The 144,179-nt window shown below is 42.8% G+C and overlaps 1 protein-coding gene across 1 annotated transcript; it reads left to right on the top strand.

Annotated features, from left to right (window-relative positions):
* The first annotated feature begins 47,209 nt into the window (after nucleotides 1–47,209).
* KIT (KIT proto-oncogene, receptor tyrosine kinase) lies at nucleotides 47,210–131,618 on the top strand. The gene is made up of 21 exons (XM_040334844.1): nucleotides 47,210–47,362; nucleotides 81,770–82,042; nucleotides 86,114–86,398; nucleotides 91,215–91,348; nucleotides 99,634–99,793; nucleotides 102,590–102,785; nucleotides 104,007–104,122; nucleotides 104,213–104,327; nucleotides 105,287–105,471; nucleotides 106,965–107,071; nucleotides 107,164–107,290; nucleotides 108,157–108,261; nucleotides 108,357–108,467; nucleotides 113,994–114,144; nucleotides 115,942–116,021; nucleotides 117,416–117,537; nucleotides 120,327–120,449; nucleotides 124,044–124,155; nucleotides 126,234–126,333; nucleotides 128,420–128,525; nucleotides 129,786–131,618. The coding sequence occupies exons 1-21, from the start codon at nucleotides 47,326–47,328 to the stop codon at nucleotides 129,912–129,914; spliced, it is 2,874 nt and encodes a 957-aa protein (XP_040190778.1). The 5' UTR covers nucleotides 47,210–47,325; the 3' UTR covers nucleotides 129,915–131,618.
* The last annotated feature ends 12,561 nt before the right edge of the window (nucleotides 131,619–144,179 follow it).

Below are 144,179 nucleotides of genomic sequence, written 5' to 3'. Positions count from 1 at the left end.
GCCGCAATGTCCGCCGGGCACCCGCAATCGGCGGTAACACAGACAAGGACGTGGATCTGTGTGTGTAAACACAAAGATCCACGTCCTGTCAGGGAGAGAGGAGACCGATGCTGTGTCCCTTGTACATAGGGACACAGATCGGTCACCTCCCCCAGTCAGTCTCCTCCCCCCACAGTTAGAAACACTATGCAGGGTACACATTTAACCCCTTCCTCGCCTCCTAGTGTTAACCCCTTCCCTGGCAGTCACATTTATACAGTAATTAGTGCATATTTATAGCACTGATCGCAGTATAAATGTGAAGGGTGCCAAAAATGTGTCAAAAGTGTCCGATGTGTCCGCCATAATGTCGCAGTCCCAATAAAAATCGCAGATCGGCGCCATTACTAGTAAAAAAATAAAAATAAAAAAATAAAATAATTCTGTCCCCTATTTTGTAGGCGCTATAACTTTTGCGAAAACGAGTCGCTTATTGGGATTTTTGTTTACCAAGAATATGTAGAAGAAAACGTATCGGCCTAGACTGAGAAAAAAAAATGTTTTTTTTAAAAAAAAAATTGGGCTATTTATTATAGCAACAAGTAAAAAATATAGATTTTTTTTAAAAATTTTTTGTTTATAGCGCAAAAAATAAAAACCGCAGAGGTGATCAAATACCACCAAAAGAAAGCTCTATTTGTGGGGAAAAAAGGATGTCAATTTGGGAGCCACGTCGCACGACTGCGCAATTGTCAGTTAAAGTGACGCAGTGCCGGAAGCTGAAATTTCACCTGGGCAGGAGGGGGGTATATGTGCCTAGTAAGCAAGTGGTTAATTATTTATATCCAACTAGCAAACCCTTGTTTTTTACCATGGCAAAGAGCAAAGTGCAATAACTCATAACAATGAACCAGATCTTTCTTTCTTTCTGCAATCTGATAACAATACTCTGAGATCGTTGGTTCCCATGGCTTTCTGTGCTTTCTATACTTTGTACATTATTGTTGCAATTTGCACTGCCTTGTTTAATTAAATCTAATACATTTAATGTTCCGATATTAAAGTACTGTAGCCTAACTAAAGTACTAATTCCCTGAATGGAGATGTGTGAATATTTATCAATGGCTGTTATGATAATTTTTCCATAAGGGAAATCTGCAGTCCTATAAATTACGAGCAAGCTGACAGTGTTAAATATATAGAGCAGTGTTTCTCAACTCCAGTCCTCGGGGCGCACCAACAGGTCATGTTTTCAGGATTTCCCTCAGATCAAACTGCTGTGGTAATTACTAAGGCAGTGAAACTGATAAAATCACCTGTGCACAATAATGGAAAGCCTGAAAACAAGACCTGTTGGTGCGCCCCGAGGACTGGAGTTGAGAAACACTGATATAGAGCATTGGTTCTTAACCTGGGTTCGATCGAACCCCAGGGGTTCGGTGAGTGAGTCTCGGGGGTTCGGCGGAGGTCACACAGGGCCGCCGGTACAAGGCAGGGGCGGACGGGTGCCCTGAGAGATACCATTTTGTATAGGAGGGGGGGCGCAGCCGCAGGTGAAGCTCTGCCACGGCCGCGGTCGCCAGCGCGGCCAGCGGCACTGTACAAATTGTGTGCCGAGTGCACTCCTGCATCCGGGACCGTCACCTCCTGGCTCCCTTTCCTGTCTGCTGCAGCCTGTTTACTCCCCCTATTAAGGAGTCTCTTGGTCCCTTCCAGCGACGTGATGTCACTCCACCCACGGCCCGGAAGGGGGGGACTCTGAGCGCTGCGCAGAGAGCTGTGTGTCGGCAAGGACTAGTCTCGAGGAGCCTGCCTGACTAGTGGAATTTGAACCTAGCAGACAGTGTGCTAAAAAAGACTACTGAACTTGTTTAAAAGTAAGTAGAACCTGTTAAGAGCATATAATTAAATGGCTGGATTGGGGGGAGGGGAGGAGGCTGACTGAGGTGAGGTGACCAGCACTTTATTCATATAAAATGGCAGATAAAAAAAATGTTTTTGTGTTATTTTAAATTAAACTTCTCTGACTAGCAAAAAAAAAAATATATATATATATATATATATATATAAATTGCAGCCTCACTATGCCATCACATGCAGCCTCTGTGCCATCATTTGTCACCACTGTGCCATCACATGCAGCCTCTGTGCCATCAATTGTCGCCACTGTGCCCATCACATGCAGCCTCTGTGCCCATCACACGCAGCCACTGTGCCCATCACATGCAGCCTCTGTGCCCATCACACGCAGCCACTGTGCCCATCACACGCAGCCACTGTGCCCATCAAACGCAGCCACTGTGCCCATCACACGCAGCCACTGTGCCCATCAAACGCAGCCACACTGATTTGCGGTAAATATTCATTATTATGTTTTTGTTTTTGTGTGAAAATCATGTTTTAATCATGGTTTTGTTCTTTGTTCTTAATGGTTTTGTTCTTTAATGGTTTTGTTCATTTTGTGCACCTATGTATAAATATATACCTAAATATATACCAATGTTTTGAATTTAAAAAAATCATATTTTATTTTTCCAATTAAGAAGGGTTCGGTGAATGCGCATATGAAACTGGTGGGGTTCAGTACCTCCAACAAGGTTAAGAACCACTGCTATAGAGTGTTTGGTAAGGTGTTTCCATTGCCATTATAAAACTGTGAGATTGAATTGTGAATACATGAAATGCCAATGCTTTCACAGCCCAAGCCGGTTTTTACACCACCAAAAAAATGAATGTCTGTTATTTATTGCAAATCATTTCAGGGGTGTATTATAATTTTTAAGACCTGTAGTCATGGTAAATTTCATACTACCTTTCATATGGTGAACATGCTAAAATGAATCCCCAGAAGCTACTATTAATCTCCAAACCATGCAAAGTAATCTGATCTGTAAACACAGGCCTCAAAGAATATTCACACTGAGGTTATGGAAAAGGAAAAGTGCTGCTTGCAATATGCATCAGTAGCTACCACCCTGAAAGTTCTCCTAGTGTTACAATAACTACTTCAGCCCCAGAAGGATTAGCCCCCTTCCTGACCAGGCCATTTTTTTGCGATACAGCACTAGGTCGTTTTAACTGACAATTTTGCGGCTGTGGAACGTTGTACCCAAACAAAATTGATGTCCTCCCCCCCCCTTTTTATTTATTTTTTTAATAGATTTTTCTTCAGTTAAGGCCAATATGTATTCTTTGACATATTTTTCTCCTCCTTCCTTCTCACAACATTGCTGGCTGGACTTTCAGAAACCCGGCATTGTTGCACAGCCATTGGCTGCCTTTCAGCAATGCAGCGGTGCTGAGCCGGATTGAAATGAGGTGATGGGCAGTGCGGATGACAGGTCTCTACCCATGCCAGCCGGACAAACCCCCTCTGGCTGGCCAGTCCACCCCGATGAGCCCCTCAGTCTCTGTACTCATCAATGCAGCTCCTCAGTCTGTGCCCATTATTGCAGCCCCTCTGTCTGTGCCCATCAATCCTGAGCCCTTCAGTCTGTGCCCATCAATGCTGACTCTGAGCCCCTCAGTCTTTGCCCATCAATCCTGAGCCTCTCGGTCTGTACCCATCAATGCTGAGTCTGAACCCCTCAGTCTGTGCTCATAACTCTTGAGCCCCTTAGTCTTTTCCCATCAAACCTAAGCCCCTCTGTCTGTGCCCTTCAATGCTGACTCTGAGCCCCTCAGTCTGTGCCCATCAATCCTAAGCCCCTCAGTCTGTGCCCATCAATGCTGACTCTGAACCCCTCAGTCTGTGTCCATCAATGCTGACTCTGAGCTCCTCAGTCTGTGCCCATCAATGTTGACTCTGAGCCACTCAGTCTGTGCCCAATGTAGACTCACCAGTGCCTGGCTAACACATGGGAAATTGGGTGTTCCATAGTGCTAATTCTTACTAGCATTCCCCCTAGAGTTTTTACACTGTATCTCTTGTCACCAAGATGTATGCATTTTCTATGCGTCTCAACTCTAGTGGCCATATTGTAGTATTTTACTACTGTCCATAATAAACTAATATTAATTTAGAAGAGAAAATAGTCTAAGCATCATTCATTACTGCCCAATTCGCACAAAATGAATTTACATGCAGATTTGCTGGACAAACTATTACGCTATATTTTTTAATAAACAGACCTCTTAAAGTGGTTCTAAAGGCAAAATGTATTTTACCTTAGTGCATTCTCTGCATTAAAGTAAAAACAAAAAGGCCTATGAACGCATCTCCCCCCACCAGCCCCCTTATACTTACCCAGGGCTGTCTTAATGAGAGGGCACACCTGGGCACTGCCCAGGGGCCCCAGCTGTATGGGGGGCCCCTGCACTTTCCCCAAAGCAGCTGGTCCTTGAACCCACACTGCCCTAAAATTGGGGGCCCCCATGATGGCACTGAGAGTGATAGTCTGCCTCCTACCTACTTAATGTCTGTTTACCTGCACTGTCCTCATTGTAGGGGCCCCAGAGCATTATTTTGCCCAGGGGCCCATGATGCCATTAAGACGACCCTGTACTTACCTGAGCCTAATCTTGATCCAGCGCTGTGCCCAAGAACAGTGGCTCTCTCCGCTCTCCCTCGCCTCACAGGGCAGACTGATTGCAGTGAGAGTCATCAGAAGTGGCTTCCTATAGTGGCACACCAAGAAGAGGAGGAGCCAGGAGCACCTGAAGAGGAGGAGGATTGGTGCTGCTCTGTGCAAAAGTATTGCACAGAGTAGGTATGTAGAAACCTGTTTATTTATTTATTTTAAATTACCCTTTACAATCATTTTAAGTGTTAGGATCTGCTCTATTGCTAGTGATTGGTTCATTGCATGTATTACTGAAAGCCCCTAGATGAGAACTACAAGCTTCTATCTTACTAAATATGCCACACTGGGCTTGCATTGCCTTTCTCAACTAATTTAGCATATAATATATACCTATATATATATATATATATATATATATATATATATATATATATATATATATATATATATATATATATATATATATATATATATATATATATATATATATATATATATATATATATATATTTACTATTGTTTCATTTATTTGTTTTGCATTACCAAATCAAGCTTGCAAATGTACATGTTTAGCATGTGTAAATGTATGCGAGGACTTGGAAAGTCACTCCTATTGACATAAGGAATAGGCAGTTAGACAAGATAAACAGATGCAACTTGCCTAATGAAAGTGCTTTATTTTCTTGATCCTTAACTACACTGTTAAATTTTGCGTGTAAAATCCTTTTGTTTGCCAACAACTATTTGCCATGTTTTTGTATCAAGATATTATATCATTTTATGTGTCGTATGATTACTTCTTTGTATTGTTCTGTTAAAAGAACACTGAAAACAAAACATCTGTGCTTAAATTTTGGTTCTAAAAGTAGTGTTTACCAGACTGCTGTAACTCCAATATTTCAAAGCTTTATTCCAAATCAGTGATCTCCAAACTGTGTCCTGCAGGCCAAATGTGGCTCTTTGCTTGCCTTTATCTGGCCCTTGGAGCTCTGTTCTTCTCATTGTTATGAGGAACTATTTCTCCCACTGACACTATTGATGAGGCACCATTCCTTACACCGACACCAACAGTGGGGCACAATTCCTCCCACTGACACCACTAATGGGGCACTTGTCCTCCCAATCTCCCAATGACACCACTGAAGAGGCACCATTCCTCCCACTGACACCACTGATGGGGCACTTGTCCTCCTAATCTCCCAATGACTCCACTGAAGAGGCACCATTCCTTACACCGACACCAACAGTGGGGCACAATTCCTCCCACTGACACCACTAATGGGACACTTGTCATCCTAATCTTCCAATGACACCACTGAAGAGGCACAATTTATCCCATTGACACCTCTAATGGGACACTTGTCCTCCTAATCTCCCAATGACACCAATGAAGAGGCACCATTCCCCCCACTGACACCACTGATGGGACACTTGTCCTCCTAATCTCCTAATGACACCACTGAAGAGGCACCATTCCCCCCACTTACACCACTGATGGGACACTTGTCCTCCTAATCTCCTAATGACACCACTGAAGAGGCACCATTCCCCCCACTTACACCACTGATGGGACACTTGTCCTCCTAATCTCCTAATGACACCGCTGAAGAGGCACCATTCCTCCCATTGACACTACCGATGGGGCACCTGTCCTCCAAATCTCCCAATTTGGAGGACAAATTGGGAGATTTGGGAGTTACTGCTAGTGGCTATAGCCACTAGCAGTAACCGCATGTAGAAACATGCTGGTTGTACTCATGTTGATCGATTGATCAACTTGGCTACAATCAGCCTGCCCATACATGGATCGATATTCGGCCTGTCCCTGCTAAATTTCGATGCATGTATGTGTAGCACTACCCCCGGAGGAGCTGCTGGATTGTTTTGGGTGGCATGTTACCTCTATTTCCTCGCCGTCTGGGGTATCAGATGAGAGTTGAGAAAAAGTTCAATGTCCACACTTTAGACTTCTTTTTCTTTGATTTATTTGCTGAACTTGGTAAAATAATAAAATAAGTAGTTGAAGAGGTGAAAGGGTAATAGGTAATAGGTTCAGGTGTACAAGTTCTGGGCGGAAACACTTCTGGGTATTGCGCACCTGGATAGGCCTCTCTCACTAGCCTAGCAGCCAGAATGTCACACGGAAATTTCTTAAAGTCTCTGCCACAGATCTTCCTTCAGATGGAGATATGTTCGGTCCAAAATCCTCTCACACAGGATTCATGACCCGCATCTCTCCCGATTAACTTCTTGCAAACTTAGAACTGACATGCGATCATCATTCAGCCTTTCAGTAATGGTGAATGAAGTTCAAGGCCTCTCCTGAGATACCAGCCTTATGCTCGTTGCTCTCCAAGACAGGTTCCTCATCGAGTGGCTTCCTCCCTCAGGACGGACAGCACAGGACCACTCTGCAAACGTAGACCCAGTCTGACTACCGGGCCTACTTAGTAGATCACAACCCCGGACCAACGTGGTCCCAGAGCCAGGAATATTTGAACACGCAACCCCGGCCAGGAGGGCCACACACGGGGGGGACTATTCCGGACCAATGGAATCTATCCCTTAAAGGGGTTGTAAAGGTAAAAAAAAAATCCATAAATAGCTTCCTTTACCTTAGTGCAGTCCTCCTTCACTTACCTCATCCTTCGATTTTGCTTTTAAATGTCCTTATTTCTTCTGAGAAATGCTCACTTCCTGTTCTTCTGTCTGTAACTACACACCGTAACGCGAGGCTTTCTCCCTGGTGTGGAGAAAGCCTCTTTAGGGGGGAGAGGGCGAGCAGGAGGGTCAGGAGGCCATCTACTTTGCAGATAGAGAAAGGAGCTGTGTGTTAGTGGGCGTCCTGACACTCCTGCTCGCCCCCTTCCCCCTCAAGAGGCTTTCTCTACACCAGGGAGAAAGTGTCACATTACGGTGTGTAGTTACAGACAGAAGAACAGGAAGTGAGGATTTCTCAGAAGAAATAAGGACATTTAAAAGCAAAATGGAAGGATGAGGTAAGTGAAGGAGGACTGCACTGAGATAAAGGAAGCTATTTAGGGGAACTTTTTTAACCTTTTTTTTTACCTTTACAACCCCTTTAAGTACTCCTCTCCAGCATGCACAGCGGGACGATCAACTCCCATTTATTGGCTCCTGAAGGGGAACACCCAAAACACCTTGACCTGACTGCTGCCACCCTTGGCCTGGGGTGGTAACGGCACCCCAGACAACAATAGTGGTCACTCACAATACAGCCATGGCTGGAACAGAGGCCCGAATTTGGAAAGAATCATACAGTCTGAGTCAACTAACTCTCAGGCCTCGTACACACGGCCGAGGAACTCGACGTGCCAAACACATCGAGTTCCTCGGCCAGTTCAGCCCTGAAGCCGCCGAGGAGCTCGGCGGGCCGAGTTCTCCCATAGAACAACGAGGAAATAGAGAACATGTTCTCTATTTCCTCGCCGAGGTCCTCGTCGGCTTCCTCGGCCGAAAGTGTACACACGGCCGGGTTTCTCGGCAGAATTCAGCCAGAAACTCGGTCGGAAGCTGAATTCTGCCGAGGAAACTGGTCGTGTGTACGGGGGCCTAAGACTACCCTCTAAATTTAAAGCAGCACTGGCTAAAAAGTAGCAGGTCGATACATATGGCTGGTTTTAATTTTGACAATGGTATTAGCACTTTTCAATATTATTATTCTAGTTAACATTTCTCTAGTGGTTCCCTTTTCCAGTTCTTTGTAATAGGCTACACTTTAGTCAGATGACATGATTACAAATGTTTTTTAACATATTTGGATCCAAAAGGAACTGCTTTGCATAATAGTGCATGTGCCGACCTCTTAAAGCAAACAGACGTATGCCAGCTTACAAGACAAAGCTGGCAATATGATAATACAAAGGCACAGTTTTATACTTGCCATAACTAGGCCACACAAATGAGTATTGTTTTACCATGTGCTGTTTGTACTTTGTAAGTCAATAGACAAAAGGAATATAGGGTGTGCCAACAAAAAAAGAACACTTAAAATTTGATTGAGTGAGGTTTGTCTGTTTAAAAAGGGAAATGTATTCCCTCACTAACAAGTACTGTATGTTATATAGCGCATAAACAGTCACATACATCAAAGTATTACAGCACATTGTCATTTAGTAAAATGAACAAATCACTATAGCTTCAACAATTGTGTTGTACAGGAGACAGGCTGCTAGTAGCCAAACTAATATGAAAAATATATTAATTTATTATTCAAATAGCGCAAATCATTCAATTTTATTACATGTAACACATAAAACAGTTTTTAAAATAGTTGCTCCGGTTTTTAGGAAACAAGAGCACCCTAAATGTATGACCCTTCTCACAAGGGCAATGCTGCTGATCAAGATCTGCAGTGGATTACTTTGTCAAAAGTGACTGGCCTGTAGGAGATCATGAGACAATGCTACCTCTCATGCATCGGTTTAAAGAAGGATTTTACACTGAAAACCTTTTTCATCATGTCGCAACATGTCTATTAGACGCAGTTGCAGCGTGGTTGCATTTCGGTCCTACTGTCTTTAATGGGACGTGGAAAAAGTAGGGCATGCTGAATACAGGATGCCATGCCATGAAGCTTTGCAGCTGTGACAATATGTATGAGGCAGCCATTACTGGATTTTGATAGATAGGTAGGATGCATTAAAAACGCAACTCAACGCACCTCAACTGCCTGTTTTTTGCACATGACAAAGCCTATGTAAAAGGGGCCTAACTTTAAGAACTTGTGCAATACTGAGAGTTTATTGACCTTTTTCAATAAAGTCTTCTTTTTATGTAAATGCCAATTCTTAAGTGCAGTAACCAATAGCAACCAACCAAAATGCAATCTGCTGAAGTCAGCACTTTAAGTGAACTGAGGCTCAGACTATGCATTAGACATGTGCATTCGTTTTTGTCCAAATGCATTTTTGTCCGAATTTCAGGGATTTTCACGTTCGTTTTACCAAACAGAATCCGAAATCCCAAAGATCTGAAAACAGTTCGATATAGATAGAAGATTCGTCATGACGGTGACAATAGCGATCTGTGTCTATCAAACCTGTGGTCAAATATGCCTAACCTAACTCTATTAGGCAAAGATTATTTGACATAGAGAGAAAAGATTTGACATTATAGACATGAAGATTCGGCAAAGCAGCTAAAAACATACCATCGACACGAGCGGACATTTATGGTCAAATGCCCCGCCCATAGGCTATAGAAGAATTCTAATGTTCGTTGACTTGTAATAATAATTAATAAATATAATTATTACTAGTCATACAACATTAGAATTCTACTATAGCTTGTGGGCGGAACATTTGACCAGACATGTACGATTGCTGCGTCATACAGTTTAGCTGCTTCGTCGAATCTTCTTAGAACATTCAACAGACACCATAAGCCTTCAATGACAGATTCGACCTTAAAGCGGAGGTTCACCCTAATAACATGTATATCTGACCAACTTATAGTCGTAACAAGTACAGTCCGCAATTAGTTTTTTTTTTTTATGCTTTACGTACCTTGTAATGCATTTTTTCAATCTACTTCTCCCCGCAGGAGTAGGCATTTCTATGCCTAGGGGGATTGTCATCTGGGAGGTTGCCCAGATGATTGACGTCTGTTCGCCCCGGCAGATAAGGCCCCACCCCCGTATTGCGTAGGCGCGCACGAGTTACGGGCTTCGGAAAAAAGCCGAACATGCAGAGTGCAGGCGGCGTATAGAGCCGACTCACATTTCTGCATGTTCGGTTTTTTTCTTTTTTTTTTTAATTCCGCCGGGGGATTTACGATACGCCGCCGCAAGTTTTGAGGTAAGTGCTTTCTGAATTAAGCACTCGCCTCAAAAACTTGCGGCGGCGGATCGTAAATCAGATAGGTTACGCGGATCTAAAGATCCGCGTAACCTATCTAAATCCGGCCCAGTCCGTGCAGAATAAAAAAAAAAAATCTGAATTACACACCCCTGCTCTGCCCCTCCTAGGAGCTTAAGGGTGTGTTTTTTTTCCATGATCTGTGCACCTTTCTGATGATCATGTGCTGGTCGAAGCGGAGGGAATATTTCTTCAATTTCCGTTTTTATTTGTGGGTTTAAGGCTCCATGTACGCGGGACACTTTTACAACTGCTCCTAAATTATTAAACTTGACAGATAGTAACCCACGCTTAAAACGTCCGTTTTGCTGCGTTTAGCCATGTTTGCGTTTAGAAGCGTTTAAAAAAATATATATATATTTTTAGGATAATATAGCATAACATTGAATGAGTTCAGGGCCAGTTGAAAAAAGCGTCAACTGCCTCTGAACATACGTTTAGCAGCGTCCCGTGTACATGGGCCTAATACCGCCAACTAAACAAACATCTAGAATCCTTTTTCCATCATGCAGCTTGAAGCAAATGTCAACTTCCATTTGAAGATGGGCTGCCTTCTTATGCCTTGTACACACGATCGGTTTTCCCGGCGGTAAAAAGTCCACCGGGAAAACCGGGGGAAAAACCAAGAACCTGCTCAGTAGCTTTTTCCCCCTACACACGGTCGGGTTTCCCGACAGGAAAACTGCCATGAGAGCTTTGGTCGGGAAACCTGGCTGTGTGTATGCTCCACCGCAGGTTTTCCCCATAGGGAAACCAACGGCTTAAAAACTGCCGGGAATCCCGGCCGGAAAAAAAGAGAACATGTTCTCTTTTTTCCCCCTGGGATTCCCGGCGGTTTTCCTGACGCAAAAACTGCGGGGGAGCATACACACAGCAGGGATTCCCAGCCAAAAGCTTTCATGGCAGTTTTCCTGCCAGGGAAACGAGTGTGTGTACGAGGCATTAGAAGCAATTGACTTCAGTGTTTGAAGTCGAAGCTGGATTTTTGTACTGCTTTGTTCCAATGCTAGTATGTTAGGAGTTAGGACATTGGGGCCGCGATTCAGATACATTGTTGTATCTTTGAGCGGGCGTAGCGCATCTCATATGCGCTACGCCAATGTAACGTAGAGAGGCAAGTACTGTATTCACAAAGCACTTGCTCCCATATGTACGGCGGCGTAACGTAAATGGGCCGGCGTAAGCCAGCGTAATTCAAAGTAGCAAGGCTATGTTAATGCATGGCCAATCGAACGGCGCATGCGCGCGTATGCTCAGAATCACGTTGCAAATACTTCCTAAGATACGTTGGCTCAATGCTTTCGACGTGAACGTAATCTATGCCCAGCCCCATTCACGTACGGCTTACGCAAACGATGTAAAATACGACGCTGTTCCGAGGTTTCCGACGTCCATACCTTAACATGACTTACCCCTGCTTTATGAGGGGTAAACTTACGCCTTACGTAAACGGCATAGCTAAATCCGACGGGCGCAAGTACATTCGTGAATCGGCGTATCTAGGTCATTTGCATATTCAACGCATAAATCTACGGAAGTGCCCCTTGCGGCCAGCGTAAATATGCACCCAAGATACGACGGCGTAAGGAGACTTACGTCGGTCGTATCTTGAAAAATTCAGGCGTATCTCAGTTCCTGAATAAGCGCATTGATACGACGGCACACATTTGGACTTACGACGGCGTATCTGGAGATACGCCGTTGTAAGTCCTTTCTGAATCCGGGCCAATGTATATAAGAACAGGCAGTTGATGAGCTAATGCCTGTGTATGTGAACATCTCTTCTACTCTCCTGGTAATCTTGTCTGGCCTTTCTATGTAAATCACAGAGGAGCATATTTGAAGAAATTATGGCTGCAAACTGCTTGTTTTCTTGAAAGTTTATGTATAGCTAACAATTTTATTAGATTTGGATAAAGCGCTGAAGGGGGAAAATCCCTGCCAGGTTATTATTTTGCTGTCTGTGTACCAATGGCAAATTGCCTGTCCAACAGATGCGTCAGGTAATCTTCAATGTAAGGTTTTGCCTTTAGGCAATTATTCCCGAAACAAGTGTCCCCATTGGGAGATTTTCTCCTATCCTCTTGTTCTGGGGCCAACTATAAAGTTTTGAATTTCTCTTGACTTTTTGTTTCTATGACCATAGTTTACAGTTAAATAACAGGATATGATAAATGACAAGATGCTGTATCACAGGGCTCGACAAATCCCGGGCGCCAGGTCGCCATGGCGACTAGAAATGGGGTCCTGGCGACTTGGCTTGGAAGGGGGGGGGGGGCAAATTATTTATTTATTTTTTTTGTGAGCTGGCACCATCTGGTGGTGAGCCGTTGGTATTACAAGTTATTACCACCAGATGTGTAATCTGGCGCCATCTGGTGGTGGCCGTTGGTATTACAAGTTAAGCATTACAAGTTAAACAGCAATTCTAATGTAATTTTTCACTATTTTCACTGCCATCTTCTTCCCTCTAATTAGAACCCCCAAACATTATATATATTTTTTATCCTAACACCCTAGAGAATAAAATGGCGATCGTTTCAATACTTTCTGTCACGCCGTATTTGCGCAGCGGTCTTGCAAGCGCACTTTTTTGGGGAAAAAATTACACTTTTTTTAATTAAAAAATAAGACAACAGTAAAGTTATCCCCATTTTTTTTAATATTATGAAAGATAATGTAACGCCGAGTAAATTGATACCCAACATGTCACGCTTCAAAATTATGTCCGCTCGTGGAATGGCGTCAAACTTTTACCCTTTAAAATCTCCATAGGCGACGTTTAAAAAACTCTACAGGTTGCATGTTTTGAGTTACAGAGGAGGTCTAGGGCTAGAATTATTGCTCTCGCTCTACCAATCGCGGCGATACCTTACATGTGTGGTTTGAACACCGTTTACATATGCGGGCGCTGCTCACGTATGTGTTCGCTTCTGCGCGCAAGCTCGTCGGGACGGGGCGCGTTTTCTGGCTCCTAACTTTTTTAGCTGGCTCCTAGATTCCAAGCAAATTTGTCAACCCCTGCTGTATCATATGTTCAGCAAATGCTAAACCTGGGCCCAGAGCCAAGTCCAATTAGAAATTTGTAGCTAGATTCACGTAGGGCGGCGTATGTTTGAGCCGGCGTAGCGTATCGTATTTACGCTACGCCGCTGTAAGTTACAGAGGCAAGTGCTGTATTCACAAAGCACTTGCGTCCTAAGTTACGGCGGCGTAGCGTAAATGTGCCGGCCTAAGCGCGTCTAATTCAAATTGTGAAGAGGTGGGCGTGTTTTATGCAAATTAATCGTGACCCGAAGTGATTGACGTTTTTTTACGAACGGCGCATGCGCCGTCAGTGGACATATCCCAGTGCGCATGCTCCAAATTCCGCTGCAAAGACTTATTGGTTTCGACGTGAACGTAAATTACGCCCAGCCCCATTCACGGACGACTTACGCAAACAACGTAAAAATTTCAAAATTCGACACGGGACCGACGTCCATACTTAACATTGGCTAAGCCAGCTTTTTGTTGGACTAACTTTACGCCTGAAAACGCTTACGTAAACGGCGTATCTTTACTGCGACGGGTAGGCGTACGTTCGTGAATAGGCGTATGTCGCTGATTTACGCATTCTAGGCGTAAATCAGCGTTCATGCCCCTAGCCGCCGGCCTAAATAGAAAGCTAAGATACGACGGCACAGGCCGTCGTATCTTAGCTAGATTTAAGTGTATCTCAATTTGAGAATACACTTAAATATACGACGACTTAGATTCAGAGTTACGACGGCGTATCTACTGATACGGCGGCTTAACTCTTTCTGAATCTGGCTATTAGACTCACCACTTATACATGCGTCTTTTCCTGGTGTTTGGAAAGTGGAGGGTGTGAGCTGGAAAACGACCTTGGCCCAAGAATCCTGAGGGTTCCCTAGTGTCAGTAACTTACTGCCTACTCATTTCACAATGCCTTCAAACGTTTTGCAGTGGTTGTAGAGAGGTGTTGGATCTTTTTTAAACATGCAGCAGGAAGCCAAAATTGTTTTACTTTATATTTAAAAAAATAATTAAATTAAAGTAAACAAATATTTGGTGCATTGCATTTGGCATATTAGCTGATATTCACAGAATTTCTTCTATTCACAAATCAGCTTGATCCAGATTCCTTCTGTGCGTCCCATGAGCTCTAGGCTCTGATGGTGTCTCCATCCATCCACCGATTTGTGGAAGCCTGCCTCTAAAGCCTCGTACACCCGATCGGATTTTCTGGCAACAAATGTGTGATGGCGGTGTTTTGTCGAAAAAAATCCGACCCTTTGTATTCTCCATCGGACAATTGTTGTTGGAATTTCCGACAACAAATGTTTTATAGAATGCTTTCAAATTTTCCGACAACAAATGTGTCTTGTCGGATTATCCGATCGTGTGTCAGAAACAAAAGTACAAATACGCATGCTCCAAACCATAGCACAACATTAGCAGAAGCTGTCCAAAGTGTGGTGCTAAAGAGCTTAAAAACCGCGTAGTTTCTTGTATGTTGGCTGAAAAAGTTCTGCCGTCTGTGTGCAGGCCAAGTTCACGGCCAACGCCCTTTGTACAAAATTCCACGGATTTGTCTGATGGAAACCCGAGGCTTTACTGTGACAAATAGCTACTAGTTACATTGCAAATGGTTATTCTGCCATTTGCAATGTAACTTTTTTTATAGGGGCAGTTTATAAATACTACAGGTGGCCCCTGATCTATGCCCAGATAGCAGCACAAGAAGGAAAGGGCAAGAGTGTTGTGGAGAGAGTACATAATATGGGTTAAAATAGATTTTCTATTTTTAAAAAGTCTTTATAAAAGATAAGAAGTTGTGGGGGTTTTTCCCGGGCCAAAGTTTCTTTATCAAATAGAGTATATACATCATGCACTATTCCTTCCTATTGGAAAAAGGCCATAGTACTTCTTTGTCTGACGGGAAAAAATATGGAATACAGATGTTCACTCTTTCTAGGAAGAAAATCCACTTTCTACTTTCACACACCACAGCTTTATCTAACAGAAACAGGTATAAAGAGCAATTGTATTCAGCATTAGATAAAGTAAATGAACGGTGTTCTGTTTGTTAGCGGTTACTTTACCCCACTGTTCTTTGCACCATATTTAAGTACTGACCTAAGCATGTCCATACACAAGGGAAATTATGATTATTTTATGCTGATCACAAGTTCACAGGAATTTCCTTTTGAATGGCACACCCATATACTGAACAGTGACAGTTGGGTGATGTTATTGTGAGTCACATAATAAATAAAGATAAACCTGTCATTAACATCAACTGATAACATTTTGAATGGAAGCACACTGTAGGCCCCCACAAGTGATGGCGGCTGTGTATCTTAGCATTACTCTGAGCACCACTCAAACCCCCAAATCTTGGGCATGCTAAAATGCCAATTGCAGTCTCTGTAAATGAAGGCTGCTTGTAAATTGTGAGTGTAAAAAGTGATGCTTCTATTTTCAAGCATCACTTGAATTCTTCTTCTCTTTAACGAGACATTGGGGGTTATTTACAAAAGGCAAATCCACTTTGCACTACAAGTGCAAACTACAAGGGCAAAGTGCATTTGAAATTGCACTGAAAGTGCACTTGGAAGTGCAGATGCTGTAGATCTGAGGGGAAGCTCTGAGGCCTCGTACACACGACCGAGAAACTCGACGGGCGAAACACATCGTTTTGCTCGTTGAGTTCCTTGTGAAGCAGCCGAGAAACTTGACAAGCCAATTTTCTCCATTCCCGTCAAGGAAATAGAGAACATGCTCTCTTTTTGGCTCGTCGAGTTTCTCGACAGTTTCCTCAACGAAAATGTACACACGACCGGTTTCCTCGGCAAAAAAATATCTCCCAGCAAGTTTCTTGCTGGTTTTTGCCGAGAAACTCGGTCGTGTGTACAAGGCCTTAAATGATGAATCGTTGTTTACCCCTCTCCAAACATAGTCCTTATGGTTGTGTCCATAGAGCTCTATTTTGGTCTCTTCACTCCAGATTACAGTGTGCCAGAAGCTTTGAGGCTTGTCAAGGTGTTGTCAGCTGGGCCGGACTTACCATTGGGCTTGACTGGGCTCAAGCCCATGTGCCCCCGCCAGGGGTCAAGTCCTGGGGAAAAAAGTGTGGGAACTCCCACCCAAGATCCACTCCCCCCCAAAAAAAAAAAATTATACGCTCATATGCTTAATTACTAAACCGCATGTTTTTTATTTTTTCCGATCCACTGTACCTTAGTAATTCTTTATGTTACTGGCCGTTTCCTGTATATGGATTTATCAGGTAGTGTGCGGGTATTCCGTCACTTCCTCGATGCCGCAATGTCTCCTGGGAGCTTTTGTCATTTTTCCCAGGAGATATTGCGGAGGTCTGCCGCGAGTTATCGCGGGATTTAGAAAGAACTTTAAGCAGTGACTCAAGCTAGGCATCGCCGCTTAGTGAAGGATTGGCTCGGGCGTCTCGGCTGCTCTCGGCTGCTCCAGTCTGCAAAGGGAACTGCGTTCCTGCTGTGAAAAAAGTGCAGGAACGCCGTTCCCACACGTTCCCGCAGGACTTGAGCTCTGGCCCCCGCCCAATAGGGCCCCCCCCCCATTTGCGTTTATTTTTTTTCAATAATATGCCATTCATTTAATTTTTTATTTAAAGTGTGTTGATTGGTCTAGCATTTTTACCTGTTCTATGGACATTGATCATTTTTGTCCTCCGTCCAAGTAGACAAACTGTCTTTCTTTTATTATTACCATTGTGAAGCTATTTTTGCAATATTATGCCCGGTGTCTGTCCTTTTGCTGGATGTGGCATGTTACTTTGGCTCCAATTGCTGGATTTGCCCTTTGAATATATTGTACTCTGACTTGTGCCCATGCGCAGTATACATCATGTCCTTCGGGACAACGCTATGTTTACTATTGATGACTACGCGTCATCATTAAGCAACGCGGTCACGATGATATCATTACGCCCGGTCATTCTTCTGCGCATGTTCGGGCATCCGAATGACACTATTTATAGCTGCGGCGGCTACCGATGGACAGACACGACGGCTCGAATTATATGATCCCTCTCCACCTGACAGGTACAGCGGAAGCTCTTTCCTTGCCAGGCTCTTTGTGGTGATATTGGGTTATTTTTCCCCATACACACATTAATTTTATGCTGTTTTGCTTCCCTAGGCATACCCCTTTGAAGTGGGAGAACTGTACCCTCCATTTTTCATTATGGGTTGCTTATACCAGTAGAGCCCGGAAGTGACTCAAGCCCAGGGGCCCCCACTACCCTAAGTCCTGCCCTGGTTGTCAGGCATATTGTAGCCAGGCATTTTTGTGGCATTGGCACAGTAAAGACTTCTTTCAACTACACTATGCAGCTCAGTGTTGTTCAAGTATTGTCGTATTGTGCTCCTTGAAACAACCACACCATCCTTTTCTAAAGCAGCCTGTATTTCTCCTGAGGTTACCTATAGGTTATTCTTTGCATCCCGAACAATTCTTCTGGCAGTTGTGACTGCAATCTTTTTTGGTCTACCTGACCTTGGCTTAGTATCAAGAGATGCCCGAATTTTTCCACTTCTTAATAATTGATTGAACATTACTGACTGGCAATGCATATTCAAAGCTTTTGATATCTTTTTATATCCTTTAATCTGGATGATGGTACGCCCCCTTTAAATGTTGAATTATTTTTTACCCTCAGAGGCTATTTATTAAAATCCTTTAACATCTTTAGAAAGTTCCATTGTACCTTGTAACGCATGTCTTTTAACAGTTCTTTTCTGCTCCCCATGGCTCAATATCTAGCCTGCTCAGTGCATTCACATGAAAGCTAACAAACTGATTAACTATTTATACACAGACACTAATTGCGATTTAAAAAGCCACAGATGTGGGAAATTAACCTTTAATTGCCAACTTAACCTGTGTATGTCTGTACCAAAGCCAAACATTCCAGGGTATGTAAACTTTTGATCAGGGCCATTTGGGTGATTTCTATTATTATTATGATTTAAAAAGGAGCAAAACAACTACAGGCAGTCTCCGGGTTACAAACAAGATGGGGTCTGAGAGTTTGTTCTTAAGTGGAATTTGTATGTAAGTTGGAACAGGTAAATTTTTTAAGTGTAACTCCAGCCCAAATATTTTTTTTTTACATTTTTTGGATAGCATAGGGAATAGTTCCAACACCTTTGTGATGTTTGTTTTGCTGTCTGTGCCCCTGTTCGAAATATTTCACCTCACATTCTGTCCCTGTGACAATTGAATTTTGTCAATTTTGGGTTGTTATGGACACAAGGATCAGTGATAAAGCTTCAGTGGAGACACATTTTTCTCATGACAGTTCTTACAGTAGTGAATTTCCCTTCCTAGGGTAAGATTTCCTTTTTTGTCTCCCTCCGTTTGTAAGTAGGAGTCGTTTGTAAGTCAGATGTTTGCAACCCAGGGGCCGCCTGTATGTGATAATAAATGGCTTCATATGATCACTATTCTTTATAAAAGACAGCATTTTGGCACGATCACTCATATTTTCAATAACAATGCCAAAATCCTATGATTTCTGCCAGGGTATGTAAACTTTTGAACTCAACCGTACACTTAAACATAACACATCCACCAAAAAAAGAATGGAAAAGAAAAAAACAAAAAAGCCCTTACATTATCGGACAATCCGACCATCTGTATGCTCCATCGGACAAGTATTGTCGGAAATTTCCACGAACAAATGTTCGCTGTGGATGCTCTCAAACTTTCCGAAGGTGTTACGTTGGATCATTCGATCGTGTGTACACAAGTCTATCGGACTAAAATCCGTACAAACAAGCCTGCTCAGAACCAATGATAAACATCAGACAACAAAACAGAAGTTGCGTAAAGGGTGGCGGTAAAAAGCTGAAAAACCATGTGATTTAGTAGATGTTGGCTGAAAATGTTCTGCCGTGTGTATGCATACCAAGTTCACGGCCAACGCCCCTTCGGACAAAAATCCACGGAAAAGTCCATTGGAAGTCTGATCGTGTGTACGAGGTTTAAAGAAAATTAGTCAAAGTGTCCCAGGATACAAAAGGGAATCATCACTTAGTGAGGAACCTGTCACAGCATTAAAGGGGTTGTAAAGGTAAAAAAAAAATCCCTAAATAGCTTTCTTTACCTTAGTGCAGTCCTCCTTCACTTACCTCATCCTTCGATTTTGCTTTTAAATGTCCTTATTTCTTCTGAGAAATCCTCACTTCCTGTTCTTCTGTCTGTAACTCCACACAGTAATGCGAGGCTTTCTCCCTGGTGTGGAGAAAGCCTCTTGAGGGGGGAGGGGGCGAGCAGGAGTGTCACCAGGGAGAAAGCCTTGCATTACTGTGTGGAGTTACAGACAGAAGAACAGGAGGTGAGGATTTCTCAGAAGAAATAAGGACATTTAAAAGCAAAATGGAAGGATGAGGTAAGTGAAGGGGGACTGCAGTAAGGTAAAGGAAGCCATTTAGGGGAATTTTTTTTTACCTTTACAACCCCTTTAAGAATATGAATTACGGTCAAACCCTTAGGAGCGGGGGCACCTTGACCTGAGCTATTTGACCTCCTCTGTAGACAGTTCCCCAGACCGGACATTGGTGGTGGTTTGGGTGGGGCGACCGCCCAGTTGGTGAATGGGATGTGGGGTCCAGGTTCGTGTACTCCCCTTCCACCCCCCCTCCCCCTGGGCATGTTCGGGCGCCTCCCTCTGTTTCTGCTGAGGGCATCACGCTCTCTATCTCTCAGGCCCCGTACACACGACCGAGGAACTCGACGTGCCAAACACATCGAGTTCCTCGTCGAGTTCAGTGTGGAAGCCGTTGAGGAACTCGGCGGGCCGACTTTTCCCATTGACTAACGAGAAAATAGAGAACATGTTCTCTTTTCGGCCCGACGAGTTCCTCGTCGGCTTCCTCGCTGAAAAGTGTACACACGACCGAGTTTCTCGCCAGAATCCAGCTCCGACCGAGTTTCTGTCTGAATTCTGCCGAGAAACTCGGTCGTGTGTACGGGGCCTCACTCTATCTTTTCTATTTGCTATTATTCTCTATGAAGAAAAAAAAGTATGGGGTCTGGGCCCATGGGACCATGGCGGCCTGACTAACCCTGTGAACTAAGATTGTGACGCACAGGAGGGTGGGGGAGATACACTGCTGTCTGTGTGCCGGCAGCTGCACCCCAGATGGAGGTGGGCTATTTACGCCGACTGTTCCCACCTAGTTGATGCGTCATACGATTTGCAATGTACGGACTAAGCTAGTTTGAACATGCTGTGTATACATTGCTGTTTTCTGTTTTATTTTGTATTCTTTTTATGCTGATGATTGTAATGTCGTGGTGGTTCCTGTGGACCCCTTCCCTTGTTTATAAATAAAGAAATTTAAAGAATTTAAATTACCACGATATCCAGTATTGTTCAAGTTTAGGACAACACCACAGTAAATGTATCAAGTCTCCATGAAGTTGACTGCACTTACTGTAACAAGAGTATTGACTTAACCTATGTTTTATAGAGAGTGTGGAGTATGATAAGCTCTATGTATTATAAATACATGTGTAGGCTGATACCAGGAAGAAAGAGAAACAAGAAGAATTGCTTGCAAACCCCCCCTTCCCATACATAATCGAAAAAATGACCTAACTCTTGTTCCAATTTCTGTATACAAGAAGCTGGATGTCTCAACAGACATTTAGATAGAAGTCTTACGTGTACATCAAATAACGGGGTATTTGTAATCGAGACACTAACAAAGCCATTTTTGTACCAAGAAAGCATGTCTGAGCTGAAGATATGGGTAGAACGCCCTCTTATCTAAAGAGAATTCCATCTGCAATTGTTAAAATGACTTAAATGATCGATTAATGAACAAATGAGAAATTGTCGGAATGCCTGCCTTAGCCCAACTATCAAATTCCTGTAATTTCCTAATCTCAGGGATTGAATCATTGAACCATATAGGAGTAAACCTAATATAACCTCCTAAAAGTACATCTTTAGCAGAAGCACAGATACAGCCTATCAAGTGAATAGTAGGAAATTATGAAAAACAACTTATTTCCGAAAGGCAAATCCACTTTGCACTACAAGTGCAAAGTGCACTTGAAATTGCACTGAAAGTGCACTTGGAAGTTCAGATCTGAGGGGTAGATCTGAAATGAGGGGAAGCTCTGCTGATTTTATCATCCAATCATGTGCAAGCTAAAAAAATATATATTTTCCTTGCATGTCCCCCTCAGCTCTACAGCGACTGCACTTTCAAGTGCACTTTCAAGTACACTTGCAGTGCACTTGTAGTGCAAAGTGGATTTGCTCTTAGTACATAACCCCCAATATGTATTCTTCTACATATTTTTGGTAAAAAAAATTGCATTAATAAGCCTATATTGATTGGTTTGCTCAAAAGTTATTGTGTCTACAAAATAGGGAATAGATTCATGGCATTAATATAATTTATTTTTTATTTTTTACTAGTAATGGCCTCGATCTGCGATTTTTAGCGGGACTGCGACATTGCAGTGGACAGATAGGACACTTTTGACCCTTTTTTGGGTCCAGTGACATTTATCCCTTTGCCACCGAGCGTAAGCACATATGCGTACTCGGCTTTCGGTGGTTATACCGGGATGATGCCCGCAGCTGCAGGCATCATCCCGGTATAATTTTTTAGAGCCGGTGATTGGCTTTCCAAGGATAACAACCGATGCGGCTAAAAGCCACTCGGTTGTTATCCCGGAGGAGTGGGAGGGGACATCCCCCCTCCCGCCGCTCTTACCGGCCTACCAGGAGACCCAATCCGTGATCCGCCACCTTCAGTGCCCAGCGAGAGACTGAAACAAAGCTGTGAACGGCTTAGATTCAGTCTCTTCATTGTAAACACGGAAGCGATGTCATGACTTCACTTCTGGGTTACTCGGCTGCCAATGGCACGGCTTAAAAAAATACACAGTATTCAAAATCGCAATTTTCGGCGATCTGAATACATTGAAGCACAAGGGAGGGATTTGGGGTCTTTTAGACCCCCGATTCTTCCATAAAGAGTACCTTTCACCACCTATTACTGTCACAAGGGATGTTTACATTGCTTGTTACAGCAATAAAAATGATCAAAATGTTATTTATTTTTTCAAAACACAGTTGAATATTATAAAAAAAAAATAAGAAATTTTTTTTTTAAAGCCCCGCGAGCTTGCGCAGCAAAGAAAACGCATATGGAAGTTGCACCCGCATATGTAAACAGTGTTCAAATCACACATGTGAGGTATCGCCGCAAACGTCAGAGCGAGAGCAATAATTCTAGCCATAGACCTCCTCTGTAACCCGGTAACCATAAAAATAATGTAAAGCGTCGCCTATGGAGATTTTTAGGTTCCGTCGTTTTCTGCCATTCCACAAGTTTGTGCATTTATAAAACGTGACATATTTGGTATCTATTTACTCGGCGTAACATTATCTTTCACATTATACAAAAAAATTGGGCTAACTTTACTTTTTAATTTTTTTTAAATTCATGAAAATGTATTTTTTCCAAAAGTTTAAAACACCGCTGCACAATTAATGTGTGACATAAAATATTGCAACAATTGCCATTTTAATCTCTAGATTCTCTGTTTTAAAAATATATGTAATGTTTGGGGGTTCTAAGTAATTTTCTAGCAAAAAATACGGATTTTAACTTGTAAACACCAAATGTAAGAAATAGGCTTAGTCATGAAAGGGTTATACAGCGATCAGAGCTGCACAAATAATGTGTGACATAAAATATTGCAACAATTGCCATTTTATTCTCTAGGTTCTCTGTTTTAAAAATATATGTAATGTTTGGGGGTTCTAAGTAATTTTCTAGCAAAAAATACGGATTTTAACTTGTAAACACCAAATGTAAGAAATAGGCTTAGTCATGAAAGGGTTATACAGCGATCAGAGCTAAGAATAGCCACTGATTACTGTATAAATGTCACTGGCAGGGAAGGGGTTAACACTAGGGGGCGAGCAAGGGGTTAAGTGTTCCCTAGGAAGGTGTTTCTAACTCTGGGGTCAGTGTACTGACTAGAGCAGGAGAGAGATTGCTGTTCCGGATCACTAGGAACAGCAGATCTTTCTCTACTCCCCTGTCAGAACGGAGATCTGTCTGTTTACATTGACAGATCCCCGTTCTGGCTCTCTGAGGAGCAATCGCGGGTGACCCGCTAACACACATCGGCGCTGGCGTCGCGCCGCAGGTGAGATCCCTATTGCCCTTAAAGCGGCCGATGTACACCTACGACGATTTGCACAGCCGTGCTAACCTGCCGTAGTATAATGACAGCGGCTGTTCAGTAAGCGGTTAAAGGGTGATTATAGGAAAATCGAAGGGTAACTAAAAAATATGGGAAAGTAAAATATAACTTCTGCCAAGCAAAACCTTTGCTAGAAAATAAATCCTGAAAATGAATGCTAAGAGAAACTCTTTTGTACTGTGTAAGCCATTTTTTGACCTTTGCATAAATTACTTGCTTTGAAATAAAGATTATGTCAAGCCAAGTAATAGAGTTTTAATGAGATCACCATTTTAGGAAGAAAAAAAAAAAGGCAATACAGTGTTTGTTTTTGAGTGGCATTTCAATCGCCCTAAGGCAATATTCAGGTTACCTTCACCAATTTCTGATACGACCTATCCAGGAGAAGCAATGCGTTATGCAATTACCTAGGGGCTTACTGCATAGATGGACAGTGAGTACATGCAATCATATTTTTTAATTAATTTTTTGTTGTATGACTTGTAGATTAAAGAGTGCCTTCTAGTAACTTAAATTGGCTGCACTATAAATAAGATTCATGTTATATTATTATTTGCACAGCATTTATGCCATGCTATCAGAAAACATGGCAAGGACCTCATTTATCAAATAACCCGACCTTCCAGTAGGAGAAGTATAGTTCTTGTTACTTGTAAATACTTTGCATTGTTAAGCACTTTCTGCCCGTATCACATCATATGACATCCTCAAGTCAAAGGCCCAGATTCTCGTAGATCGGGCGTATCTCTGCGGCGGCGTAACGTATGTCATTTACGTTACGCCGCCGCAAGTTTTTCATGCAAGTGCTTTATTCACAAAGCACTTGCGTGTAAAGTTGTGGTGGCGTAGCGTAAATCACGTGGCGTAAGGCCGCGTAATTAAAATTCGGTGGGTAGGGGGCGTGTTTCATTTAAATGAAGCGCATCCCCGCGCCAAACGAACTGCGCATGCGCCGTCCGTAAAAAATCCCAGGGTGCATTGCTCCAAATGACATCGCAAGGACGTCATTGTTTTCGACGTGAACGTAAATGGCGTCCAGCCCCATTCACGGACGACTTACGCAAACAACGCAACTTTTCAAATTTCGACGCGGGAACGACGGCCATACTTAACATTGGTTGCGCCTCATATAGCAGGGGCAACTTTACGCCGGGAAAAGCCTAACGTAAACGTTGTAACTTTACTGCGTCGGCCGCGTGTACGTTCAGGAATTTGCGTATCTAGCTAATTTGCATACTCGACAGGAAAAACGACCAAAGCGCCACCTAGCGGGCAAAAAAAAAAAATTGCAGTTAAGATCCGACGGCGTAAGAGCCTTACGCCTGTCGGATCTAATGGATATCTATGCATAACTGATTTTAAGAATCAGTCGCATAAATACGACGGCCCAGATTAGGACTTACGACGGCGTACATGGTGTTGCGCCGTCGTAAGCCCTTTGAGAATCTGGGCCAAAGTGCTTATACCAGGATGATGCCTGCACCTGCATCGGTATAAAAAAAATTTCAGCCACAAATTCCCTCCTTACCAGAAGTGATTTGAGTGGCTGAACTGCTACTTGATCACAAATGCAGGCGGCGGAAGGGGTTCCCCCCAACCACTGCCGCCTTTCCCGGGCTCTGCATCCGTTGTAAAATCAATAAAGTTCATTTTAAAAAAAGAACGTATTTTTTACATGTAGGAGATAAATGTCAGAATTGGCCTGGGTGGGAACTGGTTAAACAGAAATAACATTTAAAGCAGGGAATGAAGATTTGCCTATCCTTGAGATAATCACTGTATTCCAGTACTTCTGGGCACCATGCTCCCAATCAAAGGAAAATGTAAGTGAACCATCAATGCACTAGCTTAAAGGAACCTATTTAGAAAATAAAAAAAGAACCTTTACAACCCATTTAAGGTGGTAGTAAACCCTTTTGTGCCATGAATATTTCTCAAATGTGCTCCGTTTAGGAGATTTTCCATTGAGCGTCAGCCAGTGACGTCACCGGCGCATGCGCCCTGAAGGAACGGCATACCCGTGCCATTCCTTCAGAGGTCTGTGCCATGCCCGGGGCTCCCGTACGCATGGAGTGACGCCATTGTGGCTCCGGCCAATCAGACATCCAGAGCCTGCGAACCAGGAAGGAAAACTGGGTGAAGGTGGAACCCCTGTCAGCGGCGACAGGGCGCCACTGGAGGGATCCGTTCTAAAGGTAAGTCTAATATAATGTGCTAATATGTAGTGCATACAAGTACATTATGGCTTAAAGGGGTTGTAAAGGTACAATTTTTTTTTTCCTAAATCGCTTCCTTTACCTTAGTGCAGTCCTCCTTCACTTACCTCATCCTTCCATTTTGCTTTTAACCACTTGAGATCCGCGCTATAGACAAAATACGTCCGCAGCGCGGCTCTCAAGTGCCAAGTGGCCGTTTAAACACGGCCTTTTATGTGCATTACCCGCGCGCGCCACTGGGTGTTTGCGCGGCGGGTAAAAACTGTCCCTGCGCATCGCCGAAGACCCGATGCGTGTACCTGGCGGCCGCGATGTCCGCCAGGTACACGCGATCGTCGGTGACACGGCAGGTGACAGCAGGGACGTGGAGCTCTGTGTGTAAACACAGAGCTCCACGTGCTGTCAGAGGAGAGGAGAGGAGACCGATCTGTGTCTCTTGTACATAGAGACACAGCATCGGTCACCTCCCCCAGTCACCCCCCACACAGTTAGAACACACCCAGGCTACACAGTTAACCCCTTCCTCACCCCCTAGTGTTAACCCCTTCCCTGCCAGTCACATTTATACAGTAATTAGTGCATTTTTATAGCACTGATCGCTGTATAAATGTGAATGGCGCCAAATTTGTGTCAAAAGTGTCCGATACGTCCGCCGCAATATCCCAGTCCCAATAAAAATCGCAGATCGCCGCCATTACTAGTAAAAAAAAAATAATAAAAAAAATCATAATTCTGTTCCCCATTTTGTAGGCGCTATAACTTTTGCGCAAACCAGTCGCTTATTGCGATTTTTTTTTTTTTTACAAAAATACGTCGAAAAATACGTATCGGTCTTAACTGAGAAAAAAAAGAGTTTTTTAAAAAAAAAATTGGGATATTTATTATAGCAACAAGTAAAAAAAAATATATTTTTTTTTTAAATTGTCGCTCTTTTTTTGTTTATAGCGCAAAAAATAAAAACCGCAGAGGTGATCAAATACCACCAAAAGAAAGCTCTATTTGTGGGGAAAAAAAGACGACAATTTTGTTTGGGAGCCACGTCGCACGACCGTGCAATTGTCAGTTAAAGCAACGCAGTGCCGGAAGCTGAAATTTCGCCTGGGAACGAAGGGGGTTTATGTGCCCAGTAAGCAAGTGGTGAAATGTCCTTATTTCTTCTGAGAAATCCTCACTTCCTGTTCTTCTGTCTGTAACTACACACCGTACTGCTAGGCTTTCTCCCTGGTGTGGAGTGTCGTGCTCGTCCCCTCCCTTGGACTACAGGAGAGTCAGGACGCCCCCATAAACACACAGCGCCTTTCTCTATCTGCAATGTAGAGAGCGTCGTGACTCTTCTGTAGTCCAAGGGAGGGGGCGAGCATGACACTCCATACCAGGGAGAAAGCCTTGCATTACTGTGGTGAGTTACAGACAGAAGAACAGGAAGTGAGGATTTCTCAGAAGAAATAAGGACATTTAAAAGCAAAATGGAAGGATGAGGTAAGTGAAGGAGGACTGCACTAAGGTAAAGGAAGCTATTTAGGGGGGAAAAAATTCCCTTTACAACCCCTTTAAGCCTGCAGAGGGGAACTATTTTTGATTAACTTTACTACTGCTTTAAATCTCCTGTTCCTGCTAACATACACACCTCACTTCACCATAAAACACACAACACTATAACCTGTCCTTTGCAACTTCCTCCCATCTCTGCTTTGCACAGTATATCCCCTGTTCTCCTGAGGAAGTGATCTAGTTGCACACTTGATCAAAGCTATTGTGATCTAGAATACATTTGCATGTAGGGAAGTAGTACAGGTTGCAACCATAATCCCTGCTACTCCATTTCCTACACCACTGCCATATTCCCCACAAGATCATAGAGATGTTCAAGTTGGTCACCTCCGATTGATATGAGCTTGAAGGTTCAAGCTGTAATACCAGTTTTCACCAATAGTAGTGCTGCAGATAAAAAAAGTAAAAAGCTGAAATAGAATTGAAGTGTCAACCACTCATTTTGTAAATTCAAAAGGTATTAAATAGTCACCAAGCGTCATTTGAAAAAGTCACAGGCACAGTGAATATTTGTCCCAGTGCTGTTTGGAATTCTGTAAGTGCCTTCTGCCACCAGAAGAAATGATGATCATAGAAGGAGAGGGCGTGGAAAACTGTGGATACTGCCTGGACTCACCTTTTATTCTTTTTATATTATCCCTTACCCTGGTGACATTCCCAGACTCCTATACCCTCTATATTATCATTTACCTCTAATACTGTCCATGGGGTTGTTCCTACCTGCAGAGAGACCACAGTGTCCCCATGCCTGGAAATGCTACCTATATATAGACTGGAGGTCGACCGATATATCACTTTTTAACCACTTCCATACAGGGCACTTATACACCTTCCCGCCCAGACCAATTTTTAGCTTTCAGCGCTGTTGCAATTTGAATGACAATTGCGCGGTCATGCTACACTGTACCCAAACAAAATTTTTATCATTTTGTACCCACAAATAGAGCTTTCTTTTGGTGGTATTTGATCACCTCTGGGATATTTATTTTCTGCAAAAAAAAAATGACCGAAAATTTAGAAAAAAAAATGTATTTTATTTGTTTCTGTTATAAAACATTGTAAATAAGTATGTTTTCTCCTTCACTGATGGGCACTGATGGTACTGCACTGATGGGCACTGATAAGGCGGCACTGATGGGCACCGATGAGGTGGCACTGATGTGGTGGCATTGATGGGCACTAATATGCGGCACTGATGGGCGGCACGGATGGGCACTGATAGGTGGCACGGATAGGCGACATGGATGGGCTTGGATAGGCGGCACGGATAGGTGGCACAGATGGGCACAGATAGGCGGCACGGCTGGGCACGGACAGCCGGCACGGACAGGCACGGAGAGGCGGCACGGATAGGCAGCACGGATGGGCACTGATAGGCGGCATGGATGGGCACTGATAGGTGGCACGGATGGGCATAGATGGGCACTATTGTATGTGTTGTACTAATGGATGCCAATCAGTGCCAAACAATGCCTGGCAATTAGTGATGCCCATTGTGGGCACTGGTTGGCATCCATTTTTGTGTCCTACTCATCCCTGGTGGTCTAGGGTGGCATCCTTTTGTTTTTTTTTTGGTTTTTTTTCCTGGTGGTCTATATGGCCATCCCTGGTGGTCCAGTGGGCATCCCTGGTGGTCCAGTGGGCATCCCCGGGTGGGGGGAAGGGGGGGGGGCTGTGCGGATAATTGATCAGCAAAAACCCCCCCTGTCACAGGAGCAGCCGATCGGCTCTCCTCTACTCGCGTCTGACAGACGCGAGTGAGGAAAAGCCGATTACCGGATTTTCCTGTTTACATCGTGATCAGCCGTGATTGGACACGGCTGATCACGTGGTAAAGAGTCTCCGTGAGAGACTCTTTACCTTGATCGGTGTTGCGGGGTATCAGACGAACACCCTGCAACAACGATCGCCGCGATGCGCGCCCCCGGGCGCGCGCAGCGGCTCAGAATCCTGAGGACGTCATATGTCGTCCAGTCAGGATTCTACAACCACTTTGCCGACGTCAATATGTCATTGGTGGGCGGCAAGTGGTTAATTAATCGGCCGATTGTACTGGAAAAAAAAGCCGATTTACTTCAACCCGACTTTCAAATAACTTCTGTATCATAGAAGTCATTGCAAGTTGCCTGAAGTTTCCCGTGGAGGGACTTGTCTCTGGGCAGCCTGCCAAGTGTGAGAAAAGAATACAATTAGCTGGATTCAGGTAGATTGCCGCAACTTTAAGGCGGCGTAGCGTATCGTATTTACGCTACGCCGCCATAAGTCAGAAAGGCAAGTACTGTATTCACAAAGTACTTGTCTCCTAACTTACGGCGGCGTAGCGTAAATGTGGCCGGCGTAAGCGTGCCTAATTCAAATTAGGCTGAGGGGGCGTGTTTTATGCTAATGGGGGGGTGACCTGACGTGATTGACGTTTTTTTTACGAACGGCGCATGCGCCGTCCGTGTACATATCCCAGTGTGCATTGCCCCAAAGTACGCCGCAAGGACGTATTGGTTTCGACGTGAACGTAAATTACTTCCAGCCCTATTCACGGAGGACTTACGCAAACGACGTAAAATTTTCAAATTTCGACGCGGGAACGACGGCCATACTTAACATTGCCTAGTCCAGCTATTTGATGGAATAACTTTACGCCTGAAAACGCCTTACGTAAACAGCGTATCTTTACTGCGACGGGCGCACGTACGTTCGTGAATAGGCGTATCTAGTCATTTACATATTCTACGCCGAACTCATCAGAAGCGCCACCTAGCGGCCAGCCTAAATATTGCACCCTAAGATACGACGGCGCAGGCTGTCGTATCTTAGCTAGGTTTAAGTGTATCTCAGTTTGAGAAGACACTTAAACTTAGGACGGCGCAGATTCTGAGTTAGGTCGGCGTATCTACTGATACGCTGGCCTAACTTTCTCTGAATCTAGCTAAATGTTTCTACTTATCAATGAGCTGTGTGTAGAAGTTCTCAGTTTAACCATTTAAAGACTAAGGGCCGGATTCAGATAGGTTAGCGGATCTTTAGATCCGCGTAACCTATCTGATTTACGATCCGCCGCCGCAAGCCCTTAAGGGGAGTGCTTAATTCAGAAAGCACTTACCTCAAAACTTGCGGCGGCGTATCGTAGTAGTGTAGTATTTAAATCAGGCGCGTCCCCGCGCCGATTTAACTGCGCATGCACCGCTGGCTAAATTTCCCAGCGTGCATTGCTCCAAATGACGTTGCAAGGACATCATTGGTTTCGACGTTTACGTAAATTACGCCCGGCCGTATTCGCGAGCGACTTACGCAAACTGCGTAAAAAATTCGAAACTCGGCGCGGGAACGACGGCCATACTTAACATAGGATACGCTGCACATACCCCTGCTATAGCAGGGGTAACTTTCCACCGGAAAAAGCCGAACGCAAACGACGTAAAAAAAAAGTGCCGGCCGGTCGTTCGTTTCTGAATCGGCGTAAATGCTCATTAGCATATTCGACGCGTAAAAGACACGGAAGCGCCACCTAGCGGCCAGCCTGGAATTGCAGCCTATTTGGCTGCTGGTGAGGCGCTTATAACCCCGCTAGCGGCCGATGAGGTTAAATGCGCCCGTGTATCACCGCTGCAGAAGCGCTTTGCAGGTGCTTTGGCAGGAGTACTCATTCATTTCAATGGGCAGGAATGGTATACATCGCTCCAAAGATGCTGCTTGCAGGACTTTTTTTAATGTCCTGCCAGCGCACCGCCTCAGTGTGGAACCACTCGGGCGTTCATACTGAGACTGCAGGGGAGCCGTTTTGCAGGCACTTTACAGGTGCTATTTTTAGCCCAAAAGCACCTGAAAAACACCCCAGTGTGAAAGGGGTCCAACTGTTAGATTTTATGAGATGAAGGGGAAAAAAATAAAAAAAATCGGCCTAACCTATCGGCCCAAAAAATCGACATCATATATCGGCCGCCGCGATTTCTAAATATCGGCATCCGCCAGAGAAAAACCCATATCAGTCGACCTCTAATATAGACCCACACATATACTGTATAACTGCGGCAAACAGTGATTGTGGCTATATTGTGTTAACAGTGGAAGGCACTTAGAGAGGCATGGTTAAGGGGGTTGTAAACTCTTGTGTTTTTTCACCTTAATGCATCCTATGTGAAAAAACACCTGGCAGTCGCAGGCCCCCCAGCCCCTCCGTTTTACTTACCTGAGCCTCGAATTTCCCTCGGTGGGGTCTATGGACGGATCTATGGACGGAAATGCTGGACTCGGGAGCGCGCCCGCAAGATAACCCCCCAGGAGTGCGCTTCTCCTAGGGGGTTATCTGATGTGGGGAGGAGCCTCCGAGGGACCCCAGAAGTCATGTTCGGGGCCACACTGTGCAAAACGGTGGTAAGGTAAGTATGATATATTTGTTATTTTTAAAGAATAAAAAACGTAGATTTACAACCCCTTTAAATAAAATAAAAGTCTTTATTTACCCATAAAATATGCTTTGATTGGTAAGCAAGAGTGTCGCAGACATTTATGAATCTACGCGCACTCATTTTTTTTTTGTTTTATGAAACTCTTCCATTACAACCAGAAACTGTTGAGACAATAAACATTTTGGTCAGAAGTATGTAATGTACACTATGGTGTCTATGGTGCAGGAGTCTGTAACACACGCAGTGCAGGGGTCAGGAATATGTAACATACATAGTGCAGGGATAAGGAGTGTATAATCCACATAATGCAGGGATAAGGAGTGTATAACACACAAAATGCAGGGATAAGGAGTGTATAACACACAGAATGCAGGGATAAGGAGTGTATAACACACAGAATGCAGGGATAAGGAGTGTATAACACACATAATGCAGGGATAAGGAGTGTATAACACACAAAATGCAGGGATAAGGAGTGTATAACACACAGAATGCAGGGATAAGGAGTGTATAACACACAGAATGCAGGGATAAGGAGTGTATAACACACATAATGCAGGGATAAGGAGTGTATAACACACAGAATGCAGGGATAAGGAGTGTATAATCCACAGAATGCAGGGATAAGGAGTGTATAACACACAGAATGCAGGGATAAGGAGTGTATAATCCACAGAATGCAGGGATAAGGAGTGTATAACACACAAAATGCAGGGATAAGGAGTGTATAACACACAGAATGCAGGGATAAGGAGTGTATAATCCACAGAATGCATGGATAAGGAGTGTATAACACACAGAATTCAGGGATAAGGAGTGTATAATCCACAGAATGCAGGGATAAGGAGTGTATAACACACAGAATGCAGGGATAAGGAGTGTATAACACACAGAATGCAGGGATAAGGAGTGTATAACACACAGAATGCAGGGATAAGGAGTGTATAACACACATAATGCAGGGATAAGGAGGGTATAACATATAGAATGCAGGGATAAGGAGTGTATAACACACAGAATGCAGGCATAAGGAGTGTATAACACACAGAATGCAGGGATAAGGAGTGTATAACACACAGAATGCAGGGATAAGGAGTGTATAACACACAGAATGCAGGGATAAGGAGGGTATAACACACAGAATGCAGGGATAAGGAGGGTATAACACACAGAATGCAGGGATAAGGAGGGTATAACACACAGAATGCAGGGATAAGGAGGGTATAACACAGAGAATGCAGGGATAAGGAGTGTATAACACACAGAATGCAGGGGGTCAGGGGTATGTAATGCACAAAACTCTTGAATTAGGTGTGTGAAATTTGCAGAGTGAAGGTGTTAGGAGTACAAAATAAAGAAAGTCCAACTAAGGCCTTGTACACACGGTCGGACCAAACCGATGAGAATGGTCAGACGGACCGTTTTCATCGGTTCACCGCTGAAGTGGCCTGATGGTCTGATGTGTGTACACACCATCGTTCCAAAAACCGATCAGATCAGAACGCGGTGATGTCAAACACACGAAGTGCTGAATAAAACAAAGTTTAATGCTTCCAAGCATGCATCGACTTGATTCTGAGCATGCGCGGGTTTTGAACCGATGCTTTCTGTACTAACCATCGGTTTGGACCGAAGGAAAACAGACCGATGGGCTATACACACGGTCGGTTTGGACCGATGAAACTGAACCTCGGTCCATTCTCATCAGTTTTGTCCGACCGTGTGTACGGGGCCTTAGGGTCCAAGTTATGTAACCTTCCCTCCCCCAACACAAATCTTTTCCCTACCATATCCTCCTTCTCCAGCACAAATCCTTCCCCCCGACACAAATCTCTCCCCCCGAGAACTAATTCTCCACCCCACAAAAATTCCACCTCCCAGCACAAATCATATTTCCCCCACAAATTCCCCCCTTTCACCCAAATCCTCTTTCCCCATCTATATTTCCCCACTCTTAGCACAATTCCCCCCCAAGTTCTCCCTCTTCAAGCATAAATCCTACCCCCCCCAAATCCCACTCCTAGCACTCTCACCCTCCACCCCAACCACAACCCCAACAGCACAAATCCCCCCACCCCCCCCCCCCCCCCCAATCCTTCCTCCCAAGTTCAAATTCTTTTGCGCTAGCACAAATCTTCTTCCTTAAATTTCCCCAGCACTAATCGCCCCCCCAATCCCCCCTCCCAGCACAACCGCCCCTGCCCCAACTCCTCCAACCATAAATTTGCCCCCTCATTCCCCCTGCCAGCACAAATCAATCCCTCCAATTAGTACAGATCCCCCCAATCCCTCCTCCCAGCACAAATCATCTCCCACCTTTAAATCACTCCTCTTAGCACAAACCTCCCCCAAGTTTGCCCCCCAACACAAATTCACTAATAATCCCCCAAAAACCACCCTCCTAGCACAATTCACTCCCGCTCCTTATCAGAAATGTGTCCCCTCATGCCCCGATCCCAGTACAAATCAATCCCCCTATTCGCACAGATCCCTCCTCCCCCAATCCCTCTTCAGCATCTCCACCCCTCTAAATCCCTCCGCTTAGCACAAACCTCCCCTCCCCCAAAAATTTCCCCCTAACACAAATCTGCCCTCCCCCAAAATCCACCTTCTAGCACAACCCCCCCCCCCCCCCCCCCAAGAATCCACCTACTTAGCATAAATCCTCTCCCATCAATCCCCCTCCTAGCACTAATCCTCTACCACCCCCGTCCCCACCCCAAATGCCCTCTTTTAAGCACAAAATATTCTCCCTAGGATCCTCTTATATTAAATCCCCCTCAGCAGTAATAATCTCCTCCCCCCAAATCCCCCCCAGCAAAAATCCTCTCACCCCCACTCCCCCCAGCACAAATCCTTTCCCCTAATCACCCCCTCCCAAGTTTAAAGTGTTAGTAAAGGGAAAAAAATGTCATTTAAAATAACAAACATGTTATACTTACCTCCACTGTGCAGTTCGTTTTGCACAGAGTGGCCCCAATCCACGTCTTCTGGGGTCCCTCGGTGGCTGTCTCTGGTCCTCCCCGCAAGTACTGACCACAGTCATGCGAGAGCGCTTGCATGGTGGTGAGAATTTGCAGGCGCGCTCCCGTGATACAGCGAGCGGGCATAGCCACTCACTGTATCACTCGGCCGCGTCACTGGATGTGATTGAGAGCAGCGCCAGCCAATGGCTGCGCTGCTCTCAATCCATCCGCTCTAGCCAATCAGCGGCCAGGCTGAGCGGTGAAGAGGATCTCGGGACAGCGCGGGACTTTCGACGGGTCAGGTAAGTAAAACGGGGGCTCGGGGGGGCCGGTATACACTGACATTTTTTCACCTTAATGCACAGATTGCATTAAGGTGAAAAAACATTTTCCTTTACAACTCCTTTAAATTTCCACAGCACTAATTATCCCTCCCAAATCCCCTTGCACAGCTCAAATCACCCCCTAATCCCCCCTTTTATCACAAATATTCCCCCTCATTTCCCCCTCCAAACAAAAAGTAAAGCACACCTATTATAAAAAAACCCTCCCTCAATCTCAACTCCCAGCACAAATCCTCCTCCTCCTCCTAGCACAAACTCCTCCAAATTTCCCCTCCTAGCACAACTCCTCCCCCCCCCCCTTAGTACAAATCATCTTCCCTTCATATTCCTCCTCTTAGCACAATTCCCCCCAAGTTCTCCCTCTTCAAGCATAAATCCTACCCCCCAATCCGCTCCTAGCACTCTCATCCTCCCACCAACCACAACCCCAACAGTACAAATTCTCCCCCCCAATCCCCCCTCCCAAGTTCAAATTCTTTTGAGCTAGCACAAATCTTGTTCTTCCTTAAATTTCCCCAGCACTATGATACCCCCAAATCCCCCCTCCCAGCACAACCCCCCCCCCCCCCCCCCCCCCCAACCCTACAGATACAGTAAGGGGAGAAAGAGAGAGGGGGACAGAGGGGGAAGAGAGAGAGGGGGAACAGAGGGAAGAGAGAGAGGAGGGGGAGAGGGGGAGACAGTGAGGGGGGAGAGAAAGGAGGGGGTAGAGAGATAGTGAGGGGAGAATGGGACAGGAGGCAGAGAGAGAGGACGAACAGAGGGGGGAACAGAGAGAAAGAGATGGCAGAGGGAGAGACAAACATTAAGAGAGAGGGGGCAGAGGGGGGAGAGTGAAAAAGAGGTGGCAGGGTGGCAGAGAGAGACACACAGAAAGAGAGAGAGGGGCAGAGGAGAGAGAGAGAGAGAGTGAGGGGAGAAAGAGAGAAGGGGCAGAGTGGGAGAGAGATACAGTGAGGGGAGAAAGAGAGAGGGGAGAGAGACAGTGAGGGGAGAAAGGGATAGGGGGCAGAGGAGAGAGAGGGGAGAAAGAGAGAAGGGGACAGGGAGAGAGAGAGAGAGATACAGTAAGGGGAGAAAGAGAGAGGGGGAGAGAGACAGTGAGGGGAGGAAGACATGGGGCAGAGGAGAGATAGAGAGAGAAAGGGGATAAGGGGGACAGGAGAGAGAGAGATATAGTAAGGGGAGAAACAGAGGGAGAGAGAGGGGGGAAATAAAGAGGAACAGAGGGGAGAGAGAGGGGGGCAGAGGGGGGAGAGCGAGGAGGGGGCATAGGGGGGAGAGAGAGGAAGAGAAACAGTGAGGGGGAAAGAGAGGGGGACAGATGGGGAAGAGAGAGGAGGGTCATAGGGGGAGAGAGAGGAGAGGGGGAGAGATGGTGAGGGGGAAAGAGAGAGGGGACAGAGGTGGAAGAGAGAAGAGGGGCATAGGGGGAGAGAGACAGTGAGGGGGGGGGGAAAGGGGGAAGAGAATGGAGAGGGCAGAGGGGGGAGAGAGACAGTGAGGGGGGAAAGAGAGGGGGACAGAGGGGGAAGAGAATGGAGAGGGCAGAGGGGGGGATAGAGAGGAGGGGGCATAGGGGGGAGAGATAGGAGAGGGGAAGAGAAACAGTGAGGAGGAATGAGAGGGGGGACAGAGGGGGGAGAGAGAGGAGGGGGCAGAGGGGGGAGAGACAGTGAGCGGAGAAAGAGTTAGGGGGCAGAGAGAGAGGGGGGCAGAAAGAGATGTCAGAGAGAAAGAGAGAGAGACAAACATTAAGAGAGAGGGGGGCAGAGGGGGAGAGAGAAAGAGATGTCAGGGTGGCAGAGAGAGAGAGAGAGGGGGCAGAGTGGAGGAATGGAGACTGAGAGAGAAACAGGAGGGGGTCCAAAAAGGTGGGGGTGGGGGGGGGAATAGAGAGAGAAAGTAAGAATGAGGAAAGAGAAAGAACAGAAGAGAGATAGAGGGGGAGATTTCTTGAGCAATGAATAGTAAATCGCTAGCATACACCATATACATAATATTCCGTATACAGGACATCTCTTCGGAAGTATAGACTTTAGTTTGTATCTTTATGTAACAATATCAGGTGAGGAGAGGCACTCTCAGTCTCTAGCAGTGTGAGTGCTCTCTCTATGACAAGTGATATGTCGGGGATACGATCTTACAGTGTATGAGGAGGAGGAGGGCTGTGTGAATGGAGGTAGGAGGATCCTCCCCCTCCCGGGTGTCCGGGCTCCCCATAGATCGGGCTCTCCATAGATCACATCACCCGGCAGCGCTCACTGGTGGTAAATAGAGCCGGAGAGCGGCATGAGATGAGAGCCCTGAGGGGACTCTCTGAGGATAAGGTGATATTATCTACACACTGATACAATGGAGTGCTCCTCACAGACTGCACAGGAGGGAGATGAGGAAAATGAGAGGGAAAACGTCTCCATACAAATGTAAAGCGATGTACTGGACTTCATGAATAGGGGGGGGGGGGTCCATTCTGTATACATAGTAGTAATACTTTGTAAGGGGAACACCCTATAATCTTCACACATCTTATACCTCTGTGATTGAAAATAGAATTGAAAATAGTAAACAAATAAATAAAAAAAATACATATACTGTATATATATATATATATATATATATATATATATATATATATATATATATATATATATATATATATATATATATATTTTTTATATTTATTTATGTATTTTATTTATTTTTTATCTTTTTTGTTAATTAGATTGGACAAGGTTTAGTTATATGTAAGCAGATGGCAACGTTGCCCACACACCTGCCAACCTTTTTCTAGGAACTAATAAATCTTAAAGTTGAAATTTTAACAAAAAATAAATAAAAAATGTACCGCTCAGTATACAATTTCAGCAATGCTGAGGTGAATAAACTCCCATGTATTGGTCACCTGGGCCGGCCAATGGGACACAGCGGTGCTGGAAATACATTGAGGGAAAAAAAACAATTTTACGACGTCCACGCACGCGATCATTCAAACAATCATTCAATGTGATTAAACTGAATTAAAAACCAAAAGTGCCTCCATTCAAAAGATTTAACGAGCAGTCGGTTAAATTTGATTGGCTGTGACAGGATTTTGTTGATCACTTCAGATTGATCAAACAGATATCTAGTTGTAAAGCCAGATACATTTATTGGATCATTTACTTTTATAAACTGATATATTTTTCAATCGATATTTTTAGCTTATTCTTTTGTTTTGTATTTTCTTTTGCATTTCTGGGTGTTTCAAGGGTGGAAAAAACATGCAACATTCTGGTTTGTAAACCCTCAAGGTTTTTCTCCTATATCCAATCTATGCATTAAAGAGGAGTTCCACCTAAAAATGGACCTCCGCTTAACCCACTCCTCGCCCCCTTACATGCCACATTTGGCATGTCATTTTTTTGGGGGGGGGAGTGGGGGCTTCAGGAGAAGGGGACTTCCTGTCCCACTTCCTCCTTCCGCCGAGGGGCTGGAAAGGCGATTAGCTTAATCGCCTTTTCACAGCCCCTCCCTGTAGGCGAGCGCCTGTCCAATCGGACGGCGCCGCGCCGCTCGCGCATGCGCACCGCCGTTCACGCATGCGCAGTGGGTGCCCGGCCGTGAAGCCGAAAGCTGTCCCTGCCGGGTGTCCACAGTAAGAATGAAGATGCCGGCCAGGGAGGGGGGGCGAGGAGCGGACCCCTGGCCGGCGCGTCGCTGGAGCCGTGGAGCAGGTAAGTGTCAGTTTATTAAAAGCCAGCAGCTACACTTTTTGTAGCTGCTGACTTTTAATAAACTAAAAAAATGGCTGAAAAACCCCTTTAAGGTGAAAAACCTCCTGTGATGCAGCAGCCCCCCCAGAGCCCCACTTTTACGCACGTGAACCCCCGGTCTTTCCAGCGACGGGGACGAGCCCAGCAGCTCCAGTCAGTGTCTCAGGTCCTGATTGGATAGATTTATAGCAGCGCAGCCATTGGCTCCCAATTTTGCAAAATAAACTGCACATAGGAGGTAAGCATAATATGTTTGTTTAAAAAAATAAAAAATGAGACTTTAGAAATCCTTTAAAAGGTAAAAACATGTTGTGCCCACCTCTCCCGAAGCCCCTTCTAAATACTTACCTGAGCCCAATCTCAATCGCTCTATGCCCAAGATCAGCAGCTCCCTCCCCATATGACAGAGAGGCAGGAAGCACTGGTTCCTGCTTCTGTCAATCAAATTCCGTGACAAGGGGGCGGAGCCAAGTCACGCTGTGTGTGTCTTTGGACACAGGCAGCACGGTTCAATATTTAAAGGGTTGTAAAGGTTCACTTTTTTTTTTAAATAACAAACATGTCATACTCACCCTCCTTTTTTGCACAAAGTGGCCCCGATCTTCGTCTTCTGGGGTGTCCTGATGGCGCTCCTGGCTCCTCCTCTTCTCAAGTGCCCCCAGGGAGAGACGCTTTCCATGGGGGTGCGGCTGCGCTCCTTTGACGCAGACAGCAGGACTCAGCCCCGCCCCCAGCTCCCATGTCACTGGATTTGATTGACAGCAGCTGGAGCCAATGGCTCCCACTGCTATCAATCTATCCAATTAGAACCCTAGAAAGCGGATGGATCTGCTCTGCTCGTCCCTGTCGCTGGAACGATTGGGTTCAGGTAAGTAAAAGGGGGGCTCTGGGGGGCTGGTGCACTACAGAAGGTTTTTCACCTTAATGCATTCTATGCCTTGAGGGTTTACAACCCCTTTAAGTCCGATCGAGTGTCCAATTATGGTGGCTTCAAAAGGAGTGCTGGTCAGGGATCCCAGAAGAAGAGGATCGGGGCTGTTCTGTGCAAAACCATTGTACAGAGCAGAAACAGATCATGTTTATATAAAAAAAAAACGAGTTTTGAATCCCTTTAACACGTGAGAAATAAGATGAGTATTTGCAGGCATGAGAAGTATGTCACGGAGTCATACAACTGGCTAAGCCTGGAAATCTATATGATTGTAAGCTTCCCTATTTTTATTGATTTTTACTCTAATGGTGGCCATACATGCTTCAGAAAATGATTGATTTCTTTTCTGATCCTCTTCTGATAGAAATAATCAATCTATAGATGACAACCCTTTCAATCTCTATGCTCTACACAGAGAAGTGCATTTAAATAATTAGGATATGATTGTAACTTGTAATCATAAGTTAGCGATCGCCTTTCTCTTTCTGCCCATGCAATCTCATGATGTGATTTTCTGCAGATTTTTGTCTTCAGATTTACCAAAACCATATAATATGAGGTCAAACCTTAAAAAGTTAAATTTGTATACAAACAAAGCATCACTTTAGAGAAGCCTATCTGGCCCCCACCTAACCACTGCACATTTATCTTCTCCATCAGCCCATCCCCCACACTTATTACCTCTCTTATCTCCTGGCCCTCCCTCTTAGATTGTAAGCTCCAAGTGACAGGGCCCTCTGATTCCTCCTGTATTCAATTGTATGGCAACTGTACTGTCGGCCCTTAAAGTGGAGGTCCACCATAAAGAAAAAAAATAAAAATTCTACAAAATAATTGAAAAAATCATTTTTTTTTTTACTTACCAGAAATTGCGGTTGCTATGTGGATCTTCCTAATCTGCGTCTTCCTGGTCCGCGGCTGGTCTTCATCCTTGCATTGGCTTCTGGGGAATGGGGCGTGCTGCCTTCTGGGAACTGTGTGTATCCCAGAGAGCAGCCACCCATTCATACAGCGCCGCGAGACTCGTGCATGCGCAGTAGGAAACGGGCTATGAAGCCGCAAGGCCCCACTGCCTGTTTCCCTTAGACCCCTTTCACACTGAGGAGTTTTTCAGGTGGTTTAGTGCTAAAAATAGCGCCTAAATACTGCCTGAAAAACTCCTGCTTTCACACTAATTCCTCGTACACAGTTTCTCGGCAAAAACCAGCAAGAAACTGGGAGATTATTTTTTGCCAAGGAAACCGGTCGTGTGTACATTTTCGTCGAGGAAACTGTCGAGAAACTCGACGAGCCAAAAAGAAAGCATGTTCTCTATTTCCTTGACGGGAATGGAGAAAATTGGCTTGTCAAGTTTCTCGACGGCTTCACAAGGAACTCGACAAGGAAAACGATGTGTTTCGCCCGTCGAGTTTCTCGGTCGTGTGTACGAGACCTGAGGCGATGCGCTGGCGGGACCGCTCCAACAGTCCTGCCAGCATCTTTGGAGCGGTGAGAGGAGCGGTGTGTATACAGCTCCTCCACCGCTCCTTCCCATTGAAAACAATGGGACACCGTGGCTATACCGCCGGCAATGCGCCTCTGCAGAGGCGCATTGCCAGCGGTATTAACCCTTTTCCGGACGCTAGCGGGGGTTAAAACCGCACCGCTAGCGGGCAAATCCCGCGGCAATTCCGACGGTATAGCACCACGAAAAATAGCGGCGCTATACCGCCACCGCACCTCCCGCCCTGGTGTGAAAGGGGCCTTAGTAAGGATGGCGGTGCCGGGACCTGCAATGATCGAGGGATCGGCCACGGGGGGGGGGCGACATCGCGGCGCCTAGGACAGGTAAGTGTCCTTATTAAAAGTCAGCAGCTACAGTGTTTGTAGCTGCTGACTTAAAAAAAAAAAACCCGGGTGGAGCCCCGCTTTAAGTGCTGCATAAACTGCAAGTGCTATAAATCCTGTATAGTATAGTAATAATAATTGCATTGTATAAAGTGCCATTTTGGTTCAGATGCCATAGAAGTCTCCAGTTAGATCAGAATGCAGTGACTGATTTTTCGTTTTAATTGTAATGTGAATGGTGTGCTCATAAATAGGTTCATCGTTGGTTTTTATTTGTTTTTTTGTGATGTGCTAATTTCTCTGCATTTCTAAAGTTCTACGAATACAATAAAATGCAATTCTGAAAAAAAATGATGATAAAAAGTGACAGGGTGTATGTGTGACTTTGGAGTCTGGCAGACTGATAATTGGGCTTCCCATGGAAATAAATGGACACACAAGTGACATGGAACCAAATCGGTTGTGATTGGGCCAGACGTGTGTCATTCCTGGAAGTGTGCCAGATGCAGAAGATTTGTCATGACCTGTAATTCTTCTAAAGAGCTGAGTCAGCACCTGCCAATGAGATAAGTATCAAAGCCCAACTCCATGCTGCTTTTTTTATGGGGAGGGATTAAGCAAATGCGTGTGGGAGATCCAGTGCATTTCAATTCTCCTTGCACAGCATGGGTTAAATGCCCATTTGGTAAGGGAGGGGTAGAAATAAGTACAAATATCTAGTGCCAGGAAGCCCCCACCCAGGCTGGTTGCACTATTCTGACATCATCGTGTACAATGCAAGGCCAGCAGTCCTGCATTGTAGAGAAGGATGGTGAGGGAGGACCCACCCTCAACCCATTATATCGGACAGCTGAGAAGAATGCCAACTGCCAGAGGAGCAAATAATAAGTTATTTACGCTTATTCCTCCCCTCATCCTCGCCAAAGAGACGTTAAAGCGCCTCTTTGGTAATTTTTTTCATCTTTTTATCAATTAAAACTTCTGCCATTGTTGTAACTTTTGGATAGTAAAACATTTACAGCCCACTTCCTGTTTCTTGTCTGGTAAAAAAATCTAGGCTTATGACATCATGCACAGCTCCCTCTCTCACTCTTGTTAGAGTTTGCCAGGAAGGGAGGGGGTGAGTAATAAGAGGGCCAATGAAAGCTGCAGAGCTGGAGGTGTGCCTCTGTGTGTCTGTGTAAATCCAGGAAGTGAACAGGCAGCAGCTTCAGTTGCCCACAGTTAAAATGGCTGCAGCCGGATTCCGTGAAGGGAGATTTCTGCAGCATATTTGGCAAGTCACAATATATTCAAAGCCCAATTTACTAGTCCTTAGTTCAAGTCACAATATATATAACATAATATGCAAAGTGGTTGGAGGGAAGCTTCAGAATGGCAAAGATGTTTTTATTACAAATTATGTGAGCAGATTGCACTTCCTCTTTAACCCATGAGGTGGGGGCACTACATGTATAATACATTTAAAAAGCAGCCTGAGGTTAGGGTTTAATCTGCTATTGCAGGGTGATTTTCTTTAAAACATGAGAAAACGTATAGGGCAGATAATGTATTGGTGAGAAAAACCCCAGTGGCATTAGGGCTGGTTCACACCAAATGCAGTGCAGTGCGTTTTTATTCTGCATCAAAAACGCATGGGCAGCCTTTAACAGGGATTCCAATGGCCACAGTTCACACCAGTGCAGTGTGTTTCAGTGCAGTCAGCAAAAGTAGAACATGTTGCATTTTTTATGTATGGAATGCATCTGGAATGCAGCAAAGAAAATAAAAAATGCACCGGAGCGCATCTTCTTCAACTGAGATGAAGAAAAAAAAGAGGAAAAAACACAACGTAATGCATCATAAAAAACGCATAAAAAACATGCATGCAGAAATGCATTTGGCGCCTTCAAAACAGAACAGAAGGCATTTTATAAAAGATTGTGAGCAGCATGCAATGCCTCTTCTGCAATAAAATACACCAACCTAGCCGCCGGCTCGCAGTCTTCATGCACAGCTCAGCTTACATCGCTGGCATGGTCCCTGCGTTCCAAGATTACTACGCAGGAGTTATGTCATCCCCCAAAGGCCAATGATAATGTCTGAAGACTGGCACCTGGGAAGATGCCAGCACCAGCTAGGGACCCAGACCATTAGAGAGGAGGTAAGTACAGTGCTTTTAGTTCCACTTTAAGTGACCCTTGTTGTGCTTTAAGGGCCCATTCACAGTGGAAATTTGTTATGTTCTGTACAGTGTATGCCTCTGCATGCGTTGTGTAGGGGGCCATGCGTTGTGTAGGGGTCATACATGGTGTAGGGGCCATGCGCTGTGTAGGGGCCATGCGTTGTGTAGGGGTCATGCGTTGTTTAGGGGCCATGCGTTGTGTAGGGGCCGTGCGTTGTGTAGGGGCCGTGCGTTGTGTTGGGGCCGTGCGTTGTGTAGGGGTCATGCGTGGTGAAGGGGCCATGTGCTGTGTAGGGGCCATGCATTGTGTAGGGGCCATGTGTTGTGTAGGAGCTGTGCGTTGTGTTGGGGCCGTGCGTTGTGTAGGGGTCATGCGTTGTGTAGGGGCCGTGCGTTGTGTTGGGGCCGTGCGTTGTGTAGGGGGCCATGTGTTGTGTAGGGGTCATGCATGGTGTAGGGGCCATGCGTTGTGTAGGGGCCATGCGTTGTGTAGGGGTCATGCGTTGTGTAGGGGTCATGCGTTGTGTAGGGGCCATGCGTTGTGTAGGGGCCATGCGTTGTGTAGGGGTCATGCATTGTGTAGGGGTCATGTGTGGTGTAGGGGCCATGCGCTGTGTAGGGGGCATGCGTTGTGTAGGGGCCATGCGTTGGGTAGGGGCCATGCGTTGGGTAGGGGCCATGCGTGGTGTAGGGGTCATGCGTGGTGTAGGGGCTATGTGCTGTGTAGGGCCCATGCGTTGTGTAGGGGGCATGCGTTGTGTAGGGGCCATGCGTTGCGTAGGGGTCATGCATTGGGTAGGGGCCATGCGTTGTGTAGGGGTCATGCGTTGTGTAGGGGTCATGTGTGCTGTAGGGGCCATGCGTTGTGTAGGGGCCATGCGTTGTTTAGGGGCCATGCGCTGTGTAGGGGCCATGCGTTGTGTAGGGCCATGCGTTGTTTAGGGGCCATGCGTTGTGTAGGGTCCGTGCGTCGTGTTGGGGCCATGCGTTGTGTAGGGGCCATGCGTTGTGTAGGGGGTCATGCATTGTGTAGGGGTCATGTGTGCTGTAGGGGCCATGCGGTGTGTAGGGGCCATGCGTTGTGTAGGGGCCATGCGTTGTGTAGGGGCCATGCATTGTGTAGGGGCCGTGCGTTGTGTAGGGGCCATGCGTTGTGTAGGGGCCATGCATTGTGTAGGGGCCATGCGTTGTGTAGCGGACATGCGTTGTGTAGCGGACATGCGTTGTGTAGCGGACATGTGTTGCATAGCAAAAAAAGCATCACACTGTTTGCTTTTTTTTTTTCATCTTTAATAAAATGCCACAAAATGACCTTCCAATCAAATCTTTGCACATCAGTGCATTGCAATACAGAGGGGCGTGTCTCAAGCAGCTGCATGAAAATGCATCTCGCCCTACATCTTTTCAGCACACACCAATGCAGGGCTTTTAGTATGGACTGAAACAGAAGGACATAAGCAAACTGCATTGGGAATGAGCCCTAAATACTGGTCTACATAACCAGCACGGGTGCCAAGTGTGGGTCCTTTGTAGTATAATGTGCTAATAGCTTTCCTTCTTTCATATACCAGAAGTCTGGGGACTCAGATCAGAAGTGGGGTTCCCCAAAAGTGTCAGGAGCACCCACAAATCTATACTGGGAGATCTGATCTGAAGCCTGCATGTGCATGGGCTGACCCTGCTGAGCTGTGCATTGACTGACCCTGCTGAGCTGCGATCTGATGCTGAGCTGTCTATGGACTGACCCTGCTGAGCTGTGCATTGACTGACCCTGCTGAGCTGCGATCTGATGCTGAGCTGTCTATGGACTGACCCTGCTGAGCTGTCTATGGACTGACCCTGCTGAGCTGTTTTTGGACTGACCCTGCTGAGCTGTGATCTGATACTGAGGTGTGCATGGACTGACCTATTTGAGCTGTGTGCGGACTGACCCTGCTGAGCTGTGATCTGATGCTGAGCTGTCCATGGTCCGAGCCTGCTGAGCTGTGCATGGACTGACCCTGCTGAGTTGTACATGGACTGACCCTGCTGAGCTGTGCGTGGACTGACCCTGCTGAGCTGTGCATGGACTGACCCTGCTAAGCTGTGCATGGACTGACCCCGCTGAGCTGTCTATGGACTGACCCCGTTGAGCTGTCTATACACTGACCCTGCTGAGCTGTCTATGGACTGACCCCGCTGAGCTGTCTATGGACTGACCCCGCTGAGCTGTCTATAGACTGACCCCGCTGAGTTGTCTATGGACTGACCCCGCTGAGCTGTCTATGGACTGACCCCGCTGAGCTGTCTATAGACTGACCCCGCTGAGTTGTCTATGGACTGACCCCGCTGAGCTGTCTATGGACTGACCCCGGTGAGCTGTCTATGGACTGACCCCGCTGAGCTGTCTATGGACTGACCCCGCTGAGCTGTCTTTGGACTGACCCCGCTGAGCTGTATATGAACTGACCCTGCTGAGCTGTCTTTGGACTGACCCTGCTGAGCTGTGATCTGATACTGAGGTGTGCATGGACTGACCTATTTGAGCTGTGTGCGGACTGACCCTGCTGAGCTGTGATCTGATGCTGAGCTGTCCATGGTCCGAGCCTGCTGAGCTGTGCATGGACTGACCCTGCTGAGTTGTACATGGACTGACCCTGCTGAGCTGTGCGTGGACTGACCCTGCTGAGCTGTGCATGGACTGACCCTGCTAAGCTGTGCATGGACTGACCCCGCTGAGCTGTCTATGGACTGACCCCGTTGAGCTGTCTATACACTGACCCTGCTGAGCTGTCTATGGACTGACCCCGCTGAGCTGTCTATGGACTGACCCCGCTGAGCTGTCTATAGACTGACCCCGCTGAGTTGTCTATGGACTGACCCCGCTGAGCTGTCTATGGACTGACCCCGCTGAGCTGTCTATAGACTGACCCCGCTGAGTTGTCTATGGACTGACCCCGCTGAGCTGTCTATGGACTGACCCCGGTGAGCTGTCTATGGACTGACCCCGCTGAGCTGTCTATGGACTGACCCCGCTGAGCTGTCTTTGGACTGACCCCGCTGAGCTGTATATGAACTGACCCTGCTGAGCTGTCTTTGGACTGACCCCGCTGAGCTGTCTATGAACTGACCCCGCTGAGCTGTGCATGGACTGACCCCGCTGAGCTGTCTATGGACTGACCCCGCTGAGCTGTCTATGGACTGACCCCGCTGAGCTGTCTATGGACTGACCCCGCTGAGCTGTCTATAGACTGACCCCGCTGAGCTGTCTATGGACTGAGCTGTGATCCGATGCTGATCTCTCCCCGCACTGTGTAGCAGAAGTACCATGCACAGCGCTGTGTGTAGGGGGCGGAGTCGGGGGCGTGTCCGGGACAGTAGTGCCTGCTCTATACCTAGCCTGCTCCTGTTCGGGAGGTCAGTTGGAAGAAGTGCGCCCTGTGGATTGGGGACATAGTATCGTGATATCGGGACTGTCCAGGGTGCTCGCTGCCGCCCACCCTCCTCCTGTTGCTTGTACCATGGGCTGGGATTTTGTGTGCTTGCTGCTTCTTGCAGGTCAGCTTGGATCTTCCTTTATCCTTCCTATTACTGAGCATCCTCCTTGTATATTCCTTGTATATTGTGTGGTCCGATGTTTGTTCTCGGTGCGGAGAAGTTTTCCAGGCTGCTGCGATGTAGCAGTGTGTGTGTGTTGTAGGTGATCCCTAGTCTGGAGGTCCGGCCACGTCTTCTTCTTATCATACCATGGGCTTGGCACACGTGTGTTTGATAACAATCCGGGGAAATATTGTGATGATTGTAGTAGTGGGGTTGTGACATTGCAATGATCGCACAATCTGGCCTGACACTGTTTGTGTACACCTCTCTCTGTAATGATTAACGTGACGCAGGTGCTGGGGGAGAGATTGTCTCACATCAGGCCACAGCTTGTGGCACTACAAGTCACAGCGTGTCTTTACAGCTCTGGAAGTGCTGGGACTTGTAGTTCCCAAGAAAGGTCTTGTAGTGCATGTGATGATACAGTACTACTAATATTATTGTAAGGGGCATGCTTTATGGTCACATTGTACAGGGGCATGCTTTAGGGTCACATTGTACAGGGGCATGCTTTATGGTCAGATTGTACAGGGGGCATGCTTTATGGTCACATTGTACAGGGGGCATGCTTTATGGTCACATTGTACAGGGGGCATGCTTTATGGTCACATTGTACAGGGGGCATGCTTTATGGTCACATTGAACAGGGGGCATGCTTTATGGTCACATTGAACAGGGGGCATGCTTTATGGTCACATTGTACAGGGGGCATGCTTTATGGTCACATTGAACAGGGGGCATGCTATGGTCAGACATGGCCACTTGTACAGAGGTCATGGTCAGGTTTGGATACATTGTACTGGCAGGTGACCAATCAGAGGAGCTGATTGTACACGTGGCTAACCGATGCCAGGGCAGACAGCTTCTCTGTGCCAGGGGCTCAGACCTGGGTCTATGTCATTTGCATGTTATAACGATTTCACATTATGTGCCAAGGAAAGCTCTGAATTTACTATCTCAGCATCGATGCCTGCAGAGAACTGACATGAATAGAGCCTTGTTCCTTCGCCAAGGGGGGCTTAGTGGTGGGATCACCTCTGCTTCTTAGCAATGAATTGATGAGAAGAGGGGGTACTAGAGGTGGGGTCACTTCTCTTTCTTAGAAATGTATTGATGAGAAGAGGGGGTAGTAGCGGTGGGGTCACTTCTCTTTCTTAGAAATGTATTGATAAGAAGAGGGGGTAGTAGCGGTGGGGTCACTTCTCTTTTTTTAGAATTGAATTAATAAAAAGGGGAGTACTAGTGGTGGGGTCACTTCTCTTTTTTAAAAATAATTATTAAGAGGGGGTACTAGTGGTGGGATCGCTTCTACCTAGAAATTAGTTGATAAGAAGAAGGGGTACTAATGTTGGGATCACTTCTCTTTGAAATGACTTGATAAGAAGAGGGGGTACTAGTGGTGGGATCGCTTCTCCTTTTTAGAAATGAATTAATAAGAAGAGGGGGTACTAGTCGTGGGATCGCTTCCCTTAGAAATGAATTGATAAGAAGAGGGGGTACTAATGTTGGGATCACTTCTCTTAGAAATGACTTGATAAGAAGAGGGGGTACTAGTTGTGGGATCCCTTCTCTTGCTTAGAAACATATTGTTATGAAGAGGGGGTACTAGTGGTGGGATCACTTTTCCTGCTTAGAAATAAATTGATAAGAATAGGGGGTACTAGTGGTGGGATCGCTTCTCCTTTTTAGAAATTAATTAATAAGAAGAGGGGGTACTAGTGGTGGGATCGCTTCCCTTAGAAATGAATTGATAAGAAGAGGGGGTACTAGTGGTGGGATCGCTTCCCTTAGAAATGAATTGATAAGAAGAGGGGGTACTAATGTTGGGATCACTTCTCTTAGAAATGAATTGATAAGAAGAGGGGGTACTAATGTTGGGATCACTTCTCTTAGAAATGACTTGATAAGAAGAGGGGGTACTAGTTGTGGGATCCCTTCTCTTGCTTAGAAATATATTGTTATGAAGAGGGGGTACTAGTGGTGGGATCACTTTTCCTTTTTAGAAATTAATTAATAAGAAGAGGGGGTACTAGTGGTGGGATCGCTTCCCTTAGAAATTAATTGATAAGAAGAGGGGGTACTAGTGGTGGGATCACGTCATCTTCTTACTAATGAATTGATATGAAGAGGGGGTATCGGAGGGGGATCACTTCTGATTCTTAGAAATTAGTTGATAAGAAGAGGGGGTACTAGTGGTGGGATCACTTCATCTTCTTACTAATGAATTGATATGAAGAGGGGCTATTGGTGAGGGGATCACTTCTGATTCTTAGAAATTAATTCATAAGAATGCAGATTAAGAAAAAACGATCGTAACACAAAGATCATTCTTTTAGTTATTTTAAAAACCAGTGGATTGCTTAGAAAACAAGAATGTAAATAATAACTTACATCTAGGGTGACTTTAGAATAGGGTTGAGCCATGCACGTCTTGTGTTTTGGCAAGATGCGTTTTTTTCTTTTTTATTTCAATAAAAAGCAAATTTTGGCAAAATCTACAAGTGTGGTTCCATCATAAATGATACCTATCAAGGGGCGCTCAGTAAACACTGACTTTTTTTAGGGGGTAAGTACTTCTTGATTGTCTCAATACAGTTGAGAAAAATTAGACTAGAGCAGCCTTTCTCAACCTTTTTACCCCAGAGAAACCCTTTGAATTTTTAGGTTATGGGGAACCCCTTTGAAAAGCAAGCCGTTGGAGATCAGTGGGAGAAATTCAGCTTACACTGGTGGTCAGTTAGAAGAATGTACTCCTTGCAGTGTTGGGCAGAATGCCCTTTCAGACAGCGATCATTAGTGGCATGTATGCTCTGTCAAGTGGTATTGGCTCCAGAATTAAGCAGATTGGAAGTCAATCAGCCATGGCCAAAAGATCTCCTAGAAAACCTCTGGAGGAACCCTAGGCTTCCACTGGTTGAGAATAGCTGGATTAGAGTCTGATGTAAACGTTTCAGCAAAGCACAATTGTTTGTTTGCTGTGATCAATGAATGTGATATTTATAGGATGGAATGATAACGTTTGATGTTTACAATTGTTAGCTTGTGTGTTGGTGTGTATGTGAGTATTTTTCATATCGTGTCGCTGTGAATCTTTGAACTGATGCAGACTTATTTCAGAAATGATTATGGCTTTCATCTGACAGAATGCCTCTAGTAGCTAGCTAACAGGTCAGTTGGACAAGCTAGTTCTTTTATTTTTTTTTCTTGCTGTGTCAGTTTTGTGCCTTTGAACGGTTGCCGTGGCTCTGAATGAAAACTTTGCTGAAACCTTAGACATGTCTTTGTAGAGGATCGTAGAAAATGAGTGCCTTAAGTTGTTGTTACGGTTACAAGACTAGAGATAAGAGAGCCTGAGACAACACAGATTGTCTCTACTATCCCCAGGAGCTGACCTTTAGGAACAGACACTAGGTAGGGTGTGAATGTGTTTAGGAAAGTGCTTCAGTGACAAATTCAGTGCTACAATTCTTTATATTAGGTCTTCCACTAACAATGATAGGTAGTGAGAAGTCCACCAAGGACTGAATAGCACGGCAGCGGAATCCATCCATCCCAGGCACAAACTTTGAATAACGTTTTAATGCATGACCGCTGTTTGGTGTCATGGCTAGTTTTATTCTGTTTTTAAACATTTTTCCCATCCCTTAGGAAGTTGACGTACCCTAGGCTTTCCCACAATTTACACCACAGAGGAACCCTGAAAACCATTTTTAGGTCTCAGGGACCCCTGGAAAAAATGAATTTAGTGGTCACCAGCTTTCTGCTCTCCCCTCGGTGGTGGTCCAAATGCCAACCCTACAGCCGGCTAAAAAGATCACTTGTGTCATGTTTTTGGATCTGCCAAGTAACGTTGGCCAGAGAACTATACAAGCACAATCATGTTGGAGACCAATCAGCCACTGGAACCCCTTGCAATGTGTAAAGGAACTTAAGAGCCGGTTTACACAGGGGCAACACGACTCTGGCCGCGACTTTGCAAGGCGACCTGGACACGATCTCGGGCGACTTACAAAGCGACATCAAATCGCCTCCAGGACAGGTGACTTTCCAGTGGCCAATCAAACAACAATCAGCTCTGTGGGAGGGAGGGGTTTGCTGAGAAAATAATTTTCTCTTCCTGTATTGTTTCTTCAGTTAAAGTGGAGTTCCAGCCATTTTTTATGTTTATTAAAAGTCAGCAGCTACAAAAAGTGTAGCTGCTGGCTTTTAATAAACAGACACTTACCTGTTCCACGGTCCAGCGTTGTGCCGCCCGGAGCTTCGCTCATCCCCCCCCTTCTCCGCCGGCGCCTCCATTGTAACTGTGGGCACCCGGCCGTGACAGCTTTCGGCTTCGCGGCTGGGCACTCACTGCACATGTGCGAACAGAGCAGCGTTCCCTGAGTGGACAGGAAATTGCCTGGGACCTGTCATGTGTCCCAGGTGATCGCCTACAGGGAGGGGCCGCCAAAAGGCGATATGATGTATCGCCTTAGCGGTCCCAGGGCAGAAGGAGGAAGTGGGACAGGAAGTCCCACTCCTACTGAAGCCCCCATTCCCCCCCCCCCAAAAAAAAATTACATGCCACATGTGGCATGTAAGGGGGTGAGGAGTGGATTAAGCGAAAGTTTCACTTTTGGGTGGAACTCCACTTTAAAACACGATCCGACTTTGGAGGCGACTTCCATTCCAATGGGTACAAGTCGCCTAGAAGTCAGATTGAAGAAGTACAGGAACCTTTTCTGAAGTCGGAGCGACTTCAGTAGTGTACATTAAGACGGCTCCCATTCACTTCCATTGATTTTCTCAACAGTGCGACTTGGAGCGACTTCAAGTCGGATCCCAAGTCACCCCTGTGTGAAACGGCTCTAAGGGTTCCATGGAACACTGGTTGATAATGGCTGACGTAACTTCAGGGTTCCAAGGAACGCTGGTTGATAATGGCTGACGTAACTTCAGGGTTCCAAGGAACGCTGGTTGATAATGGCTGACGTAACTTCAGGGTTCCAAGGAACGCTGGTTGATAATGACTGATGTAACTTCAGGGTTCCAAGGAACGCTGGTTGATAATGGCTGATGTAACTTCAGGGTTCCAAGGAACGCTGGTTGATAATGGCTGATGTAACTTCAGGGTTCCAAGGAACGCTGGTTGATAATGGCTGATGTAACTTCAGGGTTCCAAGGAACACTGGTTGATAATGGCTGACGTAACTTCAGGGTTCCAAGGAACGCTGGTTGATAATGACTGATGTAACTTCAGGGTTCCAAGGAACGCTGGTTGATAATGGCTGACGTAACTTCAGGGTTCCAAGGAACGCTGGTTGATAATGGCTGACGTAACTTCAGGGTTCCAAGGAACGCTGGTTGATAATGGCTGATGTAACTTCAGGGTTCCAAGGAACGCTGGTTGATAATGGCTGACGTAACTTCAGGGTTCCAAGGAACGCTGGTTGATAATGGCTGATGTAACTTCAGGGTTCCAAGGAACGCTGGTTGATAATGGCTGATGTAACTTCAGGGTTCCAAGAAACGCTGGTTGATAATGACTGATGTAACTTCAGGGTTCCAAGGAAAGCTGGTTGATAATGACTGACGTAACTTCAGGGTTCCAAGGAACGCTGGTTGATAATGCCTAATATACCCTTCTTTAGTGAAGACTACCCACTAAGAATTAGAATTACCAATAGTGACTGGTGTTGGTTAGTTCACGTTTGTTATTAGTCCAATGCTTTTCAACCAACTGATCCACACATAACACAGGGATAAAGTGCCAGTCTGGTGCTCATGTCAACGTTCGGAATGTGCAGGTATTTGGCACACTGAAGAGACATAACAGAGTGAGCGAGCTTTTCAGGCTGTGCAGGGAGCAGCGCGTGCCAGCTGCAAGACGTAAACAGGTGCTTGTGGCCAGTGGATACTTTGTGATAAAAAAATGAATTTTATTAGTGTAGTATTTGGAAGTATGTTTTATTTTCAGTTTTTGACTTAAGGTATAAGCAGCTCAAAAAATGAGAGGGTAACAATATCTTATCCATGGTGGCAGACACACAGTTCTTAGCGGTGACATCAATCTCACAGACTATGAAGACTATTCTGATCACTATGGTATATGAGGCACCAGCACCACTCCCTTGTTATAACTTACACGTAAAAGCTTCAGAACTCTGTATACTGTACTGCATTGAAGATGAACAAATTGTTCCTGCTCCCTATATTTAGGGAAAGCTCATTCCTTAGTATATCTCCTACTAGTACAATTAGCATTTTTGTGGTTATGATTGCAAAAGACTACAACCATTATATGACATCACCTGCCAATCATCATGAGAGATTAAATGTTCTGAGATAGACAGATTTTTTGATGCCAGGTTAAAAGCAGCACCAGGGCGTCTTCTCAGCTCCATGCATTCACTTGTTTGCGCCTACAGTTCCACCAAGCATCAATGTGCCGATCTTCTCCTTAAATACTATCAGGCTATGTACATACACGTGTTATGACTATCTATAGTTTACATGCCTTCTATAAAGAGTGTAAACCCTAACAATGAACTTCTCATATTTGCTTAATTTTGCCTCTTTAACCACTTAAGCCCAGGAAGAATTTACCCCCTTCCCGACCAGGAAATTTTTAGCGATACGGCACTGCATCGCTTTAACTGACAATTGCGCAGTCATGCGACGCTGGACCCAAACAAAATTGACGTCCTTTTTTCCCCACAAATAGATCTTTCTTATGGTGGTATTTGATCACCTCTGCGGTTTTTATTTTTTGCGCTATAAACAAAAGGAGAGCGATAATTTTGAAAAAAACACAGTGGGGGTAATTTACTAAAGGCAAATCCACTTTGCACTGAAAGTACACTTGGAAGTGCAGTCGCTGTAGATCCGAGGGGGACATGCAAGGAAAATAAAAAACAGCATTTTAGCTTGCACATGATTGGATGATAAAATCAACAGAGCTTCCCCTTATTTAAGATCTGCCCCTCAGTTTAGCAGCGACTGCTATTTCAAGTGCACTTGTAGTTTGCACTTGCAGTGCAAAGTGGAATTGCCTTTTGTAAATAACCCCCAATATCTTTTACTTTTTGCAATAATAAATATCCAATTAAAAAATAATAATGTTTTCCTCAGTTTAGGCCGATATATATTCTTCTACATATTTCTGTTAAAAAAAAGTGTATATTGATTTGCGCAAATGGACACATTTGACACATTTTTGGGACCTTTTGACATTTATAGAGCAATCAGTGCTATAAAAATGCAGATTACTGTATACATGTCACTGGCAGGGAAGGGTTTAACACGAGGGGGCGATCAAGATGTTAACTGTGTTTTCTAGGTGTGTTCTAACTGTGAGGGGGATGGGACTGACTAGGGGAGGAGAAAGACTAAGTAGGAACACACAATCTGTCTCCTCTCCCCTGAGAGAACAGCGATTTGTGTGTTTTACACACACAGATCCCGGTTCTCACTCTGTCACGAGCGATCATGGGTGCCCTGCGCATCGGCTCTGGGGACACGCTACGGGTGCACCTCCTATGGGATCTTAAAGGGCCCACGCACAGCTACGACGGCTCGCCTAGGGGAGCCATCCTGCCGCAGTACAACTACCCGGAATTGGTTAAAAAATACAATTTAAAGCATTTTGTTTCTATCTGTTCAAAACTGCCTGTTGATCATGTCAGAAATTTAGAGCTGTCCTGTGTCCTGTGCACAATTTTTGTGTTGCTGTCTCAAGGAGAGTAACTATCCTTCCCAGTTCTTACCTTGGGACTACAGAATGATTAGCTTGTATGTTGTGAAGATGGGAGAGTCATTGTAGCCTCATGTGGCTCAATTTTGATTCCCCTGATGGAGGAATAGATGGAGACATTCTCCAGAGCCGGCTATTGTATTCAAACAATTGCAGAATCTGCAGCTGCCTGAATACCCGAACAGTGACTGCATCTGGTAGGATGCAGTCACTGTTCAGATGCCAATTTTGCACCTACAGAGTCACACACAGTTCCTATTTTGGCCAGTTCAGCAAGAGTTGGGTGACATTTAAGTAATCTGTGGTCAGCCTAAAAGAGATGTATGTTTTTTTTTTGTTTTGTTTTTTGCTGCATCTGTCCCCTTGCACCTCTAAGGCCCCTTTCACACGATCAGACCGTTCAGGTCCACCTGTTAGTTTTGACGGCAGACCTGAACGGCCGCTCCATGCAGTCCTAAGGAGCGTCAGATGTCAGCGGAGACATGTCCGCTGACATCCGATCTGCTAAAATCAGACGGATGGCAATACGTCTCCATCCGTCCATATCGGATCGGGTTAGATCTGATGAAAACGAACATGCTGTCCGTTTTCATCAGATCTCTCCATAGGAGACAGCGGCGCTGCACAAGCCCTTCCCCGCTCAGTGAGCAGAGAGGGGCTTGCCATCCTCTGGCTCAGCAGAGATCTGCGGACAGATCTCCTGCTGAGCTGGCGGACTCCGTAGCGACGGAGTCAGCCTCGTGTGAAAGGAGCCTAACACCGCTCGGTTCTTACAGCTCCCAGAGCAGAAAGCTGGTTACTCTCAGTCAGCAGCTCTCTGCTCTGCCCCTCCGCGCTCACTGAAGCGATAGGCTGTGGAGGGGGCGGGAGCGGCCGGCTCGCTGAGAGGCTAAGCTGGGATTCAGTCCAGGCACCTGGCAGATCCAGACTCCCAGAGTCAGGATGACGCAGGGCCCTGACTCACTCTGTGACGTCAGCCAACAGCAGGATGCAGCTCGCTGTCTGTTGAAAACGGGTCACCGGAGTGCAGAAGGAACTGCACTCCTGTGATCAACAGAAGTACAGCCAAACAGTGGGTTTGAGACAAGGCTCAATCCACAGTGCATTTCTGGCAGATCAATGGGTATCCTTCTGTTCATGTGCAATGGAGAAATGTGCCCATTTAGCAGAGATGTACTGCGTATGCTTTTTTATGTTGCACTGACATACACTTATTTGATCCTGACCTCTTTCTGTCCTTTTGGCTCATAATCTAAAATGTAAAATAAGGTCATGAAAGAGTTAAACTGCCCTCCATCCCCCTCCATGTGTGTGACTTTGGTAACAATGCCTTCTATAGAGCCTGTCACCACAAGAGAGTTTACGCAATGTTCGAAGGTGTCTTTACCATTTCCCATTTCCTTTGTGGTGCCCAAGTTAATAAAGATGTAAAACACAAGTTAAACCCTGTGTAGATGGCCAGCTAATGGAGGCTTCAAAGAGTTCTAATAGCTGCTGAGCTGCCGTTTGCTTGTTATAATCTTTGGAAAGCAAATATGGATAGGAATTTACAAGCAACCTCTGCACATTTTTTTCAGTCTAGACCGAAAATCCACATACCTGGTGCTCATTCAGGTAATGTCTGTTTGTTGCACACATGGATTAAATACGTAGCAAGATGGCTTGTTATTGAGACTTTTTCCTTCCTGTGCGTAATGAAGGTAGTAAATGTAAACAGGAACCACATGACAAGCCAGCAATTGCTCAAATACAGATGTTTAATAATGTGGTTTATAAAACGTATATTGCGGTGGTGTAATTGGTTGTGATGGTATAGACCGAGTCTGCCCATAGATGGGAAGATCTACCTGCAATATCGATGTACCAGCTATCGCTTTTGGCCAAGCTTCAATCAAGGCGACACAGTGAAAGGACGCGTTGGTTACAATGATTTGTAGCTTTTTGAGAGATTTCATGGAGCAGTAAAGAGTACTGATGCTTAGCTTGCTATGACAGACCACTAATGCCCCATACAAACGATCTGAAAATCGTACGAAAAATGCAACTTTCGAATCGATCGTACGATAATCAGATCGAGCTTTCGAGAGCCGATCATTTCAGTTCATCCGATATTATTCTATCGGACATACGTACAATGCCAGATCGTACGACAGCTGTCGTTCGAAAATGCAATACAAATGCATTACAACACATGACATCACTTCTGAATTTTTATTCTGTCGTACGAGAATTTTCGCAACTTTAGTAAACTCATCAGTTTCGACGTGCGATTAGCATGCAAAAAAAAAAACGGATGATCATTCGTCTGATAATCTCATCGGGCTAGATTCAGGTAGGGGCGCGCATAGTTACGGTGGCGCAGCGTATCGTATTTACGCTACGCCGCCGTAAGTTAGAGAGGCAAGTGCTGTATTCACAAAGCACTTGCCTTCTAAGTTACGGCGCCGTAGCGTAAATGGGCCCGGCGTAAGCGCGCGTAATTCAAATGTGGATGAGGGGGCGTGTTTTATGTTAATTCTTGGTGACCCGACATGTACATATCCCAGTGTGCATTGCTCCAAAGTACGCCACAAGGTGTATTGGTTTCGACGTGAACGTAAATTACGTCCAGCCCAATTCGCAAACGACTTACGCAAACAACGTAAAAAAATTAAAATTTCGACGTGGGAACGACGGTCATACTTATTGCATGCGCCACCTAATAGCAGGAGCAACCTTACGCCGAAAAAGCCTAACATAAACAACGTAAAAAAATAGCGCCGGGCGTACGTAAATTTGTGAATCGGCGTATCTAGGTCATTTGCATATTCTACGCCGAAAACAACGTAAGTGCTACCTAGCGGCCAGCGTAAATATGCACCCTAAGATACGACGGTGTAAGAGACTTACGCCAGTCGCATCTTAGGCTAATGTCGGCGTATCTTGCTTTCTGAATACAGAAAAAATATACGCCTGCGTAATTCATTGCTGAATCTAGCCCATTGTGTGTACGGACGGGGCTTTACTCCATAGCTGGGTGGTGCCCAAAGGGCTACCCAGGGCTTGGCCGATTTTCAAACTGTCCAGCTTTACTCTGTTTTCTGCTCCTCAGAGCACATGTAGCAAGAGTCCTAATGGGGTTGATTTACCAAAGGCAAAAAGACTGTTCACTTTGCAAGTGCAGTTGCACTCTCTAAGGCTATTTGCTCCAGAGCTTAGCAAATGAGGGAAGTTCTGCAGACTTCTATCATCCAATCATGTGCAAGCAAAAATCCAATTTTTGTAAAATATTTTGCTTGCATATGATTGGGTATACTTTGCAAAGTGAAGCTTGACCTCTTTTACTAAGTTCTGGAACAAATGCGTTTGCAAAGCGCACAGTATATTTGCCATTAGTAAATCTACCCCACTGGTTCCTAGATTATCGATACTTTTTATTTTTTTTGCAATATACACAACTGCATTCAATAATGTTTTTTTAACTCTGGACTGACTGCCTTTAAAGGGGTTGTAAAGGTACAATTGTTTTTTCTTAAATAGCTTCCTTTACCTTAGTGCAGTCCTCCTTCACGTACCTCATCCTTCGATTTTGCTTTTAAATGTCCTTATTTCTTCTGAGAAATCCTCACTTCCTGTTCTTCTGTCTGTAACTACACACTGTAATGCAAGGCTTTCTCCCTGGTGTGGAGTGTCGTGCTCACCCCCTCCCCTGGACTACAGGAGGGTCAGGACGCTCTCTACATTGCAGATAGAGAAAGGAGATGTGTGTTAGTGGGGGTCTTGACTCTCCTGTAGTCCAAGGGAGGGGGCGAGCACGACACTCCACACCAGGGAGAAAGCCTTGCATTACTGTGTGGAGTTACAGACCTCAATTTTCCTTCTAAATGTTTTTTTTCTCACTTCCTGTTCCTCCTCAGTAAGCTTGCCCCCATGATCACAGCATCTCCCCGCAGGGATGTAGTCCCAAGGGAGGGGGCGAGCACGCTGACTAACCCCCAGCCAGAACGGCTCGGATGATGGGGGAAAGCTTACTGAGGAGGAGCAGGAAGTGAGAAATTCAGACAAAGAAAAAAAGGGAAATGGAAGGAAAAGGTAAGTGAACCAACAATGCACTAGCTTAAAGGAACATATTTGGAAAATAAAAAACAAACCTTTACAACCCCTTTTACTGTAATAAATGCCTTCATTGGAAATCTTCATAGCTCACTAATGACCTGTTTGTAAGCAATTAGAAGGTAAAAAAAATGTTCCATAATATCTAATAATGAAACAGGTGTATGTCTGTCAAGTTTTATTATAGCCATGGGCTACTTCTGTCTTTAACAGTTATAAAACCACAGGTTACCTTCCCCATTTAGTCATTTTTTTTCCTCTTACAAATGTCCATTCAATTGTGTCATTTTTTTAGCTGCTTCTCTACAATGATTCGCCAACTTTTTTTTTATTTTTATTAAAGATGAATTCTAGGCATGGTATATTTGTACATACAGTGGAACCTTGGATTGCGAGTAACGTGGTTAACGAGCGTTTCGCAATACAAGCATTTTTTTTTTCAAATCCTGACTCGGTTTAAGAGTGTTGTCTCACAACACAAGCAGGATTCAAGCCTCTGCAGTGTACAATACCACATTTGGCCAGAGGGGGCGTCGGAGCCGATTGGGGCTGATCTGAGCCATTTGGAAATACTCCGTTCCCGACTGTTTCAGAGCCTTTTCGAGTGTTTCCCAATGCAGCCAAACGGTCTCCAAGTATTTCCGAGTCTCTCCAGTGCCCCCCACCTCTGGCCACGTGTGGTATTGCGTGCCATAGAAGTCAATATGGAACTAATTATTTTTGTTTCCATTGACTTCTATGGGGAAACTCGCTTTGATATGTGAGTGCTTTGGATTACAAGCATTCTCCTGGAACGCATTATGCTCGTAATCCAAGGTTCCACTGTAGTTACCGTACATTTATCTGGCTTGGACCAATGTAAACTATGTGTATACCATACCTAACCAACCAATCCAACCACAATGGCGGAAGTGACGTATCATGTATGTAACCCAGGGATAGCTTTGTGTTTATTTATTATATGAATTGCGCCCATGCTGAGCAGCCAACCTTCTGTGTTCAGAATGCGTCAGTCCGACCACTCAGCACAGGACCCAGAAACAAGTAGAGATCACCAGAGTAGCAGTGTCTACTTTAGTGGTTTCCAGCTTCCGGGGCATTGGCCAGATATGATAGTTACATTTTTCCAGCTTGGACTATGTATATATGTCAAATATACTATGCCAGGAATTCTTCTTGAACAGCTTTTTGAAATACCAATTAAGTGTTGAATGCTGTTGAAGTGTATTTCCTATAAAACTAGCAATCCCCTATGTGGAAATCTTACCCCTGTGTAGTAACAGGGAAAGGTCCTAATTCAGTTTCTAGGTTTTCTTTACATAAAGTACTGGAATTACATTTTCATTTCAGCAGCACTTAGTGGCTGTCTATGAGAGCAACTGTACTCTATTGTTGGATTCTGGTCCACCAAGTAGTATAAGAAAACATGGGGCTAATGATTTCTTACTGGTTCTTCTCCACCAAGTAGTATAAGAAAACATGGAGCTAATGGTTTCTTACTGGTCCTCTACCACCAAGTAGTATAAGAAAACATGGGGCTATTGTTTTCTTACTGGTCCTCTACGACCAAGTAGTATAAGAAAACATGGGGCTAATGGTTTCTTACTGGTCCTGTATCACCAAGTAGTAAATGAAGACATGGGGCTAATGGTTTCTTACTGGTTCTCTACCACCACATAGTATAAGAAAACATGGGGCTAATGGCTTCTTACTGGTCATCTTTACACAAATAGTATAAGTAAACATGGGGCTAATGGTTTCTTACTGGTCCTCTACCACCAAGTAGTATAAGAAAACATTGGGCTAAGTGTTTCTCACTGGTCATCTATCCACAAATAGTATACGAAAACATGGGGCTAATGGTTTCTTACTGGTCCACTACCACCACGTAGTATAAGAAAACATAGTACTAATGGTTTCTTACTGGTTCTCTACCACCACATAGTATTCGAAAACATGGGGCTAATGGTTTCTTACTGGTCCACTACCACCACGTAGTATAAGAAAACATGGTACTAATGGTTTCTTACTGGTTCTCTACCACCAAATAGTATAAGAAAACATGGGGCTAATGGTTTCTTACTGGTTCTCTACCACCACATAGTATAAGAAAACATGGGGCTAATGGTTTCTTACTGGTTCTCTACCACCACATAGTATAAGAAAACATGGAGCTAATGGATTCTTACTGGTCCTCTACCACCAAGTAGTATAAGAAAACATGGAGCTAATGGCTTCTTACTGGTCCTCTACCACCAAGAAGTATAGGAAAACATGGAGCTAATAGTTTCTTACTGGTCCTCTACCACCAAGTAGTATAAGAAAACATGGAGCTAATAGTTTCTTACTGGTCCTCTACCACCAAGTAGTATAAGAAAACATGGAGCTAATGGCTTCTTACTGGTTCTCTACCACCACATAGTATAAGAAAACATGGAGCTAATGGTTTCTTACTGGTCCTCTACCACCAAGTAGTATAAGAAAACATGGAGCTAATGGTTTCTTACTGGTCCTCTAGCACGTAGTAGCAGTATCATTTACAAGGTGACACCTCCCTGGAGTCAGACAGCTCCCCCCCTAACACGTTTGCATTCGAGTATGGTTTTGGTTATGGTCTATTTAGAGGTGGCTTCTTCTAAATCCCTGTGCTCATCCTTCCTGTTTACAGTTGTAGGCTGATACGGTAGCACTGTACAGAGTAATAGAGCCCTGACTACTATTTAGGCAGTATTACTTTCTGTACTTAATAATATTAAAAAAATATATATTCTGTTCAGCTTTAACTGTACGTTGATAAAATGCCCATGACTGTTGTACCTAAGGCACTTTAATTTGTATTCTATTATAATGGACTAAATAATTCCTCTGTGTTCACACCTTTACGGGTAGTGCTGCCTTCCCAGACAACGGTGCAAAAGATCTGTTGCTTTCCAGACACTCCTTCCCTCCCGTCTCAGCAGGAACTAATTATTTGCATATCCCTGTTATTTTTGTATAGAAGCTGATTGCATGATTTCTGTTGTCTAATTCAGATTGCAGGTGTGTATTTATGGAAGTAAAATGACAGCAAGTAAGACAAGCGACTTGATTTATAGTTTTCTTGTAATCACAGGCAGTGCTGGTGTAAACGGTTATGATCTTTGGGTCAAAAACGACTCTTTAATGTTTAATACCACAAGTGAGTTGTGGAGTTCAGTCTCTCGGATGCTATTATGGGTGGTAATTGAGTAGTAATTGAGTATCGGTTTAATGGTATAATTTGACTTTAGGGGAGCTGGCCTCAGCCTAAAACCACTAAGCATCTCTGCTGTGCAATCAAGAGAGGTTTAAGTGGACAGTAAATGTAATTGGTCCTTGAAATCTCTTCGTTATTAGAAATGCCTGCACTGACCATATACCTGTACTAACATTTTATGTGTGTGCCTTGTCTGTTTTCCAACAATGTGTGCAATGTGGAATTCATCCAGGGAAGGTAATCAGGGTTTATAATTGGAAGCTAGACGGCGGCTGTGCATGTACTATTGATGTTATTAATGAAAAGACTTGGAACATATAGGAAAGCTGTAAATGATATAAATGTACATGAGCATAAAATGTCAGCTTTTTATCATAAATCAGATGCTATGAGATAAAATTGTTTTTGTGTGAAAAGATTTTTACCTACACAGGAAAAACTTCACTAATGCCTTGTACACACGATCGGAATTTCCGATGAAAAAAGTCAGACGGACTTTTTCCATTGGAAATTCCGACTGTGTGTATGCCCATCGGAGAAAATCCATCAGAAATTCTGATGAATTCAATCAGAGTTTAAATATAGAACATCTTCTATTTTACTCCGATGGAATCCCGTCGGAATTTCGATGTGCTTTTGGTCGGGCAAAAGCCAGATCGTGTGTACAAGGCATAAGGCTACTAACACTCCAACTTTAAAATAAAGGATGGTATTGATGGTTTGGTGCATCAGCTTGCAAAAAAAAATGGTTTAACAATCTTTACATGGGTGAAGGCAGGGGTTGACAAATTTGCTTGGAATCTAGGAGCCAGCTAAAAAAGTTAGGAGCCAGAAAACGCACCCCGTCCCGACGAGCTTGCGCGCAGAAGCAAACGCATACGTGAGCAGCACCCGCATATGTAAACAGTGTTGAAACCACACATGTGAGGTATCGCCGCGATTGGTAGAGCGAGAGCAATAATTCTAGCCCTAGACCTCCTCTGTAACTCAAAACATGCAACCTGTAGATTTTTTTAAACGTTGCCTATGAAGATTTTAAAGGGTAAAAGTTTATCGGCATTCCACGAGCGGACGCAATTTTGAAGCGTGACATGTTGGGTATGAATTTACTCGGCGTAACATTATCTTTCATAATATTAAAAAAAATGGGGATAACTTTACTGTTGTCTTATTTTTTAATTAAAAAAAGTGTAATTTTTTCCCAAAAAAGTGCGCTTCTAAGACCGCTGCGCAAATACAGTGTGACAGAAAGTATTGCAACGATCGCCATTTTATTCTCTAGGGTGTTAGGGATAAAAAATATATATAATGTTTGGGGGTTCTAATTAGAGGGAAGAAGATGGCAGTGAAAATAGTGAAAAATCACATTAGAATTGCTGTTTAACTTGTAATGCTTAACTTGTAATACCAACGGCTACCACCAGATGGCGCCAGCTCACAACTAGTGGTAATAACTTGTAATACCAACGGCTCACCACCAGATGGCGCCAGCTCACAAAAAAAAAATATTTTTTGCCCACCTTCCAAGCCAAGTCGCCAGGACACTATTTCTAGTCGCCATGGCGACCTGGCGCCTGGGATTTGTCGATCCCTGGGTGAAGGTATAGTAAGTATAAATACAGTATTTGCAGCATACATGCAAAGAGAAATCTAGAGAGCAGAAGTGTGCCAGCTACCCAACTATACAGAAAAAAAAGATAGCCTTTGGGATTAATAAAGTATTCTGAATCTGAAGTAGAGGAAGCCCTATGCAAGCTGCAGTTCAATCCTAGTTGAAGCTTAGGCTGGCCATACATAGATCAGTTATTTTCAATCATTTAGTGTAGTGGTCGCCAACCTTTTAGACCTCACAGACCGCCAAACTCACAATTTTGAACCCCGCAGACCACTAACATGAATTTTACATGCTATATACACACAATGCTTCATCTCACAGCATCCCCAACCACCCCCCTCCCCCACACTCTGCATCCACAATCACCCCCGTCCCCCACGCTCTGCCCTACACAGATTCATCATTGGATCTCACCTTCCTATCCAGCCAAGTGCTCGAGCTCCATGCTTCCTCCCACAGTCTGTGATCAGCGCTGCCCATTGGAAGTCCCCTCCTTCTTCACCACCCGCTATCTGCACTACTCCCAGCGCCTCCCTATGAGTTCACAGCAGTCGGATCTACGAAGGAGGCATCGGGTATTGGGTATGCGCGCTGACAGCATTGGCAGCTACAATGTTGATTTGCAGCAGAACCCCTGGGGACCTCCAGAATTTTCTCGTAGACCATCAGTGGTCTGTGGACCACAGTTCACAGATCTTTTACAAACAGGTTGTGCAAGATAGGTAGAAGGAGAGGAGGGAATTTTTTTAAGAGTAGTTAGTTAGTCTTTTCTTCCAATGGATGTAATAGTCATAGCAGATTTTTTGAGGCTTCTACAATTTCTGTACCTTTGGGAACTCTGGCTATCCGTCCGCCTTATGTCCTACATTTTTCATTGACGGAGCGGTTTTTGTTTTGGAGCCTGTATCACTCAAAACATGATTTATCGTGTCAGTGTTACCAACAGCTAGATGTAAGTTGCCTAGGGATCAGAGATGGCACAGATTGCCTCATTTTGATGTTGGGAAATATCAGAGATGTGTGGCAAAACCGCAGTTTTATTGCCTTTTGAGTGGCAAACATCATTGATTGCAGTTACTGTCAACATTACCCATCTGCACAGAAACTCAGCAGTGCCACAAACCCCACCAGGCACATTTATTTGTCCCTTTATTTTTACACCTTGTGTCGTTCCTTTTGGACAGATGACAATTTTCAGGAATGTGACTCATTTCCTTAAAGTTTATTTTATAGAAAGACATTAGGAAACAGCATTCATAACATCCTGGATGCTCGTTCCTTGCTTTAGTGCATCGTTGTACTGGTACGCATTAGCCTGGAAATGTCTTTCAGTTTGTTTCATTATAAGTCAGTTCTATATGTGCTTATTTACCAAGATCATTTTGGGAGACAGTAACATGTTCAATTGTTAATTGCAAATAATGTGTCTGATTGTGCACGACCTTTAAATGATTCAGGACAGACAAATAAATTGCGTTTTAGTTGTAAAATGCTGTGTTCTTTTAGCATCCTGTCCTATGTGCAGTCAGCTCTGTATATAGATTGTAGCTGATTGTGAAAAGACAGTAATTAGTATTACAATCCCATTGTTATTTCTCAATTGGACAGATTTTAGTAGTGGCAAGAAGTAACTTGTTGTTCAATATATTTTTCAAGAGGTCTATCTTGAAATTGGGGTCTTGATAGTTAAAGATACCCACACACCCGGACAAAAAGAGTTGTACAGAACTGACATACATACCAGGAGGGAGGACCCTCACCTTGCCAACATCCAAAATATAGCATAAAAGAAGAGAAATTGATAGTATCTTAAAAAAGCGGACTTTGTAGGCACAGCATGAGGCGGTTTGTATACAAAGTTTAACAAGATTTTATTATATATACATTAAAAAAGACAATACAAAACACATAAAAATGTTCAAAAAACACCCTCTGTCTACAGAAAGTCAACAGATACCCAAACCTAGTATGGAGAAACAGAGCCACAGTGTATCAGAGAGTATGTAGAGAGTATGTAGAAGTCCAATATTGAAATACAGGGTTAATGTAGATCATAGGAACCGGGCCACTTGTTGCTCCATACTTTGAATGTCAACCTGTTTCCCAAACTACACTTGTTTCTTCAAGACTTATTGGGTGGATGCTGATCGATTTTGGATGCAGAGGAGAGGATGGCGTACGACCAGGGGCGGATACAGGGGACATCACAGAGAGAGGTGGACGCAGAGAAGGGGGATGACTCCCCCAGGAGGAAAGAAGGGGGGAGGGGAAAGGAGAGAAAGTCCCACTACTATCACAAACAGGAGCCAGCCAATATGGTATACGTAGAGCAGGCAAGGAGTATTAAAAAGTACCCATAAAGTATACACTGCGCTATTGCTTAACACACTTTCTGGGAAGAGATGTAGCAATGTATGTAGGTAGAGGACACACTCATCACACACGAGGCCAAGAATGCATAATTTACCTGTTCAGATCCTAGTCTATGCTTTAAATCGGCGGTCTCCAAACTGCGGCCCAAGGCAAGATGCGTCCCTTTGCTTGCCTCTATTTGGCCTTATTGCACTATTCCTCTCACTAATACAAAGCACTATTCCTCCCACTGACACCAACAATGGGGAACTATTCATCCCTCTGACACCAACAATGGGGAACTATTCATCCCTCTGACACCAATGATAAAGCACCAATCCTCCATACTGACATGAATGGTGGGACACTATTTCTTCCCCAATACCAATGATGGGACATTATTACTCCCATTGATGCCAGGGCATTTTCTACTCACACTGGCTACAGTCTAGCCCACTCAAAGTCTGCCTGACGGTAAAGTAGCACTTTGTTTGGAAGGTTTGCAGACTTACTTTTTAAAGCGGAGGTCCACACAAAAAGTGAACCTCCGCTTTTCGGAAACCTCCCCCCCTTCGGTTTCATATTTGGCACCTTTCACCTGTGTATATAATACAGGTATTTGCACTCACTTTTGGGAATAGACTCCTGCGGGAGCCACAAACCTCCCCCGCTCTGTCTTCTGGGAAACACAATGGTCCCAGGAGACAGCAGGGACCAGTGAGGATGCGTCGCTCACGCATGCACAGTAGGGAACTGGGAAGTGAAGCCGCAACGCTTCACTTCCTGATTCCCTCACCGAGGAAGGCAGCGGGGGCAGCCGAGAGACGAGCGATTGCTCGGCTTCGGCAGCCGACATCGCGGGTGCGCTGGACAGGTAAGTGTCCATTTATTAAAAGTCAGCAGCTGCAGTATTTGTAGCTGCTGGCTTTTAATATTATTTTTATTTTATTATAAATACAAAACAGTGCCCACTGAACCTGTTTGATGCAATCAGAGCATCTTCAAGTTCCTAAACTTTGGCAATTTTAAAGTGCAAATAGGAGAAATATATAAAACATTGTAGTGCAAAATCAAACAATAATGCCGCGTACACACGATAATTTTTCAGCATGAAAAAAACGTTGTTTTTTTAAAATGCCATTTAAAATGATCGTGTGTGGGCTTCACATCATTTTTCGGGGTTCTGAAAAACGACATTTTTTTTTCCGAACATGCTGCATTTTTTAACAACAATGTCGTTTTTCGGGTTGTAAAAAATGATCGTGTGTGGGCTAAAACGACATTAAAAACCCGCGCATGTTCAGAAGCAAGTTATGAGACGGGAGAGCTCGTTCTGGTAAAACTACCATTCGTAATGGAGTAAGCACATTCATCACGCTGTAACAGACAGAAAAGCGTGAATCGTCTTTTACTAACACGGAATAAGCTAAAGCAGCCCCAAGGGTGGCGTCATCCGCATGGAACTTCCCCTTTATAGTGCAGTCGTACGTGTTGTACGTCACTGCGCTTTGCTAGATTATTTTTTATCAACGATGGTGTGTGGGCAACGTCGTTTTAATGATGATGCTGAAAAACATTGTTTTTTTTCATCCCGAAAAGTGATCGTGTGTACGCGGCATGAGAATACCATAAATGCCCCTTAATGAATGAGTTGTGATTTACATAATCACAGTGAGTGACCTTTATTATAATTATGGAAAAAGTAAAAAAACAAAAAAAAAAGCGTTTTTTTTAAAAGATCAGCTTCACACACCCTTTTTGTTAAGCATTATTTTACATCTTGATGATACTCAAGACACTAGATAATCCTTGTGTAGGACAACAATGCATAACTGTGTAAGGCTGGGAAGAACTTCATAGACAACTTGCAGAAAATAAACAAGAGGTGGGGTATGTGTAGGACGCAGCAGTCAGGGTTTGTTAACTTGAAAGGTGAAAGAATCTGAGAACAAGATGTTCAGGTGTAAAACCGTACAAAGCTCATTATGGTTTTACGGATCAGCCACACTGGCAATGTGCAACCAGCAAAAAAGAAGAATTCTGGGCTGTGTATAGTAGAAACATCATACAAGGTGGCATTTAGCTAAGATTAAATGAAGACGTGCTTTGTCCTAGTTTTTAGCTCCATTCACTAGTATATACCTTCGTCTCATGACATGTTCATATTGCGCTGTCTCATTATCACGCAAAGGAAACAATTTTCAGCCTTGTCCGAAGAAGTTTACAAAACGGAGCTTGTGTTACTTACATGGCCGTCCTGGAAATTGATTGAAATGGAATTCTGTATGAAGGTCCATGAAAAGAGACAGTCAAGAGTAGAACAAAAAGCATCTTCATAAAGCCAGATTAACTGTTGCTGTTGCTTATCTCCGGCAAGGGAGCTTGTGATCTGGTGTTAGTTTTATGTAAACAGTTATGCTTTTATTTGACTTATATTGCGAAGTAAGGCGAGCTCCTATTTACTTTAAGGACATAATATTGATATGTCGGTGGTCACGTTAACCCTTGGTCGAAAAAAAGTAAATTCTATTACAGTGTTCTTTATTTGATGGTTAGAAAACGACTGCACAGTTGTAAAAACGTCTTCTCTTCTAGGACTTTGCCCAGAAGATTTTCACGCCCAAGTGATGGTTAAACGACATATGGTGGTATTCCACTACATTCACATATTGCAATTACAAGACTGTCTGAGTGTTTTCCTAATCCTTAGGCCTCCAGTTAGGGGGCATATTTCTAATGCCGCGTATACATGGTCGGAATTTCCAACAACAAATTCCGACCATGTGTAGGCTCCATCGGACATTTGCTGTCGGAATTTACGACAACAAAAATTTCAGAGCTGGTTCTCAAATTTTACAACAACAAAATCTGTTCTCGTGGATTCCGATCATGTGTGGACAATTCCGACGCACAGAATTCCACGCATGCTCTGAATCAAGTATGAGATGGAAGCACTTGGTCTGGTAAAACTAGCATTGGTAATGGAGATAGCACATTCGTCACGCTGTAATGGACTGAAAAGCACAAGGTGCGAATCGTCTCTCACCAAACTTCTACTAACACGACTGGTATTGAACTTCCCTTTAACCTCCCTGGCGGTCTTCCCGAGACTGACACGGGGTTAGATTTTCTTGCTACTATCGGTAACCCCGTGTCAGTCTCGGGCTTGCCTCGCTAGATCCACAGGCACTTTTTACTTACCTTGTCCCTGGATCCAGCGATGCCACCGCGCTGTGTGAGCGAGCGGGACCTCGCTCGATTCACATAGTGCCTCCGTGTGACGCCGATCTCCGTTCCCTGCGACGTTACGACGCACGGGGACGGAGAACGGCGCCAAATTCAAAAAAGTAAACAAACACTATACACACAGTATACTGTAATCTTATAGATTACAGTACTGTATGTAAAAAAAAACACACCCCCCCTGTCCCTAGTGGTCTGCCCAGTGTCCTGCATGTCATTTTATATAATAAAAACCTTTTTTTCTCCCTGCAAACTGTAGATTGTCCATAGCAACCAAAAGTGTCCCTTTATGTCAAAAATAGTTTTAGATCAGCTAAAAAACAGCGATAATAAATTATAATCACTTGCAGAATTGTGCGATAGCGATTTGTGGGGAAATTCGTCATAAAAAAATAAAAGTAATGACAGCGACAATTCTGCAACTGAGCAAATTTCAGTGATTTTGATTTGATTACATTATTGAATAATTTTTATTATAATTATATTATTATTTGTTATAATTATTTATAATTATTTATTATATTATAATTTATAATTTTGTTTTTAAAAAAATGTAATACACGGGATGCCTATTAGAATCTTGTTTGGTCAGATTTAAGTGAGTTATTTCTAAAAGTTACAAACCTACAATATAAAACGCCAAATTTCCTTGCAAATAATGGTACCGCTTTTAGCATGTTTTTTCTGAAAGAATCATACCGCCAGGGAGGTTAATGGAGTTGTAAAGGAAAATGTTTTTTCACCTTAAAGCGGGGGTTCACCCAAAACATTTTTTTTTAACATTACATTGAGGTGAGTTATGATAATGACATTACGCTGTTTTTTTTTTTAAATCCTTGCTGTACATACCGTTTTATATATATATGTTCACTGCGGCATTCGGGTATAATCTGCGGGAGTGGGCGTTCCCAATTGATTGACATGCTTCCGACCGGCGCATACAGCGCGTCACGAGTTGCCGAAAGAAGCCGAACGTCGGTGCGCAGGCGCCGTATAGAGCCGACTCACAATCCGGCTTCTTTCGGCAACTCGTGACGCGCTTTATGCGCCGGTCGGAAGCATGTCAATCAATTAGGAACACCCAGTCCCGCAGATTATACCCGGAAGCCGCGATGGACATATATATATATATAAAACGGTATGTACGGCAAGGATTTAAAAAAAACAGCTTAAAGCGGGGGTTCACCCTATCAACGAAAAAAAAAAATTTTTTTTTTCTTTTACCATAAAATCAGGCATTGTAGCGCGAGCTACAGTATGCCTGTCCCGAATTTTTTACCCCCGTACTCACCTTGTAATCGTACATCGAAGATACCGGGGAATGGGCGTGCCTATGGAGACGGAGGATGATTGACGGCCGGCTCTGGCGCGTCACGCTTCTCCGGAAATAGCCGAAATAGGCTTGGCTCTTCACGGCGCCTGCGCATAGCCTGTGCGCAGGCGCCGTGAAGAGCCGAGACCTACTCCGGCTGTCTTCAGGGAGAGTGACGTGCCAGGGCCGGCCGTCAATCATCCTCCCTCTCCATAGGCACGCCCATTCCCCGCGGGAGCCGAAATCTCCGATGTCCGATTACAAGGTGAGTCCGGGGTTAAAAAAATCGGGACAGGCATACTGTAGCTCGCGCTACAATGCCTGTCTCGATGGTAAAATCATGTGGGTGAGGGTGAACTACCGCTTTAATGTCATTATCATAACTCGCCTGAATGTAATGTTGACATTTTTTTGACCCCCCCCCCCCCCGAGCCCCCGTTATACTTACCTGACCCCTCGAAAGTCCCGCGCGGTCCCGATATCCTCTTCGCCGCTCAGCCTGGCCGCTGATTGGCTAGAGCGGATGGATTGAGAGCAGCGCAGCCATTGGCTGGCGCTGCTGTCGATCACATCCAGTGACGCGGCGCGCCGAGGGGCGGGACCGAGTGATCCATTGAGCAGCTATGGCCGCTCGCTGTATCACGGGAGCGCGCCCGCAATTAGTGACCACCATGCGAGCTCTCGCATGACTGTGGTGAATAATTGCGGGGGGGACCAGGGACAGCCGCTGAGGGACCCCAGAAGACATGGATCGGGGGCACTTTGTGCAAAACGAACTGCACAATGGAGGTAAGTATAACATGTCTGTTATTTAAAAAAATAAAAATAAATCTTGTACGTCACCGCGTTCTTGGCGTTCGGAATGTCTGACAACATTTGTGGGACCGTGTGTATGCAAGACAAGTTTGAGCCAATATCCCAAAAAAATGTACGCGGCATAAGAGTTTACCGACAGCTTAAACAAGGGGCGCTCAGCCCAGGACCCTCTGATGTGGCCCATGACATCAAACCAGGGAAGCACTTGCCCATGCTCTGAGATGGCAGGTTGGCAAGCTCAAATTGCGATCTATGTGTTGCCGCTCCGTCATTCCAGAGCATCATGAGTGCATGGCGCCAGCATGGGAGGAAACAGGCTACCGCGGAGGGAACAGGTCCTGCATAAGCTGATGCTTCCTCTGTAGCGCCGCCTCCTGTCCCAGACAGAGTGATACCAAGTACACTTTGCCTGGGACCTTTCAAGCAGCCTGGAGAGCGATTCCAGCAGAAGCTGGAAGAGGAAAAGGTCAGTGTATTAAACATCACAAACTCTGCACTTTTCTAATGTGCATATTAGCACTTAAAAAAAGGTTATTGAGCTGTGTTCACACTGCTCCACATGTGTAGCACAGTGCACCTGCGGGTTAGTTGCACTGAATCATAGACTTCTATTATATCCTGCAGGTTTGATGCGCTCTCTGAAAGCGCACCAAAACACCTGAATACGGGATATCTAGCAGGTTGTAAACATGGCTTCCCACTGTGCATGCACAAGCTGCGTTGCGCTGTATCAATGGTCCTAACGAAGGCTGCTGGGGAAAGGGGAACGGCAAACTTCTGCTTTGATCGCCGAAGATGCACACAAGTTGACCTTTCCCTTTCATTTGAAGGTTCGCTGAAAGTATTTTTATTTAGAAAATGCGTATGTTATTTTTTAATAAATCTACCATTTTACTGCTCATTTAGCATCAACAACTCATCTGTCCCAGAGAAGGGAATGTTCTTACAACATAGTGACTTGACCCAATGTTGCCAAAATACATTTCCTTGAATTACCTCACTGTACAGTAGAACTATGATGCTCTTTAGGGTGGTTTATCCATGGGTAGCTAAGCATATTTGCTGAAGTGGGGGTACATGGTGGTTCCTATTGTCTGACAACATCACTCTGTACTCATCTATAAACAAAATCTCCCACAGGACTATATCTCTAGGAGAGCACAAGGCTTTCTGTGATTGGACAAGGGTAATATAAATATAACAATATACCCTTGTCCAATCACAGAAAGCCTTCTATTTTCTCTGACTGGAGGAGTTCACAGCGATTGAACCAATGTGATCGATGTGCTGCAGTGATGACCGTCAGTTTCACCACCGGAACTTCAGCGGTCACCATCAGAAGTTACATGTAAGTAACATTTGTTTAAAAAAGAAGCAATCATTAGAGATACCTTATAGCACAGGTGTCCCTCCAGCTGATGCAGAACTACAAGTCCCATGAGGCATTGCAAGGCTGACAGTTAAAAGCATGACTCCCACAGGCATAGGTATGATGGGACTTGTAGTTCCGCAACAGCTGGAGGGACACCAGTTTGACACACCTGCCTTATAGGTACCTAGCTAATGACCCAATTAAGTTTTTTGCCCATAATTCGGGTTTAAGATTTCATTTATTAGAATTCAAATATAATTTAAAGGGCTTTCTTGCTGATCTCTTGTCAGACTAACTTCCTTTCAAAATTTCCATGGACTGAAAAAAAAATTGTTCACCCTTGAAGTCAACATTATTTGGGGCATTATTAATGTTCCAGTATTGTATTGAACGTTCCATAGGAAAGGTGCAATTTTGAGCACTGATTCGTGTTCCCAAATTAAACATGGCATATCCCTAGCAGCAGTTTACTCATGTCTGATGTGTGCTTTTCATAGGATTGTTTGGCGTTGTGTATCCTACGTATACTGAGACAACATTGTCAGAAGACTATAACGCAATCATATAAAAATCATTTACATTGGAGAGTAGAAATTGGGATATGTCTAGTCATCTTAAAGTGGATGTAAAGCCACTCTCATCCTTTCTAAACTACTGCCATAGTGCTGATCTATAAGGATATAGATGCCTCCTGCATGTATCCTTACCTGTCTAATGTCTCGTCTCTGTCTGTTATAAGAACTGAAAAACTGCAGATTCTGTGGGTGGATCTGTTGTCTGAAGCTCTGTGGGTGGAGTCGTGATGTCAGTAGACTCCCCGCCCTCCTCTACACTCCCCTAGTCAACATGTATTTTTTCCTATGTATTTCTTACACTGAATTCTGCTATGATCACTAACATCCAGTCAAAATCCAGAAAAATAACCACATGACTTCAGAAAACTAGTGGGGATGGGAATTCAAAAATAATGCCTGTCCCCAGGCTAGTGCACAAGATATGTAAATAACCTGTCACTCACATCAAGGGGGCGGAACAGACCAAGGTTTTTCTCTGTAAGTCCGTTTTATCTCATTGAACAATAAAAGAGGATTGCTCAGAGCTGGATTAACTCTGTATGGCAAGACTGGGCACAGATGATAGGAAATCTTATACTGTACATTGTGACATCAAAAAAAGAAATACAACTTTTAGACTTTGTGGCAGAAAAAAATGGGAGCTCAAAAAAGCTCAAAAGCCTGTTGGAGTCACTTCTTTGATTTGTAGTGGGCATGAGCCCTTGTAGCCCTTTTCCTAAAAATACCACTTCTGAGTTTTAGTGTATATAAATAAATACAGTCGAGTGCTGAGAAAAACACAAGATCAACTGACCTCCCACTTTGAAATACAAAAAAAAATTTCCTAAACAAAAGTATTTTTGCACATGTGCAGGTCTTTCCATCTTAGAACACTGATTTTTAGATGTGAGGCTTTGTCGCTTGGGATAGAATTACACAATAGTGAATACCAAGAGGTTATTCTATGTGAGGCTGTAAATGTAATGCTGGCTTAGAACACCTGGTGAGTGTGACATTTTCAATAATCTGCAATTTTACACTTTTTACATTTTCTTGTTCTTGTCTGTGTGTTTCCACAATATGATTTATAGTTGGCAAAGAAAAAAATAATACCTGTAGTGTTGTTTCCTATCAAGATAATTACCAGTTAGTTTGTACGTTTAGTACAACGTTTGTACGTTTAATTAGTTTGTACGTTTAATTCAACAATGGTAACCTTGGAGTTATTATTTGCTGAATAAAGTAAAGCCTAGTACACACCACCAGTTTTTCTTGTTCACCCTGCAGGTTGAACAAAAAAAACATGACAGCTCCGGCTGGGGCCCCTGTACTAACAATCCGGTGTTAGTACATCGTTCTCCCCTACTGTGCTGTTGTGTTCTGACATGGGGATTGCCCCAACACTCTGGTCAGTGCTCTCAGTCTGCAAACCTTTTTTTGCTTATGAGCCTTCGATAGAAGCCGGGCGAACTTCTGTCGGACCGGCTGCCATACACACGGGTTGAATGTCTGGTTCAATAGAAACATTATGCATGTGTGTGCTAGGCTTAAAGCGGAGGTCCGGTAAAAAAAAAAAAATAGGTCAGCAGCTGCTAACACTGTAGCTGCTGACTTTTAATAAGGACACTTACCTGTCCTAGTCGCCAGCGATGTCGGCCCCCGCCGAGGCCGAGCCTCGATCCTGGCAGCTCCAGGCGCCGCCATCCACATTAGGGAAACAGGCAGTGAAGCCTGTGCGGCTTTACTGCCCGTTTCCTACTGCGCATGCGGCGCTTTGTGAATGGGCCGGCTGCTTTCTGGGATACACACAGTTCCCAGAATGCAGCGCGCCCCATTCACAAGAAGAAACCGAGTGTAGGAGGAGGAAGAGAATCCACCGCGGAAGATGAAGAGGCAGATTCAGGACTTCCGCATAGCAACAGCTATTTAGGGTAAGTAAAAATTTATTTTTTTGATTTTTGGTGGAAAGATTTTTTTCAGGGTGGAACTCCGCTTTAACTCCGTCTTTAAAAAAAGAAGAAGCTTCTAGCAGGTGTAAACTGTAGGTATCCAGAGATACCTGTACACCCTGCAGGATCTCCTCTTATTTCTGATATGCCAGAATATCAGCCCATTTTGAATAGGCAAAACTCTGGCACCTCTGGATAGTGTCCGAGCTTGTCCACTTGTCCACTGCCTCCTGCCCCCATTACTATTACCCCCCCATCACTATGTGAAGGCTGCCCTATTATCCAAAAGATATGTTGTGGTGGTGTCGAAGCTTTGTCAACTCAGAACTTCCCCACATTCGCATATCAGGGGCAAGAATATATGCTGCATATATCTGTAGACAATTCTAGGTGCCTAAACTTTATACCTGGTAGCAGACAGAGTAAGGGCCTGTATTGACAGGCTTTAGGCTTGTGTTGATGGCATCAGTTCAATATTAATTTGCATTCCCACAGACTCGTATGGGAATGCAAAATCCATCTGAAGCAAAGAAACGCCCATCCACTATGTTTCAACCTCACTCATATCTTTTCATTTCCCCATCTGCCAGAGTATTTCTCATAGATTTCTATGGACTTGAAACTTTGTAATGGAAGATGCAGATAGGCTAGCCATACACGCATAGATTTCTCTCATTTAGTCCAGTGGCTGGACAAGAGAAATCACCCAATTCTTCCATCGATGCTCTTAGTAGGTGAGGTTGAAAAAAGACACAGGTCCACCAAGTCCAACCTATGTGTGTGATTATATGTCAGTATTATATTGTATATCCCTATCCGCTGTGGTCGTTCAGGTGCTTAACTAATAGTTTCTTGAAACCATCGATGCCCCCGCTGAGACCACCGCCTGTGGAAGGGAATTCAACATCCTTGCTGCTCTTACGTTGTTTGAGGTTAAACCTCTTTTCTTCTAATTTTAATGAGTGGCCACGTGTCTTGTTAAACTCCCTTCCGCAAAAAAGTTTTATCCCTATTGTGGGGTCACCAGTACGGTATTTGTAAATGTACCGTATTTATCGGGGTATTGTGCGCACCCGCGTATAGCACGCACCCTGGAAGGGAAATTTCAGAAAAAGAAAAAAAAAATACTTACAGTTTGAATGCCCCTCGTCGGTGTCTTGCCCGGCGGCCTTGTCCGGTCTGGCGTCCGTCTGCGGCCTCGGTGGTGTTCTCCCGCGCTGTCTCTGAGTCGAATCCCCGCTTCCCGCGCTGTGTTTGAACGCCGCCGCCGACATATACCGAGCGCAGTACACTGGGGTACATTCGGCCACGGGAAGCGGCTCAGCGGGGATCAATGGAGCGATCCCTGCTGAGCAAGCGGATGAGAAAGGTACGGATCCTCACGGGATCTGTACATGTGAAAGGGCCCTTATATAGAATTACTAAGTGCTAGGAACTATGAGCAACGAGGTTTGCCACTTTAACTTACAAATTGCACTTACCTAACTTGCTCCCCTTCCATGGTTTCCTAAAGCCAGCCATAGATGGTTTGAACCTCGGCCGATTCAGAGATTAGAACCATCCATGGGCAGGCTGACTGTACCCAAGTCGATCCGTGTTAATTCGATCCGCATAATCGGAGCATAGCGTACACTGATGAGACTACCACTATCCCATGTATGTCTGTATTTTATCCGAAAACGCTGGTGTGAAAGGCCCTAATAGTTACTTTTTTTTTTAAATATATTATTTGTGTCTTTTACATTCAGGAATTAGGTAAATGTACAATGTTCATTTATTTAACTTGTAATATCATTTGTTTGCTTACAGTTATAAATGGGTGTTTCAGACGCCTAGTGCCATTAGAACGTCCCGGAACTGAAAATACATTAATTTAAAAGGCAAATACAGTTCCTGTTGTAATTTTAGCAACATCCCTCTCGCTTGCTGGCTTTCTACCCATCCTTGTTCCATTGTTTGAATGTTTGATGAGTGGGCTGAATGCCAGATCAACGTTTTGGGCTTTTCAGGTCTTTCCAGGTTTTTTAGACCATTGTGAACACAAATCCTGAATGAGAATTCACACTTAAAAACCAAGCAAGTGACAGGTAGAAGTGTTTTTACATTAATCTTAGTCATTGTTTGCAAACAATAAAGTTTGTCTCCTTGTCCTTTGCAGATAGGGATGAAATACCTCTTGCTTTGGAATTTAAGGGTATTTGAATGTATATATTCAAATATTCTGGATCAGAACCTGTTTTTACATACTAATTACAAACAAGCAAAAGCCAAATTAAGCTTTCCGCTTAAATAAATTCTCGGTCTTTTTACATAGACCCTCATCATGCAGGTCCTTCAGTTGGGTTTGCTGTAGTAAAGAGCGTCTTCCTTTCTAAGGCCTCGTACACACGACCGAGAAACTCTTCGTAAAAGAAACATCGTTTTCCTCAACGAGTTTCTTGTCAGGCTTGTCGAGATTCTTGTCAAGCTTTCTTTGCGTACACACTGTCAAGACAAAATCTTGTCGTTCTCAAACGTGGTGACGTACAACACGTACGACGGCACTATAAAGGGGAAGTTATATTCCATTGGCGCCACCCTTGGGGCTGCTTTTGCTAATCTCGCGTTGCCACGTGTTGGTAAAAGTTTGGTGAGTGACGATTCGCGCTTTTCAGTCTTCGTGCTTTCAGATCGTTTTCTGCGGTTCAGTTTGTGCTTGTGGGTTCGTATCTTGTCTTTCAGGCCATGTGGTCAGGTCGTATTTGTTTTACAGTGCGTTCCTGTTCGCTCGTTTCTGGTTTTCAGGTCGTTCTTCATAGGACTTGCTGTTCTTCAGTGCTGCCTTCTATTTATTTTATTTCTATTCTTTACCAGAATAAATGGTCATTTTGTTTTACAGTTCATACTTGCCTATGTGTTTTTAATCAACCCAAAAATTTAGCTTGTGAGTAGGCAAGTTAACCTTAAAAAAATACAAAAGGTCTAATTATAAAGGGACAGATCAGATAAGACCAAACAATAATGTTACAATGGTGGTAACTTGACACAACAAAATTAAAAAATAAATCATGGAGATGACTAGAAATTAAATAATAATTAAAAATTAAGATCTGTATTAAAAAAAAAAAAATATCTGGCTGTATAAATTATTCAAAAATATTCATGAGATCATCATGAAAAATTTTACAAAAAGTAAGTCAGAACTCTGTGTGAATATCAGCAGCAAAATAAGATCATTATTGTTCATTTTTATACCACTCTAAAGATGATTTAAATGCGCAGCATTTAAACAATGTAATAATTTTTGCAGCTTGACGAATGTCCTATCTCCATTACGAACGCTACTTTTACCGAAGGTGCGCTCCCGTCTCATACTTTATTCTGAGCATGCGCGGGTTTCTAAGCATACACACGAACGTGTTTCTCGTCGTAAACCAGCCCAACGAGAAACACGACAAGGAAATTGAGACTCCCGACGAGGAAAAAGAGAACTTGTTTTTTTCTCGTCGAGTTCCACGACAGTTTTGTCAACAAAAAACATACACACGACCGGTTTCCTCGGCAAAAAAACTCTAACACCAAGTTTCTTGATGGATTTTGTCGAGGAAAACGGTCGTGTGTACGAGGCCTAACAGTTAGGTCAATATATGGATTTATTACATTGATAGTGCTATAAAAATATTGTTTATGTTTTAATTAGGGTAATATAGGGATAAAGAAATTTGCCCAATTGTTTTGTTATACGTAAATCACTGGAGAATCAGCCTTTGTGAAGAAGTTTATTGTAAGAGAGAATTACTTCTAGGATTATGAGACTCACATTTCTCGTCTAGAGAGAACAACTGTTTAGGGTACTTAAAAGTATACGTTTATTGCTACTGAATTGAGCGCATGTTAGTGCGGGGCCGGTCCTCTTCTTTATTTCATATCATTTAGTGCATCATATTTTATGAATATATGGGGAAGTCAGATGAATTGCATGTTAAGTTTACAACCGCAGACTATGGGATCCTTTTTTCCAATAAATTTAATTTTATTTATTCTTTTTAGAATGAAAATTCCTTTTTTAAGTAACCGCACAAAGGGCAGTTTAGTAGTGCAGATATAGTACTGTCATGTAAACTGAGATATGATTGTTATGTGATAGTTCATTGTATGGAGCTGTTTTGATAAATGGTCAGCCTTTTCTTCTAGTTCAGCCATGTTTCTTGTTTGTATTGTGTTAATGCCATTATGCAATGGTGTGATGAATATATAAGTATTTTGGACTGATCCAAACTATTTATTCAACAAGTTATAGCTGTTTTTTTCTTCTTCTATTGTTTAGAAAACCATTTTAAATGCTGATACTCAAAATTGTCTAGGTACGGCCTTTGTTGAGGTATATGAGAATTTGGAAAATCAACCAGTTGTAATAGAGAAAAAATATATAGTTGAAGGCATTTTTACACAATGTATTCTCTAGTTCATTGCTAAGCACAGATCTGATACCAGGTGTGGCTGGTGCTCTATTTTTTGTTGGGGGGGGCGGCAAACAAATCTCCCAGCCGCTCCCCCTATCTGCAACAACCCTCCCTGCAACTCGGTCGATCATCCCGAACTATTTACCCAATCCGGCTTGCGGACGGCTTCCCCCCTTCTTCTCTTCCTTGGCGGCTTCCACCTGCTTCTCCTCATCGGCTTCCACCCTGCTTCTCCTCCTCTGCGGCTTCCACCCTGCTTCTCCTCCTCGGCAGCTTCCCTCTTGCTTCTCCTCCTCGGCGGCTTCCCTCTTGCTTCTTCTCCTCAGCGGCTTCCACCCTGCTTCTCCTCGGCGGCTTCCACTCTTCCTCTCCTCCTCGGCAGCTTCCCTCTTGCTTCTCCTCCTCAAGGGCTTCCACCCTGCTTCTCCTCGGCGGCTTCCACCCTGCTTCTCCTCCTCAGCGGCTTCCCTCTTGTTTCTCCTCCTCGACAGCTTCCATCCTGCTTCTCCTCCTTGACGGCTTCCACCCTGCTTCTCCTCGGCGGCTTCCACCCTGTTTCTCCTCCTCGGCGGCTTCCACCTTGCTTCTCCTCGGCGGCTTCCACCCTGCTTCTCCTCCTCGGCAGCTTCCCCCCTGCTTCTCCTCAGCAGCTTCCCCCCTGCTTCTCCTCCTCGGCGGCGTCCACCCTCCTCTTCCTCGGCGGCTTCCCCCCTGCTTCGCCAATACGGTCACTTCTACTCTATATCAGGTCTTAAGACCCGCTTCCTGATTGGCCGAGAGGAGAAGCAGGAAGACAATAGCGATTATTATATAATGTCACAATATTGGGTGGGCTTGGGGTGCAGTGCTCTGTGCCCCGAGCCCACCCATTTTGAAGCCAAATGGGTGGGCCCGGCTCTAATCATGTGCATAAATAAACAACCACATTGATATCAATGCGTCCAGCGCCCTGCATGGATATTAGGGGCCAGGTGCATGAAGATTAGGGGGTTGCGCCCCTTATGGAACGGTTGCCACTGCCTGATACTGAAACTCTAATTTTCAGACATTGTTGCATTTTTATTCAGACTAACAGGCCAGTCTACATAACGGTTACACATAAATATAGTACATATATTGTGATTTAAGATTTTACAAGCCTTTCTAGTTATCCTATCTGCCATGTAGTCTTTTTTTTTACTTTGATGACCAAAACGATGATCAAATAGATTTTTATACAAAACCATGTATACAAAGTATGAAGGAGTCAGTTGGAAACATTATGCAAACTGGGCCTTTTTCAGGCAAGTTTTGCTCCAGCCACTGCTCTCCTTCAGGGAACTGTCAAAGTAGGACCAACTATAGAAATTAACCGTAGTAACCTAAAAAGTCATACGGCTTTTTGAAAAAAATTAAACTTTTCAAGGAACATAGATGTGAAGAAAAAAAGTACAGAATAATCAAATTTAACACTTACAAAAATGTTTGTTCAGAACTTAATGAATGGTGCCTTGGAAGTGACCTTTTAGCTATAGACTTGGTTCCTTGGTCGTGCATTGTGAAAATCACAAGTGGTTTTAAGGTTTAATATAAACAGATTGTTAGGTGATATGCCAGTATCTAAGTTTCAGTCTTAAAAGAAAGGTACTGATTTCCTTTTTTGCCTTTACAGTGGCTTCATTTCCAATTATATCTGGTGATGCGACAAACATATTGCTGAGACCGAGAGACTCTTATAAGGAAACTTGCACCGGTTCTACACAGATGGTGTGGAATCACCAAAGACCATTAAGTAAAAGGTCGAAAGTGGTGAGCCGTAGTCAAGGGAAGGACAATCAGTTGGTTCTCACTCTTAACAATGTGGAAATTAAACATGTTGGACTGTACACATGTGTGGATAAAGAGACAAACATAATCTACTCTTCATTTTACCTGTTCATTAAAGGTAAGCTACTTTTCATTGTATTTATGTAGGTACTGTAACTACTGGATAGGTAGGGCTTGTAAACTAAGACTTTATAGATAATATTCTTACAAAATCCAAACAAAAGTGTAAGACATACCCCTGTTTTGTTGTTTGTCTTAATTTTTGTCAAAGTATGGTGATCTATGCGGCTTGGCTGTGGATTTTAAAAATATTCGGAACAAGCAAAAAAAATAATAGCAACCAATAAGAATGTCACATCTTGGCATGTAATTAGGCCTAAGCCTAGTACACACGACCGGATTTCCCATCAGGCTAAACTGCCATGAGAGATTTTGGCCGGGAAACCCGTGCGTTTGTATGCTCCATCGCAGTTTTCCCGACAGGAAAACTGTCGGGAAAAAAAAGAGAACCAGCTCTCTTTTTTCCCGCCGGGATTCCCGGCGGTTTTTAACCCAGCATTTTTCCTATGGGAAACACTGTGATGGAGCATACACACGGCCGGGATTCCCGTCCAAATCTCTCATGGCAGTTTTCCTGTCGGGAAACCCGGTCGTGTGTAGGGGGAAAAAGTTACCAAGCAGGGTTTCCAGGTGGTAAAAAGTCTGCCGGGAAACCCGTACGTGTGAACATGGCTTTAGAAGGCTAATTACTTTGATTAGATGCAGTGACTGAGGCAAACCTTTGCAATATGTTGTGGGGCATTATGTAGAGAAATGTATAGTGTTTTTGTACATATTTTCTTTTTTTCATGGCTGCTGACTTCCGGCTTTCAGTGGCAATACTTGGCTAAGCTTATCGTTAGCTTATGAAATGTGATCATCTGCACTTGAATGAGTCAGGCCTCGTACACACAACCGAGTTTCTCGGCAAAAACCAGCAAGAAACTTGCTGTGAGATATTTTTTTGCAGAGGAAACCGGTCGTGTGTACATTTTCGTTGAGGAAACTGTCGAGAAACTCGACGAGCCAAAAAGAAAGCATGTTCTCTATTTCCTTGACAGGAATGGAGAAAATTGGCTTGTCGAGTTTCTCGACGGCTTCACAAGGAACTCGACGAGCAAAATGATGTGTTTCGCCCGTCGGGTTTCTCGGTTGTGTGTACGAGGCCTCAGAGTAAGGAGACACTACCCCTCTCTCGCTCTGCTAATGCACAAAGATCCATATAGACTTTTAAGCTCCGTTCACACCTAGGTGTTTTTGGGCATTTTTCTGCTCTAAGCCTCACCTCTAAAAACAAGACAAATCCCTTTCATTTCATGGCCCCTGTTCATTCATATCTGAGCATTCTATCACTTAAAGCCAGTAGCCCAAAAAAATAAATGAGTTTCTTTTTTGGCAGATTACAGGCGTTTTAATTCGTTTAGATTGGTGACCTTTTGAACTTCAAAACACCTGTACAAAAACCCTGCAAAAACTCTGCAAAAAAACTCTGCCTGAAAAACACCCGAAAAAATGCCTGTAAAATAGCAATGCCTAGATGTGAAAACAGAGCCTTATGCCGCGTACACACCATCACTTTATGTGATGAAAAAAAATGACGTTTTTAAAAACGTCACTTTAATTGACCGGGTGTGGGGGAAAACGTTGTTTTATGTCTTCTAAAAAACGACCAAAAAAAATTGAAGCATGCTTCAATTTTATGTGTCGTTTTTCAAAAAGTCAACTTTTACTTCACAGAAATTGACCGTGTGTAGTAAAAAACGTCGTTTAAAACGACGTTTTTTCACCCGCGCATGCCCAGAAGCTACTTATGAAGCAAGCTTCAATGGAAAAAGTGGTGAACGTAACCTCGCTTTGCTAGAACATTGTGAGAAAAACGATGGTGTGTAGGCAACTTCGTCTTTGAAAATTGAAGTTTCAAAAACGTCATTTTTTACTTCACAGAAAATGTCTTTTTTTTTCATCACATAAAGTGATGGTGTGTACGCAGCATAAGGCTGCATTCACACCTGAGCGTTTTGTTTTCAGGCAGAAAGTCGCATGTTTTTACCAAGATTTTTAGCGTGCCCTTTGCCATGTTTTTTGCCACATTTTTGCTGCAATTTTGCACAGGTCCAAAGGTCACAATGTAAAAAGCAGAAGAAAAAGGCTGTAATCTGACCAAAAAGAAGCTCATGAACTTTTTTGAGCTTCAAGCGTTTTGATTCAGGCTACAAAACACTCAGATTTGAACAGGGGCCATTTAAATGAATATGATTATGCTTGTTGGGGTTTTTTCGGGCGTTTTACGAGCATTTTACGAGCTGAAATTCAATGTGAATGCAGCCTTAGAGCTAAAGATGAGCTAAACTCACTGCAACAAACTTTTATTTTATTCCTCCCCTTCACTTACACATAGTGTGGCAGTCTGCCAGATCCTGGTGGCATTTGTGCACACAAGCAGAAATCCCACCCTGAGGCCCCGTACACACGACCAGTTTCCTCGGCAGAATTCAGCTTCCGACCGAGTTTCTGGCTGAATTCTGACGCGAAACCCGGCCGTGTGTACACTTTCGGCCGAGGAAGCCGACGAGGACCTCGGCCAGGAAATAGAGAACATGTTCTCTATTTCCTCGTTGTTCTATGGGAGAACTCGGCCCGCCGAGGTCCTCGGCGGCTCCAGGACTGAACTGGCCGAGGAACTCGATGTGTTTGGCACGTCGAGTTCCTCGGCCGTGTGTACGGGGCCTAGGTGTGCATATGCATCGCCAGTCTCTGCCAAGTCCTACATACATGGACGACACCAGCGGTCCATATGCGCATGTGCTATAAGTTCATTCATTCTAAAGTTTGATCCTCTTCAAGCTGGCCATACACTGAGGCCTCGTACACACGACCGAGGAACTCGACGGGCGAAACACATTGTTTTGCTCGTCGAATTCCTTGTTAGGCTGTTGAGGAACTCAACAAGCCAATTTTCTCCATTACCGTCGAGGAAAAAGAGAACATGCTCTCTTTTTGGCTCGCCGAGTTCCTCGACAGTTTCCTCTTCGAAAAATGTACACACGACCGGTTTCCTCGGCAAGAAAAAAAAAAACAGCAAGTTTCTTGCTGGTTTTTGCCGAGAAACTCGGTCGTGTGTACGAGGCCTTACAGATTTCTTTCATTCAGTCTGCAAGCTGAACAAATGAAATCTGGTGGATTTATCCTTCCATTCTAACAGTGGGATTGCCACATCCCTCCAGTCGAGGTATTGTATTCTGGCAGCCAGTACCGCTGTATATCAGAATAGGATGCAGGTGCCGTTGGGCTGACAATTCTAACAGGCTCCTTTGACAAAAGGCAATTGAACAATCAATTTTTGTCAAATTGGGCGATGCTGACAGGACCATTCACTGATCAAATTTCAGCAGAACCAATGGGAATTGGACAAATTGCAAGCAGTGTATAGCCATCATTAGTTAACCAGCATTCTCTGAACTAAAAAAATATATTTTATACAAAAACAATCCTAAAACATATCTAAAACAAAAAATGTAATGCATTGGAAATTAACAGTCCTTGGTGAGGTGGCTGCATTCATTTTCTTTTTTTTCAGGATTTTATAATGCATTTTTACCTTTGTTGGCTACGCTTACTCATTCTACTGTATCTATGGAGGGAGCCATGGTTGTCACCTTGGGCTGCACTTCAAACATATTCTTCTCTTCATCTCAGTTACACTGGGTGGGGGCAATTAGTAGTTTACAGAAGGAAGATGACATTGGTTGAGACAAAAATGTTCTTGAAAAATGAAAACGAATGCAACCTGTGCATCTAAGTTCTGGTAAGGTGCAAGATATTACATTTTTTGCTCGTAAGCTAAGATATCCCTAAACAGACATGTCTATACAGGTGTATGGCCAAATGCAGTCTTTTGATACCCATGCTGAACTTCCACAGATATGTGCTTTTGCTGATGTGCTATCCGATATCCTGTACTGCCCAAATGGTGGGTCTTGTATGTATGTTCAACCTACATGTTCCATCTGTAGTCATTTTATAAACAGATGAATAAAGACATCATAGGATATCACCTGGACTATCCTATTGAAAAAGAAACTACTGAGTAGATATCTGCTATAAAGAATATAGATTGTACTATAAGAAATATATTGTGTTTGTTTTTTAGTTACGGACAACCCATTCTACGACAGTGCACCACCTTTTGTTGATGCAACAGAAGGCCAGGATGTACCTGGTATATGTCCCCTGGTTGATTCGGATGTCACCGACTATGGTATTAAGAAGTGTGATGATTCTAGCCTACCTGAAGGTTTTGTCTATGAGAAGGATATTAGGAATGGCATCACCATAAAAAATGTGCAGACTAAATTTGATGATTGCTATGTCTGCACGGTAATGCATAATGGAGCGTTGAAGAATAGCAAAGCCAAGAAACTGATGGTCAGGCCTGGTGAGTAGAAAAAAATTGTTGTGTTTGATAAAGGTATCCATACATATGCAGATTTAGATTAATCTGCAGATAGTGGTTGTATTTAGACCTTTGCAAAAATATGTCAGCCTCTTGAGAAAAAAGGTACCTCATAATATAACCAACAATAAGGATGAAAGATGGTACATCAGCTCTATATTAAATCAAGACTCAAAGGGGTTGATTTACTAAAACTGGAGAGTGCAAAATCTGGTGCAGCTGTGAATGGTAGCCAATCAGCTTCTAACTTCAGCTTGTTCAACTAAAGTGCTTCTAATGCATTAAAATAAAAAAACATCAGTGTGCAGCAGCCTCACTTACCTGAGACCCATCTCGATCCAGCGTTGTTGCCCAAGAGCCTTGGCTGTGCAGGACTCTCCCTCCTGATTGGCTAAAACACAGCAGCGGGCGCCATTGGCTTTAGCCGCTGTCAATCAAAGTCAGTGAGACAATGAGGAGAGAGAGGGGACGGGGCCGAGCCACAGCTCAGGTGCCTTCATAGTAAGCTGCTTACTGTGGGGGCATTCGGCAGGAGAGAGGGGCCAGGAGCACAGAAGAGGGACCAGTGAAGAGAAGGATCTGGCTGCTCTGTGCAAAACCACTGCACAGAGCAGGTAAGTATAACATGTTTGTTAATCTTAACTGCTTGCCGACCAGCCGCCGGGCGAGAATCATGTAGCTATACGTCATCTCGCCGAGCAGCCAATAGGGGCGCTCGCCCCTGACACCGGCGCGCGTGCCCGGTGGTCGCGATCACCGCCGGGCACCCACGATCGCTCGTTACAGCAAGAACTGGGAGCTGTGTGTGTAAACACACAGCTCCTGGTCCTGTCAGGGGGGGGGGGGGGGGGAAATGACCTATCGTCTGTTCATACAATGTATGAACAGCGATTTGTCATTTCCCCATGTCAGTCCTTCAGTTAGAACACACCCAGGGAACATGATTAACCCCTTCCTCGCCCCCTAGTGTTAACCCCTTCACTGCCAGTGGCATTTTTATAGTAATCAATGCATTTTTATAGCACTGATCGCTATAAAAATGGCAATGGTCCCAAAAATGTGTCCAAAGTGTCCGCCATAATGTCGCAGTACCGATAAACATCGCTGATCGCCGCCATTACCAGTACGACAGAATAAAAAATCGGAAGTGATGTCATGTGTTGTAATGCATTTGTATTGCATTTTCGAGCGACAGCTGTACTGATTAAACAAAAATCGTACGAATAAAAATTCCGTGCATGTCCGTATAATATCGGATGAACTGTCCTGATCGGCTCTCGAAAGCTCTGTACTAATGATCTGATTATCGTACGATCGGTTCGAAAGCGGCATTTTCCGTACGATTTTCGGATCGTGTGTACGGGGCATTAGGGGCAATGGAAATGTGAATGTTACATATTATTTCCCTACTTCATTGGGCTTCTTTCCCGTTTAATTGTAATGTTATTCAGTAGATATCTGTGCACATTTCTAAATATAATAATTGTCTCTACTCCCAAGCCGCCAACAAAAATGACTTTTCTTACAATTGACTAAATGAAGTCATGATGCTGTGCTCGAGCTGTAGCACTGTCTTATCCATTAACACGTGACCCCATCTACTAATGATCCAAAACTTTTCCCAAGAGTATAGAGCAGACTCTTCTCTCTAGTAATAGGCATATGGAGACCAAGTTATCTTTCCAGGCATTCATGTGAACAAAACATGTCTCTTTTTACCTTTTTCGTTTTTTTGTTTTTTTTTCTCAAATACAGTAGAATGCAAATAGTAATATGTTAATGTCAGAATTTGACAATTGTTAATTTTGTGATTTAAATATACAGCAAACGCAGATCCAGACAGCATATATGTTAATTAACCACTTGCTTACTGTGCACATATACCCCCTTCCTGCCCAGGCGAAATTTCATCTTCCGGCACGGCGTCGCTTTAACTGACAATTACGCGGTCGTGCGACGTGGCCCCCAAACAAAATTTACGTCCTTTTTTTCCCACAAATAGAGCTTTCTTTTGGTGGTATTTGATCGCCTGTGCGGTTTTTATTTTTTGTGCTATAAACAAAAAAAAAGCTAAAATTTCGAAAAAAAACCAATATTTTTTACTTTTTGCTATAATAAATATCCCATTTAAAAAAAAAAATAATAATACTTTTCTCAGCTTAGGCCGATACGTATTCTTCTACATATTTGTGGTAAAAAAAAAAATCGCAATAAGCGTATAGTGACTGGTTTGTGCAAAAGTTATAGCGCCTACAAAATAGGGGACATAATTATGATTTTTTTTTATTTTCTTTTTTTACTAGTAATGGAGGCGATCTGCGATTTTTTATTGGGACTGCGACATTATGGCGGACTCATCGGACACTTTTTACACATTTTTGGGACCATTCACATTTATACAGTGAACAGTGCTATAAATATGCACTGATTACTGTATAAATGTGACTGTCAGGGAAGGGGTTAACACTAGGGGGCGAGGAAGGGGTTAAATGTGTAGCCTAGTGCGTGATTGTAACTGTAGGGAGAGGGGACTGACTGGGGAGGTGACCGATCTGTGTCCCTATGTACAAGGGACACAGCATCGGTCTCCTCTCCCTGACAGGATGTGAATCTCTGTGTTTACACACAGAGATCCACGGTCCTGCTCAGTTACTGGGCAATCGCGGGTGCCGGGCACGCACATCGCGGTCCCAGTAACGCGGCAGGTGCGCGCGCGCCCCCTAGCGGCTTTAAAAGACGAGGACATCATATAACGTCCTGTCAGAACAACTGAGCTATTGGTAGATAAGTGGTTAAAGTTGGTTCACTGTGGCAGCCTTCAAACTGGAGAGCTGGCAGCTCTGGCATAAATAGGTGAAGGCATTTGTAAGGTGCCCTGACCTATTACAGACTGCTAAACCAGCTTGTGTGACCCAAATGCCTTTTCATTATAGCAAATCACCAACACGCCTGCCTAGATCCTGCTAAAAGCCAACTTTATTGATAGCAGTAACCAACAAGCATGCAAGATTTGAACAGGGTTTTCCTAATGCCGCATACACACGATCATTTTTCGGGTTGTAAAAAACAAAGTTTTTCAGGCTCTAGAAAAAACGTTTTTTTCAACTTAATCATTAAAACGGCCTTGCCTACACACGATCGTGAAAAAAAAATGCTCTAGCAAAGTGCGGTGACGTACAACACATTCGACGGCACTATAAGACCCCATTCACACCTAGGCGTTTTTACGCCTGTAGCGCTACGCCGCTGCCGCCAGAGGGCTGAAAACAGATGTCCCTCTATGGAGATGGTTCACATCTCCACGCCGGACACCTGTCGCCTGCCGCGTGAAAAAAGGCCCCGGACCTTTTTTTCAGGCGTCTTCAAGCGTTCGGCTAGGAGATGGGAATCATCTCCATAGAGGGGGTCATCTTGGGGCACATCTAGGCGGACAATACCGGCGTTTTGTCGCCGCAAATCGCGGTACAAAACGCCGCTATTTTTACCGCGATTTGCGGCGACAAAACGCCGCGATTTCGTCCTCCTAGATGTGAATGCAGCCTAAAGGGAAAGTTCCATTCGGGTGACGCCACCCTTTCGGCTGCTTTAGCTGATTTTGTGATAGTAAAAGACGATTCGCGCTTTTCTGTCTGTTACAGCGTGATGAATGTGCTTACTCCATTACGCACGCTAGTTTTACCAGAATGAGCGCTCCCTTCTCATAACTTGCTTCTGAGCATGCGCGAATTCTTCACGTCGTTAAAGCCCACACACAACCATTTTTTACAACCCGAAAAATTACAACGTTAAACACGGCGTATGTACGTATGTGCGAAAAAAAATTGCCCGTTTTTCAGAACCCGTAAAATGCTCTGAAGCCCCCACACACAATAGTTGTAAATGACATTTTTAAAAAACTTCGGTTTTTACAACCATATTGCTGAAAATGTCATGGAATTGATACACTGCTCGTCTTGGAAAGTGTATAAAATGGCACTCATTACAATCATCAAAGTTAAAAATGGCATTTTAGTTAAAAGACTAAAACTAATTAGAAATTTGATGTCAAAATTAACACTGGTCTGTAGATTAGATTTTTCCATTAGGAACGGCACGATTGCTATTGCTAAAGTGCGCCTGCGCCGTTCTCTACGACGTATGCGCCGTAGACATCGGCACCCCGTGATTTTTGTAAATACGGTTTAGGAGATATTTCAAGCACCTACAGGTAAGCCTTAATCTAGGCTTACCTGTAGGTTAAAGTGGTTTTAAAGGGTTTACAACCACTTTAACTACATCTATTCGATTTTAGGTGACTAAAATAAGTTTTAGTCGACTAAAATGTCGTGGAGATTTAGTCGACTAAATACGACTAAAAGCAAAACAATTGCAGAAGACTAAAAAGGGACTAAAACTAAAGTGCCATTTTTAATAATAATATTCAGGCTGGCATCATTGACATTTCCTTCTGACAATGCTAATTCTCTAGTTGTCATGCTGTTTAAATTCCTTAAATACGTTTACTGACCTGGAGCAATAGTTTTGACTTTCTAATCTACGTTTTTGTTCCCGGTCAGTAACTCAGAGACAGGCAGCTAGCTTTCTTAGCAGTGGCACTCCCTGTAGTTACTATTTATATTGTGGAAGAAAATGGTACAGATAAAAATAAAATATGTATTTTTTAGCTGATTTTGGAGTAAAAAGGGTAAGCTGTGATCGGTAAGAAATATACATTTCCAGTTAAATTGTTTCTCTTTGATGGAATGTCCTACCCCGCTAATGCCGGTAATAGCTAATGTTTTTATTATTTATTTTCCAGTTCAAAAAATGTTACCCACAATTACTTTAACAAAATCCAAGCTAGTCGTCAAGACTGGGGAGCCGTTTGAGGTTACTTGCACGGCGAGGGATGTTAATGTCGTAGAGGTCCGTTGGATCAATGCAGGATCCTTGGTAAGTCAAAGCTTGGCCTAAATACCTACAGCACCTTGCATCAAATTGAATATGACATTTTCACACAACATATCAGTCACATTGTATTTCCAACAACATCTCGTACTCTGTCTCAAATGAAAACACTTCTTTGAATAATGGCCTGCAAATAGCGCTAAATTATTAAAACGTGGTTGTGCCGCTTACGTATTAATTTGCTGTTTTGGCCACATAAAAGCTTTTGTGATTTGAAAGGCTCCTGTAATGGAGGGAAGGACGGCAGTGTGGTAACAGCTGGTGGGTGTCTCAAATTCTCAGTGCACTATAAACACAAGTCTGTAGGTTTAGAGCTGGGCGCCCCGGAGTGTATTTACATGGGAAAACAACACTCACTTTTGTCAGGTCTGCATATTGTCAGCTAACCTTGGGAGAAAAGATTTTTCAGAAGAAATACAAGATTGTACACAAATCATTTTACAGTAATATGCAATTGATCCAGGCGCGGGTAATATATTCTGAGCGAGAAATCTAGACCTGGACGGATTCTCTAAATACAGACTGTATGAGTTGTTATGAAACTATCTGCATAGAAATGTGATGGGAAAAAAGACTCAGTGCTACTTTTTTGTGGGGTTGAGGGTGTTGTTTTGTTCTTTTAGATGTTCGTTCTGAGGTTAGACTCTACCTTCATGTTTAAAATCACTTACAGAGCGGTTGACTGACTTTGTTTTATATTGGTCTCTGCTGAGCTAAGCTTAGTGGGTTGTTTTTTGCCTACTAATATTGACATTAAAGTGACACTAAAGGTTCCATTTTTTTTTTAAAATAACAAACATGTCATACTTACCTCCACTGTGCAGTTTATTTTGCACAGAGTGGCCCCAAACCATCTGTTCTGGGGTCCCTCGGCAGCTGTCTCAGCTCTTCCCCGCATTAGCTAACCCCCTCTGGGAAGCTTTCTCCCAAGGGGGTTATCTTGCGAGCGCCCTTCGGTGTCCATAGACTAAGGTGACCAGATTTTTTAAATGAAATCCGAGGACATATTTTTTCTTCACTAGTAATGGCAACAATCAGCGACTCTCTGCCCATCGCCGCCCGCCTCACAGCCTGTCAAGTCTTACTCTTCGGGCCCCGGCTACTACTGGGTGGGGAGTGGAGGAAGATCCCTCCGCCAGGGAAGGCAAGGAGATAGGCAGGTGGCTGGCCAGGATTTGAGCCAAGGCAGAATAACATGCGAGCGGAGCTGAATGGGCATGTGCCCGAAACTAAAGAAATATTCCCTCTGCTCCGACCAGCACATGATCATTAAAAAGGGGCACAGACAATGGAAAAAAATACAACCCCCCTATGCTAGTAGGCACGGCAGAGCGGGGGTGTGCAATTCTAATTTTTTTATTTTAATTCTGCACTGACTTTCTTTGAAATTGTCCCTGTCCCCTATTAAATCCAATCTGGGGACAAAACCAGGGACAGACTTGGTCCGGGGACAGTGTCCTCAATCAGGGGACTGTCCCCTGAAACTGGGGATGTCTGGTCAACCTACCATAGACGCCAAGTGTATAACTCGGCCCAGACCCCTGGCACCCTCGTTATTGGATTTGATTGACAGCAGCGGGAGACAATGGCTCCGGTGCTATCAGTCTATCCAATCAAAGCCAGGACTCCAAGGAGATAAGGACGGCGGGGACGTGCCCACTGAAATTCAGGGCTTAGGAAGCATTAAAGCGGAGCTCCACCCTAAAGTGGAACTCACGCTGATCGGAACCCTCCCCCCCTCCGGTGTCACATTTGACACCTTTTAGGGGGAGGGGGGTGCAGATACCTGTCTAAAGACATGTATTTGCACCCACTTCCGGCCACACAGTTTCGGGTCTACTGCGGGCAGAACGTCACCTCCCGTCCTCCCCCCATTGTGCTCTGGGAACACTCGGCTCCCAGAGCAGAGCGGGAGCCAATCAGCGGCGCAGCGCAACTCGCGCATGCGCCGTAGGCAACCGGGTAGTGAAGCAGGAGCGCTTCACTTCCTGGTTCCCTCACCGAGGATGGCGGGGGGAGTAGCAGAGTGATGAGCGATCACTCGTCCTCTGCTGCGGACGGCGCTGGACTCCAGGACAGGTAAGTGTCCTAATATTAAAAGTCAGCAGCTGCAGTATTTGTAGATGCTGGCTTTTAATATTTTTTTTTAGTGGCACATCCGCTTTAAGGTGAAAAAAAACACGAGGATTTACAACCCCTTTAAAGTCTCATCTGAAGTGCGAAGCTGTATTTGATTCATAGGTGTGCACAGTTTTTTTGTATTAGGGTGTGCACCCCAAAGCTCAATTATATTTGCGTGTATATGCATATGTATATACTAACACTGTCAGTAGAGCAATGCGCAGTGTCAGTAGGACAGAGATTGGTGTCACTAGGGCAGTGGACGGCGTCAGTAGCTGTTATATGTTTTTTTTACCATTTTTTATTTTAATGAGCCCTAGAAGGGGGTTTGGTGAAATAAGGGTCTAAACAGGGGGAATCTGCGCCATACAGGCTTACTAGAATGTACGCTGGCACACCCTGTGCGCATGCCTATGGTTCGCTTTAAATGCAGGTAAAATCAGTCTAACGGGAATCTTGTTTATTTAATTATATCTCCCTTTAACGTAGAAGCCAAAAGAGCTGGTGAGCCGCATTAATGTTTTTCTTCTGGTTTACCAGAAGATGCTGTTTTGAAATGCAATTAAGAAGAGGGTCCTTGCTTCTTTTTGATATTGTTGTGTAGAGTCACTTGGGTTCTGTTTGCTACCTATTCCTATTAAGCAATAGGGAGACAATTGTGTAACACCAATGTTGGAGAAAGAAATGATATACTCACACACTATACACTTAGGGGATTATTTACTAAAGGCAAATCCACTTTGCACTACAAGTGCACTGCAAGTGCACTTGGAAGTGCAGTTGCTGTAGATCTGAGGGGGATATGCAAGGAAAAACAGCATTTTATGCTTGCACATGATTGGATGATAAAATCAGCAGAGCTTCCCCTAATTTCCCTCAGATCTACAGCGATCTACAGCAACTGTACTTACCATGGAAGGGGAACTTGTAGTGCAGAGTGATTTTGCCTTTACTAAATCAACCCCAAGGGATTAGGTTTGTGCTAACAAATAATGTATTCAAATATTACGCAACAGGATTTATTAACAGGCTCTTGTAAGTTTTCTTTACCGCAGTGACCCTAGCCCAGCTGTCTAGGGAACTTGCTGTTGTTACACGTGACATAGGTACTGTGTTTCAGGAAAAGCCTGCAAGCATGTTATGTGTTCTCATATGCCGGTTACTATGGCCATCTCCGTTTACAGCATCATGGTAACAGAGTTGAAAGGTTATGCTCTTAAATGCAGAGCTCATGAGTCCATTGTTCTACCAATCTGTCCAGAATGCATCCAAAACTGGCTGAAGACAGGTAGAGGGTTCATAGAGAATGATGGATGGTGGGGAATCTGCCTGTCCTCAGTCTCATTGCTGCCCTACCTGTCACAAATGTATTTCTGTCTTGGCTGACGTAAGTTTTACGGATGTATGCAAATTGCTATACTTGTTCCCTCAGTAACAAAGGAATTATTACAACAGGTATGGCCACCCAAACCTATAATGCCTGAAGGTCAGCTACTTATGTGTGTAAATGTAAATAGTTGGACAAGTATTAGCCCTTGTCAGTTCAGGGCCTAATTTGTCTTCTGGGATATAGATACGCAAAAGGAACCTTTGAAGTAGTAGAGGAGTTTTGCAGTCTTCTCGCACTTTTTCTAGTCCAGCAAAGTACAGGCTTTCCTTAAGCATGCACATTTTAGCTGACTGAAAATGTAATTGGAACATTATATATATATATATAAATATATATATATATATACGTATATACTATGAATAACAAACATTTAAATATCTGCTCCACTATATATATATATATATATATATATATATATATATATATATAAATATATAGTGGAGCAGATATTTAAATGTTTGTTATTTATAGTGGCCAGTCAAATCTCTTGTTTCATTTATTTAAACTGATGCAGGAGAAATAACAGCTTAGCTCAGATTAGCTATAGACAGTATACATACTCATAGGGGTTTATTTACAAAAATTGGAGAGCGCAAAGTCAGTCTCCCTTCTGCATAGAAACCAATCAGCTTCCAGGTTTTATTGTCAAAGCTAAATTGAACAAGCTGAGGGGTTAGAAGCTGATTGGTTTACATGAGGCCCATTTTTTTTTCTAGCATGCCATCAAGCATACTAGCGCGAGCTACAGTATGCCTTTATTTTATTTTTTGGTGCCGTACTTACAGTTTAATCCCGTAGTGAAGTTTCAGACTCCCCGCGGGGAATGGGCGTTCATATGCAGAGGGAAGATGATTGATGGCCGGCTATGGCGCGTCACGCTTCCCGAAAATAGCCGAAATAGGACATGGCCCTTCACGGCACCTGCGCAGTCAGCTCCTAGTCTGTGCGCAGGCGCCGTATAGCGCCCTGAAGAACCCGAGACCTACTCCGGCTATTTTCGGGAAGCGTGACGCGCCATAGCCGGCTGTCAATCATCTTCCCTCTGCATATGAACGCCCATTCCCCGCGGGGAGTCTGAAAATTCACTACGGAATTAAACTGTGAGTACGGCGCCAAAAAAATAAATAAAGGCATACTGTAGCTCGCACTAGTATGCTGGATTTAATGGTAGAAACTTGTTTCATAGGGTGAACCACCGCTTTAACTAAACACACAAAACATAATAGCAAATATAAACAACTAAAATGTTTTCACATTTTTCTTCCGTAATCTGCCTTTATATTGTGTATTCAAAATTGATATCAAAGAAATGTTCAACGGAAAGAACCACCCAGATTGTGGTTAGTGTATGAGGTTAATAAGATTAACAGTTGATATGTGTAAAATATATATATATATAATAGAGCTAACAGCTGATTCCCAGTCAGATTGTAATTTTTATTGCTGATCCTGAGACAGTAGGGGGAAGGGGATTTAGTGCTGGTTCACACAGGGGCAACACGACTTCAGTGTAACTTTGCAAGGCGACTTCAGTGCGACTTGGAGCAACTTACAACGTGACCTAAAGTTGCCCCCAGGACAGACGGCTTTGCCAGTGGCCAATCATAGAATAATCAGCTCTGTGGGAGGGAGGGGTTTGCCTGAGTAAATTATTTTCTTTTCCTGTAAAGTTGCTTCAGTTAAGACAGTGATCTGACTTTGGAGGCAACTTCCATTGAAATCTATGGGTACAAGTTGCCTAGAAGTCACCTTGAAATAGTACAAGAACCTTTTCTGAAGTCGGAGCGACTTTAATAGTGTACATTAAGACGGCTCTCGTTAACTAACATGGGACTACTGATGTCAAGCGACTTGGGGCGACTTGAGGTCTGACAAGTCGGATCCCATGTCGCTGTAGTGTGAACCGGTACTTACTGAAGCAAACAGAATCTGGTGCATCTGTGCATAGTAACCAATCGGCTTCTAGGTTTTAGCCCTCTTTCACACTGAAGGCGGGTTTTAAAATTGTGCGCGTTCAGCTGAACTCACACAATATCAAACCTGCACTTCAGTGCAAGTTCGCGGGGAGAATTGAAAGACGTGTACGGGGTCATGCACAGATCTCTGTTGAAATCGCCCCCAACGTTGCAAAAAGTAGTGTAGGAACTACTTTTGTAAATCGGTGTGGCGCTGCAAAGTCGACAAGCTGCAATTTGGCCTCAAATCACATGTCAAATCGTGCCAATGTGAACTGGTGCTAATTGTCAAAGCTTAACCAATCGCCGCCCGCCGTCGTTATTCGTCGGCTGTTTGAAGTGTAATATCGTTGTTATGGCAGCAGATAGCTACCATAACCCCAGTATGCACCTTTTGGTAAAAGCGGTCTTTGCGGCGGGTTCTCTGTAAGATCTTTTATCGGTGGCGAGAGAGGACCCCTCCTCCCGTCATACTACGGTGCCCTCCGCCGCTTGCCAGAGCCGCCGGTGGAGGCGATCAGATGCTTCTCCCTGTGTGAGATGGAGCTAAGTGAGGGAAAGATGGCCCCCACACGGCTCCATACCATTGCAGGGCAGAAGCGCGGTCAAAACGTCACTTGCACCCGCAGCTTCTAAAGGGACTTTTTTCAAACTATATATATATATATATATATATATATATATATATATATATATATATACTGTATATACATATATATATATATTTTTTTTTTATTATTATTATTATTGCATTTTTGTGTAAATATGAGATCTGAGGTCTTTTTGACCCCATATCTTATATTTAAAATTACCTATAATGCATTTTTCTATTACAAGAGATGTTTACATTCCATGTAATAGGAATAAAAGTGACACAAAAAAAAAAAAAAAAAAGAACAGTGTAAAAATAAAGAATAAGAAGTAAAATAAATAAGAAAAAAAAAATGTTTTAACGCATCCCGTCCCGCTGAGCTTGCGTGCAAAATCGAACACATATGTGAACAGCGCCCGCATATGTAAACGGTGTTCAAACCACACATGTGAGGTATCACTGCGATTGTTAGCATGAGAGCAATAATTCTAGCCCTAGAGCTCCTCTGTAACTCAAAACATGCAACCTGTAGAATTTTTTAAACATTGTCTATAGACATTTTTAAGGGTAAATGTTTGTCACCATTCCACGAGCGGGCGCACATTTGAAGAGTGACATTTTGAGTATCAATTTACTCTGCGTAACATCATCTTTCACAATATAAAAAAATTGGGCTAAATTTACTGTTGTCTTTTTTTTTATTAAAAAAAGTGCGCTTGGAAGACTGCTGCACAAATACAGTGTGACAGAAGGTATTGCAACAACCGCCTTTTTTGTTCTCCAGGGTGTTAGAAAAAATATATATATAATATTTGGGGGTTCTAAGTAATTTTCTAGCAAAAAAAACTGTTTTAAACTTGTAAACACCTTGGGGTAGATTCAGAAAGATCAGCGGATCTTTAGATCCACGTAATCTTATCTTATTTACGATCCGCCAGCGCAAGTTTTTGAGGCAAGTGCTGTATTCAGAAAGCACTTGCCTCTAAAGTTGCGCCAGCGGATCGTAAATCCCCCGGCAGAATTCAAGTTCCGCGGCTAGGGGGAGTTTACTATTTAAATCAGGCGCGTCCCGGCGCTGATCGTACTGCGCATGTCCCGCCGGCTAAATTTCCCAGCGTGCATTGCTCCAAATGACGTCGCTAGGACGTCATTGGTTTCGACGTGTATGTAAATTACATCCATCCGTATTCGCGACCAACTTACGCAAATGACATAAAAAATTCAAAATTCGACCCGGGAACGACGGCCATACTCAACATAGGATACGCCGCATATAGCAGGGGTAACTATCCGCCGGAAAACGCAAAACGCAAGCGACGTAAAAAAAAAAGCGACGGGCAGGCGTTCGTTTCTGAATCGGCGGATCTCCTCATTTGCATATTCGTCGCGTATACAAACGAAAGCGCCACCTAGCGGCCAGCGTGAGAATGCAGCCTAAGATCCGACGGTGTAAGTCGCTTACACCTGTCGGATCTTAGGGAGATCTATGCGGAACCTGATTCTATGAATCAGCCGCATAGATCCGACCGTCGCAACTCAGGAGATACGCCGTCGTATCTCTATCTAAATCTACCCCCTTATCTCAAAACGAGGCTTTGTCCTTAAGTGGTTAATTGAACAAGCTGAAGTTAGAAGCTGATTGGTTACTATGCACAGCTGTACTGTTCTGGGTGCTAAAGTTTTAGTAAACCCCCCCCTCCAATGACTGTCACTGTCTAAATGATGAGGACATTTTTATTACCGTCTGCCATACTTTGCATGGTATACTGTCTATAGCTAGGCCTTTCACATTCCCTGCCATAATTAGCATTGACATCTTGGAGAACCATCACAATATTTGTATCCCCCCTTTTCCTTCCTTCCTCCCTCTCCATATTCCCTGCGGCGCGACCATCCTCCATTTCCTATTTTTTATGTTGTTCCTTTCCTTTTGTCCGTACGTAAAGATATAGTGGCCCAGTCATGTGTAATTTGCATATTTTAATGAAGCTGCAAAGGTGATTTAATAATCAGCCATATCTTAGTAATAAACTCTTCTCCGTCACACAAGCACCTGCATTGTTGTCATTATCGTTTCATCTGTCATTATCCAATTGTATGAAAAGCTACTTGCAGCAGACAGCTTGTCACGGCCTTTCTTCCGAGACTTCTGATTTGACATAATGAATTTTTTTTTTTCATTATAATAGCTAATTTTGTGATTTCATTGCAGAAAGACGCTGAAAAGAGCCAGTTTATTTCTACTTCTAATTTTGTTCGCAACCGCACTCTGAGCAGCCAAGCCGTTCAGTATAATGAGTCTGGTACATACATCTGTGAAGCCAAGAACAGCATTGACGTGGTGAACGTTACGTTCACATTGGAAGTTCTCGGTAGGTAACTGTTAGTTAAATATTTGCATCGTATTAGTGGAGTCACTGACGTCATCTACCAAGCTTCTTTTATCTGTATCTAAATTGAAAACCTCCGTTTACCACCGATTTCTACTTTTTTATCTCTTTGTATTGATTTCTATTGCCTGATGTGGACATCAGTCACACGTCTGGTTGCTGTATGCTTATAGCTGTTTAGAGGTTTATGGACAATTTTGCTATCTGAAGCATTTCATCTTGCAGCCCATAGCAACCATTCATTGTATTCCTTTAAGGTCTCCAGCTTGTGAGTTAAGAAATAACCTTTTACTTTGCACATTGTTAGTCTTTGAAGTTTAAGTATTTGAGCTTTTAATAGGCAGCAGCATCCCCCTTATTTAAATTCATTTTTTTCACTCATTCTTTTCACTTCTTTTTCCTCTATTTTAGAGGTTATATATCATTTTTTTCTTCACTTGTGAGTGGGTTTAGCGCAGAGTTTTTTCCTTTTTATACAGTCATAAGGCCAGCCTGCAACAATGTGCCTCCTTATGCCGCGAATTTCTGACAACAAATGTTCAATGTGAGCTTGTTGTCGCAAAATCCGACCGTGCGTAGGATCCATCTGACATTCGCTATCAGACAACAAGAATTTGAGAGCTGGTTTCTCAAATTTTCCGACAGCAAAAGTTCTTGTCGGAAATTTCCGACCGTGTGTACAGAATTCGACGCACAAAAATCCTACGCATGCTCGGAATCAATTTGACGCATGCTCGGAATCATTGAACTTTTTCTCGGCTCGTCGTGGTGTTGTATGTCATCACATTCTTGACGTTCCGACAACATATGTGTGACCGTGTGTATGCAAGACAAGTTTGAGGCAACATTCCGTCGGAAAAAAAATCACGGTTTTGTTGTCGGAATGTCCGATCGTGTGTACGCGGGATAAGGGTTTGGGAAGATGTCCATTTTAGGGGCTGCCTGAATCACGTCTTTATCAGGCAGAGTGGAGCTTCAATAAAGTGACCCTTTGTACCTTCTTATAGGGTTTATTGAACACCGTGAGAAGGGTCCCCACAGGTCACGCTTGGCTGTATTGCTGAGATATGTTCCTTCACAGATTTTTATTGCACTTGGCAAAACGGACAGACACAGGTGGGCACATCAGTACAGCTTCTTAGTGGAGGCAGCAACAGCATAACGGCCTAATGCGGATGGACTTTGGGAAGCCTTTAAATCAGACATCTACATGAAGGTTTAATAAGGGCGTGCAAAGTGCAGTTACAAATATTTGATGGGTGTGCCAGTCAAACGCAGTTTTTTTCACTGAAATGCAACCAGCTGCGTTTGTTTGAAATGAAAAGTCTGTGTTTGACCTGCTTTGTGTGCAGTTTAGACTCACCTTAATAGGACATGCTGCATTTACAGGAACACATCAAAAGTTAACCCCACCCCTTGAGCTGCCAGTTGCATGACCCATAAAAGACAATAGAATAGTGCTGGTGTGCGTTCCAAAACACACGTCCAATGCAGGAAAATAATGCTCATTGACATGTGCCCTGAATCTTATTGGTTGCCAAGGGTTGGCATTATATCATTGTTCTTTTCACTGCCTTGATTGTAAAGTCTCGTGGTTTTTTTTTTTTTAAATAACAAACATGCCTTACTTACCTACTCTGGTTTTGCACAGAGCAGCCCGGATCCTCCTCTTCTGGGGTCCCTCTTTGCTGGTCCCTCCCTCCTATTGAGTGCCCCCTCAGCCAGCAGCTCTCTATAGGGGCACCTGAGCCGAGTCAGAGCTCCGTGTATCCATTCAGGTACGGAGCCCCGACCTGGCCCCACCCCCTCTCTCCCCTGATTGGCTGGTTGACTTTGACTGTCAACCATTGCTGTGTCTCAGCCAATCAGGCGGAGTGTCCCGGATGGCTTAGACACTCGTGGACATCGTGGGAAAGAGATGTAGCTCAGGTAAGTATTAGGGGGTGCTGGGGTGGCTGCTACACACAGAAGGATTTTTATCTTAATGCATAGAATGTATAAATATAAAAAAACCTTCTGCCTTTACAACTCCTTTAATGCTGTATTAAACTCATAAGCAAACATTTATTATATTGCAGCTTACCTATTCTTAGTGTTGGCTGCATTTGTTTTCTCTTTTAGCCTTTCTTTTCTTTATTTTTATCTGGTGATCTGGCCAGTAAGTCTTGTTTTTCAAAAGAACAAACTCTCTTGCAGATGAATCAGTTACATGGATGAGACAAACCATTTAACACTGGTCAGCAATGATCAGCTTTTATTTATTTATGTAAAACCTTTATCCCAGTAGGGAAAAAAACCTGTTTGCTGTAACTGCTTATGAATGTATTAGCTGGAGCTTTGCTTCAATTTAATAGTGCATTTAAATAGGCTAGTATTCCTTCCCACCACATTGACAATGCTAATGTCCAAAGGTGGCCCCTGTGCTCCTTCATCCAGGGTTGATGCACTGTAATACAGGAGGTGTGTTACTGGTCAGACCACCAGGTGGAAAAAAAAAAGAAATATGTATGTAGCCACCACATCTAAGGTAAGCTGCAATATATTACATGATTGGTTTTGGGTTTAAAATAAAAAAAATAAAAAAAAAAAAATAAAAAAAAAAAAGATTACTATATGGTGGATTCTTGTTTGTTGTCCTGGCTTCCTGCATTGAAAATAACTCTATCGAATAAGGCCCCTCTATGTTTCTATGTCTTTATTTCAATGTGTTTTTTTTTTATGAACTGTCTTTGCTCTAAGCTGTTATTATAATGATATCTAATTGTGTTACTTTTATAGAATTTGGCTACATTAACTTGACCATCACTGAGAACACTTCAACTACAATTGATTTAAATGCTGGAGAGAACATAAAATTGCAGGTTTATATTGACGCCTACCCCCGCCCTGATGAAGAGTACTGGACTTACATGAACGAAACCCTTCTGAACACCTCAGATCACTTTGTACAGCCACGAGATGAGGGCAATAACAGGTAAAATAATAATAGTTATTGAACATTCTTATCTTGCATGAACGAATCTATCATAGTACATTTCTGGGTTGGAGAACCAAGGTCCTCCAATTTGACATCCTTATTGTGTAGGGCAAAGCCTTAAATTGGATGTAGACCCTCCATACACCCAGTGAAGTGAACAGCCTCAGATGATACACAGGGATGAAACCAATCTCCCTATATGGGTTTTACATGTATATCTGCTGTCTTCACATTTATATACTGTTTAGAAAGTTAGGCCCCGTACACACGTCCGAGGAACTCAACAGGCAAAACTCATCGTTTTGCTCGTCGAGTTCTGTGTGAAGCCGCCGAGGATCTCGGCGAGCCAACTTTCCTCATTGAACAACGAGGAAATAGAGAACATGTTCTCTATTTGGCTCTACGAGGAACTCGTCGGCTTCCTCGGCCGTAAGTGTACACATGCCGGGTTTCTCGGCAGAATTCAGCTCCGATCGAGTTTCTGGCTGAATTCTGCCGAGAAACTCGGTCGTGTGTACGGGGCCTTAGGAGGTTTTCTCTTCCTGGTTAACACAGAGTGTGATGTCTGGGCATACAGCCAAGATAGCTAACATTGTTGATTGGAGGAAAGGCACACACTCCCTCTCCTCATAGGCAGAGACTCTCAGAGGTGTTTTGTAATAGGACCTACTCTCTGCTAATCTATTTTAGCATCCTCCCCGGACAGAAGATTCTAGTTGCTTTTGTCTAAAAACTCTGGGAATTGGTCAGGATTTATTAGGCTGATAACAGGAGAGAGCTATAAGACTTAGCTCATTGAAGAGAGACAACAAAATACTGCAGATATATGTGCCCAGCTCAAATTTCATGAATAGGGTTTACATCCACTTCAAGGCTTTTGTCAATGAACTTTTCTTCCCTCATATAATGGGGACGCTGAATGTTTTATACACAGAGTTGCACCAGATTTTGCACTGTCCAGTTTTAGTAAATAGCCCCCACAGTATCATGGGGGGAAAAGCATAGTAGACAATCACATATCAGCTTTTATTATTGTGGCTACCGATTATTGAAAAAACTGACTACAGCCCATTTCACACTTTGCCCAACTTTGAATTTGGTGAACAATCTCTATTCCTCTAGTAAATATACCCATTGTCTCACTGAGAGTTGCCCTAACTGGATGTGTTCCACTAATTCTATCTCTGATTAGTGAATGTCTATCTCTGTTCACTTTAGGTATGTTAGTGAGCTGCACCTGATTCGACTGAAAGGCGAGGAGAAAGGAGTTTATACTTTTTATGCTTCCAATTCCGATGCCAACGCTTCAGTTAGTTTCAACATATTTGTCAAAAGTAAGTTTCCTGTAACTCCCTCACAGTGTCCATCCATTGTGTAGTTTTAACTGACAGATTTTAATCCCAGGTTTTCCTTTATTTTCACAGCAAGACCTGAAATCCTAATTTATGATAAGATTAGGAATGGCATGCTCCAGTGTGTGGCGACTGGGTTCCCTGTGCCCTCCATTGAATGGGTTTTCTGTCCAGGATCTGAGCAGCGGTATGCAATAATGAATATATAACAGCTGATGCAAAATTAGTATAGCAATATGTAGAGAAAAAAAGTGCAGTCTATAAACTAGAGTTGTGTAAAAGTGTCCTTTGCGCTACTAAAGTTAATAGTGAAATGTAACAAAGTAACAAATAAAGAGTGATCATTGTGAATCAAAACCAGCAGCAAAACCTAATAGTGTTCACAATACACAAAATAGAAATAAAAAAAAAGGTCTTCGATTTTTTCTTGAAGAGTTACCGTATTTATCGGCGTATAACATGCACAAGCGTATAACACGCACGCTAACTTTAAGAGGGAAGTTTCAGGAAAAAACTTCCCATGGCCCCCTGCGTATAACACGCAGGCACAGTTTACCCTCTATTTTCAGGGTAAAAAAGTGAGTGTTATATGCCAATAAATACAGTATATATTAATTTTCTTGGACTATTTTATATAACAAATTTTTTGAATTTCGTTCAAGTTTTTATGATTTTGATCATTTATTGGCAAAGTGATAATACATTACTGCGCAAGATCACCTTTTTTTATTGATTTATTAACTAGAGTTGTCATATACAGTAAAAGCAAGTTTTAGCTAAATGCCTGCAGACGTATCAAATTAAGTGTTATATTTATAGGAGCAGACAGTCAGGTGTCTTGGCTGCTTTTTGATTGACAGGCAGGTTTTACGTCTATGCCGACGTATCCATGCATTATTGACAAAGGATCTTTTAAGTAGTGCATTGAGATCCTGTGTTCATTAGCACAATTACTAATGTGTCATCCTGCCTTGATGGAGACACAATAAGCTGTTTTGCAGTTTTCAGTTCAAATGGTATTGTCTCATCTGTGTCCTGACTATATAAATGAAGGCACAGTGTCACCGGGTTGGTGTTTTATTTTCCATACCTGGAAATGTTTCCATGTACTCATGAAGGAAAATTGACCACGCATTGTTATTGCAGGTGTACAGATTCTCCAAGAATCCCCCCCTATGATGTAAAGTTCAGCCAGGAAAATTCAACTCTGGGTCGTATGTTGGTAGAAAGCATCTTAGATGTAAGCTCCATCAGGAAGAATGGTACCGTCCAGTGTATCGCATCCAATGATGTGGAGAGCACCTCATCCATCTACAGCTTTGCCATTAATGGTATATTTTGTTTTATTTCAGGTTTATGCAGATCTTTTGGTGTTCTTTGTTCGCACTGCCTTACATTGTCTTGAGAGAAATAAAGAGCCAATAGGCCTCTCCCCCAGTACATCTATGCTTCTTTAGTCTAATAGCCTGTGATACAAAGAAATACTTATGTTATTCATCAGTCCTGTTGCAGCTGGAACACTTTCTGGATCTCGCTGCAGCCCTGGAGTGTGGGCAGGCACTAAACCACATCATATACAATGCGGGACCAGTGCTGGTTGTTGAAATGCATTGTAGGTGATGACATTGGCGAGAAGGGTGGCAAAACAACCAGAGAGGAGGAGCAGCTTCATAGGACTGGTCATGCTTCCTTGAACCAGTGGGGAGGAAGTCTTGAGGGTCAATTTCCTTCTATTACATACTCTTTAGGTTGAGTGAACATTACATCCTTAATATACAGGGAATTTATTTTATTACAACTGGAGTTCAGTTTTAGAGTATTTGTGATTCTATGTGCCTGAAAGCTGGCAAGATGATTAGGACACTTAAATACCGTATATACTCTAGTATAAGCCGAGTTTTTCCGTACATTTTTTGTGTGCTGAAAAAGCCCTCCTCGGCTTAGGCCTCGTACACACGAAAGAGAAACTTGCTGTTTTTTTTTTGTTTTTTTGCCGAGGAAACCGGTTGTGTGTACATTTTTCGACGAGGAAACTGTCGAGGAACTCGTCGAGCCAAAAAGAGAGCATGTTCTCTTTTTCCTCGACGGGAATGGAGAAAATTGGCTCGCCGAGTTCCTCGATAGCCTCACAAGGAACTCGACGAGCAAAACTATGTGTTTCGCCCGTCGAGTTCCTCGGTCGTGTGTACGAGGCCTCATACTCGAGTCTCCCTGCCTCACTATGGCCATCTGCAGCCTCATGTACCTGATCTTGAGCTGTGACATGCAGTCTTAACTGCAGTCGGCGGCTGTGCAGTGTAACAAAGCCCCGACTCCTTCTTGTCCTCGTCCGTGATAGGCGGAACACTGACTCACTGCTGGAAAACTGAATCAGTGTTTCGTCGCGGACAAGGAGGAGGCAGGGCTTTGTTACACTGGATGGCCGCCGACAATGTCACAGCTCAAGATCAGGTACATGAGGCTGCAGATGGCCACAGTGAGGCATGCATATGGGAACAGTGAGGCATGCATATGGGCACAGTGAGGCTGCAAATGGGCGCAGTGAGGCTGCAAATGGTCACAGTGAGGCTGCAGATGGGCATTGTTCACCCTCTTTTCCTCTAACAGTAGCTACTGCATTTTTCACCCTAGGCTTATACTCCAGTCAATACATTTTCCCATTTTTTTGTGGTAAAATTAGGTGCCTCGGCTTATATTCGGGTCGGCTTATACTTGAGTATATACAGTATATACATTCGTGATGAGGGGGTAATATTTTAAAACAGTGTGTTTATATTTTTAAATATATTACAATACTAAATTTAACTTTCATTTTCTTTTTCAGAAGAACGGATTTCCCATAAATTGTTCACTCCGCTGTTGATTGGCTTTATAGTGGCTGCGGCAGTGATGTGCCTCGGGATGGTGATTCTCATGTACAAATACATGCAGGTACGGCACATTTAGTAAGTTCCTAATCATAATCATCCTGTGTCTGTTAGTGTGAAAAAAACAACAACAATTGTTCTTCCTCTTTATTAAAGAAACCAAAGTATGAGATACAGTGGAAAGTAGTGGAAGAAATCAATGGCAATAATTACGTTTATATTGACCCAACACAACTTCCCTATGACAACAAATGGGAATTCCCCAGGGACAGACTGTGCTTTGGTAAGTGTGTTACACTACAAAGTTACTGTATGTTATGACTATATTTCGTTTTCCTCCATTTCATGGAAAAAAATACCATATTGTCTACAGCTGTATCCCCTTTTTTCTATTTACATTACCAAAATGTATGGATCCAATCCTATGATAAAGCCAGTAAAGCATTTCTCTTGTCATTTTTTTGGGGATAGGGAAGGAAGGTTAGAAGTTCTGTCAGCCTGTGTGCCCACTGGAAAGATTAACCTCTCTCCTGATCATCGTTTGCTTTTGGACAGACAGGGTTAGATTTACTAAAGGTAGATAGACTGTGCACTTTGCAAAAGCATTTGCTCCAGAGCTTAGTAAATGAGGAGAAGCTTTGCTTTGCAAGGAAAAACCATTCATATGCAAGGAAAATTAAAAACCTGCATTTTTGCTTGCATGTGACTGGATGATAGCAGTCAACAGAGCTTCCTAATAAGCTCCGGAGCAGATACAGCTACAACTGCACTCGCAAAGTGCCCAGTCTATTTGCCTTCATTAAATCGACCCCAGTGTGTCAGGATTTTCCAGTTGTCACTGGGACAGGGATAGAGTAGAAATCTTCCAAGACCTATTGTGACCTAAGACCTAAGTGACATCTAACTCACTATTGATATATATAAAAAAGGCTTCCTTGTTCCTGTTATGCCTTATCTTTTAAATGTAAGAATTTCTATTGGGTGAACTTTACAATAGTATCTAGACATATCCATGTGCGTTGTGTATTTAATGTTTTATGTTGTTTTGCCTTTGCTATACTTATCGTGTATTAAAACGCTCTTTAATATTGTATTAAATATTACAGTATTAATAGGTATTTACATTTATTTTTTTTACTTTTTTAATAGGGAAGATTCTGGGTGCTGGTGCTTTCGGTAAAGTGGTTGAAGCAACTGCCTACGGACTCCTTAAGACTGACAATGCACTGACTGTTGCTGTTAAAATGCTGAAACGTAAGTCTTTTGGTTATTTGACATTATTATTATTATTATAATTTTTTTGGACTTTATGTCTAATGATGTATAAAAATCTCTTACTGTCATTGCAGCAAGTGCCCATGCCACTGAGAGGGAAGCTCTCATGTCGGAGCTGAAAGTTCTGAGCTATCTTGGTCACCACAAAAACATTGTGAACCTGCTTGGTGCATGCACTGTGGGAGGTAAATTAATATATGTTTTTTAGTATCTAACAAATTCAAAGTATGTTACAGTGAACTTGTATCTAACCTCACGATTATTTTTTCTTGTAGATTTTGTATTACAGTGTTCTACAGTAGAACACAGTAAAGCTAGTGATATAGACACAAATAATCTTTTCTATCAGATAATTTACCTTGCAAAATGTTTACTTATCTTCACATCAATGTTATCAGAGTTTGGGCCAAACTTGCTACTTTTTCAGTGGGAAGCTGTGGTCAGCATATATTGGCTGATGGGACTTCCCTATTTTAGTAAACAACAAGATAAAGATATCAGTACTACTGAGTTCCATGAAACATTGTACGGACTTCCTGTATGAGGCAAAGCATTGTGTCATTATATTTATATTACATCAGCTATAAACTTGGCTTTCCTCATGGTAACAATGGAGGAAGCTGGACACAAACAACACTATCTAAGGTTAAACTCTTACAAAGAAGTAGCTTCATTACATTACTTTAGGGGGCATGCAGACAAGAGAGCTGAATGTCCCTGCAAACTCCCAATCTTTCTAGATATTCCTTCTATCTAAGGGTGAAAATTTAACCTGGCCAGTTGGCGTTGAAAGATTAATACCAAGGCTATCCAGCAGTCCTTCCCCATAAACATAAATGCCTGGCCAACCCACTGGTTAAAATTTAGGAAATGTGTTGGCCTTATAGTTGATGTCAACAGGTAGCCTTTCATTATTTTACCATTTGGTTTAGTATTTAAAGAACAATCCTAGCTCAAGAATTGCACTTAGCGGTGGCTATACCCCAGATGGCTATCTCTTTCCGCATTTTGAGTATTCGTAGACAAGAAATGCCCTGTGCCTTTTTGACAGTTGACAAATGCCAGTGACTTCTATCACATTACATGCCTTTTTATAGAATCATGCGTATGTTGATGAGCATCAAGAGTAGAAAAGACCATTCACTGTTCAGATGGCAACTTTATGACTTGCTGTCCTTTTTGGATGGCCATACACAAGAAGATTTCGCTAGTTCATTGCCACTAGCTGAACAAGAGAAATCACTCAATTCACCAATCAATGCTAAGCAACATGGATGGAGGAATCCCTCTGCCTCCTATTGTATTCTGACAGCTTCTGCTTCTATGGCTGTCAGAGTCCCTGAGCAGGCAGCATCTGACTATGCTATCGCTGTTCAGCCAGGAATTTTCTGCTCCTCTCCTTAGATTTTTAACCAATTTTTTGAGCCATGTGGTGCCAACAAGGTCCCCCAAGACTCAAATTTCAGCCCATTTAGTGGGAATCGGCTGAAATAGAGCCCTGTATGGCTAACCTTAGGCTGGGTACACACTAATTCTGTGTACACACGACCGGTTTTCCAGACGAGAATTTTTTTAGATTGTTTGGGAAACCCGGTCGTGTTTTTGCTCCATAGCAGTTTTCCAGACGAGAAAACTGCCCACCAAAAAATTTGAACCTGCTCTATGTGTTTCCCGTCAGTCTTTTTCTCGTCGCGAAAACCACTCATGTGTATGCTTTTCCGAGGGGAAAAAAAACGTGCATGCTCAAAATCAAGTATGAGACGGGAGTGCTCGTTCTGGTAAAACTAGCATCTAATTAGCTTACTAAACATATTTAGAAATCTCTGTTGTTGCTTCTGCCTCTACTATAGAGTATAAGTATATTTGGTATATTTAAATAAGTTAGCTGTGTTTTGTTTTTGGGGCTCGTAAAAAGGATTAAACAATGCTGTCACAGACTTACGCAAACATATAGTACATTAGCCACCTGGATGCCTAAGGGGTTAATGATAATCACTTAATTGTAAGAATGGCTTAAGCCATAATGTGTGACTAAGCCTACGTGGAGCCAGCAGCAAGTAAAACGCTGTTATGTGGGCTTGTGCTGTTGAGTGTGGAGCATAATAAATGCGTCTTCATTCATATTTACATGGAGACACATAACCTATTTAGTACAGCTATAGAAGTGATCATCTTTCACTGGTATCTTTGGCCAGAAAACACGCACCAGGGCAGATAACAAGACATCTCCATCTTTGGACTTTCTGTTTTTCTTTATGCGGTAGGTATAGTGCCAGTGCGGTCCTGCCAAGCAATTAGCATTGTACTGTGACTGAAGAGAGTTATGATCACAGCATTGTCTGCGCTCAGCTCTTTACCTGTCACCTTTGTTTATTTGCTCTCCAGACAAGTGTCTCAGTCACATGCTATTTACCTCAGGCATGTAGCTGATGTTGAAACTATTAGTTTAGGTGGAGGAAGGGACAGGACTTTATCTTGTACAGGTTGCTGCCTGTTATGCTGAGCAATTGAAAAATGATTTTTGATATTTTTTGGTTTGTATGACAAGACTTTTGATGATCATGTTAGCATTTTATGGACTAAACATAATTGTGATCATTTAATTACAGTAAAACCTTGTGTTGAGAGTAACTTGGTTTGAGAGTGTTTTGCAAGACAAGCACATTTTTTTTAATACATTTTGGCTTGATGTACAAGCGATGTCTCGATATACAAGTAACGTCATGTCACAACAAAAAGAGAAGAGAGGAGCCTCTAAGTGTAGTAATATGGTTACATTTATTGAGGTACAACATTTAGCAGCTTGCATGGTTGAAGATTAAAAGAGGTACATCTAAGTATGCAGGCATCTGGGTAATGTTGTCCACATAGACCGTCATGGATGTCGTCCCTTCCACTCTGTGCTCCACAAGCTCTTCAAGCCTCAGACCTCGTACACACGACTGAGTTTCTCTGCAAAAACCAGCAAGAAACTTGCTGGGAGATATTTTTTGCCGAGGAAACCGAAATGTAGGGAACAAAAGTCACCAGGACAAGAGCCACGGACAAGAAAACATAATATTCTAACTTTTTTCTTTTTCTTTTTGTAATTATTTCTTGTGTGTCTGTCTGTCCTCTTTTGAAAAGATTTCCCATCAGTTCCTGTCCCTCTGATTCCTCAGAATATGAATTTGTAATCTCCCCAAAGTGAACTAAGGCTGCAGAAAAGGGGTTTTCTGTTCTAACCATTCCCCACTTCCCTTTCCCCTTTTTTTAACCACTTGATAACATGTACAATACACAATCGTGGGTCACGTATTCTCACGCTATTTGTTTTGTAGTTACACATTCACTAGTTGCTTGTGTAGCTCTAGCCCTGAAGTTACATACCAGGCAAATTAGAAAATTAATGCTGTAACGATGTTCTGTCAGCGTCTTTATCTGTATTGCCACTTTTTATTAGGAATCCGGCTTGAACATGTTCTTTTCTCCTACAGATGGGCTGCAGTGCCTAGAACACACTGTCATTTGCATTCTTTACGCATTAATCATTAGATTCCTCTGTAGTACCTATGTCGTTCCGGTATAAATTGTTTTCCAAGAGTCCCTATCTATTGACCTTTCTATGTCCTTTTTATCTTGGATTCTCCAGGCTCAATGCTTCTGAACATAAACCACTTAACATCAATGACTTGTATTGAAAGCCTATGTCTGGTTCAGCTTGTGAACCATGTAGAAACAGAATACAAGTCAGGGAGCCAAACAATGTATTACAAAATAATATTTAAAAATATTTTTCATGCCTCGACTTTTGAATAGCTTTTGAAAATCATTAAAATTGTCATAGCAGTTACAGTGACCCTTAACAGCACATCTAAAACAGATATATCTTAGTTGGTTGACTTAATCCAATATTGGTTCAAGTTGATTGCTAAATTTGATCATTAATTAAAATTGATGTTAAAATTCATATGCATGCTGTTTGCAACTCAATAGGTAAGTCTTGTAAGGTTCACAACATATACTAAAGAGCCATACATATGGGTCTAACATCGGGAGGCATCGGGTGGTTCAATAGAAACCAGACTAAATTCTGCCTTTGTATACGGCAGCCATTCGGCCGGCTTCTGTCAAAGGGGCATGACTAAAAAAAGGTCTGCTGAATGGCACCTGAGCCAATGGCTGAGAACGCTGACTGTTGTGTTCTAGTGGGGGGATGTCCCCAATCAGAACACAATAGCTTAGCAGAGGAGATCTAAAGCCTGATACACATTAGTAGTTGTTTTATTTTTTATTTTTTTCGTTTAACCCAGCGGACTGAACGAAAATAAATACTGAAGAGCTCAAGAGGAGCCGCTGTACTAACAACCCTGAGATCTTCAGTTTTTTTTGTTTTGTTTTTTCAGCCCCCTGGGTTAAACAAAAAAAAAAACTAGTGTATACCAGGTTTTAGTGACAAGTGTGTAAAAGTAAGGGCAGATGAAAACTGGAGATAGAGAGGCTGATTTACACTGGTAAGAATCGTTATTCAAGACAATGAATTTAGATTCCTTTAGTTATCCATTCATGTGAGAACCAAATTATTTTATTATTTTTTTTATTTTTATTTTTATCTACACACAATTGAGTATTAAAGTGAATATAGCTGCAACTTATTGAGTCTCAACTCTTTTTAGTAAATCCGTCTGTATGTCTCTAGCAACCAATCATGTATTGGCTTCCAGTTTGAAACTGTAAAACCTTCTATTGAAAAACTGAGCTGGAATTTGATTTGCTACTCCTACTGACTTTTCCTTCAAACTACTTGAAATATGAAGTGTTAGTCATCATAACCAAGAGGGCACATCAAGTTTTTCTTTGGTTTATTGCCCATCTTAAATCATTATAAAAGGCATGTTTATAATGTAAGCATGTAGAACTGAAGCCTCGTACACACGCTCGGTTTTCTCGGCAAGAAAGTTCTGCCAGCAGTTTTCTTGCTGGTTCTTGCCGAGAAAACTCAGCGTGTGTATGAGGCTTTGAGGTTTCTCGTCGGAAAATCTGGCCAGAATCTCGACGAGAAAAATAGAGATCCTGCTCTCTATTTTCTCGTCAGGATTCTTGTTGGCCTGTTTCCCGACGAGAAACCAGAGAGTGTGTATACTTACCTGTCGCCGTGGAAACCCACACATGCTCGAAATTACTTTGACGCATGCGCGGTAGCTTCCTAGGCAAGATGGCGGCGACGGCATCGAATGTGCGGAGCGCATGCTTGTCGTGATCGATGACTTCACCGCGTTCTCGCCCCATTCAAAAGAACGGCGGTTCTTTTGAATGGAGTGTCTGTACACCCGGCCGGCAAGAGATTCTTACCAAGAATCTCGCCGGGAAAAACAATGTTTTTTCCTGACGAGATTCTGGGCCGTGTGTACGAGGCTTTACAATTAGAAAACTGTGAAATTCAGGCAGACTGGCCTACATAAATAAGCTGAGCATTAGTGGGAATATCAATTCGTCTTAGGCTTGTATTTTTATATGTAACATATACCACACGGATCTTGTGACCCTCTCATGGTTTATCCCCTGCCTGCTCATAGTTCTAGAGGGCATTAAGTCTGAGCTGTGAAAATCCATTTATTTTTCTGTTACCAGATTTGATATGGCAATGTTCGAAGTGTACTGAAGTGTCACACTTCTGTGTGCATCGTTTGTTCACATTTATAATGTGTGTGCACCAATTATTTCATTACCAGGCCCAACTCTTGTCATCACTGAATATTGCTGCTACGGAGACCTTCTGAATTACTTGAGAAGAAAGCGTGATTCCTTCATTTGCCCGAAATTTGAGGATCATTCTGAAACAGCACTGTATAAGAATCTTCTCAATTCACGGAACAATGTCTGGTGAGCAAAATCATGCATTGAAAGCTGAACTCCTGACAAACAGCTATACACACATATATGGGAGCTGTATGACATAGGATTTGATATCCGCCCATCTAGTTTTTAGATTTCCACATCAGTGCCACACAGCATAGTTTTAGCAGGAAAGGAGACCTGAGATGCATTTAAGTAACACTTAAAGGTATTGTCCTCCCCCTTTCCTTTTTGAATAGAGAAGCATTGTCAGGTCTTTATAGCTGTCTGTGCCTCAGATTTTTTCTGTATCTTGAGATTTTTCCTGTTACAGGGGTCAGAAAGTGAGGAGAAATCTCTCAGAGACAATCAAAAATGTAAACTGTATTTGTACACTGGAGACAAATAAGACCCTATGTCAGGTTTCTGTAATGATTGCGCCCCAGGGATACATGTTCTGATGTAACAAAGGTCAAGGAAACAGGAAGTGAGGCGACATCTCCCAAATGAGGATACCTGCTCTGGTGAAATTGTCTAGGAGCAGGTTTCTCCTAACTTTGGAGTTTTTTTCTTCTTGAATCTCTGGGAGAGGGAAGGAAAACTTTCCAAAAAGACACAGACAACAATATAAAAACTGACAAGGGGTTTTTAGCCATTCCCTACTTTATCCAGAACATTTGACTATACATACACTTGAAAATGTCTGCTAAGATCAGCTATGCATGACTGTGAATGGCTATACACTATGGTAGTGGTCTCCAAACTGTGCCCTGAGGACCAGATGCTTGCCTTTTTTCGTCCTTTGGGGCACTATTTCTCCCACTGATATGAGACACTATTCTACCACACACCAACAATGGGGCACCATTTCTCCCACTGACTTTAAAAATGGGAGTACTATTCCTCCCTATAATACCAATGATGGGGCACTATTCATTCCCCTAATACCAAATGTGGCAAAGCTTCCTCCAAATGATGCCAAGAATATTTCCACTCCCGCTGGCCATAGTCCAGCCCTCCTAAAATCTGAAGGACAATAAACTGGCCCTTTGTTCAGAATGTTTGGAGACCCCTGTACTATGGTAATAACTGCTTGAACCATGGCAATGCCATACACACTAACCTTTTGATATTACAATAAAGTCAGCTTAGATGAAAAGATACCTTAATGCTTTTTTTCTTAAGGTGACAAACTATGTATGAAGAACAATGTCCTATTTGCAGTTAGTCTGATTTCAGAAGTTTAATGTGTTCATAGCAAATAAAGGTGGTCCAGGATATTTTACACTCTTGCTCTTTGCACGGTATTAACAGTTTTAAGAATAAAAGGAAAGCTTTGCCTTGTCTTTGACCTATGAAGTCTTCTGTAGTGGGTCAGGTTTCGTGTCAGCCACATTGGTGTAACATTTCTCTAGGGACTGATCTATTGTTCATCACTTGCTGTCTTCTCCTCCTGATACAACCTAATTGTTAAAACTTCTGCTCCTGCCATCTGCAGACTTTATAAGGCGGCAGCTCTAATGCCACAATATTATATAAATACCATATGGTACATAAGAGTGTAGAAAGCGCAGGTGTGATAGGACGTCACATATGAAAGAATAAATACTTCCACGGGCTCATTATTGATAGCAGTGCTGTTGCCGCGCTTAGCTTCGGCAATCAGTAATTAGACATTCATCCTGTGCTGCTAGAGCTGAAGAATATGGATGTAAGGCTTTTGTTATGCTTGTTCTTCTGCCAAACCAAACAGCACATATCCTTGTCTTTGTTCTTAGAATACTCATTTACGCAGTTGTAAACAAGGACATTGTTTTCAATCCTATTGCTCCTCTTGTTTTACAGTGAAGGGATGAGTGAATACATGGACATGAAGCCAGGAGTACCTTATGTAGTGCCAACTAAAACTGACAAGCGGAAGTCAGGTGAGTCCTATTCCAGCTGTAATGGAATCTGTGTGTATCAAAAATGTTATAGCTAAGAATGTGTGAGAGTTATTGATCATGATAACACCCAATCAGCTTTTATCTTTTTAAGTATTTAAAAAGACTAATATCCGATTGTTTTGATAAAAGAATGAGGTCTGGAATGTGTTACACTAACAGCCGATTCACACTGGGGCAACCTTGGATCCGACTTCAAGTCGCCCCAAGTTGCCCCAAGTCGCACGGTCGAGAAAATGAATGGAAGTGAATGGGATACCTCAAACACGAATTGAAAGACTCTTGGCTGGCTACAAAAAGCTTTAAAAAAGCTGTGATACTTGCCAAAGGGGCAGTACAAGATATTAACTCTGCAGGGTACCCAAACTTTTGCAGATGCCATTTTTTTGTTTTCTGTAATTTTGAAAGTGTAAATGATGGAAATAAAATCTAACTTTTTTGGACATATAAGAATGTCTAATATGTAATTTGAAGCCCTTTGGAGATTTTTCCATCTTTCCTTGGCTTCGTTATGCACATTAATACAAATTTTTCCTGGGGTGCCCAAACTTTCGATCCCCACTGTATGGCCAGCTTAACTAAAGGGCATTTAATTTTTTTAAACACTGTATATCATATTTTTTCCCATTTATTTTATCTCAGTTCTGCTAGTCTCCTGAAACCTCTTTCTAACCCACTGCCTGCCTACATGCATGGCATTTCTCAAAGCGGGTTTCTTGATGGTGACAACATGTGTTAAAAATGGCCACTTATAGTCTATAGGCAGGGTGACAATGCAGGAGTACAACTGGGAGACAGGGACACCATATAGCAGGAAGTGTCTGTACAAGGACCCTCATGACAGGTTATCAGCAATTATTTTAGTTAAAGCTACAAATTTAAATGTATTTACAATACTTTTGTAAATACATTCATTGGGTTTACATATATTTTAAGTTAAATTGTCAGTATGTTTATGGATTGCTGGGGTAAATAGGACTTCTCATTACTGGGAGAACATACATTCTCCATGCAGATAGTGTCCCTGGGCAACATAACCAAGAACCAAAAACAGAAAACTGGATGTGCTAACCCCTTAGCTATTTTGTTCCCCAAATAAATGTCAGTTTCCTTATAATTAAGCTTTGGTTGGCATTTAAGCATAACGTTGTTTGAAAGCAACACAATTTATACCAACATTAAGACATAAAAAAATACATTTATGAGTAATGTTGTATTCACACTGAATATTTTTTGGTTTATGTTTCACTAGGCAGACATCTCAGTAGCAAAGTCCTTGTCTGCTTGTATGGACAGATTAAGTGATGATTGCTTGGATCAGAGTCGTTTTGTTTGAAATTTTTATTTAACTGTTTTTATGTTTTGTTTTTTAACAGGATCCTATGTGGATCAAGATATTTCAATGCCTGAAGAGGATGATTTAGCTCTAGATACAGATGATCTGATTAGCTTTTCATATCAAGTTGCACAGGGCATGAACTTCCTGGCGTCTAAAAATGTGAGTTAATACACTGAGACAATGTCCACATTTGTACTTGTCGTCGGGATATCATTACCATAATACTAGGACCAGCAAACCCTCTTTAATAACATATAAAGGTCCTCGTATATGGTCATTTAAGAACAGTTAATCCCTTCTGGAGAAACTATTACTGTGAATCTCTCAAAAAATGTCATTAATAATCCATTCTGTGGACTAAATGTTTCACTTAGCACGCAGCAAGTCATTTATGCAGTTGCTTTGCTCCATGTTGTGTCCTATACAAATTGTCACACTTCAAAATTAGTTATTTAAACTTTGTGTGGGGTAATTAGCTCTTGTTAGAGCAATTTTACAGGTACTGATAAAAATATGGGCTTTCTGTTCATTGACCTGGTACCAAGTATGTACACCAGGTGTTCCAACTTGTCTCTTTTATGATGACCCCAGATAAGAGACCATAAAGTATTAGAGCAGAAGATCAGTGTGAAAGCCAGGCAACTAGGTCAGGAATTGCTGCCTTTATTATTCAGAGCATGTTTTCTCTTACTATGCATTTATATAAGCATACAGTTGATCCAATTATCACACCAGATTTAGGGGTCTGTTTAATAAAAATGTGTTGTGAGAATCTCTGAACATGTGCACAGCTGTCATCTAGTGGCAATAATGCAGTATCTTCCTAAAAAAGGTAAATTAGAAACATTTTGTATTATGGCCGCTAGACGGAGCTGACAATTATAGAAAAAACATATTAGAAAACTTACCAGGACTATTCATGACAACTGACCCCTAAACAGATCTCATAAGTGTCTTGGTCCTAATATTCTTACATAAAACTCTACAGGCAGTCCAGAGTTAGAAAAATTTGATTAACGAATGACTTGTACTTACGAACAGAAGGGGAAACAGGAAGTGAGAGAAAATCTACCCCTAGTAAGGAAAATTCTCTCCTGTTATGCCTCGTACATACAACCAGTTTTCCCATTGGGAAAACTGCCATGACAGCTTTTGCCTGGGAAAACTGGCCATGTGTATGCTCCATGGCAGTTTTCCCGACAGGGAATCCCGGCGGGAAAAAAGATTCCTGGCAGGCCTTTTTCCCAGCAGTTTTCCTATGGGAAACACTGTGGTGAAGCATACACATGGCCAGGATTCCTGGCCAAAGCTCTCATGGCAGTTTTCCTGCCAAGAAAACCGGCCGTGTGTAGGGAGAAAAGGCTGCCGAGCAGGTTCTCAGCTTTCCCCTCGGTTTTCCCGGCGGGAAAAACGATTATGTGTATGGGGCATAAGAGTTATCATGGAAAAAAGGTGTCTTCACTGAAGGTTTATCACCAATCTTTGTTTCCATAAAAACCCAAACATTTTCAAAATCCAATTGTCACAGGGGCAGAAAGTAAGGCTCTAAACAGGGTCACAGACAACAAAACAAACACTACAGGGGTGTTAACCCTTCCCTATGCTATCCAAAAAGCATAAAAATATTTTTATGACTGGAGTTAGGCCTCGTACACACGACCGAGAATCTCGTCGTAAAAGAAACATCGTTTTCCTCGACGAGTTTCTTGTCAGGCTTGTCGAGAATCTTGTCAAGCTGTCAAGGCAAAATATCGTCGTTCTCAAACGCGGTGAGGTACAACACATATGACGGCACTATAAAGGGCAAGTTCGATTCCACTGGCTCCACCCTTGGGGCTGCTTTTGCTAATCTCATGTTACTGCGTGTTAAGTAAAAGTTTGGTAAGAGACGATTCATGCTTTTCAGTCTGTTACAGCGTGACGAATGTGCTATCTCCATTACGAACGATACTTTTACCGAAGGTGCGCTCCCGTCTCATACTTTATTCTGAGCATGCGCAGGTTTCTAAGCATACACACAAATGTGTTTCTCTTCGTAAACCAGCCCGACGAGAAACACGACGAGGAAATTGAGACTCCCGACGAGAGTTCTCTCTTTTTGTCGTTGAGATCCATAACAATTTTCTCGACGAAAAACATACACACGACCATTTTCCTCTGCAAATAAGCTCTGCCACCAATTTTCTTGATGGAAAACGATCGTGTGTACGAGGCCTCACACTTAAAAAATGTACCTGTACCAACTTACATTCAAATTCAACCTAAGAACAAACCTACAGAACCCATCTTGTTCGTAATCTGGAGACTGCCTGTACATGGCATGAAAAAATGTAAAAATTAATTAATGGAATTTTCCACCAATACCCAACATTTTCAGCTGAATTTAACCTGTTATAACTGAATTTTTTTTTTTTATCTGCCTGGAACTTAGTTTTTTTTATTGTTGTATAGAAAAAGATGGCCCATGCAGATTTTATAGATTGGCAGATCTCTTGACAAGGCGATGTTCATTGGCCAATATTATGTATTGGCTCCTTAATTTATCTTTCATTCCCTCTCTCTGTAGACAAAGCAAGCAATGCACCCACCACACAGTGTTTTTTTCCAACAAGATGGAATATTTCAGTGTGTGATCCTGAGCAATTACTTTAGTTAAAAATCCTTATTCTATTCCTTTGAGAAGTGTTTTTTTTTTGGGTGTTTCATTAGGACCACACAAGGGGACGATTTAGTTAAGACTAATTTTATACTGGTCTGGTCACTACTGATTCCCAGCCAAGCTCAGATAAAATTTCTGTTTCTATAATTCGCCCGCACCTGAATATTTGTAAAGAACTTGTCAACTTTAGTAAATGAACTCCCTCCTCCTCTAAAGTCTGCTATTCTTCTATAAATTAGGTATTTTCTAATGGATGTTCTAAAAACTTTTATTTTTTTATTTTTTACAGTGCATTCACCGAGATCTTGCAGCAAGAAATATTCTCCTCACTAATGGTCGAATAACGAAAATCTGTGACTTTGGCCTTGCCCGAGACATCAAGAATGACTCAAATTATGTGGTTAAAGGAAATGTAAGTCAAAGCAGGTGTAATTCAGTTAGCGTCACTCAACGTTCTCAAATTGACTTAGAAAACACAGAGAAGATAGCAAATCACATCAGGGCACTCTCTCGCTTGTAGACTGCTTAATGATTTGGTGATATAATTTAGCATTTCATGTAAAAATGACACTTTAGTAGACCTGTGAGACACATTTTTGATGTTCGTAATGGAAGGATTGTACATAATGTACTTTTCAGTGAAAAATATAAAATCTATCGATCGTCTTAAACTGATTTATTGTTGACAGGAAAGGTAGCACATCTGCTATAAACGATAGTAATATAGGTGAGCGTATATATTTTTTTCCTTTGATATCCCTTACCGATAAAAGAAAGCCTTATTATTTAGTAGTAGATATTTAATGGAAGCAAGTCTTCTACCACTGTGATCCTTTAAGAGCTTAAATTAACTTTGCATCAATATATTTTGCTGTGTAAAATGAGCACAGTTGTGAGAAATTAGAAATAGAAATTACAGATACTTTTGAGCCAACATCTCCCCAATTTAAGTCAGTACTTGAATCAGTAGTTTCAGATAACATCTGTAATCTGATTTGTACTTAAAGTGATTTGTACTGTGCAGTGTTTTTGCAAAGAGCTGCCCAGATCCTCCTTTTCTTGGTCCCTCGCTCGCACTCCTGGCCCTTCCCCCCTGCCGAGTGGCAACTTGCTATGGGGTCAGCTGAGCCACTGCTCTGTGTGTGCATTCAGACATGGAGCCGTGGCTTGGCCCGCCCCCTCTCTCTCTCCTCATTGGCTCACACACTTTGATTAACAGCAACGGGAGCCAATGGCACCCGCTGATGTGTTTCAGCCAATCAGAAGGCAGAGTCCCGAACAGCCGATATTCTCATGCAACATTGCTGGATCAAGATGGGTCTCAGGTAAGTATTAGGGGGGCTGCTGCACATAGAAGTTTTTTTTTTTTATCTAAATGCATAGTATGCATTAAGATAAAAAAAAACAACCTTTAGAACCACTTTAAGGCAGGTTCACACAGTACTTTTAAAGCCTGGTAATGTGAATTAGGAATTTCAGTTTAAAATTGTAGAAATAATTTTAACCCTCCTGGCAGTATTCCCGAGTGTGGCTCGTGGTTAAATTTCAATAGCATTAGCGGTAACCCAGAGCCACACTCGGGATTGCAGAATCCTGGTCCAGGTTACTTACCTTGTCACCAGGATCCTGCGATGTCCCCCTGCTGTGTCCCCCGCCGGATCGTCCACTCCGTTCCCTGCGAGTGTCGCGACACATGGGGGCGGAGCCCAGCGGCAAATTCAAGAAGTACAAAAAACATAACACATACAGAACACTGTAATCTTACAGATTACATTACTGTATCAAATCATTTCACCTCCCGTTTGTCCCTAAACGCCCTGCATGCAGTTTTATATCATATATACTGTTCTTTCTGCCTGGAAACTTGAGATTGTCCATAGCAACCAAAAAGTGTGCCTTTACGTCAAAAGCAGTTTTAGACCAGATAGAAAACGGTGATAGTAAATTAGAATACTTACAGAATTAAACGATAGTTATTCGTGGGAAAATGTATTTTATTATTATATATATATATTTTTTTTATTATTTAAAGTTATTTATTATATTATAATTTTATGATTTCGTGCTTCAAACTTTATCATACCTGGGATGTCTACTAGACTCTTGTTTGGAGAGATTTAAGTGCGTTATTAGTAAGAATTACAGGCCTACAATATAAAACACAACATTTCTATGCAAAACAGGGAGAAAAGATTTTAACTTGGCTACCAAAAATCAAAATGGCACCACATCCCTAGATACGTAATAGCATACAATATGCAAAACAATTGTACCAATTTGAGATTCAAAAATCTGACATAATCATACCGCCAGGGAGGCTACAAAAGAAATAGAGATCTAAGTATTTTAGTTATTTAAAACGTAAGAGATCGGTATCAGAACTGTTAGACACAATAAGGTTCCATGCACACTGGGCTTAAAAAATCGTCAGTTCTCTTTGGAGTAAAAAACGCTCTTATAGATCATTTTTTGTCCAAAGTTTAGACGAGTTTAGGAGAGTTTTACCTTTTTTCTGTCAGTGAGCTCCAATCAGAAACACGATTGATGTTTTTTTTTTCCTGCCTCTAAATGTTAATCTCAAAATATGCCCGTAAACATCCTAATGTACATAGACACATAAGGGTTGATTTACTAAAGGCAAAAAGACTGTGCACTTTGCAACATGCAGTTGCACTCTCCAAGAGCAGTTGCTCCAGAGCTTAGTAAATGAGCAGAAGCTCTGCTGACTTTTAGCAACAAATCACGTTCAAGCAAAAATGCATTTTTTTTTATTTTTCTTGCATGTGATTGGGTATTCTTTGCAAAGTGAAGCTTTACCTCATTTACTAAGCTCTGGAGCAACTGCCCTTGCAGAGTGCAATTGCACTTTGCAAGGTGAACAGTATATTGACCTTTTGTAAATCAACCCCATAGGATAACATTGAGTTGCTTCTACAGGCCGAACACAAAACTCCTGTAGAAGCAACGTTTTTTGCACCAGTGTGCATGGAGCCTAAAGGCTTGTTCTTATGTGCAACAGCCTTTGCCACACCCCTAAAAGCGATCCATGGTGGATCCCCTTTTAGGGGTGGTTGACAGTAGGCTGGGAGACGATACAGAATGTCGCATCCTCACTGTCTGTTTTAATCCTAAAAAAGCCTAAGCACCGCGTTGCATACGGTTGCTGAGCAGTTGAAGCGCGGCCCCATTACCTTTACTGGGTCGGTGGTGGTACTACCTGCCAAATGCAACAAGAGCTTCCATTTTTGATGCAGACGGGAAGCAAAACTTCTCATTTCTGTAGATGGTCATGTACAAAACCAACTGTATTCATACATCACTATATTGTCAGAATAATTGTCATTATATTGACTATGGTGTGTAACGTTTTGGAGGTTCTGTAGGTGGATTTTGTAGAAAAGGGTTCCCTAACAGCTAAAATGGAACTTTACAGCATGTCTTAGAAAGTCGGATTTATATTAGTTTAATTCTGTTTGAATGTTACTTTCTTTCCAGAACAAGTCTATTTACAAAAAGCAGAACAAATCCTCTGTTTTATCTCCTGAAATAGATTGAGTTAAGATGCAAAACACAATACAGGCCGAGACCTTATAAAAATGTCATTAAATGCCGTCTGTGTTAGGCAGAGATGTAGCAGATGAAACCGAAATTGTAATAGTGACAGAAATGTTTATTTATGTTTGATCAACAAAGTGGTTTGATCTGACTTGTAATATCAGCAAATATTGAAGTAAATTGCTCAGAGTATCTGAAGTACAATCTGTCACTACAGACATTTCAGAATTCGAAAGTGCCGTTATAACGCGATTTGTATAAGGAGAGCAACCATTGTGGCCTGGCCTCTCCTTTATCTGGGTTAGTATAACTGTGGTATAAGAGGTTTTCTAGGTCAGAAAATATTTACCTAGCTACCTTAAAGCAACATACCTTTTGTCATTTATCTCAGTATGAAGGCATTATCATCATCATTACTGATTAACTAGAGCTCTCAATATAATTTTCCCAGGCTCGGCTCCCAGTCAAGTGGATGGCTCCTGAAAGCATATTTCATTGTGTATATACTTTTGAAAGTGACGTCTGGTCCTATGGAATACTTCTTTGGGAGATCTTTTCTTTAGGTACGTTGCTAATTTTTTATTTACAATAGCAACAATCAGAGGTAAACTCATACATAACTGTTATTCTATGTACTATATATTAACCCCCCTGGCGTTGTTCCCGAGTCTGACTGGGGGTGGAATTTTTGTGCTAGGATCGGTAACCCTGAGTCAGAATCGGGCTCGCCTCGCAACATCCATAGGCAGGGTTTACTTACCTTGTCCCTGGATCCAGCGATGCCACCGTGCTGTGTGAGCGAGCGGGACCTCGCTCGATTCACACAGTGCCTCTGTGTGCCGCCGATTTCTCCGTTCCCTGCGACATTACGACGCACGGGAGCGGAGAACGGCGCCAAATTCAAAAACGTAAACAAACACATTACATACAGTATACTGTAATCTTATAGATTACAGTACTGTATGTAAAAAATACACCCCCCCTCCTCCTTATCCCTAGTGGTCTGCCCAGTGCCCTACATGTTCTTTTATATAATAAAAACTGTTCTTTCTGACTGCAAACTGTAGATTGTCCATAGCAACCAAAAGTGTCCCTTTATGTAAAAAATGGTTTTAGAGCAGCTAGAAAACAGCGATAATACATTATAATCACTTGCAGAATTGTGTAATAGCGATTTGTGGGGAAATTCGTCATAAAAAAATAAAAGTAATGACAGCGACAATTCTGCAACTGAGCAAATTTCAGTGATTTTGAGTTGATTACATTATTGAATAATTTTTATTATAATTAAAATATTATTTGTTATAATTATTTATAATTATTTATTATATTATAATTTATCATTTTGTTTTTAAAAAAAATTCATACCCGGGATGCCTACTTGTTTGGTCAGATTTAAATTAGTTATTCCTAAAAATTGCAGGCCTACAGTATAAAACGCCAAATTTCCTTGCAAAATAATTGTACCGCTTTTGGTACGTAATTCCAGACAGAATCATACCGCCAGGGAGGTTAATAAAAGTCAGCAGCTACTGAGTTTTATATTGGTGGAACTCCTCTTTAATAACTTCCATCCAAAAAAAAAGAATTTTATGAATTCCAAAATGTTTCCAGCATAGAATAAAAATGGGTGAATAAGAAGATATTTTAACTGAGGCCTTTGAGCATGAATCATATCAGTGTACACAAGTTTTTCTTAGAGCTGAACGCCAGGCAGACAGCTAAATAAGCAGTTGAAATGGAAGCAGTAAACCATGCCAAAAAATGTATCCTTCCTGGCTATTACACAGCTCTGCCACACAGCGCAGACAGTTGCTGACCTGTCTTTTATCTACTGCAGTCAAATAAGTTAGCTAGGTCATGTCTCTGCCTCCAGTCTATGACTGGGCAACAGCGGACTGATGAGCGCAGCCTTTGCTGCTCCTCTTCTTGTCATAATGGTCACTGATTGGTTTTTAATGCTGCCCTTCCCCTCCAAGTCCGAGTTCTACTGTACTAGGGCTTTAATAAGCTAATGCAGGTAAATATATTAGTTGTATTGGAAAATGTATTTAATATATTTAATTAACAAATAACTGCATTCACCATTTATCTGTTTGGAGTTCACATTTAAGAAGAGTATATATACATATAAATAATCTCCCCTAAAGTTAAACTCCAAGCAGCTAAACAGTTGTGGTAATTTTATATATATATATCTATATATATATATATATATATATATATATATATATATATATATATATATATATATATATAATGTATGTATGTGTGTGTGTGTGTGTGTGTGTGTATATATATATATATATGTATGTGTGTGTGTGTCTAAATGATTTTTTATAAATAGGGATTTTGTGAACTTTATTTTTAGATTACTATAATGTACTACCATACATTTTACTGTAATATCAGTTTTATGCTTCAGATACTTAATTTTCATTTTGTTAGCTTTATCACTCACTTAATTCAATATGTTTTAATTTTTTTAAGTTTATACAATTTTTATTTATTAATGAGTTTTTAGGTTAATGCTCAGTTTGAAAAGTGTTCTGTTTATATATTTCCTGTCCAGATAGGTGAATGGTTTCTTTCATTCTGCTCTGCCCGTGTTGTAACATTTCACTGTTTGATTAATGTACAGGAAGCAGCCCTTACCCTCGCATGCCGGTGGACTCCAAGTTCTACAAAATGATAAAGGATGGTTACCGCATGTTAAGCCCAGAGTGTGCACCAGCTGAACTGTAAGTAACCACAGAATTTTGTTTTCTTCGAGAACATGTGAACAAGAAATTTGAACTTTGTAACTGTTAAAAAAACACATAATGTACATAATGTAGACAAAACTTAAAGACTAAGCCCACCTTTACAAAAAAAAAGTTTACAGCAAAAAATTCAAATTTCTTACTACTTTTCAATTTGCCTGCCACACAACCACTATCAGGGAGTATAATGTTAGGCTCCTGCAGACATTTCCTCCAGTTACAGACAGTCCCCAAGTTACGAACGGGCTAGGGACTGTAGGTTTGTTCTTAAGTCAAATATGTTCGTAAGCAGGAACACCATGCGCAGAACAGCAGATACGTTGTTTTCCGATGTTACGTCGAATGTGTCCGCCGTCGAAAAATGGCCCCACATGCGCAGAACGGCTGATATGTCACACAGCCTCCTATTCGTAAGTAGGAGTCGTTCACAAGTCGGATGTTCGTAACTCTGGGACTTTCTGTACCTGTCCATTGTGAGCTACAAGTTTGTCTGCTGCAGTGGAATATGGAACATGTAGTGCATTCACTTACAGATCTCTGTGAATAAATGTTGTAGCTTTGCAGACAAAGCCACGCAGATTTCTTTTGCAGTGAAAAAGAAGTCCCATAATTGTTATATCTCCAAAAATATTAGGGATGTATAAAAGGCTGTTTTTTCTCTCAATCCTTACACTCAAAATACACATGGCTTAAAAAGCCATTAAAAAATGAAGATTGTACAAAAAATTCAAAAAGGAAACATCTCTGTGCCTTCAGAGAGAGCTGGGCTTTTGAAATCACTTGAGAATGAGCTCCTGCAATGGGCTATATCGCATTCCTGCACACTGGCATTGAATTCTGTGCTATCTTATTGAATAAAGCTGGCCATACATGGGTCAGTTTTTTTTTATTCAATCAGTTGGCTAAAAGAAAAACTGAGCAGATTTCCCCATCCACACATTCTGGGTGGATGAGGAAATCCTGCCTGGTGTGTCTTTGTATTCTGACAGCAGGACTCCCCCACCATCAGAATACACTGATCAGTGCTGCAGCCCATTGGCTACATGTGCTCACTGATCCAGTGCTGGTTTTCCAGCAGGACCATTTGACACAAGCTGGTGTAATGAGGGAGGGCTACACACAGATCGGAATTCGGTTGGTTCCTGCTGAATAAGCCAAATTTCAATCCATGTATGGCCAGCCTGAGGCCTCGTACACACGACCGAGTTTCTTGGCAAAAACCAGCAAGAAACTTGCTTTTTTTTTTTTTTCTGCCGAAGAAACCGGTCGTGTGTACATTTTTCGACGAGGAAACTGTCGAGGAACTCGACGAGGCAAAAAGAGAGCATGTTCTCTTTCGATGGGAATGGAGAAAATTGGCATGTCGAGTTCCAAACGATGTGTTTCGCCCGTCGAGATCCTCGGTCATGTGTACGAGGCCTAAGAGTAAAAGAATTAGTAGATGTTCAAAGGTCTATTCAGCTTTACAATGACATGCAGAGATTTGTAAATGGCAAGAAAAGCTGTCATTGTTTAGAATGATACTGGTGTATTAATTGTAATCTTCAGTATTTATACTGCATTGACAATAATTGGTCTTTTAGTGCTGTTGGAATCAGTGAGATATTCTTTGAGGAAACTTGAGATTGTCCATGGCAACCAAAAAGTGTCCGTTTATGGCAAAAGTGGTTTGAGACCAGCTAGAAAACAGCGATAATAAATTAGAATCACTTTCAGAATTAGTGAATCGTGGGGAAATTCATTTTATTATTATATTATTATTTTTTATAATTATTTGTATTTATTTATTATATTATATTTTATGATTTCGTTTTTCAAAATTTATCATACCCAGGATGTCTACTAGACTCTTGTTTGGACAGATTTAAGTTTGTTATTACTAAGAATTACAGGCCTAAAGTGTAAAACGCCAAATTTCTATGCAAAACAATGTACCGCTTTGAGACACAAAAATCTGACATAATCATACCGCCAGGGTGGCTACTGTGCTTCAAATCTTTCAATGTGCCTTATTTAAAAATTGGTTCTGTTGCATTGTCGATTAAAAATATCTTTCTTTTTCCAGCTATGAAATAATGAAGAGCTGCTGGAATGCAGACCCAGTGAAGAGACCAACCTTTAAACAGATTGTACAGATGGTAGAACAGCAGATGTCAGACAGCAAAGGACATGTAAGTTCAATTTCCCTTTAAAAGACACGGTGCTCCTAGAACATATTTAAGGCTTAGTGTTACAGCAAATTCTTCAAAATTGCTTTAGATTGAATAATAGAAAGATTGTTGTAATTAGATAATTCATTTTTAAATAGTTGAAAGCTGTACCTTAATTATAATTTTTAAGCTAAACAATTTATACGGATCTCTGTATAAATGTGAATGTGTCAAAAGTCTCTGATGTGTCCGCCGCAAAAAAATCGGAAATCCACTTTAATAAATCCACCTAAATTTGACTATAGTATTAGTAGAACTAAAAGCAGCACTCATATCATATATTTAGGATAGTGATCTGTGTTTCATTGGGGAGATTTTCTTTCTCTTCCTGTCCCAAAAGATGAAATCCCTCCAAAGTAATGGGAGTCCTTGGTTGTCTCCAGGGTCAGTAGAACAAGGGGTCAGTAGAAGTAATGGGAGTCCTTGGTTGTCTCCGGGGTCAGTAGAACAAGTGTCGACACCCCCCCCCCCCCGTTTTACTTACCTCACCCCTCGAAAGTCATCCTCTTCGGTTCCCAGCCTGGCCTTTGATTGGCTAGGTTAAACAGATTGATAGCAGCGCAGCCATTGGCTGGCACTACTGTCAATCACATCCAATGACGCGGCATGCCGGGGGGTGGGGCCAAGTGATACAGTCGGCAGCTATGCCCGCTGTATCAAGGGAGCGCGCCCGCAAGAGCTTTCCACCATGCACGCTCGTTTGCATGAAGGTAGAAAGCTCTTGCGGAGGGGGGGCCATGACAGCTGCCGAGGGACCCCAGAAGACGTGGATCGGGGCCACTGTGTGCAAAACGAGCCACACAGTGGAGGTAAGTATAACATGTTTGTTATTTAAAAAAATATATATATTTACTTTAGTGTCGCTTTAATTCTCTGTGATAATGGTAAACATGTCAGACAGAGGTAGTAAATCTCCATATTAAGGACAAAGACAGCAAAAGGACTTTACCTGGTGTTCTAATCCTTCTCCACTCTGTATAAAATGATAAAAAAAATAAAAACTTTTGCCTTTAGTTATACTTAAAGAAAGCTGAATAGTTTCTGAATTCTGAAGTTATATTGAAAACAAGCCTTCTTAGTGTTATTTGTCCTCATGCACCATCAACTCTAATTAAGAAATATGTCTAGTGGACACACTGGAATCCATCATTTATTATAGAGAATGCATTAAATATGATTCTCAGAGCTAGGAAATAATCTCAATTCCTCTTCTTTTCTCAGAAACAAACATATTCAAACACGTCTCCTGTGTGTCCGAATCACGCTCCGGTGGATCACTCCGTGAGGATCAATTCCGTAGGAAGCAGCACCTCGTCCACTCAGCCTTTACTAGCACACAGGGATTGCTAAATGACAACTTATGTCACCTCAACCTGCTTGGGGACCCCTTATGTTCCATCATTACACACTCTTCCATATACAGTGATACCGCTGTTCAACACAGAGAAAGTAGAAGAAGAGAAACAATGTAGCTGCTGAGTCTAAAGAAAGAACAGTCACTGCCAGGGGGGCCAAACATGTTACAGAATGACAAGTTATCAGCAACATCCCCTGCAGGAAATGTGATATCTGAAGACAGTGACCTCTGCCTATAATCACTTACTTTCATGTGTTCTTCCTTTATGGAGATGGCTTTGTATTGACACATCAGATGAAAGGTCAGCCTTTCATAATGTCCTGTGGCAATATGGGATGTAAACTCTAAGATCCATGCTTGAAACTTACTGATTATCTGAGCATTGTTCAGGACTGTAAAATGTGACATTGCTTGTAACATAAGAAAGCATGCCAATGTTGTCATGTCTTGCCATTGCAAAAATAATGCAAAAGCAGAATCCTACTGAATACTTTCACACACTTTCAGCCTTATTCAGAAAATCTTTGTGAAGAGTTAAAGTGTTCCTATCAGATTCTTAACACTTTACAAACGTTGGTAAGGCGGCACAATGCAGGATTGCCCCTGTTACCCAATCGGCTAGCCATTGCACTGCTGTTAATGCGCCTGTGGAATCCAGCGGTTGGAATACTTATCACATTTCTTCCTCCCGAGTCGGTTTTACAAATTCGTTTCTGCATATTTTTATTAAAGATTTTTTGTGCACTTATTCCTATATGAGAGATTTGGCGAATGTTTTAGTTATTAGAGTTAAATTATTTGGGTAATTTGCCTTCTTTAGTACTGGTGGGATGTCATGCCAAGTGATGCCAATGTTATAGCTGAAAAGAAGTTGCATATACACTGGCCCTGTTTCTATTATGCTAAGCTGTGAGCTCATGGACTCATCATCAGTGGCATAAAAACGCACTATTGTGGTGTACTAACAAAATAATAACTTTGCTGTTTTTAGTCTTTTAAGATTAGAGCCGGTACTAAAGATAAAGACCCTCATAAATGTTTAAATCATTACAGATAAGGATCTTTATCAAGCTTAAAGGCAAAAAATAGATGGTTTTAGGAGTTCTATTGTTAACCCTTTATTAGAAAGCCTACAGTTCCCTATATGAAAGGTGCACAAGGCACCGTCCCCTGTTTGCACTGCATTTATCTTTGCTGTTTTTGCACCTTTTGAAATGTTGGCCTTTTCTGAAAATTGTGAAAAAGAAAAAAAAGAAATTGCTTTGACCTCTTGCTGTTAGATGACTGAATGGTTTGGCCAAGGCTTACAAAGAAGACTTTGGGCAAACTAGAGCAACATTTCTTTGCAATCAGACCATTAATAATAAGGTACTTTGGGGGCACTTAGTCACACACTTTTATTTTAATGGTTTCAAGATGCTATATTTTTGTACTTTTTTTTCCTTTTTGTGATGTAGTTGTTGCATTCAATGTGACTGGATGTTGACATTTCTTTTTTTTGTTGTTATTTTGTTTCTGTACATATAAGAATGTAGCAGTAATTTCATTTTGCCCCTCCCCTTTTCCCAACCAAATATCCAAAGTATTTTTGTATGTATGTAAATAGATGTAAGTAGTGTCGCAAGTTTCCAAAATATTTGAGATATATTGCCTGGTTATTAAGAGCCGTTGTTAATAATAAACTTCCGTGAATGTTACATTGGTCTTTCCCTTTTGCATTTGTCTCCATTTGTCCATCTGATCCTTCCATTAAGAATGATCCCTAGGTTTTGGGATGAATCGTTGCTGATGAGTTATCTACTTATGTATGTAAATTGCAGCTTGAGCTACAGTGCCTTTTAACAAAAAGCTTTACTCCACAGGCTGTAAATAGAGATACATTTGTTGCAAACAAGCCTTAATCTGGGTACACACTATAAGTTTTTTTTTTCATTTAACGTGCTGAAGGAAAAAAACAAAACAGAGGTCACCGTACTAACACAAGCATGGTTAGTGTGGCAATCTGCCCTGCTGTGCCTTCGTGTTCTGACGGGGACTGAGCCCTTGCCAGAACACATGCTAGTTTTCCAGCATGGCCGTAGAACAGATAGCGGTACAAACTGGCCAAAAATTGGCCAGTTCCTATCGAACTGACCGTTTTCAGCTAAACACTGGCTCAAGTTGTCCATATTTGTCCATGCATACATTTTGACTTTAGCATTATACAAAGACATGAGATGTCTGTTATGAAAAATTTATCTGAACGGTGCAATTTTTTTTATACATTCCTACATCGGGAGGAATCACGGGAGGTATATACACTGAGTAAAATTATGAACGCAACACTTTTATGTTTGCCCCTATTTATCATGAGCTAAATTGAAAGATCTATGACTATTTCAAAGTACACAAAAGACCTATTTCTCTCAAATAATGTTCACAAATCTGTCTAAGCCTAGGTTCACACTGCTGCGAATTCAAAATCGCGGTAAAATGCGCGATTTCGCGGCCGCGATTTTGCTGCGATTTTGCCGCGATTTCGGCCGCAATTTAATGTAAATCGCGGCCCGAAATCTCAAAAAGTAATACAGGAACTATTTTTTGAAATCGCAGATGCGGCGTCGCACTGATTAGGACAGTGCCATTGCCGCCGATTTGAGATGCGATTTGACATGTCAAATCGCATCTCAAATCGTTCCAAATCGTACCCAGTGTGAACCAGGGCTTAATCTGTGTTAGTGAGCACTTCTCCTTTGCCGACATAATCCATCCACCTCACAGGTCTGGCATATCAAGATGTTGCAAGTTTTGAGGGAGTGTGCAATTGGCATGCTTCCTGCCAAATTGTCCACCAGAGCTTTTGCCCTTGAATTGAAAGTTAATTTCTCTACCATAAGCCATCTCCAAAGGCGTTTCAGAAAATCTGGCAGTAGATCCAACAGGTCTCACAACCGCAGACCACGTGTAACCACACCAGTTCAGGACCTCCACATCCAGCATCTTTACCTCCAAGATCGTCTGAGACAAGCCACCCAGATAGCTGCTGCAACAATCAGTTTGTATAACCAAAAAATTTCTGCACAAACTGTCTCAGAGATGCTCGTCGTCCTCATCTGGGTCTCAACCTGACTGCAGTTCGTCGTCATAACCGAGTGGGCAAATGCTCACATTCAATGGCGTCTGGCACCTTGGAGAGGTGTTCTCTTCACAGATGAATCCCGGTTTTCACTGTACAGGGAAGATGGCAGGCAGCATGTATGGCATTGTGTGGGTAAGTGGTTTGCTGATGTCAATGTTGTTGATTGAGTGGCCCATGTTGGCGATGGGGCTATGGTATGGGAAGGCATAAGCTATGGACAATGAACACAGATGTGTGCATTTTATTGATGGCATTTTGAATGCACAGAGATACTGTGATGTGTTCCTGAGGCCCATTGTTGTGCCATTCATCCACGACCATCACCTCATGTTGCAGCATGATAACGCACATCCCCATGTTGCAAGGATCTGTACACAATTCCTGGAATCTGAAAACATCCCAGTTCTTGCATGGCCTGCATACACACCAGACATGTCACCCATTGAGCATGTTTGGGATGCTCTGGATCGGCGTATACGACATCGTTTTCCAGTTCCTGACAATATCCAGCAACTTCACACAGCAATTGAAGAGGAATGGACCAACATTCCACAGTCCACAATCAACAACCTGATCAACTCTATGCGTAGGAGATGTGCTGCCCTGCGTGAGGCAAATGGTGGTCACACCAGATACTGACTGGTTTTCGGACCTCCCAATTCAGTAAAACTGCACATTTTAGAGTGGCCTTTAATTAGCACACCTTTGCAATTATGCTTTCTAATCTAATAATCTTGATATGCCACACCTGTGAGGTGGATGGATTATTTCAGCAAAGGAGAAGTGCTCACTAAGGGCTCTTTCACACGTCCGCTCAGTTTTTTAGATCATTTTTTTTTTCATCAGTTGATCCGTTTTCCGTCCGTTTACATCCGTTAACGTCCGTTTTTCGTCCGTTTTTCCATCCGTTTTTTCATCCATTTTTTTTTTTTTTTGGGGCTTTTTACATATTTTGATGAAAAACGGATGTTAGCGGATCGGATGGTAAACGGATCGTCCGCTAACGTCCGTTTTTCGTCCGTTCCGTTTTTTTGACGGAAGAAAAATAGGGTTTTCTTCCGTTCAAAAAAACGGAGCTTAACGGAGACAGATGTTAACGGACGTTAGCGGATGCTCATCCGCTAACAGACGCTAACCCATAGGAAAGCATTGCGATCCGTTAACGGACGTCCAAAAAACGGACGAACGGAACGGACGTGTGAAAGAGCCCTTACACAGATTTAGACAGATTTGTGGGCAATATTTGAGAGAAATAGGCCTTTTGTGTACATAGAAAAAGTTGTAGGGGTTTAAGTTCAGCTCATGATAAATAGGGGGAAACACAAAAGTGTTGCGTTTATAATTTTGCTCAGTGTATATAGCTGAGCACCTTAGTGCTGCATTAATTAGGAATGGTTTGTGAAGAGCTATATGTTCATATATTCACTTGCAAGGTGAGCAAAGAAGTAGCACATAACTATATTGCATTTGACACAACACCTATGTGATGACCCTTAGCCTTGCCTGATGTCATTTTTTTTAGATAGAAGGGCCCCATCTGTCCAGAAAATGTCGAACTCCATGTAAAATCAATGTTAGTGTCTTATACTCATATAATTTAATGCCCTAAGAATGATTTACTAGAGGTCTATATTTTTGTCAGCTTAGTGGACGTGCATTCCCTTGCGAAGCAATAAACACAGATTCTAATGGCAGCTGTTAGAATCTAGCATCTTCACGTATAGTCCCCAATTACCCCGAAGGCACATTATTTTTTTATATTTAGTATAGTTCTGAATTAGGATTAAAGGAAAGGGGAGTAAACTGCAAAATACTGAACCTGCAAAAGACTTTGAGGTGTAAAAAGAAAAATATATAGCTGACCCCGTGTACATAAAATAATTACAAAACCACAGACTTTATGTGTATAAGCCCTGATAAAGGACATATTTTTCTGAATAAGAGATGAATTCTACACCTTTCAGTCAGAATTTTACACTTCGTCTGGCCTGGCTTGGAAAATTAGTACTGCAGTATATATTACAAAACATTACTGCTTGGCTCTCAGCAGTGTTAAAAAAAAAAAAAACAATGGATGAAGTTATGCATTTATTTGAAACACTAAGGGCCAGATTCAGAAAACACTTACGCTGGCGTATCTACAGATACGCATCGTAAGTGTAGAGATGCGTCGTCGTATCTATGCGCCTTATTCACAATACTAGATACGACTGAAATATGGCTTCTTCCGACCGGCGTAAGTCTTAGTACGCCGTGGTATCTTGGGTGCATATTTGCGCTGGCCGCAAGGGGAGCTTCCGTCGATTTACGCGTCGAATATACAGATGACCTAGATACGCCGATTCACGAACGTACTTGCGCCCGTCGTATTAAGCTACGCCATTTACATAAGGCTTACGTCCGGCGTAAGTTTACCCCTCATAAAGCAGGGGTAAGTCATGTTAAGGTATGGACGTCGGAACAGCCGTCGATTTTTACGTTGTTTACGTAAGTCGTACGTGAATAGGGCTGGGCATAGGTTACGTTCACGTCACAGGCATTGACCCAGCGTATGTTAGGGAGTAAATTGGACGTGATACTGAGCATGCGCCGTTCGTTCGGCGCTTCATTTACATGGGGTCACGATTCATTTAAATACATCACGCCCACCTTCCACCTACTTTGAATTAGGCGGGCTTACGCCGGCCTATTTACGTTACGCCAGCGCAACGTTGTCGGCGAGTGCTTTGTGAATAGTGATCTTCCCTCTCTATGTTACGTCGGCGTAGCGCATATCAGATGCGCTACGCCGCACCAAAGATACGCCAATGTATCTGAATCTGGCCCTAAGCCTGCATTCATACCTGAGCTTTACTTGCAGGCTGTATTTCTAGTGATTGTGAAGCATTTTTTGGTTTTGCAGGGATTTCATAACCACTTTACAAGGCTTATGCAAGTTGTTTTTGATCGTGTATCAAGCTTCAGATGTTGGTTTCATAGGCTGGGCAAAAAAGAAGAGCAGTTCTAGGTAACGAGTTTTTCAGGCATAATAATGCCTGTTTACAAAAATAAAAAGCTCATGTCCTTTTTTTGACCATAGAGTAACTGAGCTTACAAGTTTTAACAGGGACAGATAGATTGTGATTCTGCATGTTGTGTATAGTCAGGCATAGGGAAACAAGCTGAAAAACACTCAAGTGTGACTTATTGTATTTTAAATGCAAATAGGGTGGGTACCTTAGTCTGTTTTGATATCAGTTTCCAGTAATACACTACATAGCAATGCCCAGATTGTGAAAGGGAAGACTAACATTGGGAACCAAAAAAGACTCAAAAGAGAAATTTGAAGATCAGTACAGTAATTGTTCTGCTGCCTTCAATCGTCATGCCTCAGTTTTTTGCTACTGTTCTAGGAGGATGGCTGTCTTTTCCTCAGCCCTGCTGAGAAAAATTCTATATCGATGTTTTCTTTGACATACTTCGTACTCTGTAATAAAAAAAATCTTTGGTGTCTTCAATCAAGACTTTAATTACGGTATGCTGTTTTTCTTTATACAGCAGCAGTGTGGATTGGCTTAAAGTCTAAGTTCGCCTTTGTTCACTTTTTTTTACTTTTAATATTTTTATTTAAATTTTACATGAAAAGTATAACATTCAATAACAAACATGTCATCGGCCAACATGGCGTGCATTCAAAGTTACAGAACAACATAAGAAAATATGATCAAAAAAGGAAGAAAGAAACGGTCACTTGTAGCGAGTGACGAGTACTGAACACAAACCATCTAGCTAGTGATCCCCATAATACAGTGGGGTCAGTTCCTTTAGGTCTGTATCGATGGGATCCTCACTTTCATGGGAACGTCCCATGGGGTCCCACTTAATGTTATCAGGGACAGCCACTTATGCCGGGAGTTGTCCTGCCCACCACCCCTTTGGGATCACACTGTGGTGGTGCCCGACCTCCCCCAGGCCCCTTGTCCCCACACCTGCGGCTGTCTGGCCCCATAGCAAGCCTGGACTGTTCACTTTTTTTTATTCCAAATTCCAGCTCCCCTATGTACCAATATAGCATTCATGTACTTTTTGCCAAAATATCAAAACTTTCCATTAAATCTACATTCACTTAACTTACTACCCTCCATCCATGTTTCCCAACGTATCTTTTGCTTCTGTCTTACTTCCTTACAGACTTTAGGTTATGACACAGGAAGGAGTTGACCAGCTGACCTCTTCAGCATACACCTGGCATCATCCACCCACCCATTCCCAGCTGTACATTTTTTAAATAAAATGCGATCGAAGCTGGGGGTCGAAGTTTTGGAGCATTTTCATTAATCACACATAGGGCAGCCCACACACCTGAATGGGCTGCGCTACACACATCAATCTCCCCAAAGAAGCTTCAAAACTTTTTTTAGAGCGGAACTTGGTGTGTGGTGCAGCGCATTTCTGAAATGCAAGGAAATGCACAGATGTGTTGGAGCCTCAGTGTTCTTGTGGTAGCACACCAATTTCACTTTCAGGCCCCATTTACATCTAGCATATTAGGAGCGAAAGTTTTGTGGCTCGTTTTTCCTTTGACACGCTTAGGGCATCCTGAAAGCTACATTGGTACATAGGTGAGCTGGAATTCTGAAAAAAAAAGTGAACTTAGTCTTTAAAGGGTCACTAAAGGAAAAAAAAATGTTGCTGAAATGACTGTTTACAGGGTATAGGGACATAAAAGTTAACTGATTCCTTTTAAAAATGATTAAAAATAGATTAAATTCAATCATATAATGTGCCTGCAGTTTCACTTTCGTTTTTAAACTGGTTTCATGTTTCTGTGAAGTAGAGAGAGACACAGAACAAAAACAAACAAATCCAGGGCAGTGTTTTGTTTTTAAAATGAATCTGATTGGTTCTTGAGGAGTTTTAGACACACAGCTTGGACCACAGTGAAAAGCTGCCATGAGATTTTTCATAAGGAGCCAGGCAACCATGAAGTGTGGAGATCAGAGCAGAATTACAGCAACTTCAAAGCAAAAACGAACAATGAGGACATGAAACCAGTACTGCAGTAAGGTAAAGGAAGCTATTTAGCTAAAAAAAAAAAATCCTTTAGTGAACCTTTAATCTTGTACTCAGACCACCACTTGACTGTAGATTGTGGGGCTAGCCTGGACTGTGATCTTTAGGCACTGGGGTTTGCATTGTGGCATTTTTCCAGACCTTTGTGTATTGTATATGTAATCCACGAAGTGCTCTCCATATCCAGAGCCATGGCACAGCCTCTGGTGTGACCCAGTCTTTGAGGACTCACATAGTGAGTAAGTATAGTCGGACTAAAGGACTGGGAGCCTGAGAACAGTTGATATCCCTGGGCGCCATTTTGAAATTTCCATCACCATCTTTTTAACCATTAGCAATTAAGGGAAATGAGTGCTGGTACCAGGAGGAGTGTTGCGTGTGTGCTCCATATTTATCTTCCCACCATTTTTTTTTTTTTATTGAATTTAAACTTTTACTCCTTTCCACATTTTGGGTAGTTCTCTGCTATGCAGTGCAACATGTCTTTTAAAGACACAATGACCACAATGGGTGACCTCAGCTCCTATTTCACTATTGCTTCTAGACAAGATTTCTCAGTATTTTCAGAAGAAACCGACACTTGTAACCTAGCTCATGCGATCCCTATTACTATTACTTTTATAGCTCCGACACGTGAGGCTGAGCCTTATATCTACTTTAGATTTTTTGTTGGTTTTTGTGCAATTAATGGAGCAATCTGATCGAAGAGGCTCTAAACGCACTATGGTGTCATCTGTGACAACGTCTAATTTTGACCTTTACTGGCCTCCATTGCTTAGTGTGCCAAAGGCATAAGTCTTTTTTTTTTTTTCATTCAACCAGCGGATGTGGATGGAGGAATCATCCCCGCTGAGCTATTGTATTCTGACAGCGGGAAGACTTCCCCGCCGACACTGATCACTGCTACCAGTTATAACCTGCAGCGCTGATCGAGTACCAAAACAACAACAGGACAGTTGTACAGAAGTCGATAGGTAGATTGGCTTCTGTGCAACCATCCTCCCCATTCATGGATCGAAATTCAGCCAGTCTCTGCTGAACCAACTGAAGTTCAATCTACGTATGGCTGGCTTAAGGCCCTTATTACCATCTGTGATTTAAATTTTAAGAATTAATCTGTGATTTAGATTCAGAGTCTTTACAGACAAGTTTTGAAGAGACTGTATTTCAAAAAATTACATAAGTCTCAGATTTGCAAGCAGTTGTCTTTAAACTGATTGATGCCGTGTAATCTACCATGCAGTTAGAGCATCAGCTAGCTATTCCAAGCACGGGGTCTTTTAGAGCTGTCACACCTGCAAGGATTTTTACAATTCACTCTAAATTTAAATATTCCTCTAGAATGACTAGAAACAACCTATGACGTTGTGGGCTTCTGTTGACAACGTGAAAGAGCTTTTTCCATTTGAAAGGGAATTTACCGGTTTCTAGCCACTATTGACACTCTAGTCTTCCACCTTAAAAGCCATACTACTAAAGCCTAGTACACACCACCGCTGGATTGAACAAAAAAAAACTGACAGCTCTGGTCGGAGTCGATGTACTAACAATCAGATGTTAGTACAGCAATCTCCCCTGCTGTTCTATTGTGTTCTGACAGGGGGACACTTGGCTGCTGGTTTTTCAGCATGCTCGTTTGACAGAAGCCGACCGAATAGCTTGCTTTTGTCGGACCGGCTGCCATACACACAGGCCAAATGTCGGCTGTTTTTTATTGAACTGGCTGATGTTGCCTGACATTAGGCCTGTGTGTACTAGGTTTAAAGGGGTTTTTAAAGTGAGGCCCCGTACACACGTCCGAGGAACTCGACGGGCAAAACACATCGTTTTGCCCGTCGAGTTCCTTGTGAAGCCGCCGAGGATCTCGGCGAGCCGAAATTTCCCATTGAACAACGAGGAAATAGAGAACATGTTCTCTATTTCCTCGCCGAGGTCCTCGTCGGCTTCCTCGGCTGAAAGTGTACACACGGCCGGGTTTCTCGGCAGAATTCAGCTCCGACCGAGTTTCTGGCTGAATTCTGCCGAGAAACTCGGTCATGTGTACGGGGCCTCAGAAGGTTTTTTATCTTAATGCATTCTATGCATTAAGATAAAAAACCTTCTGTGTGCAGCAGCCCCCCGAATACTTACCTGAGGTCCATCTAAATTCAGCGATGTTGCACAAAAGACTCAGCTGTCCGGGACCCCTCTCCTCATTAACAGAGACTGTACTGCAGGGCCATTGGCTCCCGCTGCTGTCATTCAAAGTCAGTGATCCACTGAGGAGAGAAAGGGGGTGGGGCCAGGCAGTGGCTCTGTGTCTGAAAAGACACAGAGAGCTGTGGCTCGTCTTCGGTGCCCCATAACAAGCTGCTTGCTGTGGGGGCGCTCAGCAGGAGGGAGGAGCCAGGAGCACCGAAAAGGGACCACGAGAAGAGGAGGATCTGAGCTGTTTAAACAGTTCCCGACCAGCTGTCGCAGTTTTACTGCAGAAAAATGGCTCCCCTCGGCAAGCCGTCGTAGTTCTACGTCGGCCCTTTAAGACGCTGTAGGAGGCACGTGCACCTGCAGCACGTGGCTGGAACCAATGTGAGTGCCCGGCGCCGTGACAGAGCGAGAACCGGATCTGTGTGTGTAAACACACAGATCCCGGTTGTCTCAGGGGAGAGGAGACAGATCGTCTGTTCATACTAAGTATCTGTCTCCTCCCCCAGTCAGTCCCATCCACCCCACAGTTAGAACACACCCAAGGAACACAGTTAACCCATTGATTGTCCCCTAGTGTTAACCCCTTCCCTGCCAGTGACATTTATACATTTATACAGTAATCAGTCAATTTTTCTAGCACTGATCGCTGTATGGTTGTCAATGGTCTCAAAAATGTGTCAAAAGTGTCCAATTTGTATCGCAGTCCTGATAATTACTGCCATTACTAGTAAAAAAAAAAAGCTTTAAATGATTTAATAATAATAATTATAATAATAAATCTATCCCCTATTTTGTAGACGCTTTTTTTTTTTACCAAAAATATGTAGAAGGATACTTATCGGCCTAAACTGAGGAAACATTTTTTTTTATTATTTATTTATTCTAGCAAAATGTAAAATATATTGTGTTTTTTTTTTTTAATTACGCTCTTCTTTTGTTTATAGCGCAAAAAATAAAAACCGCAGAAGTGATCAAATACCACCAAAAGAAAGCTCTATTTGTGGGAAAAAAAGAACGTACATTTTGATTGGGTACAGCGTTGCACGACCGCACAATTGTTAGTTAAAGCGAAGTAAGTGCCGTATCGCAAAAAAATGGCCTGGTCATTAACCCCCCTGGCGGTATTCCCGAGTCTGGCTCGGGGTAAGATTTCAGTACCAAAAGCGGTATCCCCGAGCCAGACTTGGGATCGCCTCGTAGCAGCCACAGGCAAAGTTACTTACCTTGTCCCTGGATCCTGCGATGCCTCCCCGCTGTGTGAGCGAGCGGTGTCCTCCTCGCTCGATTCACACAGTGTCCCCGTGTGCCGCCGATCTCCGTTCCCTGCAACGTTACGACGCACGGGGGCGGAGAATGGCGCCAAATTCAAAAAAGTAAATAAACACCTTACATATAGTATACTGTTATCTTACAGATTACAGTACTGTATGTAAAAAATACACACCCCTTTGTCCCTAGTGGTCTGCCCAGTGTCCTACATTTTATATAATAAAAATGGTTCTTTCTGCCTGGAAACTGGAGATTGTCCATAGCAACCAAAAAGTGTCCCTTTATGTCAAAAGTGATTTTAGAGCAGCTAGAAAACAGCGATAATAAATTATAATCACTTGCAGAATTGTGCGATAGCGATTTGTGGGGAAATTCGTCATAAAAAAATAAAAGTAATGACAGCGACAATTCTGCAACTGAGCAAATTTCAGTGTTTTTGATTTGATTACATTATTGAAAATTGTTATTATAATTATATTATTATTTGTTATAATTATTTATAGTTATTTATTATAATTATATATTATAATTTACGATTTTGTTTTTCAAACTTTATCATACCCAAGATGTCTACTAGACTCTTGTTTGGACAGATTTAAGTGAGTTATTCCTAAGAATTACAGGCCTACAATGTAAAACGCCAAATTTTCATGCAAAATAATGGTACCGCTTTCAGCACCTAAAACCAGAAAGAATCATACCGCCAGGGAGGTTAAGCAGCCAAATCTTCCAGGGCTGAAGTGGTTAAGATTTCCTTACCTTTAGGGCCCCCCTTTCAGACGTGCGGTATGTCCGCTTTTTCATCCATCCATTTGCGGATGAAAAAGGGACATACATTGGTCCCTATGTGATTGCGGGTGTCAGCGGATAAACATCCGCTGACACCCGTAAACACCCGCCTCCGTCTGCAGTCCGTGTTCATCCGATCCCCCCATAGGGGAGAGCGGAGAAAAGACAGGGCGGTCCCCACACAGTGTGCGGGGACCGCCCTGTCAGCCGCTGGCTCAGCGGGGATATATGGAGCGATCCCCGCTGAGCTTACGGACACACGGAGGCGGATCATTACTGACCTGCCCCGTGTGAAAGGGCCCTTAAGTAATTCACTGACAGGCAGCTGGAGTCCCTACTTAGGTCTCATTATAAATTACCTGGAGTAATTCTCAGTCCTCTGTTGGTGGTGCCTTCGACTTGTGAAACTTTATAAGAATGGATCATATCTCTGATAGAGAACTACTCCTAAACTATAAAGGCCTTTACAAGCATATAAGCTTGTATTTTGCATGGGGATGATGCCTGTCCATACGCATAGGACACTTTGGCTACATGGCAGGGATACTGAGGATTCACCTAAGGAGTGTCTAATTCACTTGCCCAGTAGCCTCCCTGGCGGTATGATTATGTCAGATCTTTGAATCTCAAAGCGGTACATTGTTTTGCATAGGAATTTGGTGTTTTATATTGTAGGCCTGTAATTCTTAGTAATAACACACTTATATCTGTCCAACCAAGAGTCTAGTAGACAACCCAGGTATGATAAAGTTTGAAACACAAAATCATAAATTATTATATAATAAATAACTATAAATAATTATAAAAAATAATAATATAACAATAATCGCTCAATTTGGCAAGTGTTCTAATTTACTATCGCTGTTTTCTAGCTGGTCTAAAACCGCTTTTGACATACAGGGACACGTTTTAGTTGCTATGGACAATCTACAGTTTCCAGGCAGAAAGAACAGTATATATAATCTAAAAGTGCATGCAGGGCACTGGATAAAGCACTAGGGAAAAAAAGGGATGTCAAATTATTTGATACAGTAATGTAATCTATAAGAATACAGTGTACTGTATGTGGGTTTTTTTTTGTACTTCTTGAATTTGCGACGCTCGCAAGGAACGGAGCCTGTAATACAGTACATCATGGGTTTACTTTTGCTTTAAGGGTAGCTTCTCAAAGTGCTTTACAAAGAAAACACAAGACTTACACAGGATAACACACAGGTAAAAAGGGACAATTACATGACAGCTTGTCTAAAGAAAAAAGTTTTTAGATTTGATTTGAAAGAGTCTAGCGAAGATGACTCTTTGATGTTCTTTGGAAATTAATTCCAGAGTTTTGAGACATAGCAGGATAAGGCTCTGTTTCCCATCATGTGTAGGTGAGCAGGGGGGGGGGGGGGGGGACACACAGAATATGAAAAACCTGATGGGTAGCCAGTGCAAGGACTTCAGGAAAAGGGTAATATGGTCACTTGTACCAGAGATAGTGAGGATTTTGGCTGCAGAATGTTGTACATATTGTAGTCAAATATTCGTGGATTTAGGTACTCAGTGAGTAGAGCATTGCAGTAGTCGGGAGAACCCAAAATATATGGATCAACTTTTCAACTACAGTCTATGCTAGCATAGGATACAGCCAAGCAATGATTCTCATGTAGAAAAAAGATGTTCTGACAACATTTTGTACATGTTGGTCATAGGTTAAACTAACATCAAATATGGCCTCGTACACACGACCGGTTTCCTTGGCAGAATCCATCAAGAAACTTGGTGGGAGATTTTTTTTGCCGAGGAAACCGGTCGTGTGTACATTTTTCAGCGAGGAAACTGTAGAGGAACTCGTCGAGCC

Source organism: Rana temporaria, chromosome 1 (assembly GCF_905171775.1).
Source record: "Rana temporaria chromosome 1, aRanTem1.1, whole genome shotgun sequence".
NCBI classification, from domain to species: domain Eukaryota; kingdom Metazoa; phylum Chordata; class Amphibia; order Anura; family Ranidae; genus Rana; species Rana temporaria.
Note: the sequence above shows the minus strand (reverse complement) of the source record. Positions and strands in the feature narration are given on the sequence as shown.

Excerpts from the sequence above, each read along its gene's own strand:
- KIT (XM_040334844.1), top strand. The coding sequence starts at position 47,326 with ATGGGCTGGGATTTTGTGTGCTTGCTGCTTCTTGCAG. Across the intron at positions 104,328-105,286 it reads TGTCCAGGATCTGAGCAGCG|GTGTACAGATTCTCCAAGAA; the intron begins GTATGCAATAAT and ends TTGTTATTGCAG. Across the intron at positions 107,072-107,163 it reads TCATGTACAAATACATGCAG|AAACCAAAGTATGAGATACA; the intron begins GTACGGCACATT and ends TCTTTATTAAAG.